The following is a 144,179-nucleotide window of genomic DNA, read 5'->3' as shown; positions in this document are numbered from 1 at the left end:
CAATTCAGCGAAGACATCGCAGACTTCATCAGCCCGCACTCCCTCACCTCCGCTGACTACATCCTCCTAGGGGACCTCAACTTCCACCTGGAGAACAACAACGACAACACCACCACCACCCTGCTGGACAACCTCGCCAACCTCAGACTCATGCAACTGGTGAACACCCCCACCCACTACGCCGTACACACGCTTGACCCAGTCTTCTCCTCCAGCAAGTACATCTCCTTCAGCCACTCCACCGGACTCCACTGGACAAACCACAGCTGCGTCCACTTCAGCTTCAGAAAGACCACGACTCACCACCACCCGCAACAGGTTCCCCGCAGGAACTGGAACAAAATCACCACCGACCAGCTCACCACTTCACTGAGCCAGAACCCTCCCTCCAGCTCAACGGACCCCAACCAAGCAGCCAACAACCTCACACAGTGAATCACCAATTGCGCTCGCCCAACCAGCCTCGACCACTCGCAGTCCGGCTTCCGTGCCAACCACAGCACCGAGACCAGCCTCATCGCAGCCACTGACGACATCCGAGCCCTGCTCGACAACTGGGAAACAGCGGCCCTCATCCTCCTGGACCTCTCCACAGCATTCGATACGGTCTGCCACCGCACCCTAGTGCAGCGCCTCAGCAACATCGGAATCCAAGAGAAGGCACTGGAGTGGATCATCTCGTTCCTCACCGGAAGAACCCAGAGAGTCCGCCTCCCCCCGTACAGATCCAAGGCCACCGAAGTCATATGCGGCGTACCACAAGGATCATCACTCAGCCCCACCCTCAACGTCTACATGAGCCCCCTCGCAGCCATCGTACACCAACACAACCTAAACATCATCTCCAATGCCGACGACACCCAGCTGATCCTCTCCCTCACCAACGACCCAGGAACCGCCAGAACCAACCTACACGAAGGGATGAAAGACGTAGTCGAGTGGATGAGGAACAGCCGCCTGAAACTGAACTCAGACAAGACGGAAGTCCTCATCCTTGGATCATCACCCTCCGCCTGGGACGACTCCTGGTGGCCCCCTGCCCTGGGAAGCGCACCCAAACCAACGGACCACGCACGCAACCTGGGCTTCATCCTGGACTCCTCCCTCTCGATGACCAGACAAGTCAACGCCGTCTCATCATCATGCTTCAACATCCTACGCATGCTCTGAAAGATCTTCCGATGGCTCGCCACCGAAACCAGGAAGACGGTCACACAGGCACTCGTCACCAGCCGACTGGACTACGGAAACACCCTCTATACCGGAACCACAGCCAAACTCCAGAAAAGACTCTGACACATCCAGAACGCCTCTGCATGACTCATCTTGGACATCCCCCGACACAGCCACATCTCCGGACACCTGAGAGACCTTCACTGGCTCCCCATCAGCAAGAGAATCACGTTCCAACTCCTCACCCACGCACACAAGGCCCTCCACGACCTGGGCCCCAGGTACCTCACAACCGCCTGACCTTCTACACTCCACCCGCCAGCTACGATCGACCAGCCACGCCCTCGCCGCCGTGCCACGCATCCGAAGATCCACCATGGGAGGAAGATCTTTCTCCTACCTGGCAGCCAAGACTTGGAACTCCCTCCCCATCCACCTCCGCCTGACCCAAGACCACCTGTGCTTCAGGAAGCAACTCAAGACATGGCTGTTCGAGCAGTAGCGGACCACCCTCCCCCAAGCGCCTTGAGTCCCTCTGGGTGAGTAGCGCGCTATACAAATATCCTGATTGATTGATTGATTGCCTGCATGCTCGGGATGTGCGCACAAAGTTACCCATGAGGTTTGTCCCGCCCGCTCGCGTCCCCTTATTTCCGGTCACTACTAACGTGTTCGCGAGTTATTCTGTGCCAGATTGCAGTTTCTGCGTGTTCGGCAACTCGATCTTACCGACAAGCATCCTCGCGCACGCGAAAATGCTATTGAGCGCGCGAGAACTACGCTACGCAGCAGTTTGCGGAGTATTTGACAACTTCGCGTTCTCCGCGGAGCGCGGAGTTGCCGAAACTCCGCAAACTCCGCGAACGGAGCGTAGTTCTTCGCCCAGGGTTAGAAAAAACACTCTTCTCCTGTTGATTTTTAACATTTTGACCATTGATCTGTAGACGGAAATTACCTCCATGAGGTACAGACCAAATTGGTGGGGATCTCCTTCGTCTAGCCTTATCTGTAAGGCTAGTAACATAACGAGTCACATTCCAGCCATCATATGCTTGTTTCTCATCACCGGGAATCTTACTAATCTCAGCGATTCTAGCCATGGCCACTATTCCCTTTATCAGAGAACTGTGACTAAAATCTGATCCACCACCATATGAACTACCAGGGGGACATCGAAAATGATTCTGATATATATTAGAAAATATTGCCAATAAGCCCAAGCGGAACCTTCGTAGGAAAATGGAAGAACTAAATATGGCATCCCTCTCTCTGTGTTATGGGGCATGAGCCCACAGACCAAACAATCAGTGGTGTTAACTACCAGTTGATGCTGATGCAATAACGGAATAAATGAATTATTGAAGTATTCTGTTCTCCTAATTTGCTCGTGTTCCAGGAGTGTATGAAACTGATGCGAGGAGGCAGTAGTAGGAAGTTGGAAAAGGTGCCTGCTGCACAATATAAACAATCCAACTTACACAAGCTAATAAAGTACATAAAAATATTAAAATACATAAGGTCATGCCATATGGACTAACCAACAGTTCTTTACATTTTCTTTTCATTTTTACATTCTTATCATTACTTTCCACTTTAATATCCATACTCTAAAGCGTTGCTCACGACAATCTTCCTAGATCACTTAGCTGTGATTGTTAGCCGTCCTATGACACTGCAAGTCCTGCAGACCTATGTCTCTACTCAGGTCACAGCTTAAGACTCCTACCGTGACCCTGCAACTTGATGGATAGTGGAAAAGAAAAGAAAATGTCTCTCAAAAAATGTAATCAGAAAATGGAAAAAGAAAAGTTCAATTGTTTTCTGTTGCTCTGGATCTTAAGTTATATCGAGTCTTATTAGGGATAGTTTGTTCTTGAAACAATGTTTCTGGTTTACTGTGTTCAATCGCAGATGTGATGTTACAGCTTCTTGCAACACGTCGTCGTCTTCTTTCTCAGAGTTCGTTCGATCCAGGCGTGCACGACTGAAAGGTACAAATCGAGGGGCCCTTTCGCCTTCACTATCATTTATACTCTTACGAACCCACTGATCAAAAGGTAAAGGCAGAGGTACCCTCTTACAGTGCACGCCATGGACCCAGTTCTTCTTCCCAATGACCTTTACTACTATACCTGTTGCCAACAAAACTTTCCGCGGCGGGCCCCAACGAGGTTCCAGATTCTTTTTCCGCTGGAAATTTTTCACCCAGACCCAGTCACCGGGTTGGATGGAGTGACCTGGATCTGCAGAGGCCTCCGGCAAAGCGTTTTGAACCTGTTGATGAAGAACACGTCATTTAGTGGTGAGGTCATGCAAATAGTCAATCAACATTGGGTACTGGATGACAGAATACTTTTTAGGTCGAGGGACTCCCCAGACATTGGCTGGGCGCCCGAAGACGACCTCATAAGGACTGAGCCCTAAACGAGAATGTACAGTTGTTCTTGTGGATAAAAGTGCCAAAGGTAAGGCGTCAGGCCAAGCAAGACCTGTGCTGGCCTGAATCTTCCCCAATTTAAGCTTGAGAGTGCCATTATAGCACTCTACCAAACCTGCTGACTGAGGGTGGTTTGCCGCATGGAATGTCTGCCTAATACCAAGACCCGCACACACTTTCTGCATAACTTGGCCTACAAATTCACTCCCATTGTCAGACCAGACAATGCGCGGCAAACCGAACCTTGGGGAAAATTCCTTCAAGAAGACTTTGGCAGTAGACAAAGCAGTATTATCCTTTAGGGGGTAGGCCTCTATCCACCTGGAAAAGGTACACACCACCACCAGAACATACTTGAGGTTATTACAACGATCCATATGAATGTAATCACTTTGTAAAACCTCAAAAGGGTTAGTAGGGGGAGCAAAATGACCTGCTGGTGTTGGGGTTCCCTTTCCTGGATTATGCATTAAACAAACAATGCAATGTTCCACCACATTCTCCGCACATTTAGAAATGTATTCATTCTGCCATACTGGAGCCAGAAGTTTGCATATGCCTTTTGCACTAATGTGGGCTGGACCATGCGCCCTAGTAACTACAGGTAGTACATAGGCATCTGGTAACAGCCAACGCTGATGTTCTGACAATACCGTCCAACACCCTGTCGCGTCCAACATTCCTGTACTTTCTTTCCACTTACTCAATTCCTTCTCAGTAGCCTCTTCTTGAATCGTTCTCACACTTTCTATTGTGTCCTCAAACATTCCTCTCTCTCTGACCCATCTTGCAGGGCCTGCAACATACATTCGACTCGTAGCATCTTTTGCTGTCTCTTTCGCTACATCGTCTGCAAAAGCATTCCCGCGACCCACATCATCAGTAATCTTCTTATGAGCACTACACTTTATTATCGCTATTTGGGTAGGCAAAACAAGTGATTCGAGAAGGTCAGTTACCAACTGACCATGCTGTAACTTAGTCCCATGGGAAGTAAAGAATCCTATTTCCTTCCACAAACGACCAAAGCTATGAGCCACACCAAAGGCGTATTGGCTATCAGTGTAAACATTCACTCTCTTTCCCTTAGCCAACACACACACTCTCGTCAATGCAATTAGTTCAGCTGCTTGTGCTGAATTGTGTGGAATGCGTGCTGTCTCCACTACCGTATACAAGGTGGTAACAGCATAAGCTGCAGTCGTCTCGCCATTTGGAAGTTTGAAACAACACCCATCCACCCATATCATCCCATCCGGATCCTTGAGTGGCGTGTCTTTTAAGTCTATTCTGCCTTTCGTTTCCTCCTCCATCCGGAGAAAACAATCATGCTGTTCTTGAGTGTCTTTCCCTTCCGGAATGGGCAACAATATTGCTGGATTCAAAGTATTACACCGCTTAATGTGTATATGGCTAGCTAAAAGTGTCAGCTATCCAGACAAGCGAACACTCATGAGGTGTTGTGTTTTTGTTCTGTTCCAAAGAGTATCCACTGCATGTGGTACCATAACAACAAGTGTTATCTAGTACCAATCCAGCAGATTGGCGATAGGAAATCGCTGCCACTGCCGTAGCCCTGAGACAACTAGGCAGTGCCTTGGCTACTGGATCCAACGTAGCCGAAAAATAGGCACATGGCCGTTGTTTGTCTCCGAATTGTTGCGTTAAAACTGACAACGCACAACCTTCCCTTTCGTGAACGTAAAGTGTGAAAGGTTTACTGTAATTTAGAGTACCTAACACAGGGGCAGAACACAAGGCAGTACGTAAGTCAGAAAAGCTCTTCTGACATTCATCAGTCCAAGGAAGAGGTTGGGGTGTGTCTTTCAGAATAAGTGCCAGCTGAGGTTTAGCCAACAAGGAAAAATTCGGAATCCACCGTCTACAATAAGAGGTAATGCCCAAAAAGGCACGCACCTCCCTTTGTGTGGATGGTACAGACATTTGCGTGATTGCTTGAATTCGTTCTGGGGTCAATCGCCTTCCCTCCTTCGACAAGAGATGACCTAAATAGGTAACCTCTTGGCGGCAATATTGCAACTTAAAGGGTGACACCTTGTGATGCAAATCAGACAAATGATGCAACAGTGAAACAGTCACATTCTTACAAACATCCTCCGAATCAGCAGCAACTAACAAATCGTCCACATACTGAATAAGAGTGGCACCTGAGGGCAAAATGACAGCATTGAGCTGAGATTTCAAAGCCTGGCTAGAAATGGGGGGACTCTCACAATAGCCTTGAGGTGCACGTTGGAATCGGAAACTTCGGCATCCAAGAGAGAAGCCAAAATTAACCCTACTCTCCTCAGCAATAGGAATGCTGAAGAAAGCATTTTTGAGATCAATAACCGAGAACCATGCCGCTGAAGCTGGTATCATAGTAAGCAAAGCAGTGATATATGGGACAACAGGAAACTGGGGGACAATAATCTTGTTGACCTTCCGAGGATCAATCACAAAACGATATACAGGAGGCTGAGAAGGATCAGTTAGTTTAAGAACAGGGAGAACTGGACTATTGCAAACATTACCTCTCGTCTCTTCGACCACACCCTTCTGAACCAGATCATAGATAATAGCCAACAAAGCTCGTTCACCGTCATTGGAAATCTTATACTGAGGAATGGTGGTAATTTAACATTAGGCTTAATAGTAACCACGTAAGGTGGAATTTGGAGCAGACCAACATCATTCAGACCTGTAGCCCAAAGCTTAGCAGGAAGAGAATGCAATTCGGGTGGGAATTGATCTTTCGTTAAATACATAGGAGAAACCAATTTCCCACCTAAGGTAAGATGTACACCAGAGGGGGAACAATACAAAGTTGCATGAAGACGTTTCAACAAGTCCAAACCCAACAAGTTCTCTCCGCAACCAGTCGTTAAAATAAGCGGAGCTTCCACATTGTAAGGACCAATCGAAAGAGGCAAAGGACAAGAAACCGGGTTAGTAACCGGGGCGCCAGAAAATCCTACAGAAACGTTAGTTAAGCCAGACAAAGGTGGCCCAGGGAGTTTGGAGTGAATGATAGAACTTCTCATTGCACCAGTATCCCAAAAAAATGGCTCTGCAACACCCAATGCAACAACTTCAACATAAGGCCCATTCTGATCCACTGGAACTGATACGGCTCCCTTACTTTGTCTATGGCTGTCCTAACTAGAATGAAAATCCTGAACCTCATCCTCAACACAATAATCGTCATTGTAATATTGCGCAGACTGAGTATTCTGCTGATCAAAATATTTCACAGAATCCTGAGGGGGAAAAGAACGCTGTCCTTGAGGCAACGCACCTCGTCCTCTACCTCCACGGGCCTGGGAATCCACCATTACGCTGCAATAAAACCGGACAGCTATTCTTAAAATGGCCTTCCTCTTTACAATAGACACATTAATTAGGACCTAGCAAAGGTCGCGAAACAAAGGGTTCAGGATCTGTAACAACCTCTGAGATTGCCGAGGCTGTTGAAATTGGCCCTGGGTGGAACGAGGGGGATAAGCCTGTTGCAAAAGAACCTTCGTTTTTAAATCCTTAGTCTTTTCATCAAGCTTATCTTTCTCTTCTTTATCCCTATTCTTGTAATACTGAGCAGTAGCTAATACCTGTGCAGACGAAGAAACGGCCCATGAACTATCTGATTCTTTCAGCTTATGCGATAATTCTGGAAGTAAATTAAATACAAATTTATCCACAAATAATCGCTGTCCACCTTCAGTACTCATATCTTGACCACTATGATCGAGAAACGTCTCCTCAAAACGAGTACAGAAATCAGAGACACTCTCATCTTTCTTCTGCTTACACGCAGCTAACTTGTCCCAGTTAACACGTAAAGCAGGCATCATCGTCTTCATCAGAGCGATGATTCTACCAGGCAATTGTGTAATCAAATCATCGGGTTTAGCACCACCCACTTGTGCCGTGTCTGCAGCAGCTATAGCAGCCCAATTACCACCTAAAGCTTGGTCATGATCTTTCCTACGAATCCGAGCCCACAACGCTTGTGGAACTACATTCCCCATCAACATATCAATATCAGCCAAATTCATAATGCACGCAACAACAGTCTGGGACAGCTCTTTATAATGTCCCGCAGGATTTTTTACGAGGGTCTGGTAGGGACTGCTTAACCGCCAAAACTTCAGCTCGTTTCCAAGGGACGTGTACCCATATACGCTGGAAATGAGCAGGGACAGCCTGAATAGCACCTGCTTGCGGAACTTCTTCTCTCCATACTGGAGGAACTTCCCTCATAGGATAACGTTTCATTTCTTGTTTAACTGCAGGATCAGGTCCGAAAGAAGTCTGAGAGGAAAATAAAGACCTGAACGTGACAAGTGTCTTTACAGCGTCCTCAAACGTAGGACCCACAATAAGCCGTTTAACAAACCAATCCTGTACATCCAACAGACCCTGAGGAGTTAAATCCAGCTCAACAACAACCTCGGCAACCTCGGACTCACACAACTCATCACTGTGCCCACATACTCCACCGGCCGCACGCTTGGCCCCATCTTCTCAGGGAGCACCCATGTCTTCTTCAAACGCAACACTGAACTGCACTGGACCGACCACCGCTGCATCCACTTCTCCTTCCCGAAATCCACCATACACCATCTCACCCAGCAGATGCCTCGCCGCAGCTGGGGCAAGATCATCGAGGACCAGCTAACCGCCGCCCTTGCCCAGAGCCCACCCACAGACCAACAGCCCGCAACCTCAAACGATGGATCAATGACTGCGCCAACACCCTCGCCCGCTTAAAAAAAAAAACAACACCCACACCGCGAAAGAACACCAGAAAGCTACACAGCCCACAGGAACGCCACCCGCCGACACCACCAACTCATCAGATCTGCCAAAAGGACCACCTTCAGAGACCACCTAGACAACAACGCACACAACAGCAAAGAGCTCTTCAGCATCGTGAAGGAACTCTCCAACCCCAGCTCCAACACCAACGACATTCCACCGTCACAAGACCTTTGCGACTCGCTGGCCACCTTCTTCTATCACAATATCGCAGACATCCATGACAGCTTTGACGCCGTCACCACCCCGGCAACAGCCGACACCCCCGCTTCCACGACCACCACCCGCACCAACCGCCTGCTCACCTGGACCAACATCAACGACAAGGACACCATCAAGATTATGAACACCGTCCACTGCGGATCCCGAGAAGACCCCTGCCCACACCACATTTTCAACAAAGCCAGCAGCACCATCACACCCCACCTCCGGAAAACCATCAACATCTCTTTCGAGACAGAGACCTTCCCTGAGAGCTGGAAGCACGCAGAGATCAACGCCTTACTGACGAAACCCAAGGCGCACCCCTAGGACCTCAAGAACTTCCGACCCATCTCCCAGCTCCCGTTCCCGCCGAAGGTCATCGAAAAGGCCGTCAATAAACAACTGATCAGCTTCCTTAAAGAGAACAACAACCTGGACCCATGCCAGTCAGGGTTCCATAGCAACCACAGCACCAAAACTGCTCTCATCGCCACCACCGACGACATCAGGATCATGCTCAACAACGGAGAAACCGCGGCCCACATACTCCTGGACCTGTCAGCCGCTTTTGACACAGTCTGCCACCGCACACTAAGAGCACGCCTCCATGATGCCGGAATCCAAGAGAAGGCCCTGGACTGGACCACTTCCTTCCTCTCCGGGAGAACCCAGTGCATCCGCCTCCCTCCCTTCCGCTCCGAAGCCACTGAGATCATCTGTGGTGTACCCCAAGGCTCATCTCTCAGCCCAACGTTGTTCAACGTCTACATGGCACCACTCACAAATGTCGCCCGACAGCACGACCTAAACATCATCTCCTACGACGACGACACCCAGCTGATCCTCTCCCTCACCAAGGACCCCCACACCGCCAAAACCAACCTCCACGAAGAAATAAAGGCTGTCGCCGACTGGATGAGGAACAGCCGACTGAAGCTGAACTGGGACAAGACAGAGGTCCTCATCCTTGGCTCCACCCCCTCAGCCTGGGACGACTCCTGGTGGCCGACGGCACTAGGAGCACCCCCTAAACCCACCAACCATGCACGAAACCTAGGGGTCATCCTCAACTCCACACTCTCCTTGACAAAACAGGTCAACGCCGTCTCCTCCTCCTGCTTCAACACCCTCTGCATGCTTCACAGGATCTTCAAGTTGATCCCACCCAAAACTAGAAGGCCCTCGTCAGCAGCAGGCTGGACTACGGCAACACACTCTACGCAGGAGCCCCGGCCAAACTCCTGAAACAACTCCAATGCATACAGATCGCCTCTGCTTGCCTGATCCTGGACATCCCTCGCCACAGCCACATCACACCCCACCTGAAAGACCTGCACTGGCTCCCCATCAACAGGAGGAGAACCTTCAAGCTCCTCACCCACGCACACAAGGCACTCGACGACACCGGACAAGCATACCTCAACAGACGACTCAGCCTCTACATCCCCGCCCGCCAGCTCCGCTCTGGGGACCACACCCTCACCACTATCCCCCACATCCAGAGTGACCGCCGGCGGCAGATCATTCTCCCACCCCGCCGCCGAGACGTGGAACACCCTCTCCATCTGCCTACGGCAGACCGAAGACCTACTAACCTTCAGGAGACTCTTTAAGACCTGGCTCTTCAAACAGTAGCAGCGTAGCCCCCCTCCCCAGCGCCTTGAGACCCTCACGGGTATGTAGTGTGCTTTACAAATGCTATGATTGATTGAAAAGATGGAGTGCAAAGGTATTTTGTTCTGCCAACTGTCCGGGTTGGATTCCAGATAGATAACTACTGTGATGTGGTCATTGGGTTAACACCCATTCATTCTTTCTGAGCCTAGAGGCAGGCCTTTGTCCTCTGAGCCAGTGGTGTGAACTCTCCCAGTGAATGATATGTATTTCAGCTCTGGGGATGTGAAGTGACCCCAGAGCTGAAATAACTTTTCTGCTTACGCTATATCTAATCACACCATGAAATCAGACTTTAAAAATCAAGCAGGAAGAAAACATCAATTTGCTAGCCTTTTCCTAAACATAGATAGGGAACTAAAATCAATTGTAATCCCATCTAAGCCTAATTAGGGAAAGTTCAACAGTTTTTGTTTTTATTTCACTGAGCGGTAACACTAACCTTAATATGTAGTGTGCCCTTTTTTTATATGTTAGTACTCCACCCTGCTAAGAGTACAAAGCACACTTTAGGGATGACCAATACATTTAAAAATAATCTTTTCCTAATTGGCAAAGGCATTTCTCCATGCCATATGTCACTGCAGTACATTTAGAATGTAGCACAGCCAGAGCACAGTATTTATTGATGCAGACATATATTTGTTAAGATAAATGTAAGTGGTGTAAATAGACACTGCAGCCCACAAAAAGCATTTCATTTTTTATGCCATAATTGCACATGAGGTACAGTTCCCAAATTACTTTTATGGAAGGTAAATAGGGCAAACAGGGAACTCTAATATTCAGCAGTCTTTGTGGAGGGGAAGCACAAACACTTTACTCCTGTTTAGCAGTGGTCAAGTGTACAGAGTCCTAAAGCCATCAAAATATAGGGTCCAGGAAACCCTGAAAAATTCTGGGGTGACCATGCATAAAACACAGAATTGGTACACATGTATTTCTGATCTTCAAGACTGGCAGTAAGTGGTAAAAAGTAATGTGCAGGTCTGTTTGACATAAAAAGGTTAACACAAAAGATAAGGTTGCACATGAGGTGGTACCCTTTTCATGAGTGAAGCTTTGTATTTCCTGATTTGGGTCTTGTTGAACTTGAGCATAAATAATGATTATCTTTACCATAATATAGGCAAAGTTCACTTGAAAGTCAGCGTTCCATTTTATCTTGAGTGAGAGGCCCAGATGTACTGTTTTGTAATCTGCATTGGCTTAGATACCTCTAAGCTTGATGATTCTTTTGGAGGAGTCGCTTGAGGAATAACAATAGGAAACTGGATGTGGATAAAAATGTACGTGTTCTGTTTTAAGTTCTTGTCTTCTTTCTAGGATCTTTTGGTCAATCTGAATACCTAAATCTAGTATCAAATTCAAGGTATAGCTCTGCAGGCTGGTGCATCCAGCCCAACAGACATCTGCGCTTCGCATTCCTTTTGTCTAACCCTCATCCCCAGCAACTGATGTAGCAGATGTGGAGGTCACTCCGTCTTCTACTTGGCAGTGAAGTAATGGAATGAGCTACCTTTTCATCTATGGACTTCCCCGTCTCTTCCGGAGATCTAAAACTCCTGAAGACCTGCTTTTTTGACTAATCAAATGGAACCTGCCAGTGCCTGAATACCCTCCTGGGTGACAAGTAGCACTCTACAAATCTACTGATTCATTAATTGATTGAATATTATCCATAAACTCCAAGAGAAAATGTGCAGCTAAAGCCTGATCATTCAACTAAGGCTTTGTCGCCAAATGTTTGTGGTTATATGTTGCAATATTTGCAGTTAAGTCCACATTACCTTGGAAGAACTCCAGCTCACTTTCATTCAAATGTTTCTGTTGTTTATGTTATATTATGTTATATACATTTCTAAAGCGCAACGGTTACCCAGGGGTGTCCTGTCACTGACTGCTACCCTCTGAGTTCAAGTTCTCATGGAGTTTCTATACATTAAAAAGCCAAGTTTTTAATTCCTTTCTGAATACCAGAAGATCAGCGGTATTCCTAAAATGGAAGGGAAGATCGTTCCAGGCCTTTGCTGCTTAAGTTTACTTCAAATAGTCAAACAAAGCAATTCATTGAAGGCTGCACATTTTATTTGAGAAAGATGTTAGAAAATATCAATTAAAAGCAGCCCAAAGTTCTGTATCACCTGTCAAATGTCCTAAAACAAAAACTATGGTTGCTTATCAGAGGTGAAAGCCTCTGATTATATTATGAAATCCACTGCACATTGATTAGCAAATATTGGTTATATGTTATGGTCTCTGTTGCATTTTTTACATAGTGGTAGGGAGATACAGTACCAGGAACTTTTGGCTTGTTAATGTATATCTTTAGCCTTCCATTTTAAGATTTTATTGTGTAATCTAAGACATCTAGTTTTCTTGTAAGCATCCATCTTGACCTGAATCTGAAAAGAGCCATCTGAGGCTTCTCCAAGTAGATGGGGCTTTACAAACTGCAAAGGCTAAGAGGCGCTGAGTGAGACCACCTCACTCCTAGATTGAATGTGCCCTCTGAAGAATATGCAAGTAAATTCACAGAACTTCTAGATGATGAGTGTCAAACTAATAGACAGCAATGGAAGAGGGCAGCCAGAGACAAGATGATTAGCTTCTTAGGCTGGGTTGACTGGTAGTTCAGGAAATGCTGAGTAAGCATTTAGAAAATACCCATACCTTAAAGGATTACTCTTAACCCTTATATTGTTAATCCTTATTCCTTAACCTCTTAACCACCTAATTCCAATGCCTCAGACCCATAAATCTTAACCCTATAACTTAAATTTGTAGCCCTATTTTTTAAGTCAATAACCCTATATAGGGGAGAGGATGTAGCCTCACGGCTGGAGTGCTTGACCTCGAAACTTGGGAACCAGGTTTGAGTCTCGCCAACCACGCTCAACATCCTGAGATTCTAGGCAAATCACCTAATCTCCCCAGGCTTAACAAAATGAATGCGTCCTTCTGGAACAAAACAGGTGCTCATGTAAAGGGCTCTGATACCTGATGTCTTGGGTCTAGTTCGCACTATATAAAACTCTAAAAATACCAATAGTATCACTTAATTCTATACCCCAATCTTTAACCCTATACATTAACATCGAACGCATACTTTTTACAAACACCTTACATTATTAACCCTATAGCGCTAACCCATACCCTTAGCCTCATCGCTTTACCGCTATTTCTATACCCCTAACATTTAGCCATAGTGCTCAAATGTTACCCATATGTCAAAACTCTTAACCATGTACCCCTAAACACTACATACAGTACAATAGCACCTTATGCTATAGGCACTTACCATATGCCCTTAACCCTACATCTCATACCCCTATTCCATAAACTCTTAACACACCATCCTGAACCTTAACCTCTTTAAACCATAATCCATAAATCCATCCACTCCATACCCTTGTAACCATGGCCCTATACCCCAAACCGTTAATCCTATATCCCAAAAAACGTAACTCTATACCATTAATCTCAAACCACATTGCCTTGATGCATATATCCCATGGTGATAATGCTCTACTCATAACCTCTATGCGACAAGCCCTTCACCCTATACTACTAATCCTTCAACACTAAAACCTAAATCCTTTAACCCTTATTGGCCAAATACATAAACCTTAACCCTATACCACAACTTCCATTTGATAATATTTCTTCTGCTAATAAAACCCTTAAAATTTGGGGTAAAATTCAGAAATTTGTGTTATTGTCCTGACTCAACAAAGATCAAATGTAGGTACAAGGAAGAGGATTGGGGAGTATGCACATACTGCAAATTTGTGAGTTAAAAGGCCAAGATCTGATACGTAAAGGCTTTTGAAGACATCGACAGTGGAAGCTACCACTGAGATACAAGAGGAGGTCTTTTTATGTCAGGTAGAAATGAAGGAGCATTCAGAGTAATGGAAAGTTTGAATTCAGGAAAATTTAAGCAGCAAAGAAATGGAAACCAGTTGTCTTGCAACTGTTTTGTTTTATGGTTTCTGTTCGTTTAGTTTGTTCACCATACTACGATTCCTGCACCTTTGTTTAGTTTTTCTTGTCTCTCTCAAGCTTTCCCCCTCATCAGTGCTTAGCTTGATGGCTCCTGAATCAGCATTTGACTATCTTCAGTATAATTCCAACTGAATCTTGTCTCCCATTTACAGTGGCACATGGTGCTCTCAAGCAGGTGAAAGTGCTCCAGTTTCTTCTTATATTACTTGTCAGCACTCCCTGGTGGAACATCACGGTGTGCCAGAAGGGGTAATGGGCTTGCACTATAATCATATTCAAGGAAAACATCTGTATATAATCATAGTTAGCTTTACTAGACATATCCACTCTACTTCCTGCATGAGCATGACTGCAGCTTTTACCCCTTTCTACCTGAGAGGCAAGTGTGAAGCCACAACATCCCAGAGATGTTACCCAGATCTGCAGTGTGTTTTCTCTTTGTGCTCCCAACCTTCATTTCCTCTTACAAGATCGTGTTAGTTTGGATTCATTCTTCTCTGAGCCTGCATATCTCTTTTGGTTTATATGCATTGGCATCTGTACTTAAGACCTCCCAGAACGTGATGATATGATGCATAACTATGTGATTGTTTGGTGATAAGACACCTCTTCTTTTATCCTGTTGAAATGCACTGCAGTGAATATCTGGTTTTGACACAAAAAGATCTTATGTAAAGGTTGGTTTCAGGTTTTAGTCACAATATAGATCATAAATTGGCAATGGTAGACTAATTTTTGGAAGACCGTGGTAAATTCTAAGATGATCTCACCTGTTGCAAAAATCCTGATCCGCTATTAGGATTTGATGAATGATCTTTGATAGAAAGTAGGTTTTTCTTGATGTTCTCATGTAAATTATGGTTGGTGTACGGATGCTAAAATAAGGAGACACTTATTATAAATTTGCAAATAACCTCATTATCCTTCTGTGACAAAAAGTCAGAAATTATGGGTAAAACGCAGGAGCAGTTGATTCTGCAGTCTTCTACTCTAGCATCACCAGAGAGGTTTAATTACTAGATTGTTTTGGCACTCCACCCCACCTTCTCCTGGAGCCAAGCTCCTCTTTTGGTGGTTGGGGTAGCTCAACCATAAACCTTCATACCTTTTTTCCACAAAACAGATCTATGCCAAATGTGCATTCTTTTTCCAATATCATGAAGATTGTAAAGGTATTACTAAACTGTGTTTTTGAGGGAACAGCTTTACTGTGCAAGTATCTATCAATTGTATCAATAAACAATTTTTTTGCCATCATTTTTTTATTTTTCTAAAACATTAATTTCTGTGGTTCCATCCAGGAAGCAGGTGCAAACCCCATGGGTGATCCTGGAAAGCTATACTTTTCTGAAAAGAAGACAACATTCAGAATTAAGCAAGAGATCATTTGTGTAGATTCCGCAAGTTTTTCCCAAAGCAATAAACTATTGGAAGTCTAATTTAAAAAAAATTCTGAGTTTGGTTGGTTTTCCTGGGTGGCATGACCCGATGCCCAAATACTGCAGCCATTCACCATGCCAAGTGCGATAATATTGGGATTTAGGCTCCCTCTACAGGCCAGTATGTAAATTCAAAGCACAAAATAATCAAAATGTGTTCTTGCTTGCAATAGGGATGGGGATTTTTTAGTCTCCAGTGGATTAATAAATAATTTTCCTGGCACACAGTAGGCTTTGGCCCCCACTCAATACATGGCAATTTGGGGCAACCTCTCTCTGCAGGGCATAAAGAATGATTTGCCACCTCTGGGTGGGATATGGCCCTACACATGATGGGCAGATCCAATCCTTTTGTTTTGTCTAAATGAAAAATCCCTGGTGTCTAGTGAATTTTCTACTCACTCAGGGACAAATTAGGGACAACCTCGTTAATTGGGAACAAAACACCTATCTGCTACCTAGAGCATCAGAAATACTCTATTTCCCCTTCTGAGGTGATGTGGCCCAATTCCAGGGATGGCAATTGACACCCTATTGTTTGTTTTGATGGCGTTTTAAAATTCTTGGTGCCTGGTGGGCTTTCTGCTCCGCCCACTAGTTAATTTGGCTCAAATCCACTCTCTGCCCCCAGGGGAGCAGAAAGACTGGTCTTATTTTTTGGGGCATGAGGGGTTGGCCCACTCAGGTTGGGATGCCTACTCCCCTTTGGCTTGCCCAAATGAAAAATCTCTGGTGTCTAGTGGTCTTTCTGCCCTCATGAGGACATATTGGGGTAACAAAAACTCCATTTGCCACGTAGTGTGGCAGAAAGCCAATAATGTCCCCTTTTGAGTTAGGGGCACGGCCCTATACCATAGTGGCTCATCCACCCCTGTGCTTTTTCGAACTTCTGTGGTGTTTAATGAGATTTGTGCCCTCTACAGGGGTAGAAGGGAGCAAACCTTAAATCTGCTTCCTGGGGGCAAATAGACTGTATTGCCCCCTTTAGGGTCGGGGGCATGCCATACACCTGGTTGGGCTGCCTCCACCAATTTATGTTTGTAGCACGATCAATCCCTGGTACGTAGTGGTCTTTTTAGCCCCGTGGGAGAAGGTTGGTGGGAAACCATCCCAATCGGCCTCACAGGGTTGGCAGAAAAATTGTAGACTACAATGCCCCCTTTTGGGGTGGGGGACAGGGCCCTTTGTCATGATGGGTCATCCTACCTCTGTTTCTTTGAACTTCCCTGGTATCTAGAGGGCTTTCTGCCTCCTAGGATGGCAGATTGTTGGAAATCCTACAATCTGCCTCTTGAGAGCAATAAATACTGTATCATCCCCTGTAGGCGTGGCGGCATGGCCCTATACTAGGATGGTTTGCCACCACCCCTTATTTATTTCTTTACTAAGAAAATTCCCAGTGGCCATGTGGGCTTTCAACCACCCAAGGGGAAAGATTTTGAAAAACCTTTCAATTAGCCTCACCGGGGGCAAAAATAATGTAATGCCTGATTTTGAGGTGGAAACAATGTGGTTGGGTGTCGCACACTTTCAACAAATTAATGAGTTTTACCGATATGTGTGCTGCTCTGTATTAATGCCTGCCAAGCATTAGTGAATGAACTCTGAATGAAGGCCTAACCCCACATGGGCTGCTAGGACTACAGTGCGCACTACTATAATAACATTTAAACATTCAATTAACTTTTCAAATTAGTCCAACGTGTATTCAATACATTTCTTTGGATTCTATTGATGATTTAAAATAAATGAAGACTATGCATAGGATCAAATCCTAGGACATTTACAATATGCATTGTTTTTAGACTGTTTAATGAACCACCACCCAATGCATTTCGGGACGTTCTTGTCCCTTCGTCAGGGGTTCCAATTGTCAACTGAAAAGAACAAGGAAACAATATCAAACGATGCCATGTTACATATTTACAGTAAGTCAGCTGTTAAACTGTACATATAAAGGTAAACCCTTCAAAAAAACATTTCTTAACCATTATCATGCTGTTTCATAATAACACAAGTTTCAGGTGAAATAACAGTCAACGATAAAATGAACACTTGTTTGAAGACATATTCATGTTACAAAAACAAAATTGACGGTAAATACGGTTGTATTACCCTACCAAAACGCAAACAACTCTATCTAAAAAATAAAACATAATATAAAGAGAACCTAGAACAACCAATCAACCTACTAGATGACAACACCCAGAACTTAATGTCCTCCATTAGTCAACGTGCGCTCACCTTAAAAAAGACGAACGTCGTAGTTAAATGATCCAAGCAAAATCAAGAACGATGATGACACTGTTAAGAAACAAGTTTCCACAATTAGAACCAGCGTTGTTATGAGAATGTTCGGTATGGTTATAAATTCGACAAGCCGCTCACCTCAATATAAGCGAACCTAGATAGTCTGTCTATTACGAAGAGTCCTCTGTACCTACAAAAAATAAGGTAACATCAGTACCTTTTTTAAAAAATTCACTGGCGAGTAAGTACGAGACGATTGACAAACCGAGCTTACCTATTATTCACTCCGAGTAACTCCGGACTATCCCGCCTAGCTGTTTCAACGATGCACTTCCGTGTCATCGTAGTCAGCTTATAAACATAATTTCCGGGTCGAGATTCGCAATCGACAACAGACTATAATCCCGTGATGTTTATCGGCTTTCGATCAAGAACATTTTTTGGGGAAAGTAATGAAAAATACCGTTAACACATCTCATATTCGAGTGGTTAATATAAAAAATGTTTCGAATATCGACAAATTCATTACCTAAATCACTGCGGTTCAAAGCCAAACGTAATAGTTCAATGCCTCATAACTTTATTAATTTACAAAAGGGGGTGGTGATGAACAGAGTGTCTGAATTGAGCAGACCACTCTTACCCAGTCCAAAGATCAGGGCTTGATCCATCACCGTTATTTATCTCACTGCCCCATCCCAGCTCAGAACCTGGCTATATGCAAATCAGTCTGTCCCTGGCCCAGTGCATCATGGGAACAGGGCAGACTAAACTACCAAGCCAATTCTTTACCAGAAAGGAGACAAGCTACCGGGGACCGGTTTCTGGCATTTCAGCCGTCTTCGGCCCGGCTTGCTTGAATCCTGATGGAGCAGTGAGAAAGGGACTCATGTCTGAGTATACCCTGCCACACCTATAGTGGCCAAAATCGATTTACAAAAGGGGGTGGTGATGAACAGAGTGTCTGAATTGAGCAGACCACTCTTACCCAGTCCAAAGATCAGGGCTTGATCCATCACCGTTATTTATCTCACTGCCCCATCCCAGCTCAGAACCTGGCTATATGCAAATCAGTCTGTCCCTGGCCCAGTGCATCATGGGAACAGGGCAGACTAAACTACCAAGCCAATTCTTTACCAGAAAGGAGACAAGCTACCGGGGACCGGTTTCTGGCATTTCAGCCGTCTTCGGCCCGGCTTGCTTGAATCCTGATGGAGCAGTGAGAAAGGGACTCATGTCTGAGTATACCCTGCCACACCTATAGTGGCCAAAATCGATTTACAAAAGGGGGTGGTGATGAACAGAGTGTCTGAATTGAGCAGACCACTCTTACCCAGTCCAAAGATCAGGGCTTGATCCATCACCGTTATTTATCTCACTGCCCCATCCCAGCTCAGAACCTGGCTATATGCAAATCAGTCTGTCCCTGGCCCAGTGCATCATGGGAACAGGGCAGACTAAACTACCAAGCCAATTCTTTACCAGAAAGGAGACAAGCTACCGGGGACCGGTTTCTGGCATTTCAGCCGTCTTCGGCCCGGCTTGCTTGAATCCTGATGGAGCAGTGAGAAAGGGACTCATGTCTGAGTATACCCTGCCACACCTATAGTGGCCAAAATCGATTTACAAAAGGGGGTGGTGATGAACAGAGTGTCTGAATTGAGCAGACCACTCTTACCCAGTCCAAAGATCAGGGCTTGATCCATCACCGTTATTTATCTCACTGCCCCCTCCCAGCTCAGAACCTGGCTATATGCAAATCAGTCTGTCCCTGGCCCAGTGCATCATGGGAACAGGGCAGACTAAACTACCAAGCCAATTCTGTACCAGAAAGGAGACAAGCTACCGGGGACCGGTTTCTGGCATTTCAGCCGTCTTCGGCCCGGCTTGCTTGAATCCTGATGGAGCAGTGAGAAAGGGACTCATGTCTGAGTATACCCTGCCACACCTATAGTGGCCAAAATCGATTTACAAAAGGGGGTGGTGATGAACAGAGTGTCTGAATTGAGCAGACCACTCTTACCCAGTCCAAAGATCAGGGCTTGATCCATCACCGTTATTTATCTCACTGCCCCATCCCAGCTCAGAACCTGGCTATATGCAAATCAGTCTGTCCCTGGCCCAGTGCATCATGGGAACAGGGCAGACTAAACTACCAAGCCAATTCTTTACCAGAAAGGAGACAAGCTACAACTTATTAGGCGAACACAGAATATGGAAACACAGTAGGAGTCTCACAACCACAAAAGAGAGATCAAAACATTGAAACTACGTATCAAAATAAAACATCATAAATGAAACTAAACTACATGCATAATTGTTCTAAAGCTGCCTGCCTGCTATTTACACCTTTTTAAAAAAAAACATAAATTGTGAATTGCCTGCCTACTATTTACAGCTATGGTATTTAAGATGATGCACCATCGTACACGAGCACCCAATTTTCAAACTCTATCCATAAAGGTTACCATCTAATGTGTAGTTAAATGTATGTCCTGAGTGTGTAGAGGGATTCCTAAAGGCTATTTAAGGCTGTCATCATGCCACTTTAAGAAATATTTAGAGAAAGCAACTCATTTCAAATTTATCATTTAACCCCGATGGGGGTCAAAGTTTGTAGTTTTTTGATCCAGAAAGCCTCTCTCCGGAGAAGTGCCTGCTCATTATCTCTGCCTTCTTGTCAAGGTACTGATTCAATGATCTGACATTTGATTTGTGCAATAGTGTGTCTTTTGTCCATCCAATGTACAGCCAATGGTGACGTGCTATTCTGATTTCGTATGCGACTTTTATGTTCAGATATTCTTGTTTTGAATTTCCTTGTAGTTTTACCTACATATAAAAGTCCACATGGACATTTAATTGAATATACAATGAATTCGGTGTTGCAGTCAGACGTATGATATAATGATATTTTTTCTCCTGTTCTGGGATGTAGTGAGGTATTCCCCAATATCATATTATTGCAGTTATTGCAATTCCAACATTTAGTGGTACCACAAAAGGATCCTCCTTTTGGTTTGACTTTTGGAGGCTTTGTAAGAAATTCTTTTAGGTTTTGAGCTCTTGTGTAAGCACATATTGGTTTTTCAATAAACAAATTTCCAAAGTCAGGTTCCACTTCTAATAATTCCCATCTACGTAAGATGATCCTTTTGATGTCTCTAGATGCTGAGGAATATTTGGATACAAAAATCATTCTATTGGTGTCATTTTTTTGTTTCTTGGTAAGCAGCAAACTTCTTTCCATGTTATTGACCTTTGTAATTTGTTTATCGAGTAGATCTTCCGGATATCCTCTTTGGATGTATCTCACCTTTTGCTCAAGCAAATAATGTAATGCCTGATTTTGAGGTGGGGCAAGCCCTATAACATGGTGGGCTGTCCCCACCCCTTTGTTTTGTTGATGAATTTCCCTGGTGTCAAGTGGACTTGTTGCTCCTACAAGGGGTGGATTGGTGGCAAACACTGTATCCCATCCTCCAGAGGGTCAGAAATGCTGTATTCCCCCCTTGTGAGGTGGGGAAATAGACCTAGACCAAGGTGGGCTACTCCCACCCATTTGTTGCATTTATTTTATAAATATATCTCTGATATCTCGCACGGTTCGCAAATCCCCTGGGGTACAGATTTGCAGATAGGGGGTCAAACACCCCAATCTGCAGTGAGGTGGGACACAAAGACTGTACTGCCCTCTCTTGGGATGGGAGCAAAGCCCAATGCACGGTGGGCCACCCCACCCCAGCCCTTCATTTGTTTAAATACTTTAGCAGTAGTCTAGTGGCTTCCTATCCCCCAAGGGGGGCATACTGGGTGAAATCCCCCCTACACTTCCCTCCACAAGACTATATTATCCCCTCTTGAGGTGAGATCATGACCCTATGAATGATGGACCATCCCCACTCACCACTTTGTCTGTTGTTCAATTTTCCTGCTGTCTAGGTGTATTCTGCCCCTCCCGGAGGAGGCAGATCAGGCCTAAACACCCCATCTCTCCTCTGAGGGGGGCAGAAAGGCTAAAGATATTGGGCAGTTGGGAGGCGCATAAGTCCATGCCAATGGGCTGCTTTCCCCACAAACAAATCCACAGTATCTAGTGGAAGCACCATTTAATCGCATTCCATTGTAGGTGTCTCACACTTTGCAGGATAAAAGAGGCTTTGTTGAATAGCTCAGTTTCTCAGATTGCCAGTGACACTTTCCTTTAGGCACAATTCCCTGTGAGCATTGACATAGGGGTGGTTTTTAGCCTGTCTGTACTCCCTGGGAAACCTGGAAGCAATTACCGAGGTGCCAATCCTGCAAATGACATAAATGTGTCAGCGACACAGTCCCTTCGTTTATAGGACCATCACACCCCTTTGTGCGGAAGCTGGAGAATCTCCCACTCTAATCGAAGGAGGTGTCACAGGGAGGAGGGACTGGAGCAGTTGCTGCTCCAGCACTAGGCACTTGGACATTACCTCTACGAACATAGCACTCAGTTCTGAGAGCTACTGACATGAAGGTCACACCCATAGCGTCCAAGTGGTTGATAAAGAACTAGAATGCAGACACCATGTTGCTGTGATAAAAGTTGTAAAATCTAATGCTTTCATTATGGAGCAAGGTTAAGCAAAATACTATTGAGGGGTTGCTGCTAGGAAACCACTTGTTGTATAATTGTGAGGGCTGTCTGTGTTTTTGTTAAATTGTGGCATATTATATTTTAAGGGCTAAAATCCCTGGTTATCCAGCATCCCCTTTCCATATCTATTTCTTCAGACTACGCATTTTCTCTGTCACTTGATACCATCTATACCTTTTAAATTTTAGGATATTAACATTATGCTAAACATTGGCCTTTTAAGTTTTAATTTTAATGCATGTGAGTAAATCTTTAACAGGTGCAGGGAGCTATATGGAGGTAAATCTCATATTTAAAATGAATATGTTTGTGGTTTCTTGGGTAGTGAGAAATTCTGAATGGGTTGCAGTTTGGACATTTTTTTTACTTCTTACACTTCCTTTTCTTAGTAGATGTATCCCTCTGCATGAATGTGTACTTGTTTCAAATTCATCTTATTGAGATTTAAAGGTAAAGAAAATGATAAAACACATTTGAAATACATTTTTAATATAACAATGGCAATCTTTATACCTTAGATTTTATTACAGACATAAAAGATAATTACTTAAAATATATTTCAAAATAAGTAACAGTATAAACCAGACCGAGCTACAAGGCAACTATTTTAAAATACAGAGAAACCTAGCATGAACTACACAATTTTCAAAGAATTTGAACACTATAATACAAACGCACAAGAATGAGGGGTAGTAAAATATTCAAATAATTAAACTCATGCAGTATGAAGTCTTTTATTCAGAAAATCATGAAATACTTAAAACGGTGCCTTAATCCTCTATTTTCTCAAATGTATTATTAAATCAAGAACACTTTTGGATGGTTGTGTTTTTATAAAAGTACACTGTATGAATTGCAATTAGAATTAAATTACTCAAATTATTATTCTGGTTAGTTATTTCTTCCAAAAGTGCAGCTGTGAGGATTATAATGGTAGACCACAAAAAAGAGAGAAACTAGCACTAAACATTGTAGATCAGCGGGTGCAACACAAAAGTCTCAGGTCAGTAACAAAGCCTAAGCGAATTATTCATTAAAATGGAAATACTTTCTAAAAGGGAGCCAGTGAAATGGTAGGAAATAATTCTTAAGAAATATATGGTTGAACATGGAATTCCCAGAGCCCTATGAATCAATAATTTTCCATCAGCAAACTATATTTTTTAAGAAAAAGCAGCAAAATGGGAAGGAGAACTACATGAAACCTGTGCCACATTAACGCAAATGCTATTTGAACAAGATGAACATAAGATATAACTGTTATAATTAGAAATAGCAGTTCTAAAAAATAAATATGCTCATGCAATCTGGGTGAAATACAAAATAAAAGAGTTCTTGAGGATGTTATTAAAATATACCTTGTGAGGTCTCACATTGTCCATTGATTGATCTGTTCCTATCAAAGGATTAGGCCCAGTCACACAAGTGTGGTAGTGTTTTATTGGGACATGTGGGGAAACACTGGGTAGTATGAATTGTATGGATTCCAGCAGATTCCAGAAGTTTACTTCATAGAAAGGCAGGGAAAATGCAAGATTTGAGGCACTGTTTAGGTGTTGGGTTTTGGGAGTAAGAAAAGTTCATCCTTGTGAGGCAGACTCCCCCCCAGTGTCAGGTTTTCAGGACTGTCTGGGTCTGTCAGGTTTTCCTAGGTGGTGACCGAGCTCGGGCCGAAATACCCCAGCTACCCTATTGTCAAATCAGCTCATTCTTTTGAGAGGGAATATTGATATCTTCACATTGGGTTTTGGGACCTTTTCTGTTGCAAGCAATGGACCCACTCACACAAGTGTGGCCCTGTTTTTATCTGGAAACACCGAGCAGTAGTACATTTTGGGATCAATGGAGATTCTAGAACTTTCTCTCACAGAAATGTTTGAGGCTTGCAAGGGCCTCAGGGTAAAAAGAACTGTGAGGTTCATGCAAGTCTTACCACCCAGGACTCTCACAGGAGTCTAGTTTCAGAAATGTCTGAGATTGGTTGGTTTCCCTGGGTGGTGGCCGAGTTCAGGCTCAAAATCTAAAGCTATCCACATTGCAAAAGGCCAGTTTTGAGTGAAAAAATCTGATTTCTTCAAGTTGTGTTTGGGGCTTTTCCTGTCACTGGTGCAATGCTAACCACACAAGAAGGATACTCTCACATTCCAGAATTTTCCCTCGCAGAAGTTGAAGGAAAATGTGAATTATTATCCAAAGTTTGGGATTTGCAAGGGCTTCTGGGTAAAATAAACTCATGAGATCCACACAAGTCACACCCCACTGGACTGTCCTAGGTGCTAGTTTGCAGAAATGTTTCACTTGGGTACATTTCTCTGGGATTCAGCAGAGATAGAGACAAAATCCACAATTAATCAAATTGCAAAAAAAGCTTGACTTTGAGTGCAAAAATGTGAACTGTCCATGTTGCTTTTTGGGCCCTTCTCCTGTCACGGGTACTAGACCCATCTATAAAAATGGGGTACCGTTTGTATTGGGAGGCCTGTGAAAATGCTGGGTGGTAGGCAATCAATGGATCTTCACAGTAATATGAAGAAAACATAGGACATATTTACTAGTAAGGTTGCGAAGAGTGTCATAAAGGCAAGAAGGATAACAAGACACTCCGCCACTATAGAAACGCAGGGCTGCACCATATTTACAAAAATATGGTGCGCTTTTGCACCAAGTCCCGGTCGTTATGGGCATTTCGGGATTTTTCACAGAGTAGTCCAGGCCTGCAGTTGATGGGCTCTCCTAATCTTTAATTCACGTTTTTTTTTTTTTTGGCTTGTTTTGTCTTTTTCCCCCTTGGTTATTTTTGACCCGGAAGGTGTTATTTAGGGGTTCAAGTGAAATTGGACATTTATAAAGCTGAATGGTTTATTTCGTGTGGATTTCCGGCACAGCCTCATGGTTTTGAATAACAAGCTGGATTTGGTCCTTCTCGAGTATATTCTCTCTTAAAGTTACACAACCATTGTAAAGGGGTAAGAATAACGTGCAATTATGTGTACCAGGCCATGTAGGTGTGCCATCTGTGTCTAGCAGCCTGCTAAACTATATTTCTTCTATTCTCTCTTCTGAAGGCTGATTGCTCCATCCTTATATTTCCATCACCGGTCGACAAGAGAGACAGAGGGTAGCAGCGCCTAAGTGTTGTATTTTCTTTTACCCTTGTTGCTCCCACCTTCTCCCAGTGACTTTGATGGCTGTCACCCTTACATATATACACGGGTGGCAGCGACCGCAGCGTCGGTTGTCTGCAAGAAAAGGTGATAGCAGTCAATTTCAGGCATCTCATGTGATAGTGGTGAGAGGGGAGTCAAAGGAAAATGTTGAGTTGAAGCAATTGTCCGAGCCTATGTAGATAGGTGGGGTAAGGGGTCCTTTGACAAGCGAAGAGAAGGGAAGATGGCGAACTGAAAACTTGTGCTTGTATTGTGGGAGGAGCAGACATTATGCTTGTGTATGTCCTGTGAAACCTTTTAGTCTTCCTACAAGTAAAGCAGTTGCTTTTGTTTTTGAAAGAATGTTGGTGAGTTATCTCATGAAGAAGTTATTTGTAACAACCCGTATGTTATCTCAGGGGTGGTTCAAAGGGTCCCACATCACTTTATTATTACCGTGTGTTTGGTGTGGTCTAACAGCAGAAGGTCTCCTATGTCGGAGTTAATTGATTTCCAGAGCTACAGGAAATTTTATGGATATTCAGTTAGCTGATGTTGTGAATCTGCTTTTTACAAAAAGGACAGATACTAACCACCACCCTCCCCTGGACAAAGGCAAAACACAGCACTTTCCAAAGGTGAGGTAATAATACCAATCCAAACATATGGAATATAACACATATACATTTATGAATACACTACTTCAACTATGGCAGCCTGAATGCATCAGTCAAGGAAGGCTCCCAAGTTACAAATGAATAATTGGAATAAATTATCGAAAATAAAATGCAATATATATATGTAGTAATGAATGGAAAAGGAATAGGAAAAGCGTGGCAAGAATGGAAAGAAATAAGAAAAGATGTGGCTTAGGAACACCTCACTGACTGTTTCAGCACCATCCTGCCAGCCCAAGCTGAGGGGAGTCCGACTCTGCAGCCTCAACAGGGGTTCCGTCAGGACACAAATTCCTTTGCCGTCCACAGCAATATGTCTATTCTCTGGTGAACTTCCGTCTTGTCCCATGGAGGTGCCTCGCTTTATTACCAATTCTAACGTGAAAAGAAGCTTCTAGAAAGCCTTGCCCCCTTCTCATTGGAAAACCGGGCTGGCTGGTACCAGTCCCGTCAAGGTCAAGACAGCGCGTTGGATGTTTACGTTGCGCGATCGTATTCGCTCGAGTGCTTCTGGGTGCACTTACGCCGTGCGTATCACGCGGATGCGGCTACCCGATAAGTCACGATCATGTTTTCGTTCGCGATATTGGCGCTTACGGGACGATCCCCGGAGCGCGCACCGGGAGCGCTCCAAAGCAAAAAATAAAAAAATTTAAAAAAATTGGGAAAAATTGTAGGGACTGGTAGCCCTAATCTCAAGTGGTTTTTACGAAAATTAACTTTGAAAAAAATATATATTGTGCTACATTGGGCTATATATATGTTAGAGCCAAAATGTAGCCCAATGTAGCCCAATTTAGCCCAAAGATGGCCACCAGAGACAAAAAAAATGTAGCCCAAATATTAGCCAGATGTAGCCCAACTGTAGCCCAATGACAGAATGTACCAGAGTGTTCTAAACAACTAGAGCGCTAACAGTCTTACTTATAAAGTGAGACTTATAGTTAGGAATTAGCATTAAAAAAACCTATGAAATTCACTGAAAAAACCATAGGTTTCAGACCAGTTATAGTTAGGAATTAGCATTTAAAAAACCTATGAAATTCACTGAAAAAACCATAGGTTTCAGACCAATTATAGTTAGGAATTAGCATTTAAAAAACCTATGAAATTCACTGAAAAAACCATAGGTTTCACACCAGTTATAGTTAGGAATTAGCATTTAAAAAACCTATTAAATTCACTGAAAAAAACATAGGTTTCACACCAGTTATAGTTAGCTGGAAATTTTACTGACATAAAACCATTGAAATTCCACGTTATAGTTAGTTGGACTCACTATAACTTGCACGTGTAATGCACTGCTGATGACGTCACATATTACATCACTCATGACATGGTCAGTGACATCACTCATGACATCACTGATGACATCATCCTTGTGACAGAGTGACAGACCTCCTTTCACTGTAATGTAACCCATGAAACACATATTGAAAAATATAAATGACAAAATTTTAAAAAATGGAGATACCCATACCAGTTACAATAACCAATTCAATAATTCCACCATCTATATACACATTCACTCATTCACCAACAGTTCTATATAGTCACTCATACATATACTCACTCATCATATGTAGTGATACACCTATACATCCTGTTACACACCGACAGTCATCCAAAAGTTACTCACACATATACTCACACATGCAAATAAACTATTGAACATCCATTTATTTGCATATACAGCTATACACACAGTACCACCTTACTTCTAAGGAAACTTACACATACTTACTCTCTTAAACAATCACTTATAGAAACACATACTTATTTAAACAAGAACTCTTTCACTCTCACATATACTCACTCATATACATCAATACTCACATATACTAGATTAAAACATATGTAGTTACTGATAAAGATACTAATGAGACAGTCATTCACTCACTAACACACACATACACACAATCATCCATCCATACAGTCCTGCACATATGCCGTCTTCAAAACACATACAAACAGTGAGTCAGTCATTGATGCATCTATGTGCTAAGTAACACTCCCACCAAACCATACAGACACTCATACTGATACTAAAAAAAAATCTAATAACCCATATACACACACATGTAGCTACTCACCAACCCATGCAGCCATTTATACACAAAGTGAAACACTGATACATATATTTAAATATTTAAACATCACTCGTTAATATATGTATTCACTAAGATACACTTAATAAGCCAGTTAACCAATCATTTTTTTTAAATATGCATTTAGACACTTATTTAAACATTTATTCTTCCATCGACCTTTACATATACATATATAAAACATATTTATTTTTCAGAAAGGCACACATTCACTGGATGGTGTCATCAGTGATGTCATGAGTGATGTCACTGACCATGTCATGAGTGATGTAATATGTGACGTCATCAGCAGTGCATTACACGCGCAAGTTATAGTGAGTCCAACTAACTATAACGTGGAATTTCAATGGTTTCATGTCAGTAAAATTTCCAGCTAACTATAACTGGTGTGAAACCTATGGTTTTTTCTGTGAATTTAATAGGTTTTTTAAATGCTAATTCCTAACTATAACTGGTGTGAAACCTATGGTTTTTTCAGTGAATTTCATAGGTTTTTTAAATGCTAATTCCTAACTATAACTGGTGTGAAACCTATGGTTTTTTCAGTGAATATATATATATATAAAATCTACTGGCGGTCGCCAGTAGGTAGTTATAGTTAGGACCTAGTTTCCATAGGAAATCCACAACATTCTATTTGGAATAACTTTGGTACCGGTGGACGAATCTTCATGAATTTCTGCAAGAAAACGGCCTGCTCGGTTCCGCTCCTTCCCTGAAAGTTTAGGGGTGATTCGTCAATTGGGGCCGAGAAAAAAGGGTCCCAAAACGTGTTTTCCCCATGCAATTTTCCATAGGGACCTTTAGCCAGGGCTACAGCCCGAACAGCTGAACGGAATTACACCAAATTTGGCAGAGAGGTAGAGTTCTGTTCGCAGATTGTGCTTTTTGTTAAATGGTGTAAATCCGTTCAGTAGTTTCGGAGAAAATTGCAAGTAAAATCATAGCGATATCTAGAGACGGAGTTCAGCAAGTGTATGGAAATCTGTTCAATTACGAGCGCGAACTGCATGCTGATTGGCCGTGAACTGTCTGTCAACACTCAAAACCAGGAAGTGTTTGGGGCCATCTTGTGGCTCGCTAGAACCGAGTCACAAGAAAACAGTAAAACAAAGTTGAGAAATAAGGGAAGGGGGTAGGCTAGAGACATTCTGACCCTCTAGACTTGCTCAGGGGGTCGTATATCAATGTTTAGGCTCAATTTTGGATTTTTGATTTTTTCAAGAAAAATCGCGGCGTACGCGTATGGAAATACGTAGAATTACGAGCAGGAGCTGGATGTTGATTGGCTGTCAATACTCCAAACCAGGAAATGTTGGCAGCCATCTTGTTTGTCGGGAGAGCAGAGTCACAAGAAAACAGTAAAAGAAAGTTGAGAAATAAGGAAAGGGGGCAGGGTAGAAACATGCTGACCCTATAGTCTTGGTCAGGGGTGGTACATGGATCTTTAGGGTCAATTTTTATTTTTTTAAAGTAAAAAATGGTGGGGTACTCGCGCAGTACTTTTACGCGGTGGAAAAGGTGAAAAAAGTAGAAGTTCGTTTTATTCATTAGGTCCCGGGGAGACAAATTACGGGGGCAATTTTTCTGCATAATGGGGGCTTGTAAGGTGCCCCGAGCACTGGGGAACGGCACTCCTCTGGTTTTATTTTGAAGTACGCGGGGGGGTTACGGTCCTACTCCCCGCAGTCTCCGTGAGAGGCACCCCTGTTGTGGGAAGTAATCAATGACACCAGAATAGATGAAAGATGTATTTATTATGAATGTAACAAGGGCCCACAGGGAGCCAGAAGATAAGGGTGCATTCTCAACAACCCCTCGGGTCTTTTTAAAAAAAAAAAATTATATGGAAATACGTAGAATTACGAGCAGGAGCTGGATTCTGATTGGCTGTCAATACTCCAAACCAGGAAATGTTGGCAGCCATCTTGTTTGTCGGAGTGCAGAGTCACAAGAAAACAGTAAAAGAAAGTTGAAAATAAGGAAAGGGGGCAGGGTAGAAACATTCTGACCCTATAGTCTTGGTCAGGGGGTGGTACATGGATCTTTAGGCTCAATTTTTTGTTTTTGTTTTTTAAATGGCGGGGTACTCGTGCAGTACTTGTACACGGTGGAAAAGGTGAAACAAAAGTAGAAGTTCATTTTATTCATTAGGCCCCGGGGGGGCAAGTTAAGTGGGAAATTTTTCTGCATAATGGGAGCTTGTAAGGTGCCCCGAGCACTGGGGAACGGTACTCCTCAGGTTTTATTTTGAGGTATGCGGGGGGGTTACGGTCCCACTCCCCGCAGTCTCGGTGAGCGGCACCCCTGTTGTGGGAAGTAATCAATGACACCAGAATAGATGAAAGATGTATTTATTATGAATTTAACAAGGGCCCACAGGGAGCCAGAAGATAAGGGTGCATTCTCAACAACCCCTCGGGTCTTTTTAAAAAATATATATATATATGTTTTGAGCTCTCTCTCTCTCTCTTCCCGGACACGTCGCAGGGAACGCTACATTTCTGGGGCAGCCATATGTAAAATGACCTTCCAGCTCCGGGTACCTGCATTGTCTGGAGTTTTTTATTACTGTTGGGAGGGTGGGCTTGATAATACGTCCTTGTAAATTGCCATAGAAGCCTATGTTCTGGTGTTAACATGGGCTTCTATGGAAATAACAAGGCCGTATTATGAAGCTCATTATCGCCGTTTTATCGTCAGCTTCCTGTCAATAAAACAGTGATAATTTTAACACCGGTCCTTGATAATATGCACCTAAGTTTACTGGTCAAAAAAAAGAGCAATGGGCCATATTATCAACAAAAGGCGATACATTATCGTGGCTTTTATCGGCAGGAAACTGCCGATAAAGCGTCGATAATGGGCTTGATAATATGCCCTTGTGAATAACCATAGCAGCCCAGGTTAGCATCGGAACCAGGGCTGCTATGGGAATTTACAAGGGCCTATGGTTTTTATTAATGTTGGGAGGGTGGGCTTGATAATAAGTCCTTGTAAATTCCCATAGAAGGCTATGTTCTGGTGTTAATATGGGCTTCTATGGGAAATAAGAAGGCCGTATTATCAAGCTCATTATCGTCGTTGTATCTGTAGTTTCCTGCCAATAAAATGGTGATATTTTTAACACCGGTGGTCGATGATATGCAGGTACGTTTACTGGTCAAAAAAAGAGCAATGGGCCATATTATCAAGAAAAGGCGATACATTATCGCTGTTTTTATCAGCAGGAAACTGTAGATAAAGCGGCGATAATGGGCTTGATAATATATTCTTGTGAATTGCCATAGAAGCTCATGTTGACACTAGAACTTGGGCTGCTATGGGAATTTACAAGGGCCTATTATCAAGCCCTTTATCGGCGCTTTAGTGGCATTTTTCTGCCGATAAAACCGCTGATAATGTATCGACCTTTACTGATGATATGGCACTGATGGGCATATTATCAAGGACCGGTGTTAAAATTATCATTGTTTTATGGGCAGGAAAGTGCCGATAAAACAGCAAAAATGGTCTTGATAATACGCCCTTGATAATTCCCATAGAAGCCCATGTTCTGGTGTTAACATGGGCTTCTATGAGAATTAACAAGGGCGTATTATCAAGCCCAGAGGCGGCCCCTGGAGGGAATTGCGTTGGGACAGGCGGGGCGGGGGAGGGGCAGGGTGGGGTGATGAAGAACGGAATCCGGATGATTGTAAGCAAGGAAACAATTAAATTAATAAAACTAATTTCTGGCTATATTATCAATAACATAAGGTGATACATTATTGCCGCTTTTATCGGCAGGAGACTGCTGATAAAGCGGCGATAATGGTCTTTATAATATGCCGTTGTGAATTTCCATAGCAGTCCATGTTAATAGTAGAACCTGGGCTGCTATGGGAATTTACAAGGACCTATTATGAAGCCCATTATCGCCGCTTTATCTGCAGTTTCTGGTGATAAAAGTGGCGGTAATGTATCGCCTTTTGTTGATAATATGCCCCTTCATTTCCATGACAGTATGTAAAACGTTCCTTTTTTTGTGTAGCAGTTGTACTCTCTACGCATGCGCAGCCTCGTTTCGAAGCTGACGTTTTTTTCTTTTTCTTCAAGTTCAACAAACAAAGCTTTCTTTATTTCAGGTATTAAATCTGGCGCTTTGTTTTCCCGGGTCGTGTGTGTCATCCACTGTTGTACTTTTGTAATATATTAATAATTGTATTTTATCGACATTTATTTGGAACGTAGTGTTGAGGCGCCAAAAGTTGATGAGGTACTCCGTCCACCGCCATTTTAGTAGTTTTTCACTGTTGTTTTTATTATATCCATTACTTTCATTTTATCGTCCTCCTATTTTCATTGTGATCGACGAGATTTCGAGGCAGAGACACCACAGTATTTGTCCTTAAATTCTGATGTTATCAGACTTGGTCACACGTATACTAAACACTAATTTGAAGGACATAAGTCACAGCCATTACAACGCGTGTTCGTCAACACAAAGACATTATTAAGAGTAACGCCGCTTTTATCGGGAGGAAAACTGCTGATAAAGTGGCGATAAAGGGCTTGATAATAGGCCCTTGTGAATTCCCATAACAGCCCAAGTTAACACCAGAACCTGGGCTGCTATGGGAATTTCCAAGGCCCTATTATCAAGCCCATTATCGCCGTTTTATCGGAATTTTTCCTGCCGATAAAAGCGGCGATAATGTATCACCTTTTGTTGATAATATGCCACTTTGTTTCATGCCCTGCATCGCATTTTGCAATGCAGGGCGCAGGATACAAAATTCATTTTATTAATTTAATTGTTTACTTACCTGCAATCATCCATATTCCGCTGTTTATAACACCCCATCCTGCCCCTCCCTGACCCACTTGCCTACCTCACCACAACTCCCTCCACGGGGCGCGGCTGAGTCAGTTACTTGTACTTACCTTAAGAATAATAAATAAAAAAAGTATATATTATAAAATGGTCACCTGTGGAAGAGACAAAAAAACACAAATACTAGATATATTTTACAAAACAAAATAATTTGTAAAACATTTCATTTGCCTTTTTTGCTGTTCTCAGAATATATTGAATTTCACAACAAACAGTGAATTCAATAGTACTCATCACATAACAGCGGGCAAAAAAAAGACAATCCATAAGGATATCTTAAAAAAAAACTGTCAGCATTCTGAATAACAATATAAAAAATAGAAATAAAACATATCTTAAATGTTTTTTTTCTAAGAGCAATTTCTTACGTAAGTATAACATATCTCAAACAATCATAAAATGACAATACATTCTGATTAATTTTTTTACACTGTAAATAATGTTACTTACAAATAGATGCTGACAAAAAACACAGCAAAAAGTCCTTAATGGTTTTGCACACTTTTCCTTTCGGCCAAATAGTATGCATCAAGTCCTTTGTTTGGAAGTTGTTCCATAGTAATCCTGAACGTCCGCCTTCCAGCCTTCTGATTCAAAACGTCCGACATCATCTACGGGTCCCCCAGGACTCATCCATCAGTCTGACGCTGTTCAACATCTACATGGCCACCCTAACACAAGTAGCCACCATCACAACTTCAACAACATCTCCTACACAAAGAACACCCAGATCATCCTCTTCCTCACCAAGAAGCCACCAAAAGCAACCTCCACGACACAATGAAGGACGTCACTAACTACATAAAGAGCAGCACTGTAAACACAAACTGGCAGAAGATGAAGGTACTCATCCTCAGACCCACCCCCTCAGCCTCAGACAACTCCTGCTACCTGAATACAGTGTGAAGAGTACCAACACCTTCCAACCATATGCACAACATAGGATTCAACCTCAGCTGCTCCCTCTCCATGTGTAAGCAAGTCTACACCATGTCCTCGTACTGCTATAACACCCTCCACATGCTCCGCCACATTTACAAGTGGATCGTAACCAAAAGAAGAAGAACAGTGACACAGGCCCTCATCAGCAGCAGACTACATTGTGGTAAAACACTCTACACATGAATTCTATCCAAACACCTACAACAACTACAACAAATCCAAAAGACCACTATGTGACTGATCATCAATGTCCCTGGCTGCACCCACATCACCCACCACCTGATACTCCTACACAGCCTCAATATCAACAAAACAATCACCTTCAAGCTCCTCCCCCTCACTTACAAAATACTCTACAACAGCAGACAAATGTACCTTAACAGCAGTAATCCTAAAGGGCAAATTTTGATCTTAAAATTTTGTCTTTAAAAATATTAGGTAAGAATTTGGTAACTCTTTGGGCAAACGTTGCTTAAAAACTAATTGAGTATCATTACACTGCATCCAACCTTTCAGACATTTTAAATAAACAATGTAATGTCCAGATGTGGTAGAAGGTCCATCATGAAAAAAAGTTCTTCCTGATATTAATTGAACATTGACCATCTACAACATTTTTAATTAAGGTTTTCAATTTTGTTCCATCAGTTCTACAATGTTGCTGCATTAAAAAAACACACCGACCATATCTTTGTATAAATAATGTTGATGACATTACTGATTTACATTGGCTATACTCCATGTTTTGACTTGCTCCTCTAATTAGATTGTTAAAAGACACTGATTCACAGTCAGGTAAAGTCAAATATATGAATCTCTCAGTGTTTATGTCAGTGCTACATGTAAACAAACAATTTTGACAGTTATGATGCCATTTATGAGGCAGGCCAAAAAGGTTTTCAACATCTATACCTTCATCTTACAGTACACCAAGCATAAACATTAAAAATTCCTGACAATCCTGCTGAATATTCTGCATAAATTGACTAGAACCAGAACATATGTCCAAAACATTTCAAATATAGGAAACACTTTGTATTTTACTTTTATCACTAGTACAATTCTCATAAACAGAATTTAACAATGAACAGAATCTTTTGTCTCGATTTTCTACAATTTGCTGTTGGAAACTTTGAAGAAAAAAACAACATTAAGAAATACATTAGCATAGCAGTTGACACCAGAACTATTTTCAAACCGATAACCAACATTCTCTTCAACACTGTCCTTTGTCTTTTTGCTTGGAGGCGCAACCTCATCTTGTTTTTTTCTTTCTCTACAGTTTCAGAACAGATATTCTCAAATCTTCTTTTTCTACCTAAATAGGGTGCATATTCTCTTCTTAATGTATTATACACTTTCACACAGTTTGTATCTGCAGAAACTTTTGTCTCCCCAAAATCAATCAAGTACAATCCAGATAAAGTTCTGACTCCAGACAAAGCAACATATGCCCTACCTTCTTTAAACACGGTACTTCCAATATTTACTAAAGCACAATCTACACTTAAACCTTGAGATTAATGAATGGTCACCGCATATGCCAAACAAACAGGAAACTGTTTTCTGCAGACATACAAATCTTTTACAAGCAAAAAACGAGCTGCACAATGACTAACTTGTTGTACTTCAGCAATTTCATCAAATTTGATTTTCAAAAATTCAATGCCAGCTCTGTTTACATAATTAACAAAATCAACAATTTTACCCATTGTTCCATTTACTAAACCTTTTTGCACATTCAAATTACGTCGCAAAATTACACTACAATTTACACATGCCTACAAAGTCTTTTCTAAGCCAGCAGTTTTACTTATCGATTTCTCTAAAGAATCTAATTTCCTTTTCAAGTTTTCACTCAAAATAATACTGATTCCTTCATGTTCTATTTTATCAATTGCGTCCAATTTTATAATTTCTTTATTTTCCAACTTTAACATTTCTTCATTGAATATAGAACATTCACGCAGTGTTGGCATTAAGCAGATTACAGATTTGTTTTCTGCAATTCTCATGTATATTTTCTCTGGGACAATATTTGCATTTGGAAACAAATTGGAAAGTAATCGTGTCTGTAAAGCTTGTTTGCCATGTTCGGTCAATTTTCCAATTCTTATATCTTGAAGAATAGTTCCATAATCAACATCATTTGCTTGTCGCATATTTGTAGTAAGTTCCCTATACTGAAAATATGACCAAATGTTTACATTGCCAATACTCCCAAAGACTTTCTATTATCTTCATGCACCAGTGTTTTAAACACTGGCTGTCCTTTTACAGGAGTCGTTGTAGAAGATCTCCAAAAACTATAATGTGTTTTCCTCTGAATAATATGTCATACTCTGTTATAGGAATTTGCTGCATTCTTAAATGCACAAAGATAAGCATTAAGTTTGAGACCATGCTTACCTCATCAATAATGAGAAGCTTCATTTTCTTCAACACTCTTGAAACTTCATAAGAAGCTTCTCCAGATAGCTTGTGGTAATTTGTTGTCATGCTCTACTGGTAGAATTTATAAACAATGTAAAGTAATTCCTTTAATATTGTGTGCCGCCAACCCAGTTGGAAGAAAGGATTATTACCTATTCCTCCAGTATTGAATTAAACACTAGATGGTTGAGGATAAACAAAACTTTATTAGTTTACCCTGACGTGAATTTACGTCTTTTACTTGTAGCTCATTTATCAAAATAATTATTTTCTTTTTACATAAACAGACCAAAGATCGCTTTCAACTTCATATCTGGCCACATCCAGTTTGAAAAAACAATTTGTGCGTATATACAGTGCAAAGAAATATCAACAGTGAACATGTGAGAAAATACTTTTTAACCAAAAATGCATGGTCGTGACATGGACACGTTAATCATAAACATTGTGAACAAAATAAGTCATGCAAGGTAAAAGGATCACAATCCACGGTATCCAAATTGGGAGAAAAAGAGGAAATGTTTCAAAATCCACTCCCAAAACCTGACATACATTGAATCATTATTGTTCAGGAAAATTGCCAGTTTTTTGGCATCAGTAACTTTAGCAGAAATGTCTAAAAAATGCCGACGCGTTTCGAATCCTGTTAAATAGATTGCAGGATTCTCATCAGGGCGGTTTCATTCAGGTCCATGGGAATTATTTGTGAAAAGAAAAGAAAAGGGGGGGTTGTTTTAGCAAATGGGGTCCTCTAGCCAATTATGTGCAAGTAAAAAATGCGCATACCGAAATGCGACATACCTTGTACAATTCTGCCCAAAATTGCTCTATTTTGGTGCCGTGTCGTCTAAGCCGTGAGGTTTGGACTGCAACAGAGTGAAATTAAATTAATTATCAAAGTCACGCGGGTTTGTCTCACCTCAATCAGTATACGGGAGAAAAACATGTACCCTCGCTGGTCGAGACCCAAATGGCAAGTGTGCCGATTTCAGGAAGTCAATCGGTTTGTTTGATTGTTCTTGTCTCTGAAAAAAAGGGGTTTACAGAGTGTTGGGGTTTGTCTTAGCTCGCGTGTCCATGAACTGCAGGTTAAAACCTGGAGCGGGAACTTACTCGAACCCGGCACACATGTGTTGTGTATACTCGAACCGGCACTGCTGAGGACACCCACAACCAGAGTGTGCCGGGTTCGAGTGATACTAGCAAGCGGTGCTCTCCGCACGGATTAATGGTAAGCCCAAAAATAACCCCTTGACGCCGATACTTGCTGCCTTGCGCTAGAAGTAATGAATCAGCGCATTGACCTTCCATTCCCTCCTTGCCTCCCCAGAACTGAAAATATAAATTTACCGATACCAGAGAGAACCTTCCTGCGCTGACAGCGCCATTCACAAGTAAGTTCCCGCTTCAGGTTTTAACCTGCAGTTCATGGACACGCGAGCTAAGACAAACCCCAACACTCTGTAAACCCCTTTTTTTCAGAGACAAGAACAAATAAACAAACGGATTGACTTCCTGAAATCGGCACACTTGCCGTTTGGGTCTCGACCAGCGAGGGTAAATGTTTTTCTCCCGTATACTGATTGAGGTGAGACAAACCCGCGTGACTTTGATAATTAATTTAATTTCACTCTGTTGCAGTCCAAACCTCACGGCTTAGACGACACGGCACCAAAATAGAGCAATTTTGGGCAGAATTGTACAAGGTATGTCGCATTTCGATATGCGCATTTTTTACTTGCACATAATTGGCTAGAGGACCCCATTTGCTAAAACAACCCCCCCTTTTCTTTTCTTTTCACAAATAGTTCCCATGGACCTGAATGAAACCGCCCTGATGAGAATCCTGCAATCTATTTAACAGGATTCGAAATGCGTCGGCATTTTTTAGACATTTCTGCTAACGTTACTGATGCCAAAAAACGGGCAATTTTCCTGAACAATAATGATTCAATGTATGTCAGGTTTTGGGAGTGGATTTTGAAACATTTCCTCTTTTTCTCCCAATTTGGATACCGTGGATTGTGATCCTTTTACCTTGCATGACTTATTTTGTTCACAATGTTTATGATTAACGTGTCCATGTCACGACCATGCATTTTTGGTTAAAAAGTCTTTTCTCACATGTTCACTGTTGATATTTCTTTGCACTGTATATACGCACAAATTGTTTTTTCAAACTGGATGTGGCCAGATATGAAGTTGAAAGCGATCTTTGGTCTGTTTATGTAAAAAGAAAATAATTATTTTGATAAATGAGCTACAAGTAAAAGACGTAAATTCACGTCAGGGTAAACTAATAAAGTTTTGTTTATCCTCAACCATCTAGTGTTTAATTCAATACTGGAGGCATAGGCAATAATCCTTTCTTACAATATTGTGGCCCTGCCTACCCTCCTTCCCATTGGGCCCAGCCACCCTTGTATTTTTTGCCAACCCAGTTGGAGCAGTGATAACACAAGACAAATGCGAGTCAGTTCTTTTCTGTAGAAACCTTGTGATTACTATAATTAAAAAACTTTTTCCCTTTTCCAGCTTGTCCACTCACATACATACGGATAGGTTCAAATGATGAGCAAGAGTGCTCTTTCTTCTCATGAAGAATTCCATGGTCAATCTGTTCTCTCACTTGCTCATATATTTCTTTCTGCTCAAGATTTAGTTCCAAGTTTCCTAAGTGTGTTAGATGTTCTTGACTTTGATACATTACTGTTTCCACCTGTTCCATAGCAGTTGCTGCTTTATTTAGAACAATTGGTTCTCCCAGTGGGTCCTGACTCAATGGAGCAGATGTTTGACTGTCTTGAGAACTGTCTCTAGCAATCTCAGCTGCAATTGTAGCTTCTTGCTCAATTTCGTCAGTCAACATTTTGACATAATTAGCAGAAACAGGACATTATCTTTAGTTGCATTGAAGGAATCTTCATAGCTGTCAAAATCTCCAAGTAATTCCAATTCTGAACGCCATGGCTTGAAAAGTTGCAAAAGAGCTAAAAAGAAAAATTCCCTTTTGTCAGGTGTTTCACAACTCAGTTTACGGTGATTAATCAAATATTCTTTTCTTTGTTTCACCAGACATCCTTCAGAACGAATAACAGCATATATACCATTATTAATGTTTTTGGTAATATTCTGTTTAAAAATATAGTTTTGCAGCACTTCATAGAGACAAATGTTCTCAAGATGATGACTTCTATTTGGATAATATGTATCCAACATATTTGTTTTCATAATATCAGTACTTTCTGTCTCTTTTTCAGCAAAATATTCAATTTCTTGTACAGATTTGAGAACTCGGTTTTGTGTTGCAGCAAGACCTAGACTCACCCAAATGATTCTTCTAGATTTGGAGTATAGACTTGCAGATGATAAGCGATCCGAGCATTCATACGCTCCAATTTCTCGATGAGATAACATCTTCAAACAGTAACTGTATAATTTCTTACTTAGACTCTTCTCATAGGAAATCTCTTCCCACATTTCCTTCAATTCCGTCTTTTCTGACTTTGTTATGTACGATATCATATATCGAGCAACAGCAATGGAATTGTCTGCAACATATTGAATATCCATATTAGCATTCCACATGGACAAAATGACTGGGTTGTAGTCATTTATGTATTTTGACTCTTCATTTCTTCTGAAGTTGTAGGTATTTTATGGAGACTTTCTTGTGATATTATGTCGCAAAGATGACATAAAACTGTTCACTCTTCCTTTCGATATTACAGGTCGAGGAAATGCAAAACGGCATTCGCTGTAGAATTTGTCCTTGGATTTGTACTTTCGACGACAGTATTTGCCACAACGATGACTTTGGAATCGTAAGACTTGTTGTCTTAAGTTAAGTCCTTATCTTGTGTACTTTTGGGTACTTCACATGTAGCATATTCTTCAATCAAAGACAACACAGTATCATCTGAGTCTGTTCCAAATTTGGGAGCATCTTTGATCCATAATAGCATATGTATGTGAGGAGCACCTCTCGCTTGATACTCCTTTCTCCAAAAGAAATCCAGAACCTCTCCAATAGGAGGATTTTTTTATTGGTGATAAAAGACATCATGGCTTCGAATCTATGATTGAAATACCTGCATACATTAACAGGATCCAAAGAGCACAATTCTCCAGGTGTCTTGTATTCGATATTTGGTATATTTGGATTTGCCTCTCGAAGAAATTGAAGTAAATCATCCCAAGCATATTCAGCACAGCTTAGAGTATGACGACGATACCAGTATTCATTAGTACCACGCTGACATGCCATCAGAGAAATCAGCTGAGTTTCCAAAACATTATCTTTCTGCTGTACTTTATCCATAAATTCCTTTGTGGTACACCATTCAGGTGTACATTTTGCAGATGTACACCTGTTTTCAATATGTGGTTTACTGCATAAGAAAGTCCGGACAAATCACTCTCAAACAAAAGATGAAACAAATATGGAATAGATTGTCGAAATCTTGCATCTTCTGCATATAATCTTGATGTCCGGTATTCAGATGCAGGAATCTGCACAGGTCATTCATCATATCGTCCTCCTTTTGCTGTAGGAAACAACTGAGGGAAACAATGAGCTTCCAAGCTTTTCTCCCATACACTAATGGGACTTTCTTTTGCTTCTTTCATTTGAAATAACTCTATAGCATTCCCCATCATTTCTTTGGAATGCAATGGATGAACACTGTAATGTTCGTAGATTTCTTCAGTTCTGGACACATCACTTTTTCAATTTGTCCAGATGGCAAGTCAGTATCTTCTTGTACAGTTATTACTTCTTCTCCCGTATACATTTTTGTAATATTGATTATTTTTTACCAGATACAACTTTGCCTTTTTCACTTTCCTAACATCCATTAATTCTTGCCAGATTTTCTTACTCTTAGTAGGAACGCCATTAACAAGAATAACTAAAGGTTCATCCTCTACATTTTCTACACCAATAGTTTCAATATTTCTCTTTAATTCTAGAGGCAAATATACAACTCTTCCCTTTAATCCTCTTTGTAAATCAGAAGGAGGCATTTTTCCTGTCTTAGGCTCCATACGAACAATATCCTGAAATGGATGCACACATTGAATAAGAATAGACTCATAGGTATTTAAATCCATCACTTCGACATACTTTTTTAGAAACACAAGGCAGAGAATGACCTTGCAAACCAGTATTTTCTCTAACTCTGCAAGGGTCTAGTCCTTGTAACATCTTAATCTTTTGTTTAACACTGTTCTTGGTATAATTACGTAAGAAATTGCGTAAAAAAAATCAATAGATTCTTGCCGCACACTGCAAATACTACTACAATTCCAGGTGTACACTGGAGCTTTAGGACGTCTCCCTAAAACTTCATCAGCTAACACCTCTTCTGCATTTCTAGGAACAATTTCCTGTTTCTCAATAGGACAACCATTTCTAACCTCATAAGCATGACCACTGGTGTCAACTGCATGCAACAAATCATTACTCTGAAGATAACTTTCTTCATTAAAAAAAGGCTCAGAACTTGAACTATGTTTCCATTCACCCAAGAAACCTCACAAAAATTACTTCTGTTAATTAATCTTCTCCACTTACTTTTGGACTTCATTAAATGGATTCACTTATCTAGTGTTCTAACTCTATTGATTACTAAAATAAAGAGTTTTCTTTTTAATTCCAAATCTTTCTCAACTACATTTTTAATAGCTTTCTTCTTCTTATAAAATACTGTTTTTTTCTTATATACCTTAATTTATTTCATTAAATTTGATACCAATCTATTATAAATAATTTTTTCCTAATTTTCATGAATTGCTTTTTTCTCTTTGTACTATACACAGTTTTGTCTGCACTTGATTTTCCATTATTCTTTTGTTTATTAGTAGGTTTTTTTTGCGTTGCTGATACACTAAAGACATTTTTCTGTTTCTGAACACTACTCTTAGTCTTTAGTATTTTCCTCAAAAAAGTGCTCCTGCTCTTACCAGGACTTTCTTTCTGTTTGTTAAGACATCTCTCTTCATGTAAATCTTCTTGGTGAGTTCTGTTCAAATACACACTTTTCTTTTGTTGCTTTCTCTTTTGGTCCTTTTTGGCATGATGCAGTATTTTTAGTATCGATAAGCACAACCTATAATAAAAAAATATATATACCATAAAAAAAGTATATCAAATATTCCATTATATTACTTACAAGAACAGAGGGAGGAGTATGAGGACAAACCTCTGAGTATAAAAATAAGAGGACTTACAGCAAAAGAACAAGGAGCATGAAGCAAGGAAAATGTAATAAGAAATTAGAGTATAAATAGACAGTACAATATAACGGAATATAGAAACGGCCGCGGCCCGTGAAGGGAGTTGCGATGGGGGCAGGCAGGTGGGGCGGAGGAGGGGCAGGGTGAGGAGTGATAAACAACAGAATCTGGGGGCATATTACCAACAAGTAGCGATATTTATCGCTAAATAGGGTTAGCGACGATTTTTTTATTGCTGCCTGTCGCTGGATATGTTAGCGGAGAAAACATGCTATTAGCAACGTTTTTCTCCATTGTGCTAAAATATCCAGCGATAGAGGCGAAATGCGTGAATATCGTTGAGAATACAGGGATATTCAAGCATTAGAGACTAAATGGTCTTAGCCATGTTATCCACCTCCCATCGGATAACATGGCTAAGAACTGGTCTGGGCAGGTGTTAGTGTTTCGTGCCTTGCTAATAGGGGATAGCGACGTTAGCGATTGCTTTCAGTCCCTAACTGGTTGGGTTTGCCCACTTTGCACGTCATTAGCGATAAACATCGCTGACATGCAAAGCAGGTCCCAAACTGCTCGCTATCGTCTTAAAGCTGTCGCTAACATCAGTTAGCAACAGGTTGCTAATAGGGCGATAGAATTATCGCTGCTTAGCTGCCGAAAACGGACGCTAAATCGGTGATAATTGGCTATCGCCCCCCTTGGTAATATGCCCTCTGGATTATTGCAGGTAAGTAAACAATTAAATTAATAAAATTAAATTTGGGACATATTATCAACAAAAGGCGATAGATTATTGTTGTTTTTATCGGCGGGAAAATGCCAATAAAGCGACGATAATGAGCTTGATAATATGCTCTTGAGAATTCCCATACCAGCCCAGGTTAACACTAGAACTTGGGCTTCTATTGCAATTTACAAGAAGTTATTATTAAGCCCATTTTCACTGTTTTATCAGCAGTTTCCTGTCCATAAAACGTCGATAATTTTAACACTGGTCCTTAATGATATGCCCGTCAGTGCCATATTATCAGTAAAGGGCGATACATTATCGCCGCTTTTACCGGCAGGAAACTGCCACTAAAGCGGCGATAATGGTCTCGATAATATATCCTTGTGAATTTCCATAGAAGCCCAGGTTAACACCATAACCTGGGTTTCTATGGGAATTCACAAGGATATATTATCGAGAGCATTATCACTGCTTTACCGGCAGTTTCCAGTCGATAAAAGCGGCGATAATGTATTGTCCTTTATTGATAATATGGCCCATAATCACTTAATGTACAGAGGCACAAAATTATATTAAATAAAAAAACATAACAGCATGCATTATAGCAAAACACATTTACTACTATAAAGCGTTTAACAACGGATGAATATAGGAGCATATTATCAATACAGGCGATAACATTATCAACACTTTATCGGCAGTTTCCTGCCGATAAAGTGGCGATAATTGTATCACCGAGTCTTGATAATATACCCCATAATTTGTTAATGTACAAAGATATACCGCACAGACGCACTCCCATACACCTTTTCAACTCACCTTTCAAATTGAATTCTAGATTAACAAGAATACCACTCACACAGTGGATATTCTTCTACAAAATCTCTAGAGCACAGTGTTTGCAGCACAACCGTCAAATTGAAAATTTTCCCTCTCATTTTACGCATACATACATATAAATAACCAATTAAAATCCTGTTCACATTAATTCAAAAGAAAACACACATTTCTATTGGTTTAACATTCCAAAGCTTTCGAACTAATAGAACTTTCAACCCTTCCCCGTTCCAGAATCTGCCAGGTACCATAGAAACACTTCAGGGAACACCTAACTCAGCACACAAGTGAAAAGTTCATCATACATTGTTGCAAATAAAACAGCAAGTGTGCTTGACTGGAGAATATATCAGCTTATCTTATGTAAAGTTCATTTTTATCACTTTTTCTTAACCAATAAAAATAAGGCTTTTAAAAAACAGAAACATGGAACCTAGTTTTTGGTAAAATGTTGTCTAACGACCAATGATTTCTTTTCTTTTTTTGAAAACTGCATGTTGTCCACCATTTCAGAAAAATCTTACTTTTGAAACTAGCATTTCATTTACAGACGCCATCAGAGTGCATCCAGACCTCTCTTCAAAATGCTTACAGTGTGGATTTGTGGACCACAGCTATATTTTCTGGAGTCAAAGGTACGCACAACAGAACAGAATTCACAGGGACCTAGGTTTACCAAATGTAGACATTAAATGGATTGGACAGAGAGGATTAAAGTTGTACCAATTGATGCCATTGGTGAAATCCTTTATGCATCCCCAACACCCTGACCTCATAATTGTGCACTGTGGTGGCAATGACCAAGGCACTTTGACTGGGGTAGCTCTGGAAATGCTCATGAAGGACACCTTTGCCCAATTGATGACACTGTTCCCGAAAACTGTCTTTGTATATTCTAATATATGCCAAAGGCAGAGATGGAAGCGGTCCAACCACTATTGTCCACAGTTTAAAAAAGCTAGGAAACATGTGAATAAATCTGTTTCTGCCTTTCTCCGAGACTACAGAACGGGGTCCATTTACAGCAATAATCTGTGTTTCAATATGCATGGCATCTATAGGAGAGATGGTGTACATTTTACAGATGAGGGGAACAGAGTGTTCCTCATAAACTTAAGACTCTGCATCTGTAATTACTTGTAGGTACTAAAATCTCGCAATAAACACAACAGCTCTTCTTAGAGCCACATGTCAGGACCCTAGAGCCACAAGTGTCCCTGGTTCAGCACCAAAAGTATCCTTGCCAGGCATTCAAGTCAGTTTGGGGTTCCTGGTCTGAAAGAATTCGACAAAGGCACGCTAAGATGGCCGCCGCTGGGATTTCAGAGTCAGCGGTCTAGTGTGCGGGCTCCAGGTGCAGCTGGGTCATGATGAGGCGCGCTCAAAAGAGAAACTACGCACTTCACCAAGATTCGAACCGCTGAAGGTCCGTTTCTGAGAATCGGAGTATCGTAGGAAAAACAATTCTTGTTGCATAAGTTACTAAACTATAAGTCGCATGTTACGGTAGTTCGGTATGCCCAGAGAGAACCCGTAATCCCCAGTTCCCCCCTAGACTTGTGTGTAGCAGTCTTTAGGAGTACGAAGAAAGCAGAAAACTCACCGCAGCTGACAGGAGAGACTCCGTCATAGGAAACGTCTCGCTTCTCGCCTGTCAGCTAGAAGTCAGGTTCGGAGACCGACAGGAGATTGCAGAACACCTGGAAAGAGAAGACGACAAGAGCTAAGTGACACAGAAAAACTCAGTGAATTATATTTAGAGCCATAGGATGTACAGTATTACATACTTACCGCAGAGATAAATGTGAAGAAGCCTTTTTCAGATAAGAGCTAGTGATATATGTTCATGTAGCAATCTGTAGAGAAACAAAGAGAGAGGGAGAGTAGAAGAGGAATTAAATAGACAATTAAACGACCAGTGGAGATATAAAAAAACAAGACAGTCTACCAGCAGAATAGAAGACATTAATCCAACACAGAGTAACCAATTAGTAAGTTGAAGCGTAAAAGATAAATAATATTAGTAAGTCCCTTTAGAGAAAAACACCTTAAGAATAAATTTGTACAAATAATTTATAGGAATAATTGGCAGCAGAAACGACAAGAGACAGAAAGAATGAAGGCAACAGGAGAGCGAAGCAAAGTGAGTAAACATAGAATAGAATATAAAAGGGAGTTTAGTAGTTAGGAACTAATCACAGATAACCTTTATAATTGCAGGTGCACGCTGGAAATAATAAAATCTGGTACAGCGTCACACTCCTGAAAAGAATAGAAGAAAACACCAGACTCTTGGAAGTTTATGGTAGGTCAGAGAGTGGGTGAGAGTTTAGAGATAGAGTAGAGTAGAGAGTCATAGTGTCTAATCATATATTTTCCCCTTAGGTTTCAAACAATCGTCAGTGGTCTGCAGGTCAGATAGACGGAAGGAGCCAGCCAAGAAAGTCTCTTCTTGTTGTTTGTTATTTTATCCATTTTCCCCCTTCCCCTCTACGTAGCAATCTAGAGACTTGTTTAAAATCGAGCTCTGGGTTGATGCCGGGGTGGATTTGGTAATAAACATCTCTGTTCCCGTGCAGATACTGTTGGAGTTTTCTCCGAGGTCTTGACACCACACAACACATTAACAAATACACTTCATAAATATCTAAAATAATTTTTAGTTTCTTTGCTTTCGTTTGCTTACATGACGACTTTCAACAATACAGCTGCACGTGGTTGGTACGCGTACAATAAATCTACCACCCCCTGAGCAATACTATAGGTTCAGAATGTTTCTATCGTGCCCCCTTTCCTTATTTGTCAACTTTGTTTTACTGTGTCCTTGTGACTCGGCTGCCGTGATGAATAAGATGGCTTGCAACACTTCCTCGTTTGGAGTATTGACAGCCAATCAGCATGCAGCTCCCGCTCGTAATTGTACATATTTCTGTACGCGTACGCTGCGATTTTTCTTAATTTTTTTAAATAAAAAAAATAGAGCCTAAACATGCATGTACCACCCACTAACCATGCGTGATCGTCACCACGAAGCCATTAGCATGCATATCGGGTCATATTATCAATAAAACAAAATGGATTATCGCCGCTTTCCTGCTGATAAAAGCGGGGATAATGTGTCGCCTTTTGTTGATATTGCGTTTTGTAAATAATATGGCCCGAAATTCGTTTTATTAATGTAATTGTTTAGTTACCCTCAATTATGCAGATTCCGTTGTTTATCACCACTCACCCTGCCCCTCCCACGCCTGTCCTGCCTGCCCCATCGCAAGTCCCTGCACGGGCCGCGGTTGAAAGACGTGGTTGCGATCTAGTCATTTACCACAGAGTTGTGGGGAATCGTTGGTGAGGCGCGCATCACTAACGAGTGCGCACTTCACCGAAGATGTTTCGGAGTTCAGACCTGATTTCAGTTGCTCTTTAGACATTTGTGAAGAGAAAGTTGAAATATTTCTGTGAGACTTAAAGAACGTTGTTTGACAAGTTAGTGAGTAAGTAAACTTACCTGACATTATAGACAATATTGAATGTACTCAGTCGATGTATTTTCTCTAACTTAAAAGAAGAAACGATAAAATTTGTGTTAAGTAAGGTCTTAAGGGAAAAGAACACATTGAGTTAGGAATAGTAGAAAATACTTTTGAATTAAGATGGAACATAAATGAAAAACACAAGGTATTGAAGGATTGACAGAATAGATAACTAGCAACTGCATAAAGAAAAGTTAGTAGAAGAACACAAGGAAATTAATAATACGAAAATTTGACAATAAACTGAGAGGCTTAGGTTAATGAATGTTACGTAATTATAGGTTAAAAGCAGTGAGAAAAATAAAGAACCGTAAGCTGCAAGGTTGCAGATAAATACTGGAGGAGAGGCTAGTTCGAAATTGGAAGGGGTTGGTAATTAGTAGGGTTAGACTAAGCTATAGATGAGGAATAGAGATAGAGTAAACACATGAAGTATTCAAAAGGTAGTGTGATAATGATGTCTAAATATACACAGATACACAGTGTTGTTCAGGACAATGAATAGTATCTTTTCCATTATAGTAAAACACATTTAATGTTTTGGAAAGGGTAAGTTGAATATATATATTCTACATTTTTAGTTGTGTGTTTTACTATAACAGCCTGAGTCTTTTCCTATAGTCATAAGGAGTCTCTGCTTTCAACATTTAAGAAAGGCTAAGAACAGGATATCCTTAAAAGTAATTATAGTTGTATAATTTTGCAAAGGACTAAAACTCTACTAATGGAGTGTTATTAGATAATGGTATTTATATAGTATTTTTTGTAGGCCAAAATAGGTGAAAACAGTAGTTTTGTATTATATATTACGAAAAGTGATAAAATTATCTGTTTATATTTTTATACAAGGAGCAAGAACATAAAGGAAAAATTATGGAAAGAGAACAGCCTCATATCACCTTGAGTGTAACTAATCATATCTGTCACAGGCAATGACAGTGAAGAAGGGGAAATTAGTGCTGCAGACATGAATTGCAATTTTGAAGACAAAAGCTTTGATGCAGATTTTGTTGAAGTTTTCAATTACGTTGAAATTTTAGAACACATTTAATCACAACCTGCTGACGTGGAAATTGATCTGAATGACATATCTGATGAAGTTAAATTGGAATGTCTGTTAAATTATGAGATGTTACAAGAATACATTTATTGTTGAAAAATAATAAAGGTTTGAGCACTATCTACTAATGTATTTATTGTACTAAAAGTGAAGCAGGTATGGATTCAGTTATATATTCTTTAAATGTTTGTATTGATTTAAAATATGCAAAGTGGGTTTGAGGGTATCGATTTCTTTAAAATCCCTATGGAGTATACATGCTGTCTTGTATGCAGGTGCAAACTTGTGTTTTATGACTTCAATTCCCCAGTCTGTATCCTTAGACTTCCACCAAACACCCTGCCTCTGCTATTTTAGTATTGTAGTGAGCCACTCAGCAGTATGTTCTTTTTAGTTGTATGGTGGTAAAACTGAAGCAGTAATAGATTTAGTGACGAACTTTCTTTGCAGAAGTGTAATGATCCAGTCAGTATCTAGATAATCATGAATTAAAAGAGGACTTAATGCATAGGCTGTTTCAAACCTCTATGGACTGTGGATGCACTGTTCTATGCACCAGCAAATTTATGTTTTATACGTTTAATTCCTCAATGTGTATCCTAATACTTCCAGCAAACATTCTCACACTACTGTTTCAATATTGTAGTGCGCCATTCATCAGTATGTGTTTATCTGTGTACTGTGGTACAACTGAGGCTGTTATAAATTCAATCACGTTCTTTCCTTGTAGTCTTCTAATCATCCACTCACTATCTAAGTACTCATGCATTAAATTAGGACTTAGGGCATAGACTGTTTCAAAATCCTTATAGACGATGTATGCAGTCTTCTATGTACTTGCAAATTTGTGTTTTATACGTTCAATTTACTAGTTTGTATGGTTACACTGCCAGCAAACACTCTGTCACTGTTGTTTTAGTTTTGTAGTGACTCAAATCACCACATTAACCCCTTCCATGCTCATGACAAGGTCAGCTCGTCAAGAGACACAGTGGAGCTGTGCTTATGACGAGCTGAGCTCGTCATGAACAATGGGGTTCTAGTTGGATCAGCACAGGAGGGGAAAACCCCTAGCAGCCAAGGTGTTAAAACACTAATGGGCACATATACAATAACTGGCATATCCCCAGGAATATATCAGTTATTGTGCTCCGTGACACCATCACCATGGATGCGCCGTATTTACAATGCGGTGTACAATGGGATAAAAATGGCACATATATGTAATGTATCTATATGTATGTGCTGTAAAGGTGGTGCATTGTTTGAGTTATGTTGGAAGTGCAACGTATCTCCAGCAATGGTCTGGGGGCCCTATGCTCAGACTGCTGTGTCAATCCTTACACCTGCTTCAAGGTAGTGCTGGGTTTTGACACAGCATGAGCCCAAAAGTGACAAAGTGAAATCTTGTAGATTGTAGTCAGCCACTTTTAGGAGGTGTTTCTGTGCAGGAACGCCCCCCCAGGTAGGAATGTGTGCAGGGATTTACAATGTGACGTACGTCCCAGATACGTCAAATTCTAAATAGCACATATCGCGGTGCATCTTTTGCACCACTGCTTCATCAGAAAAGTGATGTAACAGTGGTGTAAAAGAGGCACAAGGGTGTTGTAAATCTGCCTCTAACAAACACTTACAAATTCACAGAGGCAGTTTCACTAGCACTGCATTCTTTTTGAATTTACTTGTTATTATTTTAGATTAAAAATATGAAATGTAACTTTACAAATAAAATAAATATATGTATTTGTAATAAAAATGTAGGAAATTACTATAAAAAGAAAGAAATATAATAATTAGTATATTTCAAAATTATCATTTACAAAACCTTTGAAATTCACTGAAAAAACCATCGGTTTCACACACGTTATAGTTAGGAATTAGCATTTAAAAAACCTTAAAAATTCACTGAAAAAACCATAGGTTTCACCCATGTTATAGTTAGCTGAACATTTCTCTCATACAAAACCATTGAAATGCCACAGTTATAGGTAGTTCAGCTAACTATAACTCGCGCGCCCGCAATGCACTGCTGATGACGTCACATATTACATCACTCATCACATGGTCAGTGACATCACTGATGACATCACTGATGACATCTCAAATGACATCACTGATGACATCACTGATGATATCTCAAATGACATCATTGATGACATCACTAATGACATCATCCGTGTGAAAGAGTGGCAGACCTCCTCCCACCCTAATATAACCTATAATACACATATTCAAAAATAGATACTAATATTTTCAAAAAAATTGAGATACCAATACCAGTTATAACAACCTATTCAGTAATTCCAACATCTACATACACATCCACTCATCCACCAATAGTTTTATATAGTCACTTAAACATGTACTCACTCATCATATGTATTCATACATCTATACATCCTGTTACACACCGATACTCATCCATACAGTTACTCACACATGCAAATAAACTATCAAACATCCATTTGTTTGCATATACAGCTATACACACACCACTACACTTAGTTTTACAGAAACGTACACATACTTACTCTCTTAAACAATCAGTTATAGAAAGACATACTAATTTATACAGGAACTTTTTGCAATCTGTCACTGTCATATATCCTTACTTATATACATCAATACTCAAATATACTAGTTTAAAACATATGTACTTTCTCATAAAGACACTTTTGAGACAGCCATTCAGTTAGTAACACATCCATACAGGCATTCATCCACCTTTACAGTCCTGCACACATGCTGTCTTCAAAACATATACAAACACTGAGTCAGTCAATAATGCATCTGTGCCCTAAGTAATACCCGCCACCAAACCATACAGACACTCATTCTGATACTCAAAAAACCAACTAGTAACCCATATAGCCACTCGTGCAGCTACTCACAAACCCATGCAGCCACTTATACAGAAAGTGAGACACTGATACAGATATTTACATATTTAAACATTACTCGCTACTACATGTATTCACTAAGATACACTTAATAAGTCAGTTATACAATGAAATTTACAACAACAAAAAACATCCATTTAGATACTTATTTACCCATTTATTCTTCCATGCACCTTTAGATATACATATATAAAAATATTTATTTTTCAGAAAGAGACACATTAACTGGATGATGTCATCAGTGATGTCATTTGAGATGTCATCAGTGATGTCATTTGAGATGTCATCAGTGATGTCATCACTGATGTCACTGACCATGTGATGAGTGATGTAATATGTGACGTCATCAGCAGTGCATTGCGGGCGCGCGAGTTATAGTTAGCTGAACTAACTATAACGGTGGAATTTCAATGGTTTTGTATGAGAGAAATGTCCAGCTAACTATAACATGGGTGAAACCTATGTTTTTTTTAGTGAATTTCTAAGGTATTTTAAAAGCTAATTCCTAACTATAACGTGTGTGAAACCTATGGTTTTTTCAGTGAATATATATATATATATATTTATATATTTTGACATTAACGAAGGCCAGCATGGCCGAAACGCGTTTGTCTGCCGAGGGAGCGGAATAAAGCAAATTTAAAACCTTGGAGGAGTGTGCACCACGCTTTTTTGTGAAAAGTGCATTTGAAGAAAAATAAAATTATATATATATATATATATATATATATATATATATATATATATATATATATATATATATATATATAGATATATATATCACAGCTCCCAAGTTTCCCCAGATGTCGCTCATCCGGTAACAAAGGGTTTCAATAATAAACTGAATTGAATCCCCCCCTTGTGAGTGCTGTTTTGTTACCGGATGACCGATATCTGGGGAAACTTGGGAGCTGTGATTGTCAAGCGGGCACCCCCCGCTGAACGAGCACCCGCTATCAGAGTGCAGCAGGCTGGTGTTTTTGGGAGCGAGTATATAGATATATATATATATGCAAAAAAGAAGGAGAGAACTATGGGTAGTTCTCAAGTTTAGGTGGAAAGCAGCTCCTGTTAGAGCACTCTCAACACCAGCGACACTCTAGATCTGCTCACCTCAAATGTCTGTTTTCTATCAAAGTTTTTAAGCATAGGATTAGCACAGTGCTATTTACGCCGAGATAGAAATGGACAAAGTCTTTTGCCATTTATACAGCAAAGTCTTTAAGCATAGGACTAGTACAGTGCTGTCCTTGCCATACTGTAAAATGACAAAAGCCATTTATCACTCCAGGCACTAATACTGGGTGCTCCCTTGTGTCTGGACAAAGCTATACCTCTCTGAAGAGCTCTAATTAGAGCAAAACACTGTGTCAGGGGTAGCTTTTACTCATTTCAGGTTGGCTTGAGTTGGTATTTTACCAATTCAAAGCTGTAATATTGTGCCTGGAATGATAAATGGCTTTTGTCATTTTACAGCTCGGCAATGACAGCACTGCACTAGTCCTATGCTTAAAGACTTTGCTGTATAAATGGCAAAAGACTTTGTTTATTTCTATTGCGGCATGGATAGAACTGTGCTAATCCTATGCTTAAAAACTTTGATAGAAAAGAGACATTTGAGGTGAGCAGATCTAGAGTTTCGCTGGTGTTGAGAGTGCTCTAACAGGAGCTGCTTTCCACCTACACTTGAGAACTATCCAGAGTTCTCTCCTTCTTTTTTGCATAATTTATGCGTCACTCTATGCCTGAAAGGGTTTTGTTTTGATATATATATATATATATATATATATATATATATATATATATATATATATATATATACACATATATACATATATATATATATCAGTCTATAATAAGACTAGAATAAAATAACACACTAAAGTCAGTTTAAGATGGTGATGTTTGGTGGTCATCACAAGAGTGGCTCATTCATAACATTCCACCCCATGACCATCGACCAACACCATCAGAGCAAAGCAAAAACAATACAGTAAGGATTTATATTAGTCCATCCCTTGACCAATGGCTACTATAACATTTGACCTGAAATCAACTTATCGGGGACGGAGCATAGATAACAGATTAGGCACACACTGAACACAGCAACATAAAGAAACTAGAATACATATTGCTAAAACTATACCACCTAGAATAGAGTGAAGAAAAACAAAATCTGGTAACCATCCAAAAAACCAATCCCACCACCCCTTTTCAACATTCTGCTTAAGCATCCCTCAAGATCAGAACATCCAAGATCATGTTTCAAAAGTAGGTAATCAATGGCAGCTCTATTCTGTAAAATTGCTTTTCGATACCCTCTCACGTCTAACAAGAATACAGTTAAAGCAATCAATGTATGATTATTATTTTTAATCATAAGACACGCTAATTCACTAACAGCTCTAGGTTATACATCGCTAATCCTGGAATTCCAACTATTGAAGCAGCTAAACTAATGTATTCAGATTTTGATAATAAATGCAATTCATAGTTACAATGTTCGTTAAGCTGAACATCTTCTCTCACACTCCGAGCATGAGATGATGGATTTAATGGGAACATCATCAAACTCAATCTAGTGAAAGCACATGGTCCACCTGTGATATTTGCTGGGATATAAGTATAAGTTACATTTCCACAGGAAAACAACCATCCTGCAGGCAAATTAACATGTCTGAAATGACTAGTAGCAGGCACTATATTTTTGCATACCATATTGTTCTGTACATTAGCACAAACATTGTTATGTCTATATTGGCATAAAAGCTTTTCTTTCCAAGACATCACTGATGAACTTTTGTTAAGCCGAATTTGAGCACATTTGCCAATTAAAGTCGGGTCGCAAGTCAAATTGCAACAAACATCACCTTCAGTGATATTATAGGTCAGGACCTGCATCATTATTTTTTGATCATTGTCAGTAGCTTTGGGACAGGACCTACAAAACTCATAGGGCGATAGATGGGTTCTCACATCATGTTCCTCTACAGCCCCGTCTGCATTAGTTACATTGAAAGTCTGTAATAATACGTGGAAAGTGGTAGGCACAGTTACAAGGCATGTGGAAATCACACCTATAGTGCTCTGCAGATTGGACATACAGAAGTACGATCTGTTGAGCACCGTTTGCGCCAAATACGTGCAGATGTTAGTCTTCTGAGTCAGCATCGCTGTCAGTCTGCACGGTCGGTTGTCCACTTTGCGATAAGGGGGTTTCTCGTTCTCCCAAGCTCCATGCATACACGGCCAAAAGGAGGCCAGCGAGTGCACACAGAGCAAAAACACGCCACACAGTGATCTAGAAGAACGGAAACAAAACAGGAATTACTCATTCTCATAAATAACATTTGTCAGCCGGCACATGTTCCCATTTCTCTAGCCCTAGTTTCATAATCAGGATGACATTGTCTTTTCCAGTTGCAATGATTTCTGCCTGTTCGGGGGGTTTATTCGGAGACTCTATCCACACTTTGGCTCCTGGGTTTTTATCAGTTGAGCCAAACCCTCCGTTCTCACGTACAGTGAGGAGGGCTGGGGCTGTCCCTTTCTTCACTACCCTTCTGTACACTGGCATAATCACCATTTGTGCAACTCTGTCTCCAGGTTGTATCACTAAGTCAGCATCACCACTATTAAGTGGGATGGCTTTAATTTCTCCTTGATAGTCTGCATTGATTACACCTCCCAGCACTTGGATGCCCTTGAGAGCCAATTCAGAACACGGAGCAATTAAACCAAAGTGCTCTGGGGGTATCGGAATCCCGACTCCTGTCTCAAAGAGTGTAATGTCTCTGGGTCTCAGTCTATATAACTTCAAAGCATGCAGGTCAAGACCTGCAGCCTCCCTTGTCGCTCTGTACAGAGCCAAAGCTCCAGGAACTGTTTCCCAATAAATGACAGTATTGGTAGCCACATGAGGCTGAGTCTGCAAAGCTCGAGTCAACATTCACAGTAAAGGCGTTTCTGCATTTTCTAAAGGTCTGTTATTCACTATTTGTAAGGCATTTTTCAGATAATCTTGCCAACCTTTCAATGAATAAAAAAACACGCTAAAGTCAGTTTAAGATGGTGATGGTTGGTGGTCATCATCAAGTACCCAACCACAAGAGTGGCTCATTCATAAAATCTTAAACTGAATGTACTGTGTGTATAAAGAACAACCTGAACCAGTAAGACCAATTGATGGGATAGAACTATCCTCTGGGTCAATAATTCGGCAAACAGAACCTCTTTTGTTGCTATGTGACAATGGGCACTCAGAAACTATTAGTTTTGACCTTATAGATTCTCCTTCTTTTGGGGTTTTACTCGGAGTGCCTTGGCTGCAGATACACAACCCTACGACTGATTGGGTGAGGCGGACTGTGACGTTAAACTCTGAACATTGATACTACATTTTTTGTAATATATATTAGTTATGTATTAAAGTTTTTAAGTTTTACTCTTTTAAAATATATATTTATGCAAAAAAACATTACTTTTATTGTTTTAACGATATTAGTGGAACAATATTTGTTTTTATATTTTTGTACTTACCATTATAAGTATTGAAAAACTATATTTGTGTCACAAATATTTTTGACACGATATTTGTGTAAGACGATATTTGTGTCTTTGATATTCTGTCAGTAACACGTTTCATCAAGAAAAGGTACACCTTCATATCTTGTTCTAATTAATTCCTTAACTTATTTACTTGTTTATCATAAATACACAATATCTTATGGTTTTCTCTTTTTTCCGCAATATTTTTCAGAAAACCTTTTTATTCAAATTAAAGTCAATAATTATATCCATCATGTATCTCGAGCGAAGTACTCTCTTCCTCAGAGCTTACAGAAAGAACAATGAAACCATAATATAATTCTTCAAATGTTTACAGTCAAGTATGGACAATTTGTCCATATTCTAATAGGTTGCCCCACAGCAGTCTCAGCAACTAAATCCTCATAGGCACGACCTCTGGACAGGTCATATCATTATTAAAGAGGACTACATTAGTTCTACTTTATGTACTTCAAAGAGTCTATGTAAATAGGGCCCATCGTGTTTGGAAAGTAATCAATGTAAGTGTGCTTTTGACATACACAACTAAGGAAAAATGTCTTGCCATGGAAATGAACAAAAGCATGATATTCCATTGAGTATCTGCAAGCTTGAATTGCATGACAGAATATGTTTCTGGGCAGCAGAACAAGTTTTTTTCACAATGTAAAATGTACAAAGCTGGCACACTTTATTTAAAATAGAGGCATGCTGAGGTGTATGCATGTCTCTATCAAATCAAAACTGGAATACAAAGTGCTGCTTTTGATATATTCTTTGAATAAGACATGTTGAGTTTTGCCTGATAGATTCAAAGGGAAGCCTCCTGGGTGTACAAGGTAGATGTTCACAGTACTTGCACGCATTCTAAGTCTGCTGCCAAGTACAACTGAAAAAATGTTTGCTATTAAAGGGGATCATGACTCAGCTTTCAGTTATCTAAAGGTCTGGTCTCCCTTGTATTTTGAGAACGTGTTGCATTTTGACAAGGAGAGCAAAGCCTTCCAACTCACTCTTACATGCAATTGTAGAAAAAGTATGTCCTTGAAAATTCACACTGTACACCCTCTTACAAAAGCCCTTTCTTTCCAAGCATTTTTTCTTTCCAAGCATTTTTGCACGCCTGATAAAGGCATAATAATTAAGAAATGGGGTTAAGAAAAGCTTTTATGATTCTTCTCCTACCCCATCCACCTCTACTTAATAATGTGTTAGACCTATAATTCTTAGGGTGGTCTGTCCCCAGACTTTTTGCAGATTCTTTTTCTTGGCCTTAGGACGCCGAGTATTTTACTACTGCTAACCAATGTTAAAGTGCATGTACTTCTTGCAACGCACCAGCCCACGGAGCAGTTGGTGCGAGGAGGCCGGAGTTCTTTGGTGCAAATACTGTTCAGGGTCAGAACTACATGGAGTCCAATGCTCAAGCTCATGAATTGCCAACAAGACCTTCAGCAACCCACCTCTTGTGTTGCTGAAATCTTTGCAGTCCGCAGGAGCTCAGGAGCAGCAGACTGGTCAGTTGCACTTTAGGTGCCTGCGAAGCAGGGGAGTGACTCCTTCACTCCAAGGGAGATTCTTCTGTTGTCTTACATGCCCCACAGGTCCTGCACAGAGCCTGTATGGATTTGTGGCACAAACTAAGCTTCGGACGGAAAGAGGGACGAGCCCAGTCGCTATCCAGCGAAGTCCAAGGTGTCCAGACGGTCAAAGGTCAGTGGTTTCTTCTTGTAGAATCTTGTCCCCATAAAATCTAATGTCCTGTAGCCAGGTAACCCATTTTATACCCAAAAGAGAGGGTTGGACAGATTCAGGGGACCCTCCTAGGGGAGGGGCAGAACAGAGGGGTGGCTACACCCATGTCCTTTGTCCAGTTTAGTGCCAGAGTAGGAACCAATGGCTCCCAGAGTTGGTTTGAGCTGGACTATGCACAGGGACACCAAATGTGCCCCAAGGGCAGACTATCAGGCACTCTCAGAGTGCACCCACCCATCCCCAGGACACCAAACCCTTCTGGGAGGTGGTCACACCTCCCTGTGACAGGATGCCTATTGTGCTGCCTTCCTTTGCTTGAGCTTGGCTCAGCCGCAGGAGGGCAGAATTGTGTCTCTGGCTGGCGGCATCCATTTTGTGCTGTCTGGGTCGGGAAGGCTGGCACTGGATAGACTGGTGACCCCACGAAGCTCGCTTCTGAAGGGTGGAATCATACCTCCCACACCAGTTACTGATGTGGAGGTATGATTCCCAGTTGTTTGATACCAAACACAATATGTTTTTTATGCAGCCGTTTTCGAGATAGCATTTACCGCGAGGTTATAATGCACCTTCTACCTATATGTCTTGCTGAGTCACAGACAACCCAGGAGAACGGTCTCCGAAGGCTGCAGAGGGGCTCTGCTCATGCAGCAGCACCCTCTCATATAAAACCCAGCACCCTGGCTTCAGGATTGATAAGGCCTGCTAGAGGGGTGACTTATGTTATGTTATAAGGTATTTGTTGAGCGCGCGGCTACTCCAAGGAGTGTCCCGGCACTATCTCAAAAACCCTTGACAAAGCAGTGTGAACAGAACAATATGCGCCTCCTCTACTGTTGGAAAAGCCAGGTTTACAAATGTCACCTGAAACCAAGGAGATCCTGCATCTGTCTCAGAGAGGGAGCAAAGCTATTCCATAGTTTTGCGGCTGCTACTTGAAAGGACCGAAAGAACTTTGGCACAATCGTCAGGTGCTGTGTCGATGACCGCAGGGTTCTGGATGGGGTATAGGGCTGGATTTTGTTCATGAGGTAGGGAGCTCCAATGTTGTGGAGAGCCTTAAAGGCTAGCACCAGGGCTTTAAAGTTGACCCTCTTTTTCACTGAAAGCCAGTGCAGGGACTTTAGACAAGGGGTCATGGGTGTCCTGGAGCTGACTCTCAGTATGGCCCTGGCTGCCGCGTTTTGTACCACCTGTAGGTGGCCAAGGAGGTATTCAGGGAGGCCCAGGTAAAGCACATTGACATAGTCCACCCTTGATGTGATCAAGGCTTCGACCACTGTTTTCCTATACAAGATAGAGAGCAGAGAGAGAACCTTTCTCATCATTTTTAACAGCCCCAAACAGGTCCTGGCCACAGATTGGACCTGGGACTTCATAGACATATCTGCGTCCAGTTTCACACACAGGGGGGACAAATTATGCGGCCACTATTGGTGCCATTCATCACCTGGAGTGTATCCAAAAACGATAATTTCAGACTTATCTGAATTACATAGTTGTTGGTTGTATTTGAACCAGGCAAACACCTTGGCCAAGCATGTGCTGATTTTGTTTCCTCTTAATGCTGCATCTTTCTTACAAGTAAACAACAGCTGAGTGTTGTCAGCGTAAGAGTCAATTTTTGCTCCATGCTGTTCTGCTATGAGTGCGAGGGGGCCATATAAATATTAAACATGATTGGGCTTAAAACCGAACCCTGTGGCACTCTTACATTCAACGGAGGAATGATAGGGAAGAAGGGGGGGACCAAACAGTTTGCTGGCGGCTTTCCAGGAAGGAGGAGAACCACCTAAGAACCGTGCCCCCAATGCCGCAGTCCTGAAGTCTACTTCAATCCTGAAGTCTGCCGCAGCCCTGAAGTCCTATAAGTTTTAAGTGTAGTGACTATTAGATATAGTGAACGTATATCTAAGGTAAGTGGTGCAAGCACCAGCTTACACAGAGTGCAGTAGCAGACCTAGGGTTCCATTTTGTATGGCCTCTCATGGGTGGCATAATACATGCTTCAACCCATGGGATGCCTCTGGGGTACCTATGCCCTGGGTACATGTGTACCATATACTAGGGTCTGATAAGAGTACTCCAGTATCCACTCTGGAGTGTACCAAAGTACAACATAACAATTTAAGGGACAAAGCAGATAGGCTGGGGTCCTGATTAGCAGGATCCCAGCCAGACTAGTCAAAAACAGTGAGACATCAAGCACAAAGTGGGGGTAACCATAAGATGCTGATCCTACTTTCCTACATAACCCCTTCCAAACAAAAGGACATGAAAGTAACCTTGAACAGTTGAGTCTTCATTTTCTTAGTAGAAATGTCTGGAGAGTCCATCTGCATTGGCATGGTTACTCTTAGGTCTATGTTCCACTGTATAGTCCATCCCCAGTAGGGAGATGGACCACCTCAAAAGTTTGGGGTTTTCACCCTTCATCTGATTAAGCCATATGACGGTCTTATGGTCTGTCTGAACAATTAAGTGAGTGCCAAGCAAGTATGGCCTCAGCTTCTTCAGAGCCCAAACCACAGCAAATGCTTCCCTCTCAATAGATGACCAACATTTCTCTCGGGGGTCAGCCTTCTGCTTATTAAAGCTACTGGCTGATCCTAACCCTCTTCCTTCAGTTGTGATAACACAGCCTCTACCCCCGACTCGGATGCATCAGTTTGTTCAAAGAATTGTTTGGAACAGTCAGGACTTTGCTGAGGGAGCAGTGCACATGGCCTGCTTCAGGTCATCAAATGCCTTTGCGATAGCTAACAGTCCACTAAACTTTCTTAGGCATTATTTTACAGGTCAGATGATTCAAAAGGGACACTATGGATCCATATCCTTTGACAAACCTCCTATAGTACCCATTCAGGCCCGAGAAAGCTCTGACCTGGGTCTGGGTAGTTGGAGCAACCCATTCCATTATGTTCTAGATTTTGTTCTGAAATAGTTGAACCTGACATACACCCACACGGTGGCCCAGGTACACAACCTTACTCTGCCCTCTCTGGCCCTTAGTGGCCTTGATAGTGATGCCTACTTTTTGCAGGACCTCTAAAACATTTCTCAGTTGGACCAGGTGATCCTCCCAGGTGGAACTAAAGACAGCAATATTACCAAGATAAGTTGCACTATGGGCTTCCAGGCCTGTGAGAACTTTATTCACCAACCTTTGAAAAGTGGCAGGTACAGTCTTCAAACAAAAGGCCATTACAATAAATTGAGAGTGCCCACTATGGGTTGAGAATGCTGTGTTGGGCTTAGCATCCTCAGCTAGTCTGTTTTGCCAGTAGCCAGCTGTGAGGTCAAATGTACTTAAAAATGTGGCTGAGGCCAAAGTATCAATAAGTTCTTCTGGCCTTTGAATAGGATGAGAATCGGTCCTAGTGACTGCATTAAGTACCCTGTAGTCTACACTAAACCTCATCTCTCTCTTACCACCCTGGGTGTGAGGTTGGGGTACCAGAACTACTGGACTAGATCAAGGGCTATCTGAGGGTTCAATGAAACCCAATTCCAACATCTTTTGGACCTCAGTCCTAATGCAGTCCCTAGCATGGCCGGGTTGTCTGTACATTTTGTTCTTTACAGGTACGCTCTCCCCTGTGTCCACTTCATGGGTACACCAGGTAGTTTGACTAGGCGTCAGTGAGAACGTGTGTCTATACTGTCTGAGGACGTTTCCTGCAATCAGTCTGTTGCTGCTCAGTGAGGCTGCCTGCCAAGACTACACCATCTACTGAACCATCATCAGGGTTCTGTGAGAGGAGATCACGGAGTGGGTCACTCTCTTCCTCCTGTCCCTCATCTGTAGCCATGAGCAAGCCCATGTCTGCCCTGTCAACATATGGCTTGAGCCTGGTCACATGGAGCACCCTGTGGAGGCTCCTGGGAGTTCCAAAGTCCACCAGGTAGGTAACCTTTCCCTTCTGCTCAAGTATGGTATGAGGTCCACTCCACTTATCCTGGAGAGCTGCTGGGGCCACAGGCTCCAACACCCATACCTTTTATCCTGGCTGGTGCACATTCAAAACAGCCTTTTCATGTCAAGCTTTCTGTAATTCTTGGCTAGCTCAAGGTGTTTGGATGTATTTTTCATGTATTCAGCCATCCTGGAGCGGAGACCAAGGACATAGTCCACTATGTCTTGTTTAGGTGTTTGAGAGGTAATGCCTATCCCTCCTTCACTAGACACACATGGACCCTTAACTAGATGTCCAAACTGTCAGGAATCACCGAGCAGCGCCTGCTTAGCTGCCAAAAACTACATGTCCCATGATCCTTACTAAACAGGAAGTATATCTGTGGGACTTGCGCATTGGCCAATGCGCGTAATTCTGAACATTCGGCTGCTCCTGACTGGTCCGTTCCCAGTGGGAACTGTATTGTTTGCCGTCCGTTATCGTTTCGATGGCCCGGTAAGCGCATTTGGCATTTATTGACATTTGGAATCGGACCGCGGTGGGATCTTTTCCACGCGCTACAGAGTATTGCAAGAAACTCTCGAGCTGAGTTTGTTGGAAAGCGGTGAAAGAAGCATCATACGTTGCCGATCCTTATTTGTTTATTTCTTCGTTGGTTTTCCCCAGAGCAGAGGCGGTCACAGCCTTGTGTTGCCGTCTTTGTACTGATTAGAAAGAAGGAGAGATATATGTATAAAAATAGCGGAGTGCAGATGTTTGGGGACTACGCACTACCGTTGTGTATTGAACCACAATATTCTTTCCATTTGGCTACAAGTTCCGGAGCGAGGGTGGTGGTCGCAACCACGCGCTACCGGGAAACTGTTTGGGTAAAAGTATTTCTTTAGCGGAACATGGTGGTGGTCGCAGCTACGTGTTGCCAATTTCCATATTCTTGTATAAGAAAAGAAAACAACCAATACTTGTCTGTGGGAGGAACTATTCTACTTGGTTATAGTGACTTGGGCTGAGAGAGAGCCCTCAACTTGCCGAGAGTTTTTGCTAGAAAGGGAAGAAGTAGGAAATCTTGGAGGAAGCCTATTGCAAAAGAAGTCATTTTTCTTTTATCAAAAACTTTATTCCTTCTGGTATGTGTTTCATTTAAACACCATTTTCAGTAAGCATTGATACGGTTGTATGGAATCAACATTATTTGCGTGTCCTTCTAATTCCTTACAGGAGCAGAAAGTGTACATACTGTTTGATGAGAAAGGCAGGATATATATGATGTTCAATCTGCTACCAGGTATACAGAGTTTAGTGAGAAACATATGAGTGTAGGATTGTTCCTGAGCTTTGTTTATATTTGTCTGCTTCTTTGTTGTTGCAGGTTCCTTTCCCTGCTGACCCTCCCTTTCCTATCCCTCACCTGATTGTTCGAACTCCTTGTTTATATACCTTCAAGGGGTTGGTAACGTCAGGAGGTGGAACATTGTATTCGACATCCGGATCCTGCGGAGCTAATCCTGACACAAACAGAGGTTCAAAAGGGCTGTAACCAATCCCCTTCTGAAAAAACCTCTCTGTAAGCAAAGAAAAGGCAGGGCAACAGGACATCCCATTTTCACCTAACCTTTTCTGGGAGGCCCATGATCATGCCCTTCAGGGTTTTGTTGAACGTTTCAACTAACCCATTGCATTGTGGCCAATAGGATATGGAGAATTTATCATTCATTCCACACTCCTTCCACATAGCAGTTATGTAACTTGACATGAATTTTGCACCTCTGTCAGTTAAGACCTCCTTAGGGAAACCCACTCTGGAAAAAATTCCGAGGAGAGCCCTGGCCCCCACAAGAGCTGTGGTGGTCCTAAGGGGTATGGCTTCTGGGTACCTAGTGGCATGGTCCACCACCACTAGAATAAATCTGTGTCCAGATGCAGTTGGAGGATCCATGGTACCAACAATGTCTATCCCAATCCTCTCCAAGGAAACCCCCACCACAGATAGTGGTATCAGGGGGACATTTGTAGCAACACCTGCCTTACCACTAGCTTGACAGTTGGTACATGAGCGACAAAACTCCTTTGTGTCCTCTGACATATGAGGCCAGTGAAAATGAGGGACAAGCCTGTCCCAGGTCTTACTTTGACCTAAGCATCCTGCTAAAGGGATATCATGTGCCAGTGATAATAGGAAGCCCCTACTTCAAAGGTATGACAACCTCCTGGTGGCACCAGGCTTGGGGTCTCTACCCTCTGAGTAAATGAGTCCTTCATCCCGGTAGATCCTGAGGGACCCACTGGCACTCCCAGCAGCATCAGAAGCAGCTTGCTGTTTGAGGGGTTCAAGAGAGGGGCAGCTGTGCTGCTCCAGGCTCAGATTTGCCCTGGAAGGGCCCCCTGTCCCCAAGAACTCAACCTGATCAGGTTCAAGTTCCTCTGAGACAGTTCCTTCACAGGGACTGGTGCCATCTCCCTCAGGAGACTGATACTCACTCTGAGACTGGGGGGAAGACACTGCCTTGCCCCTACTGCTCCTTCTCTTGGAAGGCACCTGGTCCATTTTTCCAGGATCCAGGGCCTGTTCAGTGGAAGAAATGCTTGCCTGTGACCTGGTTACAGTAAACACATCTGCAGAGATGCCCAACATTGCTGCATGTGTCCTAAGTTCCACTTCAGCCCAAGCTGAAGTTTCCAAATAATTGCCCAACAAGCATCCCACAGGGAAATCTCAGCTAATCACAACCTTCTTAGGGCCAGTTACCCCTCCCCAGCTGAAATTCACAACTTCCAAGGAATGGTCTATCCTGGCTTTGCTTGCATTGGTCACTTGGTACATTTCACCAAGTATGATTTGGCCAGGGCTCACAAGGTCCTTAGTCACCATTGTGACACTGGCTCCTGTGTCCCTGTATGCCATGGCCTCCTGTCCATTGATTAAATGATGTTGTCTGTATTTGCCCAGATTATTGGGACTGACAAATAATGAGGCAATATCCATGCCTTCATCACAGACTAGAACAGCCTGAGCTGGAGTTCTGACTGTCATAGGTTTTCTCTCACACGCCCGCCTATTTCAGATGCCCACTGTGTACAATTCACCAAAGTCTTGAACATACTGAACTGTAATATTTCTGATATTAGTGTCATGATTTTATAATGTTTTGTATATGTTGAAGGCCATTGTTTGTTGAGGGGCTTGTCTTGGGACTGAACAATATGTATTAGAACTATTGAAAGCTCTTTGGACTAGTTTAGGAGTATGTCCCTCATGGATATGTACATATTGCTTCCTTCAAGTAAGACCTGGATCGTGCAAAAACGTGGGCCCCACGTGTTGGCATAAACAAGTTGTATTAATTGGGATGGAACCCCAAAAACACCTGCCCTCATGAATATACATGACTTTCCCACTTGCGCTAAACTGCAGGATTGAGCCACGTGTATGTTAATTTTCTGAAACGTGTATGCAAGGGTATGTAAACCGCTCGCACTCACACGCTAATACTTGACCTTGTTGGATCTCACCTACCTGGTTCCAGTTCCTGATCGCGGACTCAACTTCCAATTCTTCTTGGAGTTTCCCCCTTCCTGTTTTACAACAATTGGTCTTCCACTTCCTTCAGGCTCCAGACAGGCAACCGTAAATTCCACCAACAACAGCAACCTGCAAAACAAAAGAGAAGGTATTAGAGTGGATCGCACCACCGGTGAGTGAACTGTTTATTTTTATGACAACTGCATGTTTTTTAGACCGCATTGGATTCAAGTGACTCTAAGTACAAGTGCCCACAAGAAAGTGAGAAGAATCAAGTTTACTCACGCATTGCAAGATAAATTACTGTATTTGCTGAACTAAAAGGACCCTTTAATTTAAAGACAGAAAGACTTTATTTCTGTGTAATTTGCATCCGAGTCCTCAACTCTCTCGATTGAGAGGTTTAAAGCGCAACTCAATGAGTAAGAACAATTGTAAAATCTTAAATGAATGTTCATATTAGATGTATTAGATTTTTAAGTAACAACATTTCTTGTTATTACATTTAGTGAAAATGTAATTCTGATCATGTAAGGCAAGAGAAGGCATTAATCTGAATCCAGATATAACACGTAAAGCCTCAGTTATGAATATATAGATAAGTCAAGTGCATATATATAAGTAATGAACCAGTCACTAACCATTAACATATATATATATATATATATATATATATATTCACAGAAAAAACCATAGGTTTTAGGCTCTATATAGTTAGGGATTAGCATTTACAAAACCTTAATTTACTCGCACAAAACCATAGAAATTTGCATATATAGTTAGATGCAATAACTATATATCGCGCACCCGCAACCCACTGCTGATGATGTCACATATTACATCATTCATGACATGGTCAGTGACATCACTGATGACATCACTGATGACATCTCAAATGACATCACTGATGACATCACTGATGACAACACCCAGTGACTGTATGTTTCTGTAAAGTTAAAATATGTCTTAGATATTGAAGAATGAGTGGATGTATAAGTGTTTGGATGAAGGATTTAGTAGGTGCATGACTGACTGTATGAGTGAGTGATTAAATGTGTCTCACTGAGTGCATGGGTTAGTGACTAAACTGTCTTAATTTGAGCATCATTATTACTGTAGTTCTGTAAACTGCTGCATGTGTTGATCAGTAGCTATATGAGTAACTATATGGGTTATTGATTGGTTGCCCAAGTATTTGTATGGGAGAGTGAGTGTGTGTGTGTGTGGGTGTCTGGGAGGTGTGTGACTCTGTGCATAGATGTGTGAGCAGTTGATTCACTAGATGTATGGGTTCAAAACTGCATGTGGAAACAGCTGTATAGGTGGTTAACTGTGTGCATGAGTGTATTGGTGAGTGAATGGATATCTCAGTGCTACATGTCAAAGTAAGTACATATGTAAAACACAGTACATGTGAAAGTTGACATATAAATTACTGTGTATAAGAGCTAGTGAATGTGTGAGTGGCTGCATGGATCATTGAAAACTTGTATCAGTGATTGTATAAGAGAGTAAATATGTGTTAGTATATGTTTGAATAAGTAAGGTGTGTATAACTGTATAGTTGAGGAAATGGAAGTGTGATTGATTCTTTGCATGACTGACTAGGTGTATGAGTAACTCCATGGATGAGTGACAATCTGTGAGTGTCTGTTTACACTGAGTGTATCTAAGGTTATATTAGAGTCTGAAGAGGTTCATCGTATTATCACATGAATGATGTCATCAGTGATGTCATCAGTGATGTCATTTGAGTTGTCATCAGTGATGTCATCAGTGATGTCACTGACCATGTCATGAATGATGTCATTTGAGATGTCATCAGTGATGTCATCAGTGATGTCACTGACCATGTCATGAATGATGTAATATGTGACATCATCAGCAGTGGGTTGCGGGTGCGCGATATATAGTTATTGCATCTAACTATATATGCAAATCTCTATGGTTTCGTGCGAGTAAATTAAGGTTTTGTAAATGCTAATCCCTAACTATAAATAGCCTAAAACCTACGTTTTTTTCTGTGAATTTCAATGGTTTTTTAATAGCAAATATCAAAAGCTGTCAAATGTCAAGTACGTGATAGGTCAAAACTTTTTCGTGTTTATGCACGCTGATGTGCTTTGAAGGCTGCCCCCCCTCCCCTCTTTTCTCTTAGTAGTACTCTCTCTTTGCAGATAGTGAAGGGTAGTTAACGCAGGCCTTTGCCCCCGTTGTAATCCGTCGTGCCTGCTTGTCTCTCCATTTGATTGATTGTTATCCAAGCATTTACTGTTTTAGAATTGATTCTCTTTGGTTCATTCTCGATTTACAAACAAGCACAAAGTCGCAATACTCTGTTTAGTCTTTGCAGATAGTGAAAAATCGTGTAAAAAAACAAAAGTAATCGAGCAAAATCAGTAGGCCACTAATGGGATCTCTTTTTGACCTCGCTAAAATAGAAACATTAGGAACAACCCTTCATGAGAAATACGAAAATAGTGAGATGAACTGAGCTCCACACCATGAGGGCTGCAAGACAGCTCGGCTCCGTCACCCACCCCGCCCAAAATAACGATAAACTCTATGCAAATATTATAAATATATACAACACACCAGCAAAGTAACAGGGTAAAACATTTTATTAAATAACTATTTACATAACTATTTTATACTTTTTGTTGCCTGATCCGGCTAGCTCAATCGATCAAGCATGAAACTCATGCACTCTGATAGCAAGCGTTGCTGCTGAGGCTATGCAGACAAAAACTGGTTTTCAGTTTGTACATTCATCAAGATTTTTCCATCCAAGGCTGGTTGAGAGTTTGTAGAACGATGGCTTCAGATTTTCAACATACGGTGTGGTGGCTCCTTCCCCCTCCCCAAGTCGTGTTGCCCTGGTGTGGCCTAAGATCGCCCCCGACATAGGCGGACGGCTCCCGGGGTCCGGCGGAACTTTTTGCCTTTTGATGACTCTTCCATTCTGGACCTTGTCCCACAATCCATTTGACCTGAAGACACGCTGTAGTGGGGCGCCCCTTTACCATTTCATTTGCCATTCCGCCCGCTTTTGCTACACTGTGCCTCTTCCGCCATTCACCTGTTTACCGCCCGCTCTTGCGGCTACAGCGTCTTGCTCACCATGTAGTTGAGTTGCTCCCGCTCTTGCGATGCAGCGATAGGCGGCTGCCACAGGACTCTCAAAATGGCGGCCGGCTCTTCAGATTTGGGCGTGGTCCACTAAAATGGCCCTGGGACACCTTGGAACTCGGACGCTTGTCTACTAGGGCTTGGGCCCCACTCTCGAAAGCGTCCCCTGAGCCTTGAAGATTCTACAAAAGTCTTGGGGGCCCCCGACTCCCACAGGCTTCTGGTGGGGAGCGGCTGCCATGATTGCTCGTGGAATGGCCACTACTGAGCTACAAGATGGTGGTGCTCTCATGCTGACACCAGCTTCAGTCTGAAACATCCAGAAACACTGTAGACAACCAATTCGATCAGTTCCGGTAGCGCCCCAACGTGACCCGGTAGGGAAGAACTTGCCCTCCCCTCTTTGACTGATGGTTCTTGTTGCCTGTCCCTTCTCTTGTCATTTAACAGAACTTTTTAGACTGCTGAAAGGGGTTGTGTTCCGACCGCTGGTTGGTGGAGACATTTTGACTGTATTCTGGACCTACGTTGTCGCGTAATGCGTCATATGACGTGCCGCGTTAGCGCACCAGGAAGTGCTCCGGTGCGCGAAGCGCAGCTTCCCGGAAGCGATCCGGGGCGCGGCGCGTAACGTAAGCATAACAGGTCATGTGACTTGTTTATAAAACTTTTCATTGGTTAATTTTACTTTTGTTATTCTAATGATGAAAGGCTTGGTCATATGACCTAAAAATTACGCTTTTTATTGCTTTCGAACATTATTTTTTCTTAAACATATATGTTATAATGTTCCAGGGTAATGTACTTTCCCGGAAAATTTACAACTGTCCTGCAAGTAAAATATATTCCTTTTTCTAGCAAAAGGGCGTTTCTTCGTCCCATGACGGAGCCGTTGAGCAAAAGATGCTCGGCCTGCTGTCTTAGTCGCCGATACGCCTGAATATCAGATTCTTATCGATCACTTTATGTTGCAGGAGTAAAAAACACAACAGCCCTTGACTATTTATCTTAACTGCGTTCCTGCGTATTGTACCTTTTATCCGTCATGTAATTGGACTGCTTTATTTCACTTGCCTTTTACTGATTCGAAAACAGTGACTAAAATTAAAAACTTTACCAATGTAAATACTACTACCATGTTTTGTTTTAAAAACCTTTATTGTGAAAATGTCAGTATACAAATACGGGCCTATAACCACGTGGGCCGGCCACGGAGCAAACTGGAATCGTATATGATGAGGAGACATTTACACTGTAGAGGAACGTAACGAGCGGGCCATTAGGTTGCAAGAACTAAGGTGTCTAACAGTTGCGGAATCGGTGGACGTATATTTTATAATTAAAATACGACAGGGCCACTTACAATAAAATTTTCTAGATATACATTTGCGGGCAAGTACCATGGGTGACGTTAATTCGAACTTACAGTAGTACAGTAATCACTAACACATCAGAACTTAATATCAATAAGGATGCCGAAATATTCAATCAATTCTCGTCCCCGCCCGCCATGTGCTTCAAAACTACATACGTATCTCGTGATATCAAGGTTGTGCAACCAGTACACAACAAGGAGTTACGAGTCCCATTTATACCAGCGCCATTTTGGGCGAGGCCGGGCAGGTCCAGGATATAGTCAAAATGTCTCCACCAACCAGCGGTCGGACCAGAACCCCTTTCGGCAATCAAAAAAGGTTCAGTTAAATGACAACAGAAGAGATAAGCAACAAGAACCAACAGTCAAAAGGGGGAGGGCAAGATCTAAAGCCATTGTTCTACAAACTCTCAACCAGCCTTGGATGGAAAATTCCTGAAGAATGTACAAACTGAAAACCAGTTTTTGACTGTATAGCATCACCAGCAACGCTTGAGTCAGCTTTGTGTGAAGCCGCCATTTTGATTCAATCAATAGCGTCCCCCTGCACACATTCAGGGACCTGGTCGTGTCTTCAGGTCAAACGGATTGTGAGACAAGATGCAGAAAGGAAAAGGAAAAAAGTGCCGCCAGACCTCGGGAGCCGGCCGCCTATGTCATGGGCGATCTTTGGCCACACCAGAGCAATAGTGAAGCTGCAGCAGGTGCAAATAAGCTTCAGACAGTGTTACAAGCACTGCTCAGAACTCTCAACTATGGCACTCAACATCCAGGACTTGCAATCCGGATCTTGGCGCCTTGTGCTGGTTCCGACCTATTCACACATCGGTCCACTACTGACATCACCTCATAAGCCAACGGGGCACCCCACGCCGACTTTCGGCGCAGCATTGTAGGATGGCCACACCAGTGCGGCAACTTGCTAGACACCACCTCGGTGCCATCCAGATCTCGGCGCGTTATGCTGCCTTCGGCCTACTGTAGCCGCAAGTGCGGACGCAACTCAGCTGGATAGCGAGTGAAACACCAAGGGGCGCCCCACTGCAGCCGAGGAGCCTCCATCTTGGGGGCGACGCACAGCATCACATTGCTTTCCAATGCAGTCAGATCCTCAAACAGCCCCCACTGACTGAAGCGACCTCACAGGCCAACGGGGCGCCCCACGCCGACTTTCGGCGCAGCATTGTAGGATGGCTATACCAGTGCGGCAACTTGCTGAACACCACCTCGGTGCCATCCGGATCTTGGCGCGTTGTGCTGCCTTCGGCCTATTCGCACATCGGTCCGCTACTGACGCCGCCTCACGTGCCAACGGATTTTCTACGCTTTTTATAGCAGCGCGTAACGTAAGCATAACAGGTCATGTGACTTGTTTATAAAACTTTTCATTGGTTCATTTTACTTTTGGTTTCCTAATAATAGAAAGCTTGATCATGTGACCTAAAAATAACACTTTTCATTGGATTAAAACATTTTTTTTTTCCCAAACGATGAAAGCCCCACCTTGTTTCTGGATGTTTCAGACTGAAGCTGGCGTCAGCATGAGAGCACCACCATCTCGTGGCTCCGTCGTGGTCATTCCGCGAGCAATCATGGCAGCCGCTCCCCACCGGAAGCCTGCAGGAGTCAGGGGCCCCCAAGACTTTTGTAAAATCTTCAAGGCTCAGGGGACATCCGAGTTCCAAGGTGCCCCAGGACAATTTTACTGGACCAGGCCCAAATCCGAAGAGCCGTCCTGTGGCAGCTGCCTATCGCTGCACCGCAAGAGTGGGCACAACTCAACTACATGGTGAGCGAGACGCTGTAGCCGCAAGAGCGGGCGATAAACAGCTAAATGGAGGATGAGGCACAGTATAGCAAAAGCGGGCGGAATAGCAACTGAAACGGTAAAGGGGCGCCCCAGTACAGCAGACGAGCCTCCACCTGGGAAGGCCCGTTCATGCCGCCTCCCCCCCCCCCCCGGGCGCCCCACGCCGTTTTTCGGAGCAGCATTGTAGGATGCCAAAACCAGTGCGGCAACTTACTGGACATCACCTGGTTGCCATCCACATCTCAGCGCGTTCTGCTGCCTTGGGACTATTCACACAACAGACCGCTACTGACGAGGCCTCCCCCCGCACCACCCGGGACGCCCCACGCCGTTTTTCGGAGCTGAATTGTAGGATACCAAAAACCAGTGCGGCACCCAGGTAACATCACCTGGGTGCCGTCCAGAACTCAGCACGTTGTGCTGCCTTGGGACTATTCGCACAAAAGACAGCTACTGACCATTGTTGCTTCTTTTTTCAAAAAAATGTTTAAATGTATTTACTGTTTTTGTTGCGTTGTATATATTTATAAGTTAATAAAGTTTTATAATCCTACTACTTTGTTGGAGTGCTATATATTTTAATGTGACACATAATTGTAAAAACTTTGATGTACAAAGAGGCATCCCTGGAATCTTCCGCTTCAGGCTCGGACCCACACACCCTCACAGTGAGAATCCCCTCACCAATCACAATACAGGATCGTTATCAGATAGTAGGAACGCGTGTGGTGTGACGGATCTCATCGGGTAGGGGCCTTGATCTACTGTAAATCCTTTGAAGAGGGGTGATTCTCTACAGCTGGAACCATAAACTAAATCTGCAGGGCTAAGTGATAGCCTGGGACCGGCCTGGACAATCAGACACAGAGGAAGAGGAGTGTCAGAGGGTGCGGTAGTGAATAGGGTGAAAGGGAGGTGTCGGGCGGGCACAGGGTGTGATTCTCAGGGAAGAGCAGCGCAAATGGGGGGAGGTTTATGGCCCATGCATGAGAGAGAGAGCGTGGGTGACCAGTGCGTGGGGGAGATGCTTGCGAGGGTGGGGAGCCATGCTGAGGATCGGCGGCGTGCAGAGAGTGGGTCTGGTCAAGGCATCTAAAATGGCTGCCGTGCTCAACAAAAGTGTGGCATTGCAAAAAAGGCAAGATGTCGCAGACAATGTTTATCAATAAGGATTAATTTATAACAATTATTTTTAACAAAATATTTAATCGCAGTGACAAAATGGCGGTCAACAGTTCCTGATTTCCATCGAAACGAACGTTAACAGACGTCACGCAGCAAAAAAAAAAAACGCTCACAAACAGCGCAGATGGGAGGAGGTTTCTGGCCCATGCATGAGAGAGAGAGCGGGGGTGACCAGTGCGTGGGGGAGATGCTTGCGAGGGTGGGGAGCCATGCTGAGGATCGGCGGCGTGCAGAGAGTGGGTCTGGTCAAGGCATCTAAAATGGCTGCCGTGCTCAACAAAAGTGTGGCATTGCAAAAAAGGCAAGATGGCGCAGACAATGTTTATCAATAAGGATTAATTTATAACAATTATTTTTAACAAAATATTTACTCGCAGTGACAAAATGGCGGTCAACAGTTCCTGATTTCCATCGAATCGAACGTTAACAGACGTCACGCAGCAACAAAAAAAAAGCGCTCACGCACAGCCGCTGGAAGACATGTATCAACATATATGAGCCTCCTCAGCCACCCTCAGAAAACATAAGGGGTCAGGATACGTCTCCCGTACCCCCTTATACCTAGTAATTTAATTAAACCGAAACACAAAATGGCGAATTCACGTTTCGCTACCAGTTTGCGACCCGGTTCGCGAACCGAGAAGCGCTTCTACCGCGAAAAATCTAATTTTTTTATTTGCCCCACGGGACCCTTTAATAACCCCAACATCATTCCTAGGGGGTCAAGAAGGATCTACTTGCCCCCTTTCATTAAATTCCCCCTTCGTTTTTCTCCTCCTCTTGTCTCTCGATCCTACCGAGAGACAAGATGGCGGCCGCACCGGACTGTTTAGAATTTTGACAGACACCGGAGAGCCAATCAGCTTCGCTACGCAAAGCTCCGTTACGCGAAAAGTACGCGATCTGGTGCGCTATCTGGGACGCTGTCACAGATATATCTGTTTTTTTAAACGTTAATTTCTCAAAATCCACTGGAGCACATATATTGAGACCCAGCAAAGGCACATGGGGCTAACAGTCCCTACAATTTTGCCAAGTTTCGTGCAAATCCATTCAGCCGTTCGAGCTAAAAGTGAGGCCAAAGGCCCTATGGAAAAATGAATGGGAAAAACGTGTTTTGGGACCCCCCTTTTTTCTCGGCCCCCCCTTGACGGAACCCCCCCAAATTATCAGGGGCTGCTCAGAACAAAATGTGCCATTGTCCTGAAAATTTCAGCCAATTCCGTCCACAAATGCAAAAGTTATTAGACATAGAATTTTCAAAAGTTCCATAGAGAAAAAATCCTAACTATATATACCTACTGGCGACCGCCAGTAGGTAATATATATATATATATATATATATACACATGTTTTTGACTTTTAGTTTCCTGATCAGACACCAAGTTATTTGCAGTGATAGTTTTATGTACGATCCTAGACGTAATTAGGTAAGCCCTTGAAAGTATAGAATTATCATCCAGGACTATTAGCAAGGAAGGGCATGTGTGTATAATTGCTCATTTTATATATTCCGTATTAGGAGATCAAGGATCCAAAGAACTCCAGTGACCTACCCACTACTAGACTCGTGTGTGCGTGTGTTTCATATAGTCCAGTTGAACCCTGCGTATCACGATAACCTTGGACTCTTCGTCTTTTTTCTTTCTCTTGTCATCCCAACCCCTTTCCCCCCCTGGAGACTTCTAGAGTGAGCACGAGTTCTAAATCTAGTTGTCAAACTGTCAGTTTTTAGGGTGACTAGGGGCCAATCGTCATCAAGGTGAAACAATCTGGAACTAAGGTGGGTGACTCATGACACTGACTAGGCCAGAACCCATCTCAGTTCCCAGGGTTAACCCTACTATACCCTTGTTTCCAGTACCACCACATGTAGCTGCACTAGGGGGAACAGTTGCCTTAGATGCAGTGGTGTTGGTAGGAGGATCCTTGGCTCCTGGGCAATTGGCATCCCTAGCCCAATGTGTCTTGTCCTTACACAGGTAACACCAAGGCTTTTTTCTGCCTTTTCCCTTGTTAGATTGTAACCCACCCTCAGATGCAGGTTTTTGGGCCCTAAAGAAGTCTTCTGGTCTTTACCCTTCTCCTCAACCTTATCTGCTGGTTTGACATCAGGCTTCTTTTGGTCACCACCTTGGTTCTGACTGTTCTGCTTCACCTTGGTTCTAACCCGTCTATCTGCCTTCTTTACCAATTCTTGGGAAGAAGTCAGGCCAGAGTCAACCAGGTATCGATGCAACAACTGATTCTGGCAATTATTAAGGATCTGCAACCTCATAATTAAGTTGTACGATCCCTTGAAATCATTCACTTAACTGCCAAGTAACCAGCCTTCCTGAGCCTTAGTAGCACAATCTACAAAGTCTACCCAGTCCTGTGCCCGTGTCTTCTGGGTGTCTCTGAACTTAATCCTGTATTGTTCAGTGGTTAAGCCAAACCCATCAATGAGAGCACTCTTCAGGACTGAATAGTTGTCAGCATCCTCTTCTCTAACAGTGAGGAGCTTATCTATACATTTGTCAGCAAGGGAGAGCCACAGGATAACTGCTCACTACTCTTGGGGGACTCTCTGTACCTTACAGGCCCTCTCCAAGGCAGTTATGCATTTGTGGATGTCATCCATACCATGGTAGGGAGGGATTATCTTGCTCAGGTTCCTATGGTTATAAGTATACTCCTTAACCCTAGGGACACTGTTGCTGCCACCATGGGACTCTAGTCCCAATCTCTTTCTAGCCCTCTGGAGCTCTAAGGATTCCTTATCTAATTCCAATTGTTCTTGCTCAATCTCTAGAAATTGGCACTGTCTATCATAAGAGTTATCTCCGTTTTGGGAGATGGAGGTCCCTATAGAAGTTCCTGTGTGTCGAGATTCTATAGCGGGAGATCTAGATCTCCTAGGTAAACTCTGTACTCTTCCTGGAGGGGTGAAAAGAGGGCTACTGGGGTTTTCTCCCTCACCTAATGGAAGATCTAAGTTGTCCAGGTTGGAATCATTTTGATCATCCCTGTCAGGTTTGAGTCCAGGTCAAAGAATGTTTCACTTCCTGGCCTTTCCTCATTCCCTGCCCCACCCACTCTTTCTACCTCATCAGACCCTGGGGTCTTTTTGCATTTCTCCCTGTCCTCAACTTCCTAGACATACACATGGCTTTCAATTCCTGGAATGAAAGGCCTTGTACCTATTTGGCAGAGAGCCACTGGCTTCTCCTCTAGAAGACATACTAGTGTTATGTGGTGTAGGCACCGACCTAACTTAGTGGAGACTAAACTTTCTTGTATTGGAGAAAGGGTGTGCTAGACCCTTGACTTACCCAATCCCAAGTTCAGTAGAAGTTACTTTTTCTAATCTTGAAGTATTATATGTGCCTAATACTTTAGTCGTAACATATAAGGATAGACTCAATGGTACTGGGACCTGGGTAATAGACAGTACAGTATAGGATGGTCCCAGTAAACAGTATTTTGCCACAGGACACATAAAACGTATATTCACAAAATGTAGAAAAACAATGCATAAATTGAGTGATTGAACAGTGTTATTTAATCACACTGTCATCTTTTGTTAATTGGTTTCCAGTTAATCACTCAATGAGATTTATCTGGTAAAACTACTGCAAGCTTGAATCCCAACCGCTGCTTACCAATGTGAGGATGTGGCTTGGCATATGCTGTCCGCTAATTAAAGTGGGCACCTTGTACCAATCCACACGACCCTTATGATGTATGACGTTAAAGATAACCTTTATTGAAAGCTATCCTAGTGGTAGCTATGGAGAGCAGCCTTCAGGCTTAATCTTGAAGGAATGTAAAGCAGCTTGTTTTAACAGAATATCACCTCCTGAATGACTAAATGTACACACACACACTGTAGTTATATAAAAATATGTATTTATTAATATAACACTCTCTACTATCCTTTACACGAAGATAGAACACAAAACACAATACGAGATCAATTAGAACAGTTTTAAGTAGCACAATAGACCGTGGGCTCCAGGGGGAGACCAAACCATATACTAAAATAGTGGTATAACAATCAAAATTTGACTAGACACAGTGTCTAGTGCACGTAGAATCGCTGGGACCCCAAGGAACCACCCAAGGTGATGACACAGGGAGCCTACAGAGGACGGGTGCAGTGAGGAAACCCAACCGTTCGCTCCGTACAACTCTATGGGAAAGTCGCGGTTGCAAAGTTAAAGTTTAAGCACCCTTCTAGGAGGACTTAGAGCAAACCCTGTGGAACTTAAGAGTTTAAAGAACCACCCCACCCGTGGATACTGTAGTACCTGAGTTACCTATCCCAGAAGAGCCGGGTGCATAGGTCTGAATTGGCGTCGGAAACTCTTGTCATTCTCTATGGAAGGGAGAGAAGAAGGATTGCTGCCGCGAAGAAGAAAAGGGTCAGTTGGAATCCAAGCCTGGATTCTGGATGGAAGTCCCCTGAAAGCAGAGGAGACAGAGTGGGGTCACTTCAGAGTGACCAGGGGCTCGGTAGACGAATACCCACCAATGTTGAGTGCTTCATGTGCTAAGAAGGGATGCTTGACTCTGCAGCCATGATGACCAGGAGACATCGAGGATGACCAGGAGCCAGAGGTGAACTGTCTCAAAAAGGATGTCGAGTGCTGAGGGGTCGATGTCCGGCTGGAGCATCAACAAGTCGTGGCAAAAGTAACCTATGCAGGAAGGTCAAACAGGTTATGATGTGGACCAGCAAGGTCCAGGGGATTTACCAAGCAATGGGCACTTCTGGAGCAACCAGGAAAGCCCAAGAACAATCAAGATGACCATCAGGAAGACCCACAGGCCAAATGACCAAGAATCGCGAGGGGTTAAGCAATATTATAAAATACCATCCCATGAAGCATTCGGTGTGAGGAGGCCAGAGTTCTATGGTGCAAATACTGCTCCGGGCCAGGACTACATGGAATCCAATGCACAAGCTCAGGAATTTCCAACAAGCATATGTACTTGCAAATAGACGCGGTGCACAGGGGTTTGCGTTACGCAACCCCCCACAAGGGATACTGGCCTCCAACTCGGTGAGAAAGCAGATAAGCCTCAGGGACCTTCAGCAACCCACCTCCTGTGTAGCTGAATTCTTTGGATTCCACAGGAGCTCAGGAGCGGCAGACCCGTCAGTTGCGCTTAAGGTGCCTGTGAAGCAGGGGAGTGACTCCATCACTCCAAGGGAGATTCTTCTGCTGTCTTAAGTGCCCCACAGAGCCTGTATGGAGTCTTGGCACAAACTAAGCTTTGGACGGAAAGGGGGATGAAGTCGAGCCCAGTCGAGGTCCAGATGGTCAAAGGTCAGTGTTTTTTTCCTGTAGAATCTTGTCCACGTAAAATATAATGTCCTGTAGCCAGGTAACCCATTTCATACCCACGGGAAAGGGTTGGACAGATTTAGGGGGCCCTCCTAGGGGATGGGCAGGACAGAGGGGTGGCTACACCCATGTCCTTTGCCCAGTTTTGCACCAGAGCAGGAGCCAATGGCTCCCAGAACTGGTTTGAGTTGGACTATGCACAGGGACACCAAATGTGCCCCCAGTGCAGACTTTCAGGCACTCTCAAAGTGCACCCACCCTGCCCCAATACACTAAACCCTGTCTGGGAGGTAGGAAAGCCTCCCTGTGAAAGGATGCCTATTGTGCTGCCTTCCTCTGCTTGAGGTTGGCTCAGCAGCAGGAGGGCAGAAATGTGTCTCAGGCTGGCAGCATCCATTTTGTGCTGTCTGGGTCAAGAAGGCTGGCACCGGGTAGACCGGTGATCCCACAAAGCTCGCTTCTGAAGGGTGGGATCATACCTCCCACACCAGTCACTGGTGTGGAGGTATGATTCCAAGGTGTTTGATACCAAACACAATATGTTTCTATGCAGCCATTTTCGAGATAGCATTTACCGCGATGTTATAATGCACCTCTACCTATATGTCCGGCTGAGTCAAAGACAACCCGGGAGAATGGTCTCTGAAGGCTGCAGAGGGGCACTGCTCATGCAGGGGCACCTACTCACCTAAAACCCAGCACCCTGCCTTCAGGATTGATAAGGCCTGCTATAGGGGTGACTTATAAGTTTTAAGTGTAGTGACTATTAGATATAGTGAACCTCTATCTAAGGTAAGTAGTGCAAGCACGAGTTTACACATGCTGCAGTAGCAGACCTAGGGTTCCATTTTGTATGGCCTCTTGTGGGTGACATAATACATGCTTCAGCGCATGAGAGGCCTCTTGGGTACCTATGCCGTGAGTACATGTCTACCATATACTAGGGTCTGATAAGGGTACCCTAGTATCCAATCTGGAGTGTACCAAAGTACAGCATAACAATTCAAGGGAGAAAGCAGAAAGGCTGGGGTCCTGATTAGCAGGATCCCAGCCAGACTAGTCAAAAACAGCGAGACATCAAGCAAAAAGTGGGGGTAACCATAAGAAGCAGATCCTACTTTTCTACAATAAGTACAGGTTGCCTGACCCACTAAAATCAGACACTTCTGGATGTTGAACTAAACCTCTATCAGAAGGTCTGCTGGGCTGCTTAAAGGACTCAATCGGACTGCTTTTCCGGTAGGCCTGCGTTTCTGCTTGTTGCCCTGCTGCCTGCTGCTCCCTGGCTCTGCTGAAGAAGAGCTGGACCCTGACTTCCCTTCAAGTGATCTCCAGGGTTTGCTGGCTTGCATCCTGTTTTCTGAAGTCCCAGGGACACAAAAGACTTCCTGTAATTCTGTTAGTGCTGCTGGACTCTGCCTTCTGTGATTCCTACCCTTGCGTAAGGTGCCCTCTCCAAGTTCTGGGCATTAGAAGTGGGCTCTGCAGCTGTTTTGCTATAAAACCGATGCTTGGTCGCCTTTGTGCAGATCGGAACTGACGCATCGACCTTCTACGCCAACGTCGAGGTTGTTCGACGACAGTGGTTCTGCAGCCTGTGCGGCCTGACATTAAATCTCTGTGCTGCTCGACAACTACGCATTGCCTTCACTTCAGTGAAGTTTGACGATGATGGGTGACCCCACTGCATGGAGAAGATCAACACATCATGCCATCAGGGTTGATGCTTTGCTCTATCCAAGTTACTTTCTCACCGGGCCCTGCATGGGTCCTGTAGTCAGCCAGTCTGCCATCGTGGGCGGTCTGAACTTTGGATTTGCACCAGTCCTTCATTACCTCAAGTAATCTTTTGACCACTAGGGACTTCTAAGTTCTGTTTTTGCATTTAATCTTTAAAAAATTATATCTCGACTTTTACAGATTGGATTTTTGTCATTTTGTCATTTTGGTCCTTTTTACTCAGATAAATATTCTCTATTTTTCTAACCCTTTGTGGGGTCCTTTTGTGGTGTATTCATTGTTTTACTTTGATTGTGTGTTGATCAAATACTTTACACATTGCAGGCCCGAATCACAAAGGTAAACTGAGACGAAAGTCTAACTTTGTGACTTTCGGTATTCACAAAGGTCATTTGTGAGTAGTAAAGATAAACTTTTGCAGGTATCCTATTGAGAAAAGATGGGATAAGGGAAATGGAGGAGAAGGAATCTGGAGTATATATATATATCTTTGTAAAATAACATGAATTGATCAAGGATGTCCTTATCTTTATGAAGAAGTTTCCCATCTAAAGAATAAATGGATTCAATTAAGGTATGGTCCTTCCGGAATTTAAGATAATTAGCCAACATGTTGTCCATTTTATGACGTCCACTATAATAGCGAGCACTACTTCGAAGAAGTATAGATGAAGAATTATTGGTTGTTGCTTTATTAAATTTCAGTTTAGCCTGGACAAGATCTTGGATGACAGAGTCTGATGGAGATGTATAAAATTTGTGTTTCAAGGATTTGATATCTGCAAGGGTAGATTTGTGCTTTTGGCGGAAACGTTTATTTTTTTTGGAAACAAAATCTATGATGAAGCCTCGAGCAGTAGCTTTAAAAGAATCCTAGATAATATAATAAAGAGTATTGGGATTATTGTTTAATGTAAAGAATTCTTTCGCACAGGAGGTAAATGTAGAAGAGAAAAGAGGGTCCAGTAAGAGGGAATTATTAAAACGCCAGCAGGAAGACCTAGGGTGTGGGGGGAGCAAATCAAAGTCAGTGACAATCGGTGCATGATCAGAAATAACAATAGGTTCAATTGAAGAAGAAATAAGGTTTTGAGAAAGAGATTGGGAAAGAAAGATATAGTCTAAGTGGGAAAAAGAGTTGTGAGGAGTAGAGAAAAAGGACAAATCAATAGTAGCAGGATGAGACAGTCTCCATGCGTTGACAAGATGTGCTTGCGAGATAGAATTGAGGAATTGTTTATGGGATTTATGAGGTATGAGGCGGGCCGGGGATTTTCTGTCAATAAAGGGGTCAATGATTTGATTGAAATTGCCTGCAAATATAAAGAGATTATCTCTAAATTGTATACATTATTGTGTGATGGTAGGCCAAAAGGAATAATCTGGTTGAGTAGGCCCATAAACATTAAAAAAAATGTTATTAATAAGCAATTTAGCTAACAACCATCTCCCCTCTGTATCTATTTCTTGAGATAAAATTTTACATTTCAGTTTTTTATGAGATAGAATGATGACACCATTTTTTAGTTGAAGAGGGGTAGAGTAAAACAGAACCAACCCATCCCTTTTTCAATTCTAAGGCTTCAGAATCAGTGAGATGGGTTTCTTGTAGAAACACCAAGTCAGGATTGTAAGAGGCAAGATGAGATAAAATTCTCTGTGATTTAATTGGATTAATAAAACCTTTCACATTCCATGAAATGGCTCTGAATGAAACAATTTCAACAATATATACATAGCAATACAATCAATAATAAGGTAATAGTGAAAAAAGTAGGGAAAGCAAGGGTAAAGGAGAAAAATGCACTAGAGCGATGTCAAAAAAAGGGTGAAGAACTAGAAGACATCAAGAAATCATGTAAAGGAAAGATCTTAGAGAGAAGAGAGTGCAGTGACACCAAGAGAAAAAGAGGAAAACAGATATTAAAAGGGAGAGGGGAAACAAGGAAAAGAAGTAGACGGAAGAAGAGACAGTACATGTCAAAATTACGACTGTTATACATACCTTAACGAGGGAACTCAAGGAAAGGGTGAGAGGCGGCAATGGACAACAAGGACAGCACACCCAACAAAGGGCACTGGACCACACCGGAACATCAGTAAAACATAAATAGGAGCGGGAAGTGAGTGAACTATATGTTGGGATCCAAATAACCTGCAATGAGAATGAAGAAGTCATATAAACAAGGAATAATATAACTAAGTAAAATGTTATAAAAGAGAAAAAACTCAAAGATATGTATATAGTCAATTAGACAAGGTAGGACCAGTGACAGCCATCGAAGAGGAGGAATGATATTGAATCTTTTTCTTGAGATCAGCGGGATCATCAAATTAAGAAGTTTTGTTCATAAAGGTGACTTTAAATAAGCATGGGTGAAATAGGCCATATTGAGCGCCCAAAGAACGAAGAGCGGGATGAAGGTCCAGAAATTCCTTGCGTCATTTAGTAGTGGCTGGGGAAACATCTTGATAAATATATAGTTTTGTACCAAACAAGTTCAACTGTTTGGCGGATTTAGCTGTGTTTAGAACCTTTAGGAGATCCGTGAACTGTAGATAGAGGAGAATGACTCCACAAGGCTTGGAAGGAGAAACTGAGGAAGATAGACAAGGTCCCAGTCTATGGGCACGTTTAATGTTTAATACGGTTGACGCAAGGAGCTGCAAAAGTTGTGGATGAAATGAAGCAAAGTACGTCCCTGGGTCGTCGCCCTTAAGACTTTCAGGAAGACCATATAAGCGGAGGTTGTTGCGGCGATTTCTGTTTCTGAGATCGTCAGAGGCTTATCTTAGTTGTAGGACCTCCCTCTCAAAAGTTGTAATTCTGGAAGATAAGTCCTGTACGTCACTCATTTGCTGTTCTACCACACAAGGATGGGAGTCCTTAGATGACCATTTATTATCCATCGTTTGCAAACTAAAGTTTGTTTCTTCAATAAACGGTCTAAGAGAGCAAATTTCCTCCAAGATGATATCCAAAGATATAGGAGGAGTAGATTTGGGGGGAGGGAGGATCCTGTTTAATCCTTTTGATAGTTGACTCAGGAAGTTGGGATTTGGACGCCATGTTCTATGATGTTGAAGGGAGCGAAGATGCCGCTGTTAAAAATTCCTCCGAGGACTGAGAGGAGGTATTGATAGTTGTCGGGGAAGCAGAAAAAGACACTGGGTCGTTGGCTTAAATTTTTCGGGAGTAGTGAAGTAAATGTTTTCTCCTACCTATGAAAGTATGACCTATGAACAAGAAAGGCTTGTCTTCAAACAAGAAAAAAGGAGAGAAAAAAATTGACGCAGATTTTGCGCAAAGGTACAATATAAGGATAGTTGACTGTACCCTCCAATATAAAGATGTGGCACAAATGAAGAAAATGCAGCAAAAATAATATCAGCTTGCAAGAGAAATAGTAATCCAGGCTAGAATCCACTCAGGAATCAATGCAAAGCAAGCAGGACAGAAAAACTAAATGGCGACTGCAAAACCGGCAAATGGTCACTTGAATGAAAAGTAAATAATCCTAGGAAAATGAACTACAGCAAGGACATCCTTCTGATGTGTAGGTAATCTGATTCAGGACTACATCTAAGAAGATCGAAAAATGGCGCTGGAACTGCCGAAATCGTCGCTGTGAAGTCCGGAGCGGGGTGGAGCTCCGTTATCAGGCGGCCATTTTAGGTCATGGTGCGTGTGACTCCCAAAACAGAAAATATTTAAAAGTTTGAAATGTACTTTTGTGTTTTATTCTTTCCATATGAATTTACTCATGTGAGTACTTCTGATAATGTATGGCATATACAGGTTTTCAACAGTTTTTTAACTGTACATTGTAGGCAGCAAGTGTATTATTTTCCAACTTCTCAGTACGGACTATCATGAATAAGGCCTATCAATCAAGTCTCACTGAGACATGAGTAGTGAGAAAGGTCACCGGACATGACCTATATCCCCATACAGTGATTCACAATGGTTAACATATAACTAGGTATATAAGCTCTAAGAATGCATGCAAGACCCAACGTCTATTGGGTATACACAATAAGGGCAACCACCCCTAATTAGCACATATTCAACTAACAACACACAGAAACAAACATTTGTTTCTGAAGGTCAAAAGACCTAACTGCTGTGTGGGGAATGCACCGTACTAAAACACTGAGGGCCCTATTAACAAAGGTAAACGTGATCATAAACATACGTTTACAACCATATGTACCTGTTTTATGCATGCTAAGAATTCACAATGGTACTTATAGATGTAAACCCAGTTACTTGTGGAGATCTCTGCCAGTAGCGCTAAGTTCTTCACACAAGTAAATCCCACTAAGGAGGTTCGAAAAATTAGTGTTTGAAGGTGTGGCTATCGTTGGAGCCTTTTGCATTCCAAAATACGTTTGTGAGCATTCACAAACTCCTTTCTTTCACCTTTTCACCCTGGAAATGGTAGACTTTTTACTCCAGCCAAGGGTGGAGTAAACCTCTTAGGAGGAGAAGCAGAATGGGTCATCCCCAATTTACGGGTAGTGTTGGGGAAAGAGGTTTTCTCCACATGGGACCCTATTTCCATCGTGCTCGGTTCTTCACTTTGGAGTACTCAACTCAGCTAAAATAGGATCGAAATGAGAATGTCAAATGATCTTCCAAAAAGTTTGCATTGAAACTTGCAGCCAACATAGCTTTCTATGTGATTACTGTCAATGTTTGTGAATTAAAGAAAGTGGTAAATTTTTACTTGCACGTAGGTGTAAATCTGTAAATGCTAATTTACTACTTTCTTTATGAAAACGGCCCTAATTTTGGCTGTTAGGGCCAAGAAGCTGTCTAAATGGCATAATTTGAGCTTTGGAAGTTCTTGTTTGCCAAAGATAACTTAGCAGTTTGTTCACTACTAATTGGCTTGTTAATTTACAAAATACTTATTGGCATGTCAAATTAAGGAATTTCCAAAAATGCTGCAAACAATTTGGCAACACATTTTTCCATTCCGTTTTAAACTTTTCTACAATAACTTTTGCTCTGACGTGGGGAAAAACGCCTTCTCTTAAATAGCCCTCTACAAATTGACTGGAGTGGTGTAAATATTTGAAATCTCAAATTGTTGCAGGTAACTCTGATAGTCAGAGAGAGCTGCGTTCAAGAGCCAAAGATATAATGGCTTAGAATGAAAAGTGACCTTGAGAAACAAGACATAGTTTGTCTGTTTACAGTTGTCAGGAACATTCATGCGCCTAATACCCTAAGGACACTTCCAAGAAGCAGTTCATCTCTCTGTAAAGTTTAATATCATGAATGATATGGTCAAAAAGATCCGTCTCTATCATGCAGATGTTTTCAACCTTACCTAAGCAAAGTGCAGGACATTGCTGGCAATTTCTTCCATCTGGTGTATTTTTCTCTAGGGAAAAGATCACAGTTCAATGGCTATCAAACATGACATTTCTGCTGTAACTTCTTCCTGTGCTTTCTGTCTTTTCTGAATCAGACCGATACTGGCCCTGTTTCCTGCAAAGGCCATATCGGCCATTATTGGCTCCCAGCTTGATGATTGCACTGCAATATACCTGGGAATATCTAACCCTCTAATGCACAGGCTGCTAGTTATCTAATAACCAACAGCGAGAGTCGCGGTATTAGCACACCGCTCTCCCTCGCCTAAAGCTATCCTCCTGAACCCCCATTGGCTCCCTGTTGCCAAAAGAACTCACTTTAAGATATTATGTACTGTTTGATGGGAAGTGCACCGAGTTTCCTGAGCTCCCTGTTATCTTTGTACAAACCAGCACAACCTCTCTGCTCACCTTAGTCTTTGCTTCCTTGCTCTCTTCTGTTCAAGAAAGCCTTATCTGGGGTCTGAGGATAATCTTTCCCCTGCACATGGAAGTCTCTCTTTCATATTTATCTTTTAGGTATGATCTAAAAACGTTTCTTTATTCACCTCTAAATACATGAATAGGGACTCTCGGGTGATAGTTGCGCTATACAAGTTATATTTAACAATATATATTGCTATCAATTTAAAACTGCTCATTTGCACAAATACCTATATATATATATAAGAGATATATCCCAAATATTTACGTATCTCCTTCCGGAAAGAGATATCTTGGTTTACAAATGAGATAGTTTGTGCAATTCAGCAGGGACTGGAAACACTTGAAAACAAACTTTTCATATATATCAGTTGGCAATGTTTTTTTCCTTCAACGTGTGTTCCAGTATTGTTTTGGTAGAGTTTGCTTTTCATAATACAGCACATTACTTCATCTAATGGCAAGCAAATAATCAGTACATTTCAATTGTACACTAAGCGAAATGTATTTGTTGTCGCCTTGATTTTCCTTCAGGGCTGAGCATATGCCATCTTTCCACTACCCCCTCTTTCGAGCCCTCTATAAGTTCATGAATATTGTTTTCAAGGGATGCTATACAGTATAATAATATTCCAGCATCACTGATCGCCTCAGGTAGGATCATGTCCTTCAGAAAAAAAAGAGTCTGTTCTATCCTGCGAGAAGGACGAAGGGAAAATCAAATAGAAAGGCGAGTTGAATGAAGTCAGATCTGATTAAGAATGGTTGTGTCTTCTTTCACACACTGCGAAATGGCTTCATTAAAAATATACAAACAGTTTACTGACTATAGATAGAGCAAAGAACAGGCAAGACTAATGTAAGAGGTTCTTCATTGTTTCTTAAATGTCCTTTCAGCTTGAAGCAGGAAACTAGACATTCAAATATGTTTGTGAAATAAAACCAGTGTTGCTAGGCTGTCTGAAAAGAAAGCTCGCATCAAAATATGACATACATTGCTTGCCTGGAAAGGCTGCGTTGGTTTATTTTATTGCCAGCAAAATAGATTTGCGCAGGATTCATTTGTAAAGAAAATGTGAAATGCTTTTCTCAAAAATATACGAGCAGATGTATTTGTTGTATTGTATTTATTCTATCAAGATTTTGTCGCACTTGTCTTTGTCAGCTCCTTATTATGTTACAGCGAAGAGCACGTCTGAATCTCCTTCTACAGGATCCAAGACCAGAAAACCTTGCTATAGGAAGGTAGTCTAGAATCAGCAACACGTTTAAACGACAGGGGAAACTGTTGTAAAGAAGAAGCTTGGAACAGGTAAGGTGAGAACTGACTTAACTGACTTTATTCTGTCACCTAACTCTCCAGACTGCCTGGAGTATCACAACGTTCTAAAGCAGCCTCCAGTGGAACACTCCAACAGGAGGAGTAAAGGGGGGGAGGGGAATGGACCACTATACATTTCATAACTGATAAGCAGATTGTAACACATCTCCCATCGCTAAAAACAGGGAAAGGGTGGAAAGGAGAGGGGGGGGGGGTCACGGGGAGGGACAGGAGGAAGGGTCAGATAATAATATATTCGGAACAAAGCAAGATTGAGCAGGAAAACAATATGTCATGAGCTGGCAAAGGTAACACACTCACCAATGTAACTCCAAGAAAAGGATCTAAAGTCACAAAATGCAGAAATTGCATAATTACTCGGCATACAGCTATAGGGAACTTAGCGGAGAAGGAACAGGAGCAACTTGCTACCCCTATAACACAATATTTGTAGGGTGTGCATCATCACTGTGTACCATCTTTACCTGATTCCACTCCCCTTCCTTGCATACTCTGGCAAAATGGCCCCTTCTATTGCACTTAATGCAAGTGGAATTGCGTGCTGTACAGTGGACACTGTTGGCTAGGGGATTGCTGCTCCCACATCTGAAGCATTTCAATCCCTCTGTGATACTTATAGGTTTCTCACTATTAACCTCCTTCGCCCTGATCTTCAGCACTTCTTCCTCTCTTCCATCATCAATAGCAAGACTTTTAATTTTGTTCACGCCACTGTTGGGTTCTTTAGGTTGGTTCATCTCCATAATACATTTCGCAGTGTGTTCGATGGATTGAGCCATGGAGACAGCTTCTCTCAACGAGGGATTCTTGGCAAGTAACTTCTCTTTTATACGAGGGTTATGTGTACACCTCACCACTGATCCCTGATAAGGGAATCATTCAATTCTCCGAATTCACACAACTGGGTGAGACCACGAAGAGCAGCTATATAATTGGTAATGGACTCACTCTTAGCCTGAACTCTCGAAAAAAACGTATGCCGCTCCAGAACTACATTAACCTTGTCCCAGAAGTGGGTTTCTAGTTTTATCAAGGTAATTTTAAACACATCAAGGTCTATCTCATCTTCCTCCAACACTGGGTCAGGAAGGGTGTCATAGATTTTCCTTCCCTGAACTCCTAAATTATGAAGTAACACATGTTGCTTACGTACAGCCGAAAATTTCTCCCCCCCCCATGGCGATGAGGTATGAATCAAATGAGTTGACCCAGTCTTTCCAGTGGATATCTGGATCCCCTATCTCATTTAAAAAAGATGGGGGTGGGTTCATGGATGATGCCGCCATGAGGGAGAATTTCCAGTACTATACTCAGATATGATAAAGTCAAATGGATGGGAATTGTATAGGATAACTTTACTAAGACAACTAGCTAATCTTACAAAAGGTATATAAGCCTACAAGGCACCTGCAGTGGTGTATGATTGTAAACACTACCCAACTATTAACACCTGCCTTGTAACATCACACAGTATTTAGAATGCCACAGGACTAAAAAAAAAACCCGCCCTGGATGGAACAGTACTTGCAAGAAAACAGGAGAAAAATGACACAGGTTACAGTAATGTACCTGGTAGATATGGTAGAATACAACAGCAAAACTGTACCCACGGGAGTCTCTTAGATTTCGGGGAGGGGGGTAACTACTATGTAAACCTACAAGGTACATGTAATGGCATCAGAAAGTGTACACTGCACCATAAGAAGGGGGGCTATACCTAAAAGTGCCAATTAGCTCTGAAATTGTACTGGTGTACACTGTGTGTAACAGGGAACAGGGTACTCATACTTACTGAATGCAAGATCTAACACACTGCACAGTCTCTGCAAAATGTACCTAGTGTACCAGATTGTCACAACTTCCACAAAAACAACTGATAAGTCACAAATGCACAACATCACACGAAATTGAGTCTGTACTACCAATGGGAAAACTTCCCTCACCCCAAAATCAGTACAAAAGCGCTTAACACTTAACCTATTCGAACTGATGCATATTGCTATCAATATTTGCATAAATCACTGTCAAGCACTGTAAATTGAAAAATTAGCTGAGTGCAGAGTGGGCCCTGCAACCATATAACTGCTCCCTGGCGTTGTAAGGAAAAGGAGAGAAAACGGGACTGTCTTAAAGAGGATATTTCAGTTCCAGGGATGCGTAAAAGAACAGCAGTCTTACTGTAGGAACAGTCAGTCTCCAAATAATTCACATCACAGGTTAAATCAAGTAGCTACTATTGCTCAATAGCTCCAACTGAACCCCTCCTGCAAAATGCCCACGAACTGCACGGCTGCACAGCAAAGATGAAGGCCTGAAGAAAAGTGTATGGCGGTTCTAAAAAGGCTTGTGGACCAGCGGTGAGTGGACGTCAATCTCGATAATGGCAGGATTACTTGGCGGTAATAACGACCCAAAGGTAGGAGTGCACCCGAACTCACACTCCTACAATCACTGCTGACGCTTCTGACAGGATTACAGACGGCACCGCTGCGCAGACTCAAACACTCACGAAACATGGACACTTCCCTGGCCCGAGGAAACGTCTCAGTGAAGATCCTGCTGAGGCTTCCTGACAGGATTTCCCAGCGGTGCTGCTGCTGCTCTAATAGTACACGGAACACAGACACTTTCCCAGCCTGAAGAAGTGTCTCAGAACAGCGCTGCCTCAGATGACAGGACCTCCACCCGCAGGGCACTGCGCACAGACCCAACCAAAGCGGGTAGTGTCTTTGCAACGCGCCTGCCAAAGCCCGTCTTCCACCTGACAGGGATTACTCGGAGAAGGCAGCAGCTGCGCTTCTGAGGAAAGGACACCACCAGCGCGTCTTCCGAGGACACTACCCAAGAAACTGACGATCTCTTTGTGGATATTAGACTTCGTCAATATCCTCCACAATAAGTCCTGGGACAATAGCAGTCATGCACACAGGGCTTTTAACGAGAGAGCCGGCTCCCAGTCACCAGCACACACCTTCTCACCCAACCTCGGTGCTGCTGGTGTAGACCGATAATCTGCTCCTCGATAAGTCTTGTTAAAATCTGCAACAAAGCCGCCAGGCTGTCCGGACAATAGACAGTCCAAATTGGTTATTGGACGCTGCTTGTACACGGTTCCTGCTTCATTAACTTTTTCAGCACTCCCACATAAAGACCTTCACAAACCTCTTGGCTGTTAGAATGTTGAACAATCACCAATGTGACTTTTCATTCCATCTATGCATAGCACGAACATCACCACAGAACTCGAGCACAAGTAGGAGAGAGTACTGAAAGGGGAGGTAACAGTATGGCCCCCTGCGCCTTGTCCCTCGTCGCCAGTGTTGTAAAGAAGAAGCTTGTAACAGATAAGGTGAGAACTGACTTTATTCTGTCACCTAACTCTCCAGACTGCCTGTAGTATCACAACGTTCTAAAACAGCCTCCTGTTGAACACTCCAACAGGAGGAGTGAAGGGGGGTGGGGGAAAGGGGAATGTACCACTATACATTTCATAACTGATAAGCAGATTGTAACAGAAACTAATGCCTAGAGCTAAGAGTGCGTGCAATAAATACTTTTACACCAAAATTAAGCAGATGTTGGAAAATGTATTAAAAATAATACATACATTAAATCTTTTTTAACACATTTTTTATTTGTGTACAGGTGCGTGTAAGACAAACAGAAGTACAAAGTATAGTTATAAAGAGCAGTAAGCAATACAGATAACTGATGAGCTTTTCCCCACAGTGGGCCATGAATAAGTATCTCCACATTTTAGGTATAAAGAAACAATTAACAACCAACCCGGGGGGTCACGGTCTCGCCGAACAGCAAGTTGGCCGCCTGATTAGAGTGCTCTGCCATCTGAGGCATTCATCCTGAACTAAACGAGACATGAGGCACGAAAACTGCACCACATGGCACGGGAAACAATCAAGCCCCTGCTGTGCCCAAAACTGGCGCTCCTCGTGGCTCCCATCCGGCTGAGATTGACGTGATACAGCAGGCCCTGCCGTGGCCTGGGCCGGGGCCCTATTCCCTGGGGCACCGGTACTCCTGATGAGTAACGCAACAGTGCTGGGTCCTCCGGGTGGGTCCTACTGCCGGTGCGACGGCTGGAGACAAAACAAAAGCAAGTGTGTGTGTGCAGGGAGCCAATCCGCAATGCACTCCCGGCCTCGCCACATCACTGGATCTGGGGCCACCGGCAGGAAGTGCCCGGAGGTGCAGGGCACCGACGGACGGGCCCAGATTGGGCCATGGTGACGTGGGGTGTGCCGGAGACTGAGGAGCCGTGAAGGCCGGGCATCTGCGGCCTGAGGCTCCGGTCTCCTACCCATCTGGGTTGTGGGGGCCTGTGCCGTGATGGATCAGGACGCCGGGCCTGACGGCAACAAACATCTGCCTGCGCGGCAGGGGCGGGCTGCTGGGGATATCGGTGGCTGCCACTACGCAAGGGGGGGGACCATGGCCCATGAAAATAGAAGCACCACCGCCACGCAGTACAGCTGCAACCACGATGAGGAGTGGGCCTGATCTGGGCAACTTCCCCCCACTATCCTCATCTAGATATGCCAAAAGTGACGCGAAGAAGACGCGCAGCGTAGTTGAAACTGAGCAACTGACATAACTTATGCACCTGATAACGAAAGGGATTTGTTTCCAAAATCGTTTAAACATCTATTTTAGTAGAACGAGTGAAATAATGGAGAATAATGGAAAGTTTTCCCATTGGTTAAATGCAAGAAACGCTGGGTTTATATTTTTGAAGCAATGACACTGTGGACAGAAACCTAATTAACTTAGAGGAATACCGGGTGGGATGATGTACTCCGGAGTCATATTGATTTTTATGAAGTAATTATGAAGGGAGATAATTTTTGCACATTGAAAATGTAAAGTGTCCATGTTAACAAAATGAATGGTACTTATGCATGTATTTTTGATTTACTTATAGTGACCCCCGACGAAGGGCACACGATGGCCCGAAATACATTGGGTTCTTTTTTATGGAATTAAAAAAAAACACTGCTTGCGATGGACTTGTTGCATCATGTATATTCTTTCTGAAAGGCACCAAATGGGCCCTGTCTGAATATTAGAAATTTGAAAATTGGCAAAAAGTCTGAATGTTGGATTGTGAAAGTATTGAAGAAAAATATAACGTGAACAATAATGGAGGATAATGATGGTTAAAACTTGTGGATTAACACGGATCAAAGGTATTGAATTTGGAATTAAAAGTGCACGCTCAAAAGCGGCACAAAGCTGTGCATTTCACTCAGGGGCTAGTCAGTCCCTCATCACTAATGTTCTTGTAACTATGTGGCAGTAGGGCATGCCAAACAGTCGACCTGCACGCAACCAGTCTAAGGATGGATTATATAAATGTGGACATAAACAAATGAAGGTTAAGAAGTAAGGTGTGCATTCCCTCATCCTTTAATAAAGCGAAGAAGACACTGGCAGCACAAAGGGAGTTATGGTTGGCCCGGGGTGGTAGCGGCTGATGGACCCCTCAAGCACCAACCCAAAAAGTAAAGTGACTGCCGCCATCTGTCAGGAGGTTGGATGTTCGAGCATCGGCTCAGAGCACTAAAAACCTCCTCCGGTTAGTCTGTTGCAGTCAACTACAATGACCCTGATACAACAGGTGAGACCTTAGATGCCCTATGGAGTGGCGGAGAGTGCGAATCGCAGGCTTAACACAGCTGAAGTGCAGATATCACCACTTGCTGCATAGAACATGGGCAGGCAGTCAGGTAGACAATTTGAGACACCTATCGTCCCATCAAGGACACTGCCAAGCACCCCTCCACTCGGAACACTGGGTTCTCCAAAGAAGATTGTCACATGGAAACAGATAAAGCGAGCCTGCACTGACGCAGTCTGATCACAGCTGACTATACTACATAGCCCAGTAAACACTGCAACATCATTACAAGTACGGGGGAAAAATTACTGGCTTGTGTGCACAAAAGTGTAGGGGGGCCCGTCTAGGTGCCCACCTAGGCCTATCATACCTCGTCCTCAGCTGCAATACTCCACGAGGCAGCAATCACCATGGGTAAGCAAGACATGAAGCAGACTAAACTAACGTTTCAAAACAAAATGCATACTCAACAATCTGATACAGATGCAGAAACAGAAAGGGAGCATGGGGCAGGAGAAGAAACAGGGAGGAACAAAAATAACTTACGCAGTCTACTGATGGAAATGAAATCCAGCCTCAAAACCATTGATTCAAAACTAGATATCCTCATGGCTCAATTAGACCAGGTCGAAAAACAAGTGGACACACAGGAACTGCGCATTGACCAGCTCAAAAACCGAAATACAGAGGTGCACAAATTTCAAATAAAGAACAAGGAACAAATGTTCGACATGGAGAAAGTACTAAACGTTATAAGAGCAAAGAACGATGATTTGGAAGCTCATTCTTGCAGGAACAATCTACGCATAATGGGTGTTCCCAAGACTACAGCCAAAATGGAACTATTTGTGGAGGAACTGATAAGGATATTTTTGGCCCAGAACTGTCAAGTATGTTGATAGTAGAGTGTGTCCATCACTCCCTGGGCCCAGACCCCCAGTGGGAGCCACCCCTAGACCGATCTTGGCCAAACTTTTGAACTACCCAGACATAGACACTATACTCAGGGTGCCAGGGAGCGAGGACAAATCTCTCACAAGGGTATCTATGTTTCCTTCTACCCAGACTTCACCCATAACGTTCAAGCAACACGTCACAAGTGTATCTCAACCAAATGTATACTACATTGAGCTGGCGTTTCCTACACCCTATTGTACCCCGCCAAGCTGAAAGTCAGGCATGAATATAGCACGCATTATATCAGGAATGCAAAATTGGCTCTCAAATTTGCACAACATATTGGAGGTTCCAAGAAACAAGCAGCTGGGACCAACAGGGTACAATCTGCGGACATTGGCCTCAGTGATAATGATTAGCATTAACATTCTGAATCTCCTCGTATTCTGGTGGACTTTAACAGCTCCTGTTTAGATCACAGAGACTCTATAGTAACTTGTGTCTGTTCCCGCGCACGAGATGCGATTTAACAATCCCACAGTATATTTTTTGCTTACATCTTGTGTCTTTCCATATATACCTCAGCCACCCGGCCTCACAGCCGGGTTGTATACCAGTGCCTCCACTCCCCTAGGGAAAGCTCCCAAATTTCACTCTTTCTTAACTTGGTTCATTTTTTTGTCATTATGTTGGTTTAGTTGGAGGGGGGATCCTCAAACTCAACCTAATTGGGATGCTAGTGTGGGTGGGGGTGGGATTCCAGGGGAAGGTGCTACAAATTTAAAAGGGAAAGGGCTGCAACAACACAGGGTACACACGTCATGTTGCACAAACAACAATACACACAAAACTATTGTATATGGCACTGCTAACAAGAATGTCTACCTCGCAGATTTTAAAGTAAGGCAGTATAACCAAAGTACTGCTGGCGCACTCAACTTCCACACTATTAAGATATGGCCACATATAACTGTATCACCTGGAATAGATTGAAAACACATGAATGAAAATCAAAAGCATTAGAGCCCACACAAGTCGAATGTTCCCTTTTCAGTAACTACGAAGCAAGAAAGGTGCAATCATGGGCTGGAGGCACAATTCCCTATACCCCCAAAGGTTAAGGAAGCTAATCAAACAGCTTACCCAAATGCAAACCGAGAGAATAGCCCAGCACACTTTAACACACAATATAACAATTTGAATAGTCAGAAATGCAGAGTTTTTAAAGACAAGTCGATGTTATGTTCCAGTTCATCCTTTATTTTTCATCTTAAAAACATTTGAAACCGCCAACGCGTTTTGTCCCATCCAGGGACTTCTTCAGGGCTTGGATGAATATAGACAGAAGTCTGGTATGACAAGTCCTTATGTGTTAGAATTGAGTAATTTCTATTTCAGTCAGTTTACACCCTTCCCCATAGTTTAATGGTCCAAGTAATTTTGGAAAATGTCTGTTTTATCTTCTCTCTTTCTTTTTTAATGGAAACAGTGTCCCGAATAGTAGAGATCCAGCATCGATAATCCTCGTCAAGGTCAGGTAGCTACCTGACCTTGACGAGGATTATCGATGCTGGATGAGGACTTGTCATACCAGACTTCTGTCTATGTTTATCCAAGCCCTGAAGAAGTCCCTGGATGGGACGAAACGCGTTGGCGGTTTCAAAAGTTTTTAAGATGAAAAATAAAGGATGAACTGGAACATAACATCGACTTGTCTTTAAAAACTCTGCATTTCTGACTATTCAAATTGTTATATTGTGTGTTAAAGTGTGCTGGGCTATTCTCTCTGATCACCTGGAATAGACGTGAACTCAATGATAATAGGAAATCCAGACTTATACAGGCTCACCCTGTTGGACCCGGGGTCACCGGTCCACCTAGAGTAGCCTGGCACAAAGTGGGAAGGCCTAACTCCAAGGGCAAACTTGTCGTACTTGCGTCACACTCACTACAGCAACTCAACGCACCTCCACTTAAAAATGACACCACACCGTCTTTAAAAAAGTAGAAAAGCTTTATCTTTCCTTTAAATTTACTTCAGTTGCGACAGCATTAACAAATCATCATTTTAAATGCTTCACCATTAAAATTCCTGTCTCCTGAAACACAGGTTATTGCATTAGTTCATGTCACACTAGTGAACCTTACTCATTTACATCACTAACAGCAGATTAAAATGTATATTCATTTCAGGCCAGCACTCATTTAAATACTAGGAGCGATTAGAGGAAGGCCTAGAGGCAAATCAGCAGGTTATTAGTTTGATTCAAGCATTTGGTTATATCAATTGTCAAGCAGAGCAGTGCCTAAAAATGGACAAGGCAAGAGATTACATTAAGCCATTCATGCATAAAATCAATACGAAAGGGTTTCATTTAATACAGTCAGAGCATGCATTAGCTTTAGCAGAGCAATAGAGTTCATGCATTAAATCAGGCAAGAGTACACATTAATCTTGGAAAGTAACCCTGCCACCTGTAGATTACTCGGCAATGCCCTGATTCCTGGACCGCAGCAGTTCTCATGGGAAAAGTACACCTCTCATGTGGGTCAGCAATTAACTCTGGGCTTGCACTTTCCCCCTTGGCTTGGTTCCCTGCTTACTTCTGCCTGGAAAGTTCTTGCGCACTGTCCAATGGATGGCAAATGGAAGGGGTTAGGGCTTCTCCAGTTGTGCCCCCTCCCAAACACTAGGAGCAAGCCCCCGGTGGCGGAACCCCCACCGGAGACAGGGTGCGCCCCGCGTCAATTCCTCCTCCGATCTCCGTGCAACTCCTACTTCACCCTCACAGAAGTGGAGTTTCTCGCCGGAGACCGGGCGCGCCTCTGCAGCAGCTCGTCCCTCAAGGCAGGGCGTGCCTCCTTCAAACCCGCCCGCCCCTTCCTGTCAACATCAGGGCGGGACTCTATTCCGGCCTCCGCTGCCTGGCAACTGCCTCTTCAATGCCGTGCACACCCTGTCAGCGCCGGACCTTCCCCACACTCTCCTCAGCGGGGAAGTCGGCGTTCCTTAAGGCCCCGGACTCTCCTCTGACCCTTCCGCCAATCTATGCGGTTCCAGTCGCCAGGGACGCCGACAGCGCCAATCCGCTGGAACCACGCTCCCAATACAGGAGATCCACTAGTACAACGGCGGTGAAGCCACAATAGCGCGGGGAACTCAGGTCAGTCCGGAGGTGCGATTTGACAGGCTCAAGCGGGTCACAGCAGGGCAGCAAGCTAACAGGTCATGCCGGGCGTGGAGTGATAATTAACATAAGGGACTATTTCACCAAGGTTACAGCCCCTTTCAGAAGGCAGCCCCACTCACCCTCACCAGCCTGGTCAAGTTCCCTCAGTCCACAACCTGGTCTTCCACTAAGGGTACTGGTGGTATCGTTGTTTCAAATGAAAATGTCCTCACAGGGTCAGATCAATGGGCTGGGGTAGCATCACATAAAGGAATAGCAGCCTCTGAAGGCAGTCAACCCCCCACAGTGTGCCAACCTCCTCACTCCACAGCCTGTACTCCAACTTGTCCTCTCTCTCCACCTACAATCTCCTCACTCACCAAAATGGCCACCCAACATTCCATCTTATAAAGCCTGGGCCCAGAGTGTCCAGAGTGGACCAGAAGGTCCTGGAACCCCTAATGTCACCCTATGGCCCAAGGCTGTGAGTTAAATCTTGACAGGCCACCATTTTGTGAGAGTGCCTACTCTTCCTCCATTTTACCAATAAATCAATCAATCAATCAATCAATCACAAGAATTTGTATGACGAGCTACTCACCCGTAAGGGTCTCAAGACGCTGAGGTCGGGGGGGGTCGCTACTGCTCGAACAGCCAGGTCTTGAGTTGTTTCCTGAAGGAGAGGTGATCCAGGGTCAGCCGTAGGTGAGTGGGGAGGGAGTTCCATGTCTTGGCTGCCAGGTAGGAGAAGGATCTTCCTCCGACAGTGGATTTCCGGATTCATGGGACGGGCGCGAGGGAGAGGTTGGCAGATCGGAGCTGGCGGGTGGGTGTGTAGAAAGTGAGGCGGCTGTTGAGGTACTTCTGGCCCATGTCGTGGAGAGCCTTGTGTGTGTGGGTGAGGAGTCTGAACCTGATCCTCTTGTTGACGGGGAGCCAGTGCAGGTCTTTCAGGTGGGCAGAGATGTGGCTGCCGTGAGGGATGTCCAGGATGAGTCGTGCTGAGGCGTTCTGAATGTGCTGGAGTCTTTTCTGGAGTTTGGCTGTGGTTCCAGCGTAGAGGGTGTTCCCGTAGTCCAGACGGCTGGTGACGAGGGCCTGGGTGACCGTCTTCCTGGTTTCTGTGGGGATCCATTGGAATATCTTTCGGAGCATGCGCAGGGTGTTGAAGCAGGATGATGAGACTGCGTTCACTTGCTTGGTCATCGTGAGGGAGGAGTCCAGGATGAAGCCCAGGTTGCGTGCGTGGTCCGTTGGTTTGGGTGCACTGCCCAGAGCACCTGTGCCTCATTACTAATTAGTAATAATGAGGCGCCCTGAGACCTAAGGTCAACAGCCAAAAATCACAGTGGACACAAAAATAGAAGGCAAAAAGGGAGAAAAATAAGGAGGGGCCACCCAAAGGGCTGACAGGTCTAACACACCCAATTCTACAAAAAATAGATATTTGCTTTCTTCAGAAAACACACTTACAAAGTACATCAAATGCCAAGCTTCAAAATAGATACTGGAGCAATGTCTACTCGGCGACCTACTCAAATTATGCCAAGGGGACCGTGATCCTCATACGGAGGGGACTGGGTTGGAATCTGATTAAAACTCAGTCTGACCCTGAAGGGAGATTCACTCTACTGGAGGGTATATTAGGCACAATAAGGGTGGTACTGGTAGCGGTATATGGCCCTAATACAGATACACCTGAAATTTTTAATGAGCTATGGGGTACAATTGTGCAAATTGGATGTGATACTATTGTTTGGGAAGGAGACTTCAATGCTATCCTGTACGATACGCTAAACTCCAAGAGTGCCTCCTGTAGGCTGCACACTAATGCCAGCGCTGCATTAAACTCATTAATGAAGAAAAACAGGCTAATATACATCTGGAGACAGTGGAACCCAGATGAAACAGAGGGCACATGCATTTTGACACAGCATTCTATTTGGTCCCGTATCGACTTTTGGCTACTATCTAAAGACATGGCCACATGGACTACAGACATTAAACACCTCCCTAGAACCCTGTTCGATCATGCCCCCTGCCTGTTCCGCCTATTGATACCATCAATGCCTAGCAGGACATTTCAGTGGAGACTCCCACCTAGAGCCCTGTTGGAGGCTGCATTCCGAGAGGAAATAAAAGGAGACATTTTTGAATACTCCTCGCTTAAAAAGGGATCAGTAGTGTCTCCATCCTCTTTCAAAGTGCTCATCTGAGGTCAGTGCATAGCTAGACAGGATGGAGTTCTCAAGGCCCTTAGGCAAACAATTAAGAGGATCAAAACTCAGATCAAAACACTAGAACTCAACTATTACAACTCCAGTGACCCCAAGCTCCTTCCCCTCATCAGAAGTAAATTAACTGAGTTTGAGGTGGAGGCACAGAAGGAGTTAAAATACCTTGGCAAACACACACAGGCTAGAAGGTATGGGGAGGGTGATGGGCTATTCTAAAACCCTTGCGCACCATAGACTATATTACTGAATTAATAGATGATACCTAACAGCCCAAAGATAACCTCAGGAAATAGTGAATAACCTCACACACTCTTATTCCGATTTACATACCTCCCAACATACAGGCTTGCCAGAAGATATCCAATCCTACTTTGACTCGATTGAGCTGCTGTGGCTGGGCAGAGCCCACAGAGCATACCTGGAACTATTCACCACATAAGACATATTACAAGTCATAAACAGTCTGCCGAATGATAGGGCCCCTGGGCTAGATGGCCTCCAAGCCTCATTTTACAACTGCTATGCGTCTATCCTAGCTTCTCACCTCACGGCGGTATACCAAGACTCGCTCACAAATGGTAAACTACCCCCTACACTGAGAGATGTAAGCATACTGCTGCTACTTAAACCCGAAAAGGCCCCTAACCTCTGTGACCCCCACCGCCTGTTTTCCCTCATAAACACTGACAACAAAATCTACGACAAACTATTAGCTAACAGGATCCAAATGCTCCTACCGCTTATTGCGAGTCCTGACCAATCAGGCTATATTCCCGAGAGATTGACAGCCCATAACCTGTGTACGTTCTTTTCGATCCTTAATTATCTTGACCCCAGACACCTGCAGTGGCTGCCCTTCTTGATGCCTATGACTCACTGGAGTGGCCATTCCTATTTGCGGTATTATCCAGATTAGGCATCAGCCCACTAGTTATACAAATTAAATTACTATACTCATACCCCACCCCGCGTCTTTGAGTAAACGGTCAAATATCCAAAGCATTTACCATTACCCGTGGAACCAGACAAGGCAGTCCCATCTCTCCTCTACTCTTCACAATTGCGATAGAACCACTCGCGGTGCGACTCAAACAATATCACGTAGCCAAGGGCCTGGGTTTTTCATCCAGGGAAGTAATCGTCTCACTGTACACAGACGACATCACTCTTTATATTAATAATCTTCAAGAAAATGTACTCCCAACACTCTGGGAGATCACCAAATTTGGCGGCATTCTGATAAATTGGAAGAAATCCACAATATTCCCGCTGACTGACAACACTAAACCTTTCAAACTCGACTACCCTCTCAACTGGGCAGAAGGCCCGGTTAAATATCTGGGAATTTGGCTCAGCGGGACACCCAAGAACTATGGAGAATGAACGTTGGTCGCGCTATCACCTGGATTGAGGGGAAGCTCACAGTCTTGTCCAAACTACCACTGTCTTTAGCAGGAAGAATAGCAATAACAAATATGATAGTCCTCCCCAAATGTCTTTATATTTTTGTAAATCTCCGACTTCCACTTACTCAAACATTCTTCAACACCATGGGTTCACTGATGATTTTGATAGTGTGGGCGGGTGGACAGGCCAGGGTCACCTGGGAAACACTGACGCTCCCGTAGAATCAAGGTGGGCTTGGAGTGCCTGATATTCCTCTTTATACCTGCTGTGCACAAGTACAATTTCTTCACCACTGGCTGCACCCGACCCCATCCAGCCCCATGTGGCAGTTGAGCTTGATATTGCCATGCCTACTCCTCTGGAGGTGGCCAGATACAAGCCATGTAAACGCCCCAAACATGTTATAGACACAACAGAAATGTTAAGATGGGCCTGGGACGGACAGCGAGTGAGAGCTAGAACTGAGATATTGTTTCTAATCACTAGGATGTATGCATCCATGCAAAAGCATTATGCAGTGACAATGCCAAAAAACAGAGAAAATTGGAAAACAGAGTTATACCCACAAATTACAGAAGAGCAATGGCAATTCTGTTATGCACAACGCGAGCAGCTGTCCCCCAACTACAAACGTAGACTAATTTATTTCAAATTTCTGAATCGATATTACAGAACACCTAAGCAGCTGCACCGCATGGGCGCCTGAGCTGATGCAAAATGTTGGAAGTGTCACATGGACCTGATGCACAAATCGAGCAGCTGTCCCCCAACTACAAACGTAGACTAATTTATTTCAAATTTCTGAATCGATATTACAGAACACCTAAGCAGCTGCACCGCATGGGCGCCTGAGCTGATGCAAAATGTTGGAAGTGTCACATGGACCTGATGCACAACTCGAGCAGCTGTCCCCCAACTACAAACGTAGACTAATTTATTTCAAATTTCTGGATCGATATTACAGAACACCTAAGCAGCTGCACCGCATGGGCGCCAGAGCTGATGCAAAATGTTGGAAGTGTCACATGGACCTGATGCACAACTCGAGCAGCTGTCCCCCAACTACAAACGTAGACTAATTTATTTCAAATTTCTGAATCGATATTACAGAACACCTAAGCAGCTGCACCGCATGGGCGCCTGAGCTGATGCAAAATGTTGGAAGTGTCACATGGACCTGATGCACAACTCGAGCAGCTGTCCCCCAACTACAAGCGTAGACTAATTTATTTCAAATTTCTGAATCGATATTACAGAACACCTAAGCAGCTGCACCGCATGGGCGCCTGAGCTGATGCAAAATGTTGGAAGTGTCACATGGACCTGATGCACAACTCGAGCAGCTGTCCCCCAACTACAAACGTAGACTAATTTATTTCAAATTTCTGAATCGATATTACAGAACACCTATGCAGCTGCACCGCATGGGCGCCAGAGCTGATGCAAAATGTTGGAAGTGTCACATGGACCTGATGCACAACTCGAGCAGCTGTCCCCCAACTACAAACGTAGACTAATTTATTTCAAATTTCTGAATCGATATTACAGAACACCTAAGCAGCTGCACCGCATGGGCGCCAGAGCTGATGCAAAATGTTGGAAGTGTCACATGGACCTGATGCACAACTCGAGCAGCTGTTCCCCAACTACAAACGTAGACTAATTTATTTCAAATTTCTGAATCGATATTACAGAACACCTAAGCAGCTGCACCGCATGGGCGCCTGATCTGATGCAGAATGTTGGAAGTGTCACATGGACCTGGCAACATTTCTACACTTAGCCTTGGAGTGTCCCTCTATTGCCACATACCTGAGTTAGATCTTTCACAAAATAAACGAAATCCTCATGGCTTATTTAGAACCCACGCCTTTACTGGGGCTACTAGGATATGTCAAAGGTGCCCAATCGGGACCTGCAGGCTCCTGGCTATGCTATTACTGCTAGCGAAGGGTAGGGTCACTATGAAATGGGGCAGCTTAAATTCCCCTTTAGTTAAAGATTGGGTCCTGGATGTTACATTTGTCAAGATGAGCTGCCCGCTTTTTGGAACTGATGCCCACCGCTTCCAGGACTAAAGACATATGGGGTCACTTTCTCACTTGGCTGGGGGCGCGGGCCCAGGGAGAGTCAGACCCAACCAAACCCCCCTACTTGACAGACAGACGAATAACCACCTAACCGGTACAATACACTCCCTCACACCTGATTCCACCTCACCACATTACATAATATGCCCTCACCCACAGAATTACAGTGCCGCGCCAGACGCTTACAAGGTCACGCATATGCCATATAATGCAGAAGAAGTGTAAATGCCATTACTCAATCTTATGCAATGTGATCAGTTGTAGCCATGTTTTTTCCCATACTAAACTTCCTAAGTTGGTACAATTGTTGGTATTTGTCTTATATTCATTGATATACGATAATATAATTATGTACTTAGATACCATTCTAAAGCAACAGAGTGTATGATAATAGAAATGCCAATAAAGATAATAAAAAACACAACCAACCCCCGCCACTCAGCTAACCCCTATTCCCCTGCCCAAGTGCCAGAAAACATCACAAATCACTGAATATACCCTACAGAAAAGAACAGAAAAAGGTAACACTCCCAAGTATGCTCCCCAAAGAGCCCAGGGGCAGCCATGCGATCTCCATGATAATGCTCAGCCCCAGGGACACCAATGTAACTAAACCCTCCCAAAGCCCAGCTAGTGAGCTGCAAGTAATAGAAACTTTGGAGAGCCTTCGTGGTGGACGGATGTCATCCTGAATAGTAACTTTAAACTGTTCCAGTAGCTAGGCTTGCAATATGAAATACTTCTGGAGACTCACCTGTTCCTCTTTATGCAACAACATACTCTCCGCATGGCCCAAGAGAATCAATGCCTGGAAACAAACAGGAATAGAGGGGGCGTAGGGATGGTTTCACCTCATAGTGACAACCCACTTAGCTAAAATAAGGGCTAAGTCCTAGAATCTAGTAGTAGACTGGTCAAGAGAGGGACATGGGAAAAGGCCAAGAAGCAATCCCGTTGGGCAGTCGGGAAGGAATAGGCTGGTCATGATCAACATAATGTGGAGAATATGGGCCCAGCACTGCCACAGCATGTGACCAAGGTCTGTTTTGGGTAGCGCATATCAAGGACAGACTGGGGCTGAGTTTGAGAAAATCCTACCAAGCATAGCCTGCGTGAGATAGGCCTTGCTGAGGACACTAAACTGTACTTGCAAGCCATGTGCAAAGTCCACAGTTGAACAAGCAGTAATAGACCTGTGACGGTTATGAGGTCCACCAAAGAAATAGCCAAAGCAAAAGGGGTGTGTCCTACTGTTAGCTTACCCACTGTAGACAGACATGCCATGGCCACAAGAAACAAGGCTTAAGACAGAACTGTAACTCGTATGCAAGAATAAAAAGTGTAATGCAACAGGCCATTTCGGAAGTCACTCTTAGTCAGCCCCTTCTCATGAAGAGAGCCACCCGCCAGCCATTGGACCACTCATTGCAACTGAGCCACCAAATAATAGCAGTCGAAATCTGGGAAAGCAACCCTCCCCTAGCCTCCACCAGCAGTTGCAACATAGCAAGCACAACATGGCAGCGACCAGTACCCAACAGCAGAATCACCAGAGAAGAATCAAGTTGTCAAAAAAAGGGCTAAGAATAAAACGAGAAAGGTTAACAAAATAATAAAGGAGGCAAGGGAGAACCACCATCTTCAGCAGGGCCACCCTCCCAATCACAGACAGAGGCAGAGACTCCCAGAAAGCTATCTGGGACTGAAAAGCATGAGCAGCTTTTCCCAAGTTACAATATACCAAATCCAATGATGAGTGGTAAATCTAAATCACAAGGTAATAAAACATTCATGGTTTCAAATGACAGGTGGGCATCGAAGAGAGACAACAAAGCATGCAGACACAAGGTGGTTGAAGCAGAAACAACAGGATTTAGCCAAGTTGACCCAGAGGCCAGAAACACTTGGAAAATCTGAAAGGGTCTTCAAGAAGGAAGCTAAGTCCATAGAGACATTCGCCATGTACAATAAATTGCTGGCATACAATAAGATCATGCGTGTCCTGCCATGGATCGGGATATCCCACCCCTCACCCCACCGGAGCGTATAAGTCACTAATGGTTCCATGGCTAGGAAAAATAACAAAGGGGACAACCAGCAGCCTTGCCAGATGCCCCTCAAATACACTGTCCCGTTTTAACCATAGCAATCCGAGCAGGATGCAAACTCACTTACTCCACCGAAAACATACCACACATCCTTAAAACACACAATGCATATAGTCAGATCAAAAAGAATCAAGAACCTCTTCCATGTCCAGAGCAATAAATACATGCCACAGCAGGGAAGGAAGAGGCAGATTCTCCCTTTACATGCCACAAACGACGAAGATTATACGAGGTTACACTTCAGAACAAAGATTGCTTGGTCCTCATGTATGAGATCAAGCAAAAGTGGAAGCAGCTGATTAGTAAGAATCTTGACCAATATTTTATAAGCGGTGTTGAGGATGGAAAGTGGATGAGAGGAGCCAAGGTCCATCAGATCTTTATGAGATTTCAGTAAGGTGGTAAAAGAGCAGCATTGAGAGATGGGGAGACAAGCCATTGTAACAGGCTTGAAACAAAGATTGCAACCTGAGCACTAGTGCCAGAGCGAAGTGAATATAAAAATCAGGAGGCACGTCGTTGGAGCTCGGCACTTTGCCATGTGGCAAATACTTCAAGCAAGAACCAATCTCTTGGACAGTAATGGGCACATCCAAGGCTACCCAAGCCACAGGAGTAAGCTAAGCAAAGGGTAACTTAGTGAAGAAGGTCTGGAGGGAGACAGGAGTGACCAGAGACGTGGGGTGCATAGAGTGACTGATTGTAATCATGGAAAGAGATATTAGTAGAATACTAAGTGTGGGCAACTTCTACGGACTGAAGGCAAATAGGTAACAGAGTAGTTCCTGGTAATGGGTCGAAACCAGTTATGCCAGTAAGCGACCAGATTTGTCACCTTTGTTATGCGTTCTCGCAACATACACTGCATGATCATGACAGTAAAACAATTCATGTTTATCAAAGAGATCAACCTGTGCCGCTTTTAGGGAATTCAATTCTCCCATGTCAGATACCACCTCCTGTTCCACCCCCTTCAGAGCAGCCTCCACCTCCTGAACTTCCTGTGCCAAAACCTTATGCACCCCGACTGTAGTTTAAAAAAATATCCCTCTGGTAACCACCTTAAATACGTCCCACTTGACTAACGGTTAGAAAGCAGGTCTCCTTATTAAACCTGAAGAAGGAGTTGATGTGGTTGAGCAGTGTCTGACTGTTCAAGACTGTGTCCTCTAGCATCATGGCATCTAATCGCCAAGTGGGAATTGGAGAAGGGGGGCCCCCAAATCAACTCCATTACTAACAAATTATGATCACAGAGCAGCCGGGATAGTAACCTACACAGCACACGGCCGTATAAATAGATACTGAATGGCCAAAACAGTATAGGCGGGAGTGCAATTTATGAACTAGATAAAAAAAAAGAAAAATCATGGAGCATCGGGTATTTAATGCACCAAGTGTCATCCACGGACCAATGGGTGAGCCAGCAGCAGGATGACCAGCATTTAACAGGAGGGAATGAGGCACCAGCAGCTTAGACCAACTGAAGGAGGTATCAAGCATCATATTTCAATCTCAACCAATGAGCCAAGGCACTGCTTGCCAGTCAGTCATAGCATCGGTAACCAGTGGCCAAAAGTGCGCTAGAACCAAGTGTTGCACTCATACCACCCTGAGGTTGAGTGGCCACCCATGAAGGGCCCCCCCCAACCTGCAGGAACTGGCCGTCCAAGGCCATAAATATCCTATCTACCCTGAAAGGAGTCCCACCCTAATCTAGACTCCTACTCCCCGAGAGTGGGCTGAGTAGACAGTACCAAGCACCCGACACCACCACTTGGACTGTAATTTTACCACTTCAATATCCCAAAAATGTGTCTCCTGGTGAAGGGTTACATGAGCCCCCCAGTGGAGCAAGGCAGCATGAACCTTATATCATTTATACACAAAGGTCATTCCCTGGACATTCCACGTGGGGAAATTATAATTGCTAACTGTCATACCGTCAGAAGTAAGAGAGAGAAAGTGGCCCCCACTAAGCAACAGGCACCCCTTGAAACATGGGAGGCTTCAGGGAAGAAGGAACAACGGGTTGGTGGGAAGGTGAATAAGCACTAGGGCACCATCTAAACCCCCAATGAATGTGAAAGACAACCATAGGACAGCTAAAGTTGCAACTGACCAAAAGTAGCAAACAAAGGAAAGAAAAAAAGCACCAACAGGGGATAGGGAGAGGGAAGAGGCATAATAACCATCATAACTCCCCAGCTGAACCACTGTCAGGTGAAGACACAGCAATAGGCATATGGAAGCCGAGATGTGCACCAGAGTTGACATATCAATAAGGGGCAGGACCCCAGTACACATATTATGTGCTATGAGTGTAACGAAGAAAGGCCGCTATGATACAGACACAGTGGAGGTACAACATGACACAAGTATATGCCAAATTCTTAATAGACTGAGCAGTGAACACCGGAGGGCAGGAGCATTGGATCCAAAGCCTTCAGACATCCTGTCATCCCCTAAGGCTGACAGGCTGAGTCGAGTGTACGGAGAAGAGGCATCAAGGAAAGCCCATAAAGAGGCGCTGCAGCCACAACAGCACTGCGTTGCTGCTTCTGGCATTATGCAGAAGTAGGTGTTCCCACTTGTGAGTGCCTGCGGATCAGCCGGAGTACAGTGTCTGTAACTTGAGTTATCCTGGGCCGTGAGAAGGGAGGCAATGGTGAGCGGCTCCAGGAGCATCCAGTGAGAGACTCCACCCAGTCCCAGGCGTCCTTTGTCTGTGAAAGGAAGTGGGTACATTTAACATCAGAAATCCGCAGTTTAGCAGGCAAAAGAAGAGCATACCTGAGGCCTAACTCAAATAGCCTCAGCTTGATCTAAAGAAAGGAAGCCCTGTAACACTGGACAGTCAGTGTGTAGTCCAGAAAAAACATTACCTTGGCATTTTTGTACCAGGTAGTACCTTTATCCTGTCTCGTCGTCAACACAGCATCCCGATCACAATAATTCAAGAGTCTCACTACCTTAGGTCTAGGGGGAGCCTTAGGAGGGGGACTCTGTGCATGTACCATGTGTACACCGTCAATCACAAAATTGGGTGAGAGCATACAGGGGGCCACATCCTGCTTAATCAAATGTTCCAGGAACTGCAGCGGATGCACACCGTCCTCAAACTCCACAAGACCAACAAGACGAAAGTTGCTGTGCCGTGAGCAGGCCCTCAGCATCATCGACTTTGCATTCACCCACTCGCAGTCTCGCCCAAATGTCACAAGTCTGATCATCAGACGCCTGGGTATCCAGCCGCAGATCACCCAGGGTGTGCGTATTCGGTGTGACCTTTTCAGACACTTGTGTTAGTTTTCACGGAGGGTCACTAGATCGTTGGTAAATTTATCAAACTCAGCCTCAAACACCACACTGGACTCGGCAATGGCTGCTAAAATGTTGTCCTGTTTAACAGGGGCATGCCACGACACAGCGGAATCCATCCCCAAAGGTGACAGAGGACATCTGAATGGGGGGCTCACAGCCAGCCCAGGGCAAGAGATGCAAGTCTTGCCAGGCTGCCCCGGGCCCCCGAAGGGGGCCACCTAAGAGGGCGGCCACCCTTAGTGCCACATGATGGCACAGCCCCCAGGAAGCGTTCTAGTGTCTGGGACCTGGTGGGTCCCCAGTGAGGTCACTTCCGGAAGGGGAAGGGCGGGGCTGAGGGTTTATGGGCTGGGGTCGCGGGCCTGGCACCATCTTTGATCCCTGGTCGGCCCCGTGGACAGATCCTCCCCCCTTGACCCCGATGAGCAAGTGGTGCTGCCCGGACGCTGTTTTTTGGTGAGTTGTTTTCCCTCCCGCCTCCCTTTCCCCTCTCCCTGCTCCTGGGTTTCCCATGGGTCCCTGGTGGTCGGGCGCGGCCTTTGCGGTGGGGGAAGGGGGTGCCTGGGCCTAGTTCTGCGGGTGGTGGGGGGTGAGGGGTGCATGCGGGGTCTTGGCTTCGATAGGGGCCGGGCTTTGCTTTCCTGGAGGTCTGATGTCTTGCACGAAAGCTATCTTGTGCTCACTTTGGCGTAGGTTTGTCAGCGCTGTGCCATGCTTTGTTGCGGGGGAACCTGGTTTACCGGCGGTCATTCTCGTGTGGAGGGACGTGAGTGTGGTGGCCAGTGTGGGCCATTCCTCACACGTGGGGCATGAGGCGCGGCTGAGGTGGACTTTACTTTGGTTTACTGATCGCGGCTTGGTGTGGCCGCACGGCCGTCCCTCTGCCTGCGGGTCTCTTGGGGGGGGGATGTTTGCTACCTCCTGCGGCCCTGTTAATCCGGTGCCTTTCCGTCCCCCTTCTGGTGCTGTGTCCCCCCTGCCCCGCTTGCCCCCCCTCGCTCCCTGGGCGCGCTTTCCCGGGCCCGTTATGAGGGAGGGGGGGGGGGTACTCCTTGCCGGCGGGCTGGGGTCGCGGTGGGTAGGTCGGCGTGGCCTTCCTGCATGCATCCCAGGAAGTCTCGACTCTTGTGGCTCTCTCCCTTGCTTGCCCCCGCTCGCGTTGATCCTCATGGGGCGGGGCGCGGACAGGCCTGCATGTGGGCGGGGGGGCGGAGGCAAGTTATGTATTTATTTATGAATGCGTTTTTATATAGCGCAGACTTTGCCCGAAAGTTCGGAGCGCTTCAGTGTGGGAACGGAACTGATGCATGAGAACATGACAATTGAACGAATTACAAAGCTAGCGTTGCATTACATGAGCCAATTGTGACAATCGTGTGCCAGCAAAATACTAGAGGTGAAAAGCGGTGTATTACAGGAGGCAAAAGTGACTTGGGTGCAGATTACGAAAGCATGCAATGGACATTAGAGGTAGAATACTGCAATTATAGGAGGACACTCAAACACAGAAACAAACATTATGTAGGCAATGATGGCTCGATTTATCTGTTAAATTTTACGTGATCTTATATAGCGCTGACTTTACCCGTGGTGTCAGAGCGCTTCACGAGGGGAACAGAACTGATACATGAGAACTAGTACGAGCGAACATATGACACACGCGGATGTGACATTGTTTGAGGCAGGGGTGACAATGGTGAACATTACGGGGATGCAAGAGGTAGCAAGCAGTGCATTACAGGAGGAAGGGGTGACTTGTGTGCAGGTCACAAGGGAGTAGAGTGTAAGTAGAGGTACAGTACCAATTAATGAGGGACACTCTAACTCAAGAACAAACGTTGCGGCTTAGCTGGAGCGTAGGTCATTACTTATGAGTTTATTAGTGAAAACACCACTCAAAGTTGTCAGGGCGCTTCACATAGAAGTTTCTTAGCTGGGGTTGCACTGGGGTCACAGGTGTTCGTTAGAGTCGGTAAGGGTTAAAGTTAGATGAACAGTGGCAAGTGGAAGCGTTTCTATGTACACATGCTAGGTTACTGCTGAGGTGGATGTCTATCACAAGAGCCAGGTATAGGCCTTCTTGCACACTTCGTTAGGTTCGATGTTACTTGGCAATAATACAGATGCGATGGCAGAAATAAAGCAAAACCATGTGAATATGTTCAGTGCATTTTCTCCTAGCCTGTCCATCCCCCCAGTGCCTGGTAGGGGGTGTGGGTTGGGCAGGGTGGAGCTATTTACGTCTTGCTTTATGTCCATGCAGGCTACAATTCGGGAAAGGATGCCGGGCCACGCCTTGTTGAAAGTCACGGGTGTGACCATGGGTAAACAAGTGTCGGCACACTGGGGTCAGTGGGCAGATGTAACGTGAAACGGGTGTGGTTTGAGGCTAACGTGTTTTTTCTGATTACAGATTGTCTGTTACAGATTGTCTGTTGGCATAGAATTAAATGACAAAGAGGACCAGAGGTGTCAGGGAACAACACCCGAAGACCCCGGAGTTCCACCTGTCTTGGTGCACAAATAAACAGAAACACGGGCTTCTCGATGGTGGCGTCAAAGACCAAGGTTTATTACTGCAGGGACACAGAAGTCACAGAAACTACGCATGGGCAGTGTCTAGGAGCCTGTTCGATTTGTACAAAGAGGGTTGCTCCTTATATACTAAAAATTGGGCTTCAGGCAAATTCTTCACATGTTAGTACATTCCCAAACCTTTGTGTCCTGAACAATAAATATTTGGTGTTGCACAGGAATCGTCGACAATATCTGATGTCAAAACATTACGAACGAGGGGTTCCCACTTTTCCATCATAATCTCATGTCAACTTTCTATTCAAGACCCGGACCGCCTCATCGTAAATTTCGTTACCTCCCCCTAATAAAGGCCCAGAAGGAAAGGAGCAGAGCCAGGTGCAGAAGATAGAAAAGCAGGATAAGGGATGTTTGTGGGTTGTAAATGGGCAAGGCTACCAGCTTCGGCCGCCTAATCATGATCAGGCCAACGACCACAAGAACCAGTATAGCAGGACTAGCCTCGGGCAGAGGAGGCAGCCTTTGTCGAGTCATGCAGCTACAGCGTGTTCTGTTCTAAGGTGCACGTGTCACTAAAGAGGTGAATCGTCGGCTAAGGCTACGTGTCCTTAATTGAAATGAAGTGATCAGAGGTTATTGCGTATGTGAGGGCAAGAAACACAAAATGGCTGCCATGATCTAAGATGGATGTCATGGGTAGATCGGAAATGTGTTCGTAACAGGAGTACTCTTGCTCGTAGCATAGCGAAAACACCAGGATATGCTAAATGGATCATTTGCGGTTCGCTGATACTAATATTATGTATTTCCGACAATATTAAAAACACGGGTTCAAATCGTCACGGAACCTCAGACCCTCCTTTTGCCCTTACATAGGCAATTACTCAGTCTATGTCAGAATCTAGTTCTATGCTCATCAGGTCAGTGACATGTTGTTGTATCATCATCCTTTCTCGCGCCTTTTCTCCAAACGCAGGTGGTTTTCTAAAACAGGTTGCAGCACAAAGACTACACAAAGCTGGACCACACTGGATAATCAGGCAACATGAGAATAGGAATACTAAGATGACACCAACGACCATTAGAACCTTCCATCCCCACGCTGATATCAGAGTCCAAAACCACTCCATGAAGGACCAGTTTCCCTTGTCTACATGAATAGAGTCGGAAATCTTGTGGAGCTTAGAGATCGCCTCATAAACTGTTGGAGCATTATTGGGAATAAAGACACAGCAGCTCGATTGGATCATTCTGCATACCCCACCTCGATCTGCAAGTATTACGTCTAGAACCATACGGTTCTGCAACGTCATGAGTCTATCCGCCTGAAGCTCAGCTGTCAAGTTGCTAAGGGCACCAGCAGTTTCGGTAATAGTAGATTCAACTACCCGTGTTAGCTGACGTATGTTGTTTCTACTATTGGCCATAGGCCCCCAGAACGGAAGGAAACCTTTGAAGAAGTCTCCAGCTTCCTGACCAGCAGTATCTTCCTTGCTGAAGACACCTCTTGCTACTCTGGTTTTGTGATAATCAGATGAAGCAGTGTATGTTGGAGGCAACAACCGAGCAATATAACATGACCCTGAAAAGTCAGCAGGCAACCACGTATACGCTCTGTCTTGACAGATGAAGTAGGTACCCCTAGCAGTGAGAAAAGCAGGGGAGGAGTTAGACGGAAACACGTAAGTTTCGACACACTCACTCCTCCCTAGCTGAGCTCTTGGATTTCTCCCATTACCTTGCAAACAGACCTGACCTCGGTGAGGTACAACCCAGATTGGAGTTGAGCTTTTACGCTTGCTTTCTCCCAAACTAAGGCGATACTCTGAAGAATTCCAACTCAAATATACTTGTAATTCGTCTCTAGGGTAAGATGGAGTGTTATTGACATCCTTGATCATATCAATAATACCCTGGACTAAAGCTTTGTTGACAGAGTTATATTTAGTGAACGTGGTGGACGCGGAGGATAGGTTTCAAGGGCATAAGCAAAGATGGTTTGAAAGGCCTGAAATGATCCATTATAGCTGAAAGGCAAAACCAGATAGGGAATACCTTTATCCATAGTGTGGGGTATCAAGCCACACACCCAGCAGTCTGTAGTGTTAACTACCAGTTGGTGTTGGTGCAAGAGCTGTACAAAAGTGTTATTGATAAATTCTGAGCGTCGAGCTTGCTCATGTTCAGGAAACGAGTGAAAAGAGTGCATAGAAGAAACAGTAGAAGTAGCAGGATCAAGGGGAGGTACTGTAGTTACTGGCACAAAGATCAAATTTATACCAAAGACGATTCCACCCACCAACGTTATTAAAACAATTAAAAATGTAATGGCACATTGCATCAAAAAGTATTTGCTATGAAGAATTCTGTAAAGTCTGTTTCTGCGAACATAAATCACATTTTCTCGTTGCAGCACAGGAAGCTCCATCTTCTACAATCCGCTCGCGACCACTGATGATGTGTACGTAGATGAAAATGCCTCTATCAGCCCTGGGAGTTCCCAGAACTAACGGAAAGATCGACCTTGTGTCTGATCCCTGCAGATTCAACTAGGCACACAGCCACGACCCTACGGCTACCCAGACGGCAAGGCAATTGAAAACAATAGAACAATAGCAAACTTCCTGGCTGAAGGCAAAGTGTTAAAATTTCAAAAGTGTAGAAAATTGGCAGTTTCCTGCTTTATTTGTCCATATTACGAGGTCGTAAATTGTATCTTAGTTTTGCAGGAATCGTTTGATCAGGAAACAGTGTAGTGTCGGTAAAGTTCGCAATGTCAGATGGCAGACTTTCTTCTGATGCAGGGGGCAAGTGTTCAGGAGTCAAAGAAGTATTTTCAGGAGGAGAGTCAGAGTTCGTAGTGTCAGTTATCACTTCTGCATCGCTAAAAGGGACAAATTTTGGTATTTGCTCGCATTCAGAGGCACCAATTCCCTTCTTAACCCAGTCGTCGTATGGAAGTGGCAAAGGCACACGTTTGACATGTGTTGCATGAATCCAGTGCTTGCGACCAGCTACACGAACAGCAGTTCTTGTTGCAAGCAGCACCTGGAAGGGGCCGACGAACTTGGGTTGAAGGTTCTTCGTCCTCGCGAAATTTCGTACCACAACGTGGTCACCGGGTTTCAGCTGATGACCTGGACTCTCCGGAGGCTTTGGCAATGCATCGAAAACCTGTTGGTGAATAAGGCTCAATTTAGCAGTCAAGTCGTAAAGGTAATCGATCAACATCGGATATTCCAAAGAACAAAACTCTTTTGGCCTAGGCACTCCCCAAACATTCGCAGGACGGCCAAAAACAATTTCGTATGGACTAAGCCCTACTCTAGAATGCACAGTCGCTCTTGTGGATAACAAAGCCAGGGGTAGTGCGTCTGGCCAGGATAAACCCGTGGATGCCTGTATTTTAGCTAGTTTTAGTTTGAGGGTGCCATTGTAGCCCTCGACTAAACCAGCAGACTGGGGATGGTTTGCACTGTGGAACTTTTGTTTAATGTTCAAACCGGCACACACACTCTGCATAACTTTCCCTATAAACTCACTTCCGTTATCTGACCATACAATCCGTGGCATTCCATACCTAGGGAAATATTCTTTGAGAAGAATTTTGGCAGTTGATAGGGCAGTATTGTCCTTCAGTGGATATGCTTCGATCCATCTGGAGAATGCACAGACTACCACCAGGACGTATTTTAAATTGTTACAACGATCCATGTGTATGAAATCTAACTGAATTACTTCAAAGGGGCAGGAAGGAGGAGCGAAGTGACCAGCAGGAGTTGGGGTTCCCTTGCCAGGATTATGCATCAGGCATACCATACAATTTTTCACCACTATTTCTGCGCATTTACTGATCCCATCATTCTTCCAAACTGGAGCCAACATCTTACAGATTCCTTTAGAGCTTATATGCGCTACTCCATGTGCCATTGTCACCACTGCAAGCACATACGCATCAGGCAACATCCAACGCTGTTGTTCCGACAAATCAATCCAACACCCACTTGAATCCAACTTGCCCGTACTTTCTTTCCATGCACGTTTTTCCTCCTCAGTTGCCTCTTTCTGAATCTCTTTCACACTTTCCACTGTGTCCTCACACATTCCAGACTCGGAAATCCATCTTGCAGACGTAGCAACATACATTCTACTCATCATATCTCTAGCTGTCTGTTTAGCAGTTTCATCAGCAAAAGCATTCCCCCGACCAACATCATCCGTGATTGCTTTATGAGCACTGCATTTCACAATTGCAACTTCAATCGGCAAGGTTAGAGATTCCAACAAGTCGTTAACTAGCTGACCATGTTGAATCTTAGTCCCATGGGACGTAATGAAACCTCTTTCTTTCCACAAACGGCCAAAACTATGGGCCACGCCAAACGCGTACTGACTATCTGTGAACACATTCACTCTCTTTCCCTTAGCTAAAACACACGCTCTTGTTAGAGCTATTAATTCTGCAGCTTGGGCAGAATTCTGACTCACTCTTGCAGTCTCCACAATCGTTCTCAAAGTCGTTACCGCATAAGCAGCAGTCACATCACCATTCTCCAATTTAAAACATGACCCATCCACATACAACGTGCCATCTGGATCTGACAACGGAGTGTCTTTTAAATCAATTCGTCCTTTTGTCTCTTCCTCAGTTCTAAAACAGCAATCATGGGGCTCGGAATCACTCGACTCTTGATTAGTCGGCAACAATGTTGCTGGATTCAATACATTGCATCTTTTGATTTGAATATGACTTGCTAGCAGTGTCAACTCGTAGCCAGATAATCTCGCACTGGTAAGATGTTGTGTCTTGGTTCGGTTCATGAGTGTATCCACAGCATGAGGAACCATAACCACTAACATGTTATTCATCACCAAACCAGCAGATTGTCGAATGGAAGCCGCAGCTGCCGCTGTAGCTCTCAAACAACTAGGTAACGCTCTAGCTACCGGATCCAATGTTGATGAAAAATACGCGCAGGGGCGTTGTTTATCACCAAATTTCTGTGTCAGAACACTCAACGCGCAACCTTCTCTCTCGTGAACGTAGAGCGTGAATGGTTTGCTGTAATCGGGAGTACCCAATACAGGAGCTGAACACAATGCTTTTCGTAACTCAGAAAAACTCTCCTGACATTCATCAGACCATGGCACCGGACTCGGAACACTTTTCCCAGTCAAAGCTACCAATGGTTTCGCTAAAAGAGAAAAATTTGGGATCCACTGCCTACAGTAAGAGGTAATACCTAGAAAGGCACGTACTTCTCTCTGAGTGCGGGGAACACTCATCTGAGTAATTGCTTTTATTCTCTCTGGGGTCAACTTCCTTCCCTCCTTTGACAAGAGATGACCTAGGTAGGTCACTTCTTGGCAGCAGTATTGCATTTTCGAAGGTGATACCTTGTGATTCAAATTGGACAAATGATGCAATAACGAAATCGTAGCTGCTTTGCAAGTTTCCTTGTCATCGGCAGCCACTAGAAGATCGTCTACATACTGTACTAGGGCAGAACCTTGAGGAAGTACAAAAGAATCTAACTGACTTTTTAATGCCTGACTGTAAATGGACGGACTCTCACAATAGCCTTGTGGAGCGCGTTTGAACCTGAAGCTTCGACCTCCTAGACAGAAGCCGAAAATATCCCTGCTTTCCTCGGCTATCGGAATGCTGAAAAAGGCATTCTTCAAGTCGATGACTGAAAACCATGTGGCTGTTGCAGGAATCAATGTTAACAGGGCAGTAATGTCTGGAACCACAGGGAACTGTGGGACCACAATCGTATTAACCTCTCTAAGATCAATGACAAACCTATATACTGGAGGCTTTGTCGGGTCAGTACGTTTCAAAATTGGTAATACAGGACTGTTACAGACATTTCCTCTAGTTTCTTCAACCACACCTTTCTTAATCAAATCTTATACGATCAATAAAAGTGCACGTTCACCTTCACTAGAAATTTTGTATTGGGGAATTCGTGGAAATTTTACATTTGATTTTAAAGTGACTACATATGGTGGTATTTCCAAAAGGCCTACATCATTAGGACCAGTTGCCCAAAGAGTATCAGGGAGTGAACGCAGCTCTGGCGGGAGTGCATCCATTGACAAGTACATCGGAGAGGTGATTCTTTTACCCAACGTAAGCTGTACTCCTTCCGGAGAACAGTACAATGTCGCATATAGGCGTTTTAACAAGTCTAAACCAAGCAGATTTTCATTACAACCTGTCGTCAAAATCAAAGGTGCTTTCAATTGACACGGTCCAACAGAAATAGACAAAGGACCAGATATGGGGTTGTAAACAGGGGCGCCTGAAAAACCTACAGAAACATTCGTTAAGCCGGACAAAGGTGCGCCAGGGAGTTTCGCATGAATGATAGAACTTTTTGCGGCACCAGTATCCAACAGAAACGGTTCGACTACACCTGATGTTGCTACTGCGACATAAGGCCCACTCTGATCCACTGGAACTGATAAAACTCCCTCTCTCTGTCCATGGCTGTCCTAGTACCCATTTTGCTGAAATCCCTCATCCACTTCACAATAGTCTTCAACATGATACTGCGGAGATCTATTTTGCTGGGCAGACTGTCCATTTCGTTGATCAAAGTGATTGGAAGGGCGATCATTCGTTTGTGGAGGCATAGCACCTCGTCCTCGACCTCTAGAATTCTGTACAAAACCACCACGACCTCTCTGGGCTGCTGCCGCGTTATTTTGCGCTAAGACTGGACACTCATTCTTATAATGACCCTCTTTCTTACAGTACACACACTGATTCCATTGATATTGTGGCCTCGGAGAACTATAATCTGTCCTTTGATACGATCCTTGCTGTGTATTATTTTGATTCATGCGAGGCGGATACGCCTGTTGCAAAAGAACCTTAGTTTTTAAATCTTTCGTTTTCTTATCTGATTTCTCTTTCTCCTCTTTATCCCTATTTTCATAATACTGTGCAGTTGCAAGTATTTGCGCAGTAGTAGAGACAGCCCACGCACTCTCGGAATCTTTCAATTTGTTGCAGAGCTCTGGTAGCAAGTTGTGTACAAATTTATCGACGAATAATCTCTGTCCTCCTTCTGTGCTCATATCCTGACCACTATGATCTACAAAAGTCTCTTCGAACCTCGTGAAGAAGTCGGAGACACTTTCGTCTTTCTTTTGTCTGCAAGCGGACAACTTGTCCCAGTTAACGCGCAATGCGGGCATCAGAGTCTTCATTAAGTCGATTATCCTACCTGGAAGATTAGCAATTAGAGGTTCGGGTTTGGAACCACCTATTTGCTGACCATCTGCTGCAATGATAGCTGCCCAATCACCACCTAGGGCAACTGGATGATTCTCCCTACGAATTTTAGCCCAAATTGGTTGCGGAACTACATTCCCAAATAACATGTCGATGTCCGCTAGATTCATAACACAAGCCTCAACTGTTTGTGCTAACTCCTTATAATATCCAGCAGGATTCTTACGCGGATCTGGCAAGGCCTGTTTTACTGCCAATACTTCGGCTCGCTTCCAAGGAATGTGTATCCACACTCTCTGGAATTGTGCCGGAGCGGCTGCGATACCATTAATAGCGTCAGCTTGCACAGCTTCGCGCCAAATTGGAGGAACCTCCCTCATTGGATATTGGCCAGTCCGCTTCGTACTACTTTTCTCTAAGTCTCTCGGTGAACGAAGAGATGGATCATTTCTAAAACTTAAAATCAGTTCCATCGCTTCTTTTATATCTTGACCCACTATCATACCTGCAGCAAACTCTTTTTGAACATTAATTAATTCTTCTAGGTTCGATTCAGAATCATCTTCTTCTAATTCATCACGCAACAGAGAGCACATCTCGTCAAAAACATATCGTTGCGTTGGTTCCTTCCACTGCATAAAAGTATCTAGTACATCTCTCGTACTATGTCTCCTACTCTTCGAAATCCATCTAAGAGCCGTGGAATCCAAGATTCCCCGTTCCTCAGTACTTGGAAGCTGACTGCGTCTCTGTACAGAGTCAGAGGCAGGAGTCTTAATTAAGGTTTTATAGAAAGGAGACAGAATATTAGCGACGGAATCAGTGATTCTTCGACGAACAGTAAGCGGAGTCATAATACTAGCAGATGTAGAGAACACAGAAGCAGTAGGAATAGATAGCGGGACAGTAGGAGTATCAGGTAAGACAGCTTGTGAAACAGGAGGTGTAAGCGATACAGGTATAGGTAAAGAAGCCGGCAACCCAGGGAGTGGAGGTGCCGAAGGAATATTCACATTAATTATAGGAGGTACAGGAGCTTGATTCTGAGGGGCAGGAGCAGGAATACCAGGTTGTCCCTCAACCGGCAATTGAACATTCGGTACAGGCGGAGCCGTAGCACCTTGTGCATACGGTGGAGGTGACTGTAACAGATAAGACAACAGAGGATCGTTTTCGGGGTCCTCTATGATCTTAGTTGTTTTCGATGGCAAGGCAAGATAGCATTTGTCGATCGCTAAATTATGCTCTCTAATGGCCACCTCTACGGCCTTCTCAGACTCGTTGACTTGCAGCTGCTTAACAGCCTGTTCTAGAGTCAACTCTTGCTCTTTTTGTTCTTTCTTCAATCTTTTAATTTCTCTCTGTTTGGATTCTTTTCGCCAATAACGGAAAGAATCAAACATTGCCTGCCGGGCTTTCTTCCTAAACAATTTCGCTTCCAAATTATCAAGGATTTCGGGTTCAAAACTACCATGCAGTGGCCAACTAAGGACACCATCCTTTTTCGTATAGCGGACCCACACCTCATTATAAGATATAGGACCCACACCAAACTTACAATACAAGTCATATAGAGGAGTCCCAATCGGAGGAACCAGACATAAGTCCTCCAATCGTGAATCACTGTTGCAACCAAAACAAGACAACATACAATTTTTCCGACTTACCATTTTGTAATCCGTAAAACAGAACAAACAAAACAAGAAACAGATATGTGCACTTGAACCAAGAACTTAGGCCTACCAAAAGCGAACTGATGTATCGATACCCAAACTAAACCAATAGATTATCGTAACCAGGACAACCAGTGATAATCTTACGAAACCAAACCAAACCAAGAACCAAAAAAAAAAGGATTTTAACAACCCTCACGAAGTAACCAACGAGCAATCACTAAATACTTAACTGAGGTACTGAAGACGTCACCAAGGAGAAACCCGTCACGTTTCGCCGTACTAAGGACTGCACCTCGGGTCCAAGACAGGGCGACGGTCAAGGCAACGGCCCACTGCAGCCGTCCGAACGGGAACCCTCGTGGAAGAGAACTTCGGGCCACTTTTGCGATATGCCGGGATCGATGAAGTGGGGCCCCTCCCTCAGGAATCTTCACACGAAGCTTCTCGAACTCTTCAGGCTTTTGGACCGGTACCGAATGACGTCGCCCCACGTTGGGCGCCAATTGGCATTCTGGACTTTTTGGTTCCGTCCAGAGGTGTCAGGGAACAACACCCGAAGACCCCGGAGTTCCACCTGTCTTGGTGCACAAATAAACAGAAACACGGGCTTCTCGATGGTGGCGTCAAAGACCAAGGTTTATTACTGCAGGGACACAGAAGTCACAGAAACTACGCATGGGCAGTGTCTAGGAGCCTGTTCGATTTGTACAAAGAGGGTTGCTCCTTATATACTAAAAATTGGGCTTCAGGCAAATTCTTCACATGTTAGTACATTCCCAAACCTTTGTGTCCTGAACAATAAATATTTGGTGTTGCACAGGAATCGTCGACAATATCTGATGTCAAAACATTACGAACGAGGGGTTCCCACTTTTCCATCATAATCTCATGTCAACTTTCTATTCAAGACCCGGACCGCCTCATCGTAAATTTCGTTACCTCCCCCTAATAAAGGCCCAGAAGGAAAGGAGCAGAGCCAGGTGCAGAAGATAGAAAAGCAGGATAAGGGATGTTTGTGGGTTGTAAATGGGCAAGGCTACCAGCTTCGGCCGCCTAATCATGATCAGGCCAACGACCACAAGAACCAGTATAGCAGGACTAGCCTCGGGCAGAGGAGGCAGCCTTTGTCGAGTCATGCAGCTACAGCGTGTTCTGTTCTAAGGTGCACGTGTCACTAAAGAGGTGAATCGTCGGCTAAGGCTACGTGTCCTTAATTGAAATGAAGTGATCAGATTTTATTGCGTATGTGAGGGCAAGAAACACAAAATGGCTGCCATGATCTAAGATGGATGTCATGGGTAGATCGGAAATGTGTTCGTAACAGGAGTACTCTTGCTCGTAGCATAGCGAAAACACCAGGATATGCTAAATGGATCATTTGCGGTTCGCTGATACTAATATTATGTATTTCCGACAATATTAAAAACACGGGCTCAAATCGTATCGGAACCTCAGAATTTGATCTGGAGCAAGTATGGTTGGACACACTTTCTATAATAGTACAGTCCAAGTGTACCCTGGTTATGTGTGGCTTCTCTCTATAAAATCAGACACCATTGGAGCTGTCGCTCTTGGGCCTTGGCATATCTGCTGTGGTAGCATCTGGTTCGATGCCCAGCAACCGACACGCATACATCCTGTGATTCGAGGGTAAGCCTGTTTTTCCAGTGTCATAAATCTGATGCCCCCTTGCAAAGCAACTGGTACTATCATGTGGGGGCTGGTACTCGGACGTCCGAGTTACGGATTGCGTACCTGTCAGTGGCCTACATGTATGTTGCTTGTAAGCTGAGGCTTAGTTTACTGGGGCTAGGGCGTCAGGGGGTCTAGGAACCGCAGCCGGATTGTGCCAGGACTAGGAGGCTGGATGCTAGGGGGTACAAACAATGCAGTGCGGTTCCGGCACAGCTTTTGTGTGTGACTATGTACAGCACTGTTAAGTGGGAATGTGATGTGTGTGTGTCTGACAGCCTCTGCGGTTGGTTGAGTGCGCCACTACGGTTTGAGAAGTTTCAATGTGTGGGGTGTGTGGGTAGGTGTGTCAGCAATGTGCCATGGGGAGCGATTGATGTCTCTTGAGCACATCTCCCTGTGTAGAATGCGCAGTATTTGTGTGTCACAGGTGTGTTTTATATACCCCTCCCATGAGGCACAAGGTCAAGGCAGATTTGAATATGGCCATGTCTGAACTGGGGTGGTGTGGAGTGCAAAAAAACGATGGATTTAGGCGCAGATCTCTGTACTCGGACGTCCGAGTTACGGATTGCGTACCTGTCAGTGGCCTACATGTATGTTGCTTGTAAGCTGAGGCTTAGTTTACTGGGGCTAGGGCGTCAGGGGGTCTAGGAACCGCAGCCGGATTGTGCCAGGACTAGGAGGCTGGATGCTAGGGGGTACAAACAATGCAGTGCGGTTCCGGCACAGCTTTTGTGTGTGACTATGTACAGCACTGTTAAGTGGGAATGTGATGTGTGTGTGTCTGACAGCCTCTGCGGTTGGTTGAGTGCGCCACTACGGTTTGAGAAGTTTCAATGTGTGGGGTGTGTGGGTAGGTGTGTCAGCAATGTGCCATGGGGAGCGATTGATGTCTCTTGAGCACATCTCCCTGTGTAGAATGCGCAGTATTTGTGTGTCACAGGTGTGTTTTATATACCCCTCCCATGAGGCACAAGGTCAAGGCAGATTTGAATATGGCCATGTCTGAACTGGGGTGGTGTGGAGTGCAAAAAAACGATGGATTTAGGCGCAGATCTCTGTACTTGGGTGAATGTATGGCATTGTTCTGCATTCTGTCCATCAATTGTTGTTTTTGCATTTGTCACCCCGAGTGGATGGGTATGCTCAGACATGAGTCGTATGCTCTCCACACCACTGGAGTCAAGCTATCCTGGCTGAAGACGGCTGATAGCCAGAAACCGGTCCTAGGATGCTTGATTCCCGTCCAGGAAAGACATGGCTTGGCAGTTCGGGCTGGACTATTCCCTTGAGGCACAGGGTCAAGGCTGATTTGCATATGGTCATGTCTGAACTGGGGTGGTGCGGAGTGCAAAAAAACGATGAATCTAGGCCCATATCTCTGTACTGGGGTGAATGTATGACATTGTTCTGCATTCTGTCCATCAATTGTTGTTTTTACTTCTTAAACCACAGCGCGGGGAGAGAGCTTGGTGTGGGACTTATTGTCCAATTAACAGTGACTGTATAGAGCTTTTCCTACATTTGGCAGTTGGTAAAGTTATTGGTTCTCCCATGGACGGGCACCGTGGGTAATTTGACTCAGATCAAACATTACAAGAGGTAGCAAACGGTGCGTCATAGGAGGTAAGGTGACATGTGTGCAAGTTACAAAGGCTCAAAGTACAAGGAGAGAAGAATAGTAAGGGGACGAGTTAAGAAGAGACTCTCAATCACGCACTCAAAGTGCTCTGGTCATTATCAGATTTACCATGTGAATAATTCACTTAGTTTCAAGACACTACATTGCTGCATCTGGCAAACTAGTTCTCTTAACTGACAGAAAAACTTTGGCTCGGTGGCATGGAAGGCATGCCACCTCTCTGTCTCATTGTAGAGAATCCATATTGCTGTACGGAGGGGGGGCAGGGCTTCTAATAGATGTTTTTATGTCTCAAATGCAGGAACCGCTTTGAAGAACCACCCTATTCACACGGGGGTCACCGGAACTGTAAACAGGTAGAAGGCTCTTAGCACGCTGGGGGGCAGTGTGCTTAGGTCTGGGACACCCAGGTCCTCCCCAGGTGTCAGGACTGTCCCTGTTCTGGGGCACACAGGTTACACCCCAGGGAAGTATTACATTGGTAGTCATCTGGTGAATCTGAACTTAACAGATTTTTCCTGTACAATATGTGGAGGTTTTTCTCTTGTAAAACATCGAATGAACCTAGGCAATTTGTTAATTTAATGGGCAATAATTGGGGTGTTCTGTCAGTAAGCAGGGGGAGACTGTGGGCAAACCATGCATGCCCTGTGGAAACAATTGAAATACGTTGTCTTTGACACATGTGATGAGTCTGGGCATATCTGGCAACCCATGTGCAATAATGGAATGTGTTCTTTTGTACTGCAACTGGTGCGCAAGCAAGGGGCTCTGATTCTGGCGATCGAGTTGGCAAACTAGTGCTTGTTTCCGACAAACAGGCTTGGCCTCAGTAGCATGGGGGGCACTGATGGCCCCTGTCCCTTTTTAGAGAATCCATTTGGTAGGTGAGGGGGGGGGGCATGGCTTCTAATGGATGTTTTTTGTTTCAAATGCAGGAACCGCGCGGGTGAACCGCCCTACTCACTTGAGGGGCCACCTGAAATATCATCAGGTAGAAGGGTCATAGCACACTGGGGGCAGTGTGCCAGGGTCTGGGATTCCCAGGTTCTCCCCAGGTGTCATTACTGTCCCTGCTGTGGGGCACGCAGGTTACAACCCATGGAAGTGAGCAATAGGCTTACCTGTCAATGCTGGTTAAGGGCTGTTTTCATGGATTTGTTATTTGTGACAGAAACGCACGGGTTGGTCAAAACATGCCTAGCAAGCTGGCCTGCCAGGGCTCCAAGCAGGAACAGGGGAAGAACACACTTGGGCCAGTGTGTGGTGTTCTGGGTCAGCACGTCCAGGATTGGAGTGTAACCTTTTTTCTATTTTCAGGACAATAGGACCAAGTGCACAGGCACCACTTCTGAGAAGGACAGGTGGGAACGGAAGCAGGAATGGCCAAGGGTGCTCCGGTCTCGGAGCCGGCATGCTGTTCCTGGTAAAGTGCTCTTGGGGGGCAAGGTGACAACCCGGTTCTGACTTCTTGTACGGGAGAGTAGAAGCAGTGTTAAAGGGTAGAGGTTGCGCAATTACCATCCTCCCTTACACATCAGCCCCAGTTGTGCTCAAGTACCTATGCAACTGCTGGCCCCAGCTCATAGGTGACAGGAGGGATAACCACAAGGAGAGATTGGCAGAAGAATGGTATGGTTGTAATTAGGGGGGTGCCCAGGGATCTTCTCCAGAACGTACCTGCAGGTCAGTACTTGTGCCACACAATAGGGTTTGCACGCAGCAGGGGCGAGGGCCTGCCTGGTGGTCTGGGGCTACGGTACTGTCAAGTCTAGACTTCCGTAAGCGCAGCTAGGGCCCGTCAGGAGGCATCCTTTTAGCCGTAAGGGGGCCTAGTTCGCTTCTTTGACACACTGCTGTGGGTTACAATGGGTCAATTTTATGGGACGTATGCTCCATTGGATAGAGCTCCTTAAAGTAAGGCATGTGCAGCATGGACCTGGGGTAGCCAGATCAGGCTTGCTCCTGGGTTGTAAGTGATGTGATGGCCCAAGGGGTGCTGCACCAGGTGTAAATGATATGGGACAGCATATAGTTTGCCAGTTCCGTATGGAACCATCATTAGCAACAGCAGCTGCTTATATGGAGACCAGTATAGCGTCTTTTAGTTTGCCCAGGGTTGGAGCGGGAAAGTCATCAGCTTGGCAGCCGAAAACGGAGTAGAGAAAATCATATCCGGGACGGAGCAATGTGCATGGGGCAGTCAAGCAATCTATGTTTCAACAGAACCTTGATACACTGTCGGGAATAAATGCAAGGTTATGGGCTACACACAAATAGGCCTTTCTGTGTGCAGGGGGGCGCGAGGGAGCCATTCCCAGGAGGGCGCGAGGGGCCTTGTCGGTGCTGATATGGAGGGGAGGGAGCACTAATACAGACATCCCCAGAGCACCGTTGCAATGTTAGTTGAGAGGTTCAGGAACATTGCAGATACATTTCTCAGTCCGGAGGAGCAGCAGAACTGATAAGGGTTTTTGGTTGCTGGGCAGCACTGCTGTCCAGAGCAGGAGAAAACATGTCCTTGCTTGAGCCGAGGGAGGCCTCTGAATGAACATAGTTTAAGGTCACCAGGTCTATAGGGCCACTCACTCCACTTTTGGAGCAGCTCTCTTTTCAGCAACTTTTGCTCTGGCCTTCTTTGGTGCATTCAGAATGGGAGCTAGTGGCGAGAACCAATTAGGACGCATCAGGAGTAGACTTGTGCAATCGGGATGTTGTCCTCATTGGCGAGGTCCTGACTTTAAGGTTGAGGAGATCTGAAACGGACCAGGAAGGGGCAGGAAAAGTTATATTGTTGAACAGGTTGAAAGTTGCCAAGTACTGCCCGGTGCGCCTAGTTGCGAGATACCTGGCACTGCGCCCCCTGGTGAGGGTTACCTCCTGATGCTTGCTGAGGAGACCCCTTTTGAGCAAATACCAAGTGCAGCGCATAATGGAGGTGTGTTTGGATTTCTCAAGCAACAAAGTCTAGGGCAAGCGCTTTTGTAGCCGCTCCTTTAGAATAGGTGCAGCAACCACGGCTTTCCGGGCAGGCTTGCCAGTGGAGCACATAAAACAAGTGGGAGTCAAGTTGCTACTAGAAAGACATACGTTCTTAAGAGGCAGGTTTAGCACTGACCTCGAATTTTGATGTGCCGTTGTTGTGTGACCTGGAGTCGGTGTAATCATGTTTGCAGTGTTTGACGAATTTGGTTGGTGTACATAACAAACAATGTGTAAAACATCTGCGAATTGAGCAACTTGCTGGGGACCTGTGAGATAAGGGGGTCTAAAATTACCCCAGGCTATCTTTGCGGGGAGCAAGGTCAGGGCAGGCAATGGAGGCCTCACGCAGGCGGGTGAACAGCGCAATGCGCAAAATTTACAGAGCAAAGAGGTTTTAGTTTTGTCAGGCATGAGTTGCTACATGCAAAATGCACAGGGTGCTTTGAAGAAGAGGACATACACCGATCCAAAGTGGGGATGGACCTCTTCCTGCTAGATTTAGCGGAGGCATCGGTAGCGGCAGGTTGTAAGAAAAGAACTATCTAAGGTGGGGGGCTCTGGGGTGGCGGGGGCCACACCCAGAGCCATGGCAGAGTTACAGGGCGATCCAACGCTGGAAGGTACAGAAGGGTACCCTCTCCAGGAGCACAGTAAGGGTGCAAGAGCCAATTATCCCCAAGGGAGATCCCCGGTGGGATCCTGGAGGAGTGACGGCACCCCGTTAGTCCTTCGGGCGGTTGTGGACCTGAGCAACCGGGGGTTGCCTGCAACGCTCCACCCCATAGTGGGGATATGCGTGAGTAAGGGGTGGACTGGAGGTCCGCTGGGGGGAAAGGCTAGCCCTTCCCCCAAAATTGGCAACACCCCGCGGTTTACATAATGTCTGTTACTATGGGGAATTGTTGTGAGCGGGCTGGGGCATGGGCCGATGTTGGCACTATGCCAGGCTGCCCCGGGCCCACGAAGGGGGCCACCTAAGAGGGCGGCCACCCTTAGTGCCACATGATGGTACAGCCCCCAGGAAGCGCTTTAGTGTCTGGGACCTGGAGGGTCCCCAGTGATGTCACTTCCGGCAGAGGAAGGGCGGGGCCGAGGGAATATGGGCTGGGGCCGCGGGCCTGGAACCCTCTTTGATCCCTGGTTGGCCCCGTGGACAGATCCTCCCCCCTTGACCCCGATGAGCGAGCGGTGCTGCCCAGACACTGTTTTTCCCTCCCTACCGCGAACACGGCGGCCAGGCAGCAGGGGGGGGAAGATATCTTATACTATTTTGCTTTGTGTTGCAGGCGGAGTTACAGGGCGATCCAACGCTGGAAGGTACAGAAGGGTACCCTCTACAGGAGCACAGTATTTTTATTTATTTATTTATTTGCTTATATAGCGCTTGAATTCGACCCCCAAAGGGGTATCTCCGCGCTTGTGTTCTTACCAAAGCTATATCCAAATTAAAAACCATCAGGCAGGGAAAAGATATCTACATGGTCAGGAACAAGTGAGTCTTTAAGCATTTCCTAAAGGTAGCCAAATTGGGATTTTGCCTAAGGGTAAGAGGCAGGGAGTTCCAGAGGGTAGGGCCTCTATAGGAGAGAGCTCAGCCTCCCTGTCTTTCCTTTTTTATCCGTGGTACTTGGAGCAGCGATTGGGTCTGAGAACGCAGAGAACGACCTGGCTCATAAGGTCTGAAAATTTCTGATAAATACTTAGGGCCAGCACCAGACAGGCATTTATGAATTGTACAGCATATCTTGAATTTCACCCTCTGGCGAATAGGCAACCAATGTAATTTGTTCAACAGAGGGCGAGAGGGGGATCTAGATGGAACATTCAAGATTAGTCTGGGCGCTGTATTTTGGGCCACCTGTAGCCTACCAAGTTGTTCCTCATTGGCAGAGATGAACAGCCCATTACAGTAGTCCAGTCTACTGATTACCAATGCCTGGACTAGAGTTTTCCTATGGCAGTCCGCTAGATAAGGGAATACCCTTCTCAGAAGTCCAATGATCCTAAAGCAAGATCCAGTTGCCTGATTAACCTAATCTTTAAGTGTCAAGGATTGATCAAGTCGAACCCCCAAGTTTTTGACTATCTCTTTAGGACTGGGGACAGAGCTCTCTGCAAGAGCCAATTATCCCCAGGGAGATCCACGGTGGGATCCTGGAGGAGTGACGGCGCCCCCTTACTCCTTCGGGCGGTTGTGAACCTTAGCAATTGGGGGTTGCCTGCAACGCTCCGCCCCCATATTGGGGAGGGGCGTGAGTAAGGGGTGGACTGGAGGTCCGCTGGGGGGAGGGGCTAGCCCTTCCCACAAAATTGACCACACCCCGCAGTTAACACCACAGGGGGTTTATGGCTCATCAGGTGGGCAGGTGGCGAGGGGCAGCCTGACCCTGGATCGCCCATAAGATAACCCAACATTTTGGCATAATGTTTATGCAAATAAAGCTGCAACAACTTTCTCCAACAAAACATTGTGTGGTGTCTGTTATTATGGGGAATTGTTGTAAGCGGGCTGGGGTATGGGCCGATGTTGGCACTATGGCTTGGGATCCCCAGGCGAGGTCCAGTACAATGTCAGCCTGTCCCCCTCTAGGCACTCCACAAGAGGGAGGGGAAGGGTTCACAAAGGGCAAAGAGGCCAATGGCACCAGAGACCCACCTCACCTATAGCCAGAGCACTGCAGGGCAATAGGGGCACAAGCAGTCTCATTGCTCAAGTGTCCAGTCCGAAGTTAATCTCCATGAGAGGCAGTGAACTAGGGCAATTTGAATGGCAGCACCATCAAAGGCAAGGCCCAGCCTGAGAGCGACCCCAAATCCAGAGCAGGCTGCTGGCCAGAGCAAGACAATACACAGCGGAAGGCTCTTACGACCTGCTGTGGGGATGGGCCAATGTCTCAAATCTGCACTGGGTGTCCAAAGCACATAGCACAGCTCAGATGAGAATCTGTGGCCCCCCAGCTGTAGGAGCCACACCACCACTCTACAGAGGCATCCAGGCACAGGCTGATGCAGTACCCTGGGGGCCGACCTGGCCCACAAACTCAAAGGATCCCAGTCTCACACACTCAGGGCATGGTAGGCCCTGCGAACGCTCCAGCTGCCCAAGGGTAGGAGCAGATCATGCCCCAATAAGAACCTGTGGAATTTCAGAATGTCTCAGGCCCGAACGCGGATACCACGTGGTTCCCACCCCAGCACTTTGGACCGAGCATAGCACTGCACTGAAATTCAGGTGCCACCTCTGGTACTTTGAGGGGCCTGGCATGGCGGCTAAGCAATCCACCGCAGAAGGATGTTTCCGGTCTTGATGGATGCTTCAGGATTGTTGGGAGGCAGCAGATCTCCTGCACTACATTCAGCCATGTTCGGTGGTAGGCCATGCCCGTGGCATAAATTAAGTCAAAAAAACTTTATGGTTTTTGAGAGAAAACTGAAAATGAGGGCGCACTTTGCATACAAATGTCACTTGAGTTACCAGTCAGGAGACCATTTCAGAGAACAATTGTATGAAATATTTTTTGCTCGAACCAGCAGTGATCATTTGATAGAGTACATTTGGGATAAGCCACTCTGCAGACACCAGCTAGCACCTGCCATTGTCATGCTGGCTCTTGTGTCTTGCAGAGTGTCCACCTTTCTTCCATTGACAGTAGGCCACTATCTGAGTTTTTTTAAAATATTGACAGACATGTGAGCCTTATGCACCATTTCTTTTTTCTCTCAGGGCCATAAAATACGCTCTGTAGACACTCCAATACTAGCCAGGTGCACATCCTCTCAGCTCTACAGTGGTAGTCCCTAAAGATTGCCTCCTGGTGGAGGGTGTCTTGGAACATACTGATTCTCATTTTATATGCCCTGTAGCCAAACAGTCATCACACTGAGCTTGTGATATGCCACCATAGGTGTCTTCTCACCAACCCAATTCCTTTGCTGAGAAGTGAAATGGGGATCTCTCCCTTTAAAACTCTTCTCACACCCATTTGAGAAATCCTTTGAATTATCCTTATGTCTGGCTTCCTTATGATGCTGAAGACTGGAACTACCTTCTTGTAATTCCAGTCAGGTACCTTGTTAGACACTCTGGTGCTGAGCCAGACATCTGCCTTTTTCCCATGCTTCCTGGGCACAGTGCCGTCAGTTCTACTAGGTGCTGGTGTAACTAGGTAAAACAAATACTCAAGATGTATTCTTGCATAATCAGATGATACAGCCATCATAATCCTTTACCTTACTGCCCTTTGCCCAACCTTCTAGTGCCTTGCTAGAGGAGTCCACAAAATCCACCCATGACTGGTGTGACTCCTTCTGACTATACCTAAATATCAGATGATACCTTTCTGAAGTTAAACTACATATGTCTATAGAGCATCATTCACAGGGGCATACCTCATCTGGTCAGCTGCATCTGAGCCAATAGTGTATCCCTCCAATAGTGGGCATGTACATCCACAGGATAGCCACGCTGCAAATTACTAATAAATGGCATCCACCATGACATAAAGAGGTTCCACCATCATCATTTGACTCAGGGGCCCATCAGGATCACAAGTCCATCTTGTGTCGGCTCCTCTCATGGGCCAGCGTGGCTGCTATCTCTTCTAATGCCAATATCAAACTTTTCTCCTCCAGTGCAATAGTTGCTATTGACTTTTTTATTCTCAGTAACCAAGGCCAACTTTTTCTCCTCAAGGACAAAGGTTGCCAGCTGTCATTTCAAGGCCCTCTCTGCCTGCCAGTCCTCCAGCTCTGATGGGTACAAACTGCGAGCAATCATACTGCCACTCTGCCTTGGACAATGCAGGCGATCCTGCTCCTGGGAAAGGTGGTTCACCTGGCACTGGGGCTTGTTTAAGATCACACTAATTTTGCTCTTCGATGTCCTCGAGGTCCTCCTCATTTGCCTTTGAGGTGGACTGTAGCTGACTGCCCTCCTCCCAGGCTCTGAGAGCAATGTGGTAATCCTCCTTCTTGGACTGCTTGTTAAGCTTCAGGCCTCATTACTTCCAGACACTCGCCATGCTAAGGCTCTCCACATTAGCCAATTCTGCCTCCATGTTCCCAAAAAGGTAAGGTGCAAAAATAGGGGGAATTTGTAAAAATCAAAAATGCTTTCAATTTAAAACTGAAAGCCAAAAAAACTCTTGAAAATCAATTTTTGCTTTCAATTTATAAAATAATGTTTAATTTCAACTTAATTCACTGTGGGACTTCAAAACACAAGTCCTGGATCCCACCACTTAACACAAATATAAGAAATGCTATTATTATTTGGGGTGGGTCACTGCCAACCTCATGGAATAATCACATCTCTTGCCAGGGTGATCCCTTAAAGTCACTAAATTAACCTGAGCTCAACACACAGGTAGCTATGGCACAGAGAATAGAGGCTTAACTTGGGGCAATGTGTAAAGTATGCATGCAGTACCAAAACAGTAACAAAGTCAAAATACCAAGCAACAAAATTCCAAACCAAAATAAAAAATAGAATATAAATAGAAATAAATATTAAAATAAAATGCCACCATAAAGACCAAAATCCATTAAGGGGATCAAGAGATATGAATTTTAAAAGATTTTAGGCAAAATAGCACAAAAAAACACAAAGCTCCACTGGAAGTCAATGGTTACAGTAGACTGGGACCTAGACACATTTCAGACAAACTGCAATGGAGCTCAGGTGAGATATACCAACCTGGTTTGACCTGGCAGGAGGTTTTACCTTGAGACTGTTTTTGGTAGTCAAAATCCTTCAGAGGGGTAAGGCTGCAGGATGTATTCAAGGAGATCCTCAAGAAGTTGAAGAGGCATTGGATGAGGTGCTGCTGAAGCTGATAGCTTTAGCTGGAGAAGCACTCGCTGGGAGAGATTCATACTTAATGCCAAGTGAAGTCCTCTCACCAGCCAGATACTTTTGGTGCTTTCTCCTTGTCAAGAGTTTGGCTTCAGACTTAGGGGCAGATTATGATCTCGTCCGAAAAGCATTCCTACCAAATCAGTCCCGGAATGCTTTCCGGATGACTCTGACTGCGTGAGTCCTAAAGGTTTGGATTCATCTGGATGCTTCCGAATACGATTCGGTCGGACTCCCATTGACTTCAACGGGAGCCTGTTTTCCGAACGAAAACACAGGCTCCCATTGAAGAAAGGATTGGCTGGGTAAAACCTTGCACCCTGAGCCAGGCACCCCATGGTGCCTGCCACACTGTGCATGGTTGGAAAGTGGAGACCCCTGGGTACCCCTACGGACCCGATTTGGAGGGCCCTGGGTGAAGGGGGCCTGCTACGGGCCCCCAAGGATGGATTCCGGCAGCCTATTTGTTCAGGAGAAACAGAATCAGAACGGCTGTCTGAATTGGTGATCGTAATCACTCGCTCGGAAACCAAGTCCATAGATCTGTATGATTCAGCTCTGAAAGACGCAACCTGTCCAAATGCTTTTCGGAACCGATTCGGACAGCCGTACTGGTTAACTGGTATCGTAATCGGTCGTTAGGAACTATGTACCATTCGGTCAAAAACAAGGGTTCCAAATCAGATTTAGCAAACCTAAATCCAATGCAGAGCCCTTCCGAATGGCATCGTAATCGACCCCTTAGTTTCTGTTTTAGAGCTCGGAATCCTCAAGTGGGGCAAGGCAGAAGTCTGTATCCAACAATGGGGACCACAAGGTCAAATGCAATCTTGTTGAGGACCCTCTGAATGAGATTTGCTGTTACGAAGAAGATCCGAGCAGGACAAACCTATTTTCTCAGCACAGTAGGTAGCGCCTTGGGCTGATATGCTTGGGTGGTTCATCCCTGACCTCGAGAGGTCTAGTAGTTCAAATATTTTCCGAATCCTAGGCTTTCAGGGGTGGCAGGAGAATTCCAGTTAGACACAGAAAAGGGTCCCAGGACTGTAAGAACAGCACTTGGCGGTCACAACTCACTACAGCACAGGCTATCAGCAGGATCTAGGTCAGGTCCAGTTGATAATGATCAGCTAGAAACTTTGGGGACAAGGCCTCTTTCAGATTGCCATGGCCCTAAAGCTACACAGGAGTTCAGCCAGCTGACCTTTGGAGCCCGCATCTATGTCCTGAGTACCTGGGAGAACAGATACTGTCCTTTAGGGCTCCTCTTGCAGCCCTAAAGCAGCAGGTCCAGTCCTTTTCTGTTCTTTGCAGGTCCAGAAAGTGTTCTGAAGAGGGTGCTTAGGGTGCCACCTTTATGACTGGTACCAGCTAGTGGGTGGGATGACTCCTGGCTCCTCACTAAACAATGAGGTAAAAGATCCAAAGGGCAACCCTGCCCAGTTTTGCAGCAGTTCCTGTTTCCCCTACTACAAACAATTCAATGGTGCTCCTCACTCTCACGATGCAGGATGAGGAGCCCTTCTCCTCTCATGCAGAATCTGTGTGCACACCCAGAGGTGTAGCCAAGGCAATGAAGAGCCCCCTCCTCTGTGGTCACATCAAGCCAGTTCATGGGGGCAGCTTTCCCCACACTGGGTTTGGCTTCAGCCTGACAAGGTGGGATAAAAGCAGGACCCTCTCAGGAGTCACCTAACACTTGTTTGTCACAGGGGAGGTCACTTTCAAGTAAAATAAGTTCCTGGATACACCCAACTGATATTCCAGCCAAGGGAACAAAACATCTCCCCAAACCTAAATCATTGTCTGTGCTCTGGAGAGCCAATTCAATTTAGCTTCAATGAGCTCTGGGCATGGAAAAGGTAACATTCTTAAAGTTATTTTTCCTTAACATTTATTACAAATACAACTTCACCATTGAGTTAGGTTTTTATAAATATTATAAATAGAGGTATAATCATGTTTCTAGCTTGTCCCATCCCAGAAATAGTAGAATGAACAGTTAACCTTGCTTTCCAGTGTTTCACTATGGGCCAGCCATAGACTCCTTGCAGTGAAAATAGCTTTAGGGCCTGGTCACTGGAGGACCATGGTGACACAACTTTTCTAAATGCCTCCCTTTTAAATACAAGGCACCCTATCTTGTGGACTGCAAGGCTTATATAGGGGTGATCTACTAATATTTAAAAGGGAGTTTTTCATCTGTCAGAAAGGAGAATTTTAAGAGGTCGCCCTGCGGGGTTTGCACTGCAGCAGTCAGGCTACGCAGGGAAGGCCTGATGTTATGTTTGCCCTGCCATCGTAACGGATGTCACAATAGGTGCTACAGTCCAAATATGGCATTTAACTAACAGGCCCTGGGTGCACTCTCTACACCACATACTATGGAATTGTAGGCAAGTTTGAATGTGTCAAATAGGAATATACCAATTCAACTAAGTTTAAAGGGGTAGCACAGGCACCCTCCTCCTGGTTAGGAGAGATAAAGTATGCAAAGTTTTAAAGCCAGCAAATCAGATAGGGAAAAATCTGGACGGACTTCATGCAAAAGATGGTAATTTCCTTCATTTTTGTACAGACTTTCTATGTCCATCATAACTAGCCATAACATAACACATAAATGCACAATTTACAGTGGCATAGGTTTCAGCTTATCTTGGAAATGTTTGTAATGTCCAGCAAGTCGGAAAATTAAATCATTTTTCTTACTTTCCTTGTGAATTAGAACTGCTTTCTTTAAGTAAAAAGAAATTTGTGATTGCAGAGCCCTAGACAAAAAAGTGTACATGTTCATTCTTTGTAACTTGTCTTGGGCAATCAGGCTAGGCCCATTGTCCTTCATTTGTTTCTTTCCCAATTTACAAGTGATTCAGGATAAGTGGATACTGCACTCCTCAACTCTGAGCTGAATGTGTAAGCACGCACATTGCTTTTGCTCATTACGTTGTTGTTTTTTGGGATTGTCCAGGACTTACAGAGCTATTTCTTGCTGGTCAGCACTTTATTGTGATGGGAAATATATCAACGTCCAAATGATAGCATCCGCCAAATATGGTAATATTATGATGTATACATCTCGAATGATAGTAATAAATGACCGCTATTCTATTGTAAGCACTGAATTGTGTTTATGAGCTTCTGCTTTACATACAAGAACAAGTGTGGCTGTACCACGGAGACTTTGCACTTGTGTAAAGAAAATAAGGCAAAATAACTGGCCTATTTGTGAGCTTGTCAAATATGGAAAGGAGTAAACAGATTGTGCTCTGAAGCGTGCTGCAGAGAAAGAAAATTGTGAAACCATATGCAACATATGTATTACCTACAAAAACTTTAAGAAAACCTTGAGCTTAGCAAATAGGCACAATCATGAAATAAACGTATATTTCCTAAAAGCACACAGATATATTTTGATTTATAAAGCAGAATAAATTACATTTTGATTGATTTACCGCTATAGAAACATCAATAAAAGTATGATCGGTACATGTTTGATCCTGACGAAGACACCATTTTGTCCACTCCATACTACATTAAGAACAACAATGGGTTAAATGGATGAGCAGTATGTTATTTGCACCAAAACATATTGTCTGTTATGAGGCTTAGGTTTTTTACTAGAAATAAAAACGCTGCATTTAAAGTAGTACAGCAGTGACAACCAATCTTTCATCATACTATTTATATTGCCAAAAGTGATTGGACTGTTCTTCATTCCACAGGGCAAGCACTTTGAATTTCGACCCTGTATCGAATGCAGACCCTTCTATGCAATTGCCTACCGCCTATGAATTGATTAATGAGCTTTACAGTGCGTGTACATAAATCAGGTTACATTTGAGAGCTGCCTACAATCTGGTTCATATCATCCTTATGCTTGAGATGAGGCCTGCTTTTTTTGTTGTGTCTGATAAATAACAGAATGTGAGTTTAACATTTGGTTTGTAATATACATACTGCAGTATTTCAAACACTCTTGTAATAATATTGTCAATGGTTTCTCTGGATGACAGTCTAGTAAATGTGATTGCATACGTATGTATTATGTCCAAACAGTCTGTAACATTTACAAACACTCTGCATTGGAATATGGTCAAATACTCAATTTCAACAGATTACAGTGAAAATGTGTATATATATATATATATATATATATATATATATATATATATATATATATTTATATATATATATATATATATATATATATATTACCTACTGGCAGTCGCTAGGTCCTATAGTTAGGACCTAGTTACCAAGGGAAAATTGCAACATTCTATTCCCAATAACTTTGGCGCCGATTGACGAATCTTCGTACAATTTTCAAAACCTATGGCCCGCTTCAACTTTAGACACGACTACAACTACAGCCCGAACTGCTGAACGGAATTACACCAATTTGGCAAAAAGGTAGCCCTTGGTTCAGAAAGAGCCCTTTTTGTTAAATGGTGCAAATCCGTTCAGTAGTTTTTTAAATAGTTTTTTAAATATTAATGGAAAAAGAAATATATATATATATATCCGGGCGGAGCCTAACCACACATCTCATTGTGAGATCTGATTGGCTGTCAGCACTTCATCCAAGAAGTGTTGGCAGCAATCTTGGGACTAATATACATGATAGCACCTCATTAAAAAGCATTGCTGTTAATAGAAGGTTTTAAGACTTTAGTTACATTATAAATCATTTGTTGATGGTACCATACTCATTTTAGGAATTGTGGTGTATTCTAAGGTGGTTTTACCTTGTGAAAAAGCCTTCTGCTGGGATATCATGAATCATGTTTGAGAGAAAACTCTTTTCTCATTCTTTTCCCACAGAGGTTTGGAAGGTGATCTATAAGCTAAACTGAGAGCATATTTTCTGTAAATTCACATTATCTTTCTCAGTCATGTGAGAATGAAGTCTGACATTCTCAGTAAAACATGTACATCCAACAAGGGCAGAGACTATCGATTGATTCCTTTGTGTTCCGCTGCAGCTTCCCAGAGTGTTCTAAAGAACAAGTAGAGCGCTAACAGTCCTACTTATGACAAAAAGTTTTGAATTACACACCTGAAGCCATCTTCATTGGATTAAAGTGGTAACTCCTACAACATTTAATTAAAAAAGGAACAAAATGAAGGTGTTCATTTTGCCATAGAAAGTATGACTAGTGCTGCAGAAAGAAAAATTAGGGCACATTTTGAGTGACTTCTCAAATTCTCTTCTATTTCATTAAAACATTCTGACATGCAGACTGAAACATGCACTTTGAATACCAGCTGCAGACTTCCCTTGTGAGCTGTAGCTTTACTACAGTGATCTAATGAGCAACTAGAGTGATAACATTCAGAATTTAAGGCAAATGTGTGACACATCTGAATGCCTTCTTGATGGAACCAAAATAAAAAACTGAAAGTATTCCCTACTGAGGAGACTCCAATAAATGAGGGAATTAGGAAATAAGTCTCCCAAGATGGCCACCAGAGACAAAAGACCTTGAATGTAGCACAAATATCATCAGATGTAGCCCACATATAGCTCAATGACAGAATGTCCCAGAGTGTCCTTAAGAACAACTAGAGCGCTTACTGTCTTATTTTTGACAAAAGTATGGCACACCTGAAGCCATCTTGATTGGAATAAACTGGTAACGCTTAAAACATTTAATTTAAAAAGGAACACAATGAGGCGGATTGTTTTGCCATCGAAAATATGATTAGTGCTGAAGAAAGAAAAGTTAGGGCACATTTTGAGTGACTTCTCAAATGCTCTTTTATTTCATAAAACAATTCTGACATGCAGACTTAAACATGCACTTTTAATACCAGCAGCAGATTTCTGTGGTGAGCAGTAGCTTTACTACAGTGATCTAATGAGCAACTAGAGTGCTAACATTCAGAATTGATGGCAAATGTGTGACATATCTGAATACCTTCTTGATGGAATCAAAGTAAACAACTGAAAGCATTTCCTACCGAGGAGACTGCAGTAAATGAGTCAATTAGGAAACTTCATAACAAATAAATCTCCCAAGATGGGCACCAGAGACAAAAGAGCCCAAATGTAGGACACATATCACCCAGATGTAGCCCAAAGACAGAAGTGTGCAAACCCCTTTTTGTTTTCTGTGTTTTTGCAGTTTTATATAGTACAGACTTGTCAGGTATTGGAGTGCTTTACATGAGCATTGGTTACACCACACAAGAACAAATTCATTTTGGTTTTAGACATGGGGAGATTAAGTGATTTGACCATAATCACTGAATGTCGAGCTGAAGCAGAAACTCCAACCTGGTTCCCCAACTGCAAAGTCTGCTGCTCTGGAAGTAACACCACATCCACTCCCCTAAGTGCAACATTTAATAAAGTGGTCAACTGAATAAAAACACTTAAAGATAACAAATAATTTAAAAGTGCTTTGTCGCTATTTGAAAACCCAGAAAATATGTCCTCATTTTCGTTTTTTGGATCACTAACCATACTTTTGATGCACATAAGATCCTCTCATATATGTAATTTCTAAAGGAAAGGCTCTAGGTATTACAGTTTTGATTACATCAAGATGACGTCAGGCGTTCTACAGTTTTGTAATGAATATAGAATGTTAGAAATCTAGTTGTTCATTAGGATACTGTTGAGAGTCAGAAGCCAAGGGCAAGGACTCTGAAAATTGAAGGCAGGTAGTAGGGTGCAGAGGCAACAATTTGACCACACTGGCAGGCAGGAAGGGCAGTGGCAGCACAACAGACTATGGAGGGCAGTGGAAAGGGGGGAAGGGGCAACAAACCAACAATACAGGATGGGCAAGAGAGGCTGTGGCAATATAATAGACCATTGTGGGCAGAAGTAAGAGGCAGTGGTAGTACAACCATACATGCCAACATACCGATTCAGCGAGGAAACCTCCAATGTTTTTAAGCCCAAATGGGCTTTATTTGATCTGTCTCCTGTCTACAATCTCCTCTTTTTCAATGTAAGTCAAAGGGGAAAATCAATACCCCAGATTTTTTCAAAATCTCCTTCTTACCAAGTTCAAAATGTTAGCAAGTATTATTATTATGATTAAAGATCTTTATTCGGTTATTTGCAGAAAACAACCATAAAAGCACAATTTAATAAACATCATAAAAACTAGATGATTAAAAACCACATTGTACCCAGGTATAAAACACAATTAATCTGTTAGAGAATATATACAACAGTAACAGGCATTAACCCTCCATGCTGATTCTAAATTTTAGGGCTAATTTTAAAAAACTGATTACAAATAAAATGCATTCATTATTTAGCAGCTGTAGATAACAAAGTGCGGGTTTAATCTGGATAAAGTTCAGTTTTTTAAGAAGAGGCTTGAGGTAAAGCCTCCGGGGAATATCATAAAAAGGGGAAAAAAATAAAAAGTGCACCAAATCCTGTGGAGACAAGCAGTCGCAGCCGCAGGAAGGTAGCACTTGGCCTTGGTGGCTGCCTCTTGGAACAGCTAGCAGTAAGTGAAAGAGGTCCAGCCGGAACCTAGTTAACAAGAAATGGTCAAAGCTCGACATTGGCCAAGACAAGTAAGGTTCCATGCTTAGTGTGGTTTGTAGGACAACATAATTTCTATTGCTGCTTTTCTTTAGATCCACCTCCTCCCGCTGTAAAAGCTGCGAAAGAGAAAAGGTATTTTTCACGAACTCTACGTCAGTTACAGTGATGGAGTCGGGGTTTGAGAAGAGTTCAGGACGCCCCAGTGCAGTGAAACATTTTTTCAGATATTTTAGCCACAGGATTTTTAACATATTATCCCATGTCAATGCTTCTCTTAGGAGCTGGTGGTTTAGTGGGAGGTCCTTATTTAGCCAGCATTTCAGCCAGAATGTTAAAGGCCGAAGTGCAATGATGTCACCTAAATAAGGGGAACCTAACTCCTCATGCACTATGAAATTAGCAGTTCCTCTCGGGACCCCCAGGAGCTGTTTCAGGAAATTATTTTCTGCTACCACCAAGTCCTTAACAGTTATGTGCCCCCATAGCTCGCTTTCATAACAGCCTATTGCCACACTCTTAGCCTGATATACTTTTAACAGAGCGGCAATTGGCCGTTTCCCCATTTTCCTCGCAAAATTAAAAATTGCCGCATTTGCCCGTGTTATCTCCCCTTTTTTTTCTGTACAGCGGGCCCCATTTAAGTTGGTTATCAAACAGGACCCCCAGATATGAAAAAGTTTTTGTCGTGGGAATCTTCTCCCCATTTACATGAAATGGGAACTCCTTGTTATGTGCTGTACCTACGTTCATGACAAAAGATTGTGAGTTATTAATGGAGAGATCCCGGGTTTTCATAAAAGTAAAAAAGGTGTTAAGCAGCAATTGAAGCCCTTTTGCGGTCCTTGCCAGCAAGACGGCATCGTCCGCCTAAAGTAAAACGGGTAACCCTTTACGCCCGACAAAGGGGTAATCAGCACATGTTTTTAAAAGAGTGTTTTCCAGGTTATTGATATATAAGTTAAAAAGAAACGGGGCCAGGATACAGCCCTGTCTTGCGCCCCGGTGTACTCCGAATCCCCTGGTCCCCTTCAGGTCCTGGGTGTATCGCACATTAGCTCGGGTGTCCTGGTGTAAATCCGCCAAGAAGTTGACAAGGGTCTGCTCCACCCCCATGTTTCTCATAGCCTCCCATAGTTTGGCCCTGTTGACACAGTCAAAGGCTGAAGAGAGGTCCATAAAAGCCATGTGGACTGTGCCCTGACGTTTCCCAAAACAATGTATAAGTTGAGACACTGAGAGATGGTAGAGTGGCCTGGTCTAAAGCCATACTGAATTGGGGAGATTATGTTATTTTCGTCAGCCCAGGTTGTTATCCTGTTCAGGATTACACCACCTACTACTTTTACGACCGAGTCGATTAAGGATATTGGCCTGTAGCAGGATGTGCTGTTATGGTCCGCTTTTTTAAAAACGGGGACTATTGTGGACAACCCCCAGGACTTTGGGCATCCATGGTCAGCGGCTGCATTAAATACAGCAGAGAGAACGGGTGGCCAAAGTGATGTCCTTGATTTAAAGAGGTCCGGGGGCAGACCATCGCTCCCGGGTGCTTTTTTGCTGGTTAGGCCCATGATGCCCTTCTCCACCTCACAAATGGTGAAGCGCAGGGGGTTGATCCCTGGGACACCTTTGTCATATATAGGCTGTGATATATTGCTATTAAAAATAAAACTAAAATGGGAGACCCAATCATCTTTTGATATGTTGGTGCCTAAAGGGGAATCACCTGGGGAAACAAACAGGGGTTTGTTTATGATACCCCCAAAATTTAGTACTATTACCAAGTGTTTCAGGGTCTAGCAGGTTTTCCCAAGTGGACGCTTTTACTTCTGCTTTGCGTTTAACTAAAGCCTTTTTGTAGGCGAGCCGAGCTGCCCTAATGATTACCGGGTCCCTTGGTCTGGCCTTTAGGGCTGACTTTAGATCACAGCTTGCCTTAGAGCAAGCATGATCAAACCACTTTGGCACATTACAGATCTGGCCTGTAGAGGGTACTCTTAACATTTCCCCGACTTTAGTGACTATACCATTAAAGGCTGATAGAATTTCCTGTGCTGATGGTTCGGGAGAAACGCAGGTGGATAACTCAATAGTACATGTCCTGTTAATCTTTTCATAAAGTTGGACCGAGTTCACCGTTTCCCACTTTAAACGTCTATTACCGTCCGTGCATTTTAAAACCCCACTGTCTGGCCTTTCTTCTTGTACATTGAGGAGCGTACCTCCTAAATAAATGCAAACAGGATTGTGGTCACTCAATGAGTTCTCTAGAATTTTAAAGCCAGATATATAGGAAGTAAGGTTGCTAGCGTGAAGTATGTAGTCGATGTAGGAACCCCCCCACACTGCCTTTAAAGGTAGGGATTTTATAGAAAGTGTGATCATCCACCTGGGCCATGGCAGTAAATAAATCAAAATCATCCATAAAGTCATTCAGCAAATTGCCACAAGGGGTATGATCGAAGTGAAAGCCTTCGAGTCTTTTACAACCCATTAGGCCTATTGGGGTGGTTGCTGGGTTCCCGCAGGGGTGTGCATTTAAATCTTCTACGATGACAACCTGAGGTGGGAGTCTCTCCATATTAACCCTAAAAAAACGATCTAAATCCACGATCTTGCAACCCCTTTAAGGTTAACAGCATTATAAAAATGTATCAGTGCTAGTGATTCTTTCCCCTTTTTGATCGTCAACATTTGAATGTCATTATCACTAAAGGGAAATCTTTTAACAGAGCATGTTAGTGCTAGATCAGTATACACAACAAGACCCCCTTTAGTTCTACCACTCCTTGAGGGCTCGGCTGGCCCAAAAAAGCTTTTGTATCCTTCTATAAATGCGTTGTTTCCTACCAGCCATGTTTCTTGTAGGCAAATTATTGGATAGGATTTTATAAAGGACACCCAAGATGGATCGTTGATTTTACTAGCTAAACCAGCAATGTTCCATGAAATTACATTATGCCTCGCTACTGTTGTTTCCTCCGGAGCAGGAACTATGCCCCTTGAGGCTTTGCTGTTGGAATTAGCAGGACTTGGCTCTGGACTATCCGCTACAGCTGATCTTAGATCCATATTGCAGTTCCATTTGCTTATGTGGATTTGAGTGTGTTCATGGGTTTGTGGGAGCAGGGTGTTAACTGACTCGTTATGTGTCTGCAGGCCATTGGTTAACAACAGGTGTCCCTCAGTGACAATTGTTTCCATGAATGTATCCTTCGGCTGTTGATTGTTGTTATCCCCTGTGGCTGGGTTAAGTACCTCGGCTTCCTGTGCCAACCCCCTAATGTCTACACTTTGTCGGGGGTGTGGGAGGATATCTTTTGCTGGCTCCCTCAAGGCCTTCCTGCTGATAGAAGGCAGCAAACCGATTGAAGGTGGGTACCCTGTACTGGGTGTTATAGTGATCAAGGTGCCCTTGTCCAGAGATGTAGTTGGGTACATACTACTGTGTGCCATTTGGTGTTTATCATGTGGGGTGTAGTACCTAGTTCTGTGTGGATATTGTCGGTTTGTGTTCCTTTGGGGCATGGAGGGCGGATGATTAAAGTAGCTGAGATCTACGGTTTGTATTCTGCTTTCTAGATCACCGTCCCTCCAACCGCTGATGTAGTTAACCACCCGCCGATATTTGAAGTTCATAACGATGCAGTCACCCTCATAATCCTTTTTCCCCTGTCCCACCAAATTAATTCTTCTGACCTGTAGGATTTGACCACTTAGGGCTTGAGGGATAGGTCTATGTCTAGTTAGCCAATGACTAACTTTGTTTTTTAACTCTAGTTGGCCCTCATATTTCCCTATACCTAAAGTTGGAACTCCTATCATGATCACGGTGTAGGGATAGGATTCCGGTGGCAGGTCAATACATGGGAGTTTACTGACTGGGACTGAACTAATGGGGTGATCCTGTCGGCTGTTACTGCAGTCGTTATTTAGGACCTCTGATGCCCACTCGCTCTCACCCCCCCATCTGTGGTGTCTGGCCCGATATTGCTTGGCTGCACACTTGGAGTAGCTATCACATCTGAGCTCATACCCGGTGTCGCTGATGAGACCTTGGGTGGCTCCATGTGTCCCTTAACTGTTGTTTTCGGTGGCTGTGAGGGTTTAGGCAGTTTGCTTGGGCCTGATGTTGCAACTAGGGTGTTCTTATTAGCAGCAGGGCACGGTGGCTTAGTTATATTTTTCTGAATGGCCTGGGTTTGGGGGGTTTGAGCATACTTTAACAGCATTTCATTGTTCTGCAAGAGAACTATTTCATCTTATCGACTTTCTCGGCCATCGTTTTAACTCTTTGTGTCAGAGGGAGCATGAGGGACATCATCAGGTGCTCAATTTTTCCCATAATAGTGTCTAAATAGGTGTCGTTAATGCTTGCCCTATTGGTCAGCTTACTGTCGGTATTGACTGTTTGGAGGCCTATACTATTCTCTACGAATAACAACTGGCTTTGATGTAATGGTGTGGGGTTTTTTATTGTATGATTAAAAATCCCCTGGCTATGCCTGGGTTTATGTTTGTCGTATTTCAGTTTTGCCCTAGGTTTCTGTGTCACCCTCACCCTCCTCCTGGTTGTAGAAGTGCCTACGTTCCC

This window comes from Lissotriton vulgaris, chromosome 9 (genome assembly GCF_964263255.1).
Source record: "Lissotriton vulgaris chromosome 9, aLisVul1.2, whole genome shotgun sequence".
Classification (NCBI taxonomy): domain Eukaryota; kingdom Metazoa; phylum Chordata; class Amphibia; order Caudata; family Salamandridae; genus Lissotriton; species Lissotriton vulgaris.
This window is presented reverse-complemented; position numbering follows the sequence as displayed.